This window comes from Pleurodeles waltl, chromosome 1_2 (genome assembly GCF_031143425.1).
Source record: "Pleurodeles waltl isolate 20211129_DDA chromosome 1_2, aPleWal1.hap1.20221129, whole genome shotgun sequence".
NCBI classification, from domain to species: domain Eukaryota; kingdom Metazoa; phylum Chordata; class Amphibia; order Caudata; family Salamandridae; genus Pleurodeles; species Pleurodeles waltl.
The window spans coordinates 1,243,209,607-1,243,353,785 of NC_090437.1; positions in this window are offsets into that span (position 1 = coordinate 1,243,209,607).

Sequence of the window (144,179 nt, forward strand, 5' to 3'; positions counted from 1 at the left end):
GTGCTGATACTATTACTGTAGCCAAGAATCTATTGAGAGACTTAAATCTCCCTTCCAGAGTGCCCCTTCACATTTTTAGTGATCGTGGAACTTGCTTCCTGTGACGTGTATGAAGTGTGTAAAGCTCTAAGTATAAGGCAGCATTTTCAATGTATTTATCTCCGACAGTCAATAGTTAAGGTAGTCAAATTTGTGATCTCCTTAAGAACAAAGTAAATTTGTTCAGACACTGTTGAAGGGCCCAGATGACCTGTCCGTGGCACTGTGGTCACTTTGAACCATTCATTCCCTAAAAAAAACTGAAATTATAATGGAATAACTCACGACCCACCAGTTCCAATTACTGCTCTGAATTGAATGATGGTGTGATCTGGAATACTGCAGGCAGTTGATTCAATATCTCTGCTGTTTCCCTTCACCAATGCCAGCCCCCTTTCTTGGCTATCCCACAGAAACCTGCCAGAACCTGAAGTCCAGGACCAGGTGTGCATACAGTTCTGTAAGAAAATAGAGTATTCATTAATGAGGGTAAGAACCCACTTAAACTAAAAATCACAATCCCTTTGAGAATAAGTCACCAAAGTCACTAAATAAACCTTTGCTTAATCATCTGTTATCTTGGCACTAAGGAATTAGACTTAATTTAGTGGCAATGTGTAAAATGTTTATGCAGTGATAAAGTGAATAAATTACAAAACCAATCCCGAACCAATTTAGGAAAATATGGAATATTTTAACAAATTGCACAAAACAAACACCCAGTAAGGAGAACCAGGTATATTATTTTTTAAGTGTGAATACAAATATGACCAAAAGCACAAAGTGCCAAACTTGTTTATCTGGTTGTGTTAGACTGGGTCAACATCAAAAGTTAAGGCTGACCAAGGGTTGGATGCAGAGACCAGGTTTGTCCCAGTGGACGTTTTACCTTCTGATTTAGAAATATTTATGGAGCAAAAGTGGTCAATGAGTCATCAGAGGGGCAAGCTGGATCCGAAGCAGGGCTCAACAATGGTGGATTCCTTAAGAGTGGGATCCTGGTTCGGTTGTAAATGAAGGCAGGAAATCTCTGAGTAGGCAAAGTATGATGACCATGCCCAGGAAGGCCTAAACATTGATCGTAAGCTGCTTGACATAAGTTTACATGAAAGCTTCTATGTTCAGACTTGGAAACCTTTCTGAAAGTCATATCTTCTTCAGTTGGACACACAGCAATTTATTTAAAGTCGATGTGGCTTTGACAGCGATCCTGCTTCACAGTTGATTTTTGAGATGTCTGACTTGTTGCATTTTGGGCACAAGAGGAGTATATTCTAAAATCAGCCAGGATTACAGGACACCACTTGAGGGTTAGGGCCCACTCCAATAGTGGCCGGGGCAGGTACAGGTAGAACTGGTCAGCTGGGTATTTGCAGGTGGGGAGGCTTCTGGAAACTTGTTGTGTCCCTGTAGCTCAAACAGGAGGTGAGCCAAGTGTCTCTTGGAGTCACTGTGGGGGTCCAGGCCTCAAGGCTAGAAGACTAAGCCTTCCTTTAAGCTCTCAGACAGCAGGACAGTCCGTCTTCTGATAGTTCATATGTCCAGATGTATTCTGAGGAGAGGTCAGAGAGATCCACATTTATACCCAGGGACCACTCCCTCAACCATTTCTGATCAGTTACACACCTCCCACTGCCTACTAATACAAAAGGAAGACAGCCTTGGTGTGAGCTTCATCAGGCAGTTACAAGGTAGATATAAGTTGAAGCTCGGAACAGGATAGTTATAGCCCATAGCTTATCCTGTCAAAGGAATAGACCCCCATCTCCACATCCAGAGCTGTTTGTCCACTGGCTGGGAACAATATACATTTCACCACTGGGGAGTCAGCAGGTGTCAGGTAACACCTGGACACTGGCAGGAAAGCCTTTTGGTTTTAGGCAGGAAAATTACAGCTTTCTAAAAGTGTGATTTCCAAAATAGTAATATAAAAGCAAACTTGACCATTGAAATTGATTTCAACTTCTATTAAAATGAGTTCTTGAAACTATGTTTTAGCTATTCTCCAACTGAATTAGCCCTTGTTACATGTAATAGTGTAAACCAGTGTTCACCTTTTGGAGAGCCAGCCATGGCACAGTAACAAAAAGATTTTGGAATTTTTCTACTGCCAGAACATATAAAACATTAAGGCCCTCACAACGACCTTGGCGGGCGGCTGAAGCCGCCCTCCAAGTCTGACCGCTGGGCGGCCCACAATGCGGCTGCACTCCTGCCGCAGCCATTAGGAGATCCCCGCTGGGCTGGCCGGCGGAAACCTGGTTTCCGTCCGCCGGCCCAGCGGGGATCTCGGCCGCAACACATGAGCAGGCTCCAAATGGAGCTGGCGGTGTTGCAGCCGTGCGACGGGTATAGTTGCACCCGTCGCACTTTTCACTGTCAGCATAGCAGACAGTGAAAAGCTGCACGGGGCCGTGGCAGGGGGCCCGCGACTCCCCATACCGCCAGCCTTTTCCTGGCGGTTCAAACCGCCAGGAAAAGGCTGGCGGTAGGGGGACTCGTAATCCCCTGGGCAGCGCTGCAAGCACCGCTGCCCTGGCAGATTAAAACCGCTGGGACCACTGTGGCGGGAAACTGCCGGTCCCGGCGGTGCGACCGCGGCGCTTCCGCCGTGGTCGTAATGCCCTGTGAAGCACCGCCAGCCTGTTGGCGGTGCTTCCTCCGAAACAGCCCTCGGGGTCTTGGACCACCAGGGTTGTAATGACCCCCTAAATGTACATGTCCTACTTTTAAATAGCATGTACCCTGTCCTGTGGGCTTTTAGGACCTACTTTAGGGATGATAAAAATTAAGGTTTAGATCTGGCAAAAAGTTGTATTCTGTCTGGTCAAAATGGCACACACCCACACTGCAGTGGTCAGCCTGGAGATATGTTTTACAACAAGTATCCTTTCATTTGCAGTGGTGTGGAAGCCGTTTTGCATGACGTTTTCACTTTATTACTATTTGACGTGTTGCACAAATACAAGACTGATTTGGATATAACTGGGTCCAAACTGGGGTGGCATAGTGAGCAAAAGAACGATGGATTACACCCAGATCTGTGACTGGGGGTGAGTGTTGCTAAAGCTGCCCTAAGTGGGAAGGGTATGCCCAGACATGGGTCCCTTGCTCACTGTGTCAAGCTAGCATAGCCGATGAAGGGTGATACCCTGAAACAGGTCCTAAGATGCTTGTTTCCGTCCAGGGAGGACCTGGCCTGGCAGTTCGGGCTGGACTGTTCCCATGGGGAACCGGGTCAAGACTGATTTGCATATGGCTAAGTCCAAACTGGGGTGGCATAGTGAGCAAAAGAACGATGGATTAAACACAGATCTGTGGCTGGGGTGAGTGTTTGAAAAGTTTCAACACTCCGTCCATCATCCTTTTGTGTTGCCAAATACAAGTGGTACCATATACTAACATGTTTGAAAGGGAGGACACAAGCACTTTATCACTGATTGTCATAGATAAAGTGCATAAAGTCCTGTGGCAACAAAAAACGGTTAAACAACAGAAGGAAAAGAATATGGGGGAATATCATGCAAAAGATGGTCATTTTCAGCAAGGCCCATCAGTGAAAGTCCACCGAGCAGCCCCGCAAGAATTGTGGGAGACTGAGGACAAGTCTGGCTTGCTTAGTTCTAGATTGTTTGTAGTAGTGAGTTGCTTGGTGTTCTAGGCATAGAGGGTGTTTCCGTGGTCCATCTTGCTGGTGGCTGGGATATGACTGAACCGTTTTCTAGTGTTGCTTGGGAGCCATTTGAGTACCTTCAAGGTGTGAAAATAGGATGCAGTGATGGCATTGGATTGTGCGGTCGTGTCCAGTTTGTTGTTGATTATTCTGAGGTTCCTGGCAGCAGACAGTGTTGGTGTGGATCTGAGGTTAACTAGCCACCAGTTGGAGTCTCATGGGGAGGTGTTCTTGCCAAAAGATCCCTACTTCTGTCTTGTTAGTGTTGAGCTTGAGACAGTTGGCTTTCATCTAGTTTGCGTCTTCGACCATGAAGGCAGTGAAGTTGTTTGTTGTGTTGTGTATCCTGTCCAAAAAGAAGAATACCTCTTTCAAAATGCTCCTGTCTTTGTTTTTTTACTACTGCCTTTACTTCAACCCCCATTCACTGTAACTGGATTTTTGTGTGGTATCAGAATCCACTATGGGTCTGGCATCCTTTCTTTTCTTCACAGTTGACCATCTGGCTTTTCTATGGTGCCTGGTTGAAGTAGGGTGCACCCTTTTGTTGACTTAATTTTATTGGCCTTAGAAAAGTTGTCATTTTCTTTTGCTTTAGCCATTTGGTGCCCTAGCCTGGCTCTTGGTCACAAGACTGGGAGTGGCTGACAGCTGGGCTTTGTGTATGCCTCCCAGACAGCCACACACAATGGGGAGCGTAGGTGTGGCTGGATGTGCCGTTACTGGCAGGATGGAGGGGGGAACTGGACCCAGCCCCACTCACACTTGAATAGGTTGTATCTTGTCCCCAGACAAAGGGCTGCATCACCCCTGTAGTTAGTCTGGAGCCAGAGTTAGCGAAGGCTGAGCACCTGCACACTTCAAAGTTATGCCTTTAGAAGATTCTCACCACTTGAAAGGTACAACTGTGTATAAATGCTGGACCTCAGGCACCACCACTTCAGCACACGTCTGGGCCTGTGACCTTGGATACTCTGCCAGAAAGAAGGAATGTTGTATTGCTAAAAGGCACTGTGCTGAACTGCTGCTCTGCTGCTCTACTGTGTTGACATGCTGCTTGCTGCCCTCTTGCCTGTGTGAAAAGGACTGGACCTGCATTGCTTGAACTCAGAAAGTAAAGTGACTCTAAGAACTAGTTGACTGCCCTCCAGATGTGAAGCCTCAGGGGCACAACAGGCTCCCCACAACCTTGTGTCTTCTCCTTGACGCTCCCACCTGTGTATCTACCCCGCCAAGTTTTGCCACCCCAATCCTGGACCCTTGGAAGTAGGCTTAGGCTGTTCTGGCAGCCTCTGTGGATCAAGCGAAACCTATGCATCTCCTCTACTGCGTGACGCAAACCTGAGTAGAACTGACTCTCTGCTGCTGCATGGATTCAACTCATCACAAAGTCCTGCACCATCGCCACAGCCCATCGGAACCACCAATGCACAGTGCATCTTGGATAACTCTGGACTCTGTATCACAGACTCGCAGCTCTTTGGAACTGACGCATCTCCCCGACTGTGTGCCACATGTAGGTGTCAGACTTCACACTGGAAGCCCCGTCGACAAGAGCCTCGATGATGAGGCAGGCCCTCACATTGAAGCCTTGGCACATGTTGAAACTGACACATCTCGTCAGTTGCATGACGCATCTTCAACATGGATCATCTCAATAGTTTACAAACCTGGATTTTAGGTGCTTTGTTGAGTGGGTTTAACCAAAACTAGAAAAGTATTGTGAACCTCAGTCTCTCTTATTCTTGGATTTAACCAATAATTGGTCAAACCTCTGATTACTGTGCCCTCTATCAGAGAAGCAACACATTTACACTGTCATGGACACTGCTTGGCTGAGTCCTGTGATGTCCTTTTCAACTGCCCATGATTACTGTTGAATTTATGGGAATGTCTAAGCACAACTTTTTACCTTAGCCCATCCATATGGCATGAGTGTCTTACAGAGGACTAGAAATAGCAGTATTTATGTGGGCTAAAGTAAGTTTGACATTGTACTAAATGTTCTACCATACTATGGTGAATCTTTCAAATATTGCGTTACCAATGGAATTCTGTTTTACCAACTTTATGAGGAATATGCATGTATGTTGCCTATGGCAAGAAAGCCTGTCCTGCCTATGTAGTGCCTACCATTCACCATAACTCATTGACAAATGTGACCTTGTGAAATACTGCATGCATTGAAAAGTAGCCTTTGCTATGCAGATGCCTTTGCCACCTTATTACAGATGTCTGTATCGTTCAAGGTAAGTATAACCCCTACACACATACACACACACACACACACACACACATATATGTAGTAGCAGTCTCCATTGGGTAGCTATAGTTAGGACCCCGTTTGCATAGGAAATTGACTTCTTGGTTTTCTAATAACTAGGCCTGTGTGGAATTCAGTGGAGTTACATAAACACTCAACAAGATTTTGTGAAGTCTGCAAGCATCAGAATTCAGGAATGTTGTACTGTTCGTGCTGATTTTGAGTGCCGGGAACTTTTCCGTGCTGTAAAATAGCACAAACTGCACCACACGGCACACCAGAGGGTGCTGCTTCTTTTTCCTGCTTGAGTTGAATTTCTACTCAAGCTGCAGCTTATTCAATACAAACAGTCACATTCTGCAGTGACCGCCCACATTGAGAAATCTCCCCAGGAGGCTTTATGGTGTGTGAAAATCATGCTAGGATGCAAAATTCCACGATTCCTGCCGGTGGAGCAGAATTGTTCTCCAACCTCTAATAATAATTTTGGCACAATTTGATGAATCCTCAAAAAATATTCCATATAAAGTCTTATCCACCACAAGGTCTTCCTAGAAACGTTTGAGGTGATCTGCCAACAGTGGGCAGGTAAAAAGGGGGGTTCCAAAACATGTTATTCCCATGCAATTCTTCTTAGGAACTTTAGACACAACTACAGCCAAAACGGCTAAATGGAATTACATCAAATTTGGCAGAAAGCTAGACATTGAGCCAGAAGGAATTCTTTTGGTGTAAATATGATAACAGGACAAGAAAAAAATGTCTACCCATTAAAAAAAAGTTTTAATCAATCTACAGTCATTTATATTGATACCAACAGCATTCAATGCAGAGTCTGTAATATATTTAAGAAAAATACAGATTTATTTATTCATACAATAATTTTATTGTTTGTACATTTTTCTCTGTGTTCATCTTTACTCTGATAAACCTGCATCCTATTCAACCCATATCTCTGTTTAACCTCCCCAGTTCCTCACCAATATATCCATATGTAAGAGGAAAATCTTCATCTGTCACTCTCAAACTCCATGTGTACCATATTATTACTCCACCTAAAATATTTAGGTCCTCATTTCAACCCTGGCGGTCGGTGTTAAACCGGCGGTAAGACCGCCAACAGCCCGGCAGAAAAAAATGGAATAACGACTGTGGCAGAAACCGCCAACATAGACAGCCACTTTAACACGCCGACCGCCACGGCGGTACAAACAAACAGCACAGCAGTCACCGCCAACAGACAGGCGGAAGACAATGTACCACCCACACTATTATGAGAGGCCAATCCGCCACCTTTTCCGGGGCGGAACCAACGCGAACAAAAACACGGCGGAAACAGGACTTGGAAGGGAAAACATTCACCTCTCCACAACCCACGAGGAACCAGGACGCCATGGAGCCAGAACTCCAAATACTCTCTGCGATGGTATTCCTGCTCCTCTATTAGGAGCAACAAAGACGCGGCAAGGACCACGGTGAGTACTGCACCTACAACACAGGGGAGGAGGGAGGGAAAAGAGAGTGACACACACACGCAACACGCAACACCCCCACCCCCACCCTCACCCACAACAACATACACACAAATACATGCTGCAACATTACATTTACACCCACCACCCCCCTTCAACAACGCAAGGACAAAAGGAAATGAGTTGAACGATTGTAATCATGAAAAAAACAGTAGTCAAATCTCGAAATACAGTATATACAATTATGTACACCAACTACACAAGTCCGGATAGTGCACCAATTATTGCCTGTGGACCACTGGGCCCAAAATGCATGGGCGAGGCCCACACTCGATACCGGACATCTAACGGAGAGAACACTGCAGGGGCATCAGATTGAAATGAAACAGGCACCTCAGGGGGACAGGAAGGGGGGGCACCTTAGCCGGATGAACGCACGACGCCACTGCTCCACGAGGGGGCTCCCTGCCCACTGCCGTATCCTGGGGAGTGCAAAGCCACAGTCTCTCAAGTCTTTCCAGTGGGTGGTTTGCCCACTGCTTTATCCTGGGGAGTGCAAAGCCACAGTCTCTCAAGTCTCTCCAGTGGGTGGTTTGCCCAATGCTATATCCTGGGGAGTGCAATGCCACAGTCTCTCTAGTGGATAACAGTCTCCACTGGTTCTGGAGGGGAATTTGTGCCCAGAGTGCTTCATCCTGCCAAGGACAGAGGTTGTGGATGTGATACTCCACTGGTTCGGGAGGGGGCTTTGTGCCCAGAGTGCTTCATCCTGCCTCGGACTGAGGTAGTGGATGCCTTTCTCCACTGAAGGTGATGTATCATGGAAGCTGCCCAGGCTACTGGAACTGACCACCAGGCTCGGACGACTGACCACTGCGGATGGCACCCCATGTCTGCGGTGGTGACACTGGCTCAGGATGTCGCGGGGCCGCTGGCAGTGCTTGCGGCGGTGTCAGTAGTGGCGGTGCTGGTGGCAGCCTCTGTGGCATTGGTGCTGGTGGCAGGCTCTGTGGCGGCGGTTCTGGTGGAGGACTCTGTGGCGACGGTGCTGGTGGTGGGCTCAGTGACTGAGGTGCTGGTGGCGAGCTCAGTGACTGCGGTGCTGGTGGCGGGCTCAGTGACTTACGGTGCTGGTGGCAGTGCATGTGGCGGTGCATGTGGCGGTGTAGGTGGCGGTGCAGGTGGTGGTCTTCTCCGCCGTACAGGTTGGCGTTGACATGGACAAAAGGTGTGACACTGGTCCCATTGTCGGTGCCACCATGCCCTCTCCTGACCTGCCCTTGATTTTCTGGCCCTTTCCCACCTTGGATAGTGGTGCAGCTGTCTTGCCACTATCCCAGGTTGTTTTCCCTGAGCCCTTGGTGGCAGGGGTTTTCGCATTCTCCCTCCGGGATGTGGGCAACATTTTTACTTTCGCAGGTGGCAGAATGTCCTTGCCCTCGCTCTGTGGAAAACTGTCTGCCCTGATGCTTGGTGCACTCCAAAAGCCCGCAGTTGCTGGCACCACTGTGCCCGGTGATGTGGTGGCTGAGGTGCTGGGTTGGGACCTGGAAAGCCTGGCCCTAGGGGACGGACGGGGGGGGAGGTGTAGGGAAGAGGTCAATATTAGCCAGGAAAAGTTTTTTCGACACACTGGGACGGGTAGATGGAGTGGGTTTGGGAGTTGAGGAAGAGGTAGTGATTCTAGGAGGTGTACGTTTGCTGAATTTGGGTGAAGGTACATGGGCTGGAGGCTGTTGTGAGGAGGATGGGTGTTGGGTGGGTGTGTTCCTGCGTTTGTGTACTTTGGGAGGAGGGCTCACAGACACACTGGTAGAGGACACAGCGGATGTGTGAATGGTAGTGGGGGTGGTGAGTGCACGTGAGCAGTGTGTGGTGATGGGCGTGCTGGTGATGGAGGTAGTGGCTGAAGATGTAGTGCATGCAGGTGTGAGTGGCGACGAGACAGGGAGGGAGGAGGACGACGTGGAATAGGGGGACACAGTGGAGGCAGTGGATGTTGGTATGTGTGCATGGGTATGATGCTTGTGGGAGTTGCTGTGGGATGTGTGGTGCTTATGTTTGCCTGAGCCACCCTTTTCTGTTCAGGTGTGTGCATGCTGGTCTTATGGTGTGCTTGGGATAGGCTAAGGTACAGGGGATTGGGTCTGAGTGGAGGAAGTTGGAGGGGGGAGGCTGGACACAGGGACAATGGCTGCCATCAGTGCTGAGGCCAGAGCCTGAAATGCTCTCTGTTGGGCTGCCTGGCCAGAATGAATGCCCTCCAGGTATGCATTTGTTTGTTGCAACTGCCTCTCGACACCCTGGATGGCATTCACAATGGTAGATTGCCCAACAGTGAGGGATCTCAGGAGGTCAATAGCCTCCTCACCGAGGGCAGCAGGGCTGACTGGGGCAGGGCCTGAGGTGCCTGGGGCGAAGGAGATGCCCACCCACCCGGGTGAGCGGCCACGGGACACGCGCTGAGGGGCTGCTGGGAGGGCAGTGCTGGTAGAGGGGGTGGCGGCTGTACCTGTTGATGCGGGGGCATAGAGGGGCCTGCCACCGCAAGGGAGCTCCCATCAGAGGAGAAGTCGCTGTCACTGATGTCACCTCCTGTCCCCGCCATGGAGCTCCCCTCGCCCTCCGTCCCACTGGTGGCTTCAGACTCCGTTGTCTTGCCCTCCAGGGCCAAGTGGGATGCAGCTCTCTCCTGCTCCGGTGCCACTGCTCCTCCACCTGATGATGCTATTGCACACAAGAACAGGGAGACCACAAAAAGGGGGGGGGAAGACAGAAGAAAGACATGTTCAGTGCATGCAATACCACTACCGTTGGCGGACACTACAGACACAGCAGCCCTCTGCACTACGCCATGCACTTATAGTTCCTAGATTAATCACATGCCCATGGGGTACAAGGCCTACGCCCGATTGCTGCACACATGGAAGTCACAGGAGCCTGACTAGGTGTAGATGGCTCTAACCATTGGTGGGGTTGGGGTGCCACATCGCCTGCCTCACAAATTGTCCTTGCCTACAAAGTCCGCCCTGGTATAGGGTAACCCACTGCCCACCTCCCCCACCCAGACACCTCGTAATGTGCGCAGAGCGAGATGGATGTGACGGTACTCACCCCCTAGTGGCTGCTGTGGTGCCCTCAAGCGCCCATCCAACTCCGGATACGCCACCGCCAGGATCCGGAACATCAGGGGGTCATGGTGCGACCGTCACCCCTCCCACGTTGGGAGGCCATCCCCAGCTGGGCCTCCGCCGTCTTCTTGCTCCAGTGGCGAATGTCCTCCCATCTTTTCCGGCAGTGGGTGCTCCGTCTGTGGTGGACCCCTAGGGTCCGGACGTCCTTGGCGATGGCACGCCAAATATCCTTCTTCTGGTGGGCGCTGACCTAGAGGAATAGTGCAGGGGAAAAGGAAAAACTGTAACCTTCCGGATCGTCACAGTCATTGGCCCACGTTCCCACCCTTGCCCTGGTGCACATATACTCACCATCTGCTCATGCAGGCCTCAGTCCCCCCCTCCCCATGTGTCTTCCATCCACACCACTCCAGACAGGCATTGCCCATGCAGCATGCTCACAGTGTACTCACCTGTTTGTCTGGAGGACCGTAGAGTAGCGTGTACTGGGGGAGGACCCCATCCACTAACTTCTCCAACTCCTCCGAAGTGAAGGCAGGGGCCCTTTCCACAGACACATGAGCCATTGTCGCTTCCAGACTGAGGTCACAGCAGCACTTGCAGTGTAGGTCCTCTCCTGTCGAAGGTCAGGTATCAAGTGAGTGAACAGACAGAAAATGGCGGTCACGTCCACGGCGGTGCGTACCGTCACCGCCGGCATACATTGTCATTGGCTCCTGGGACCCACAGGGTCCAATGTTAACCGATGCAGGATTGCGCTGCGGTCTTCGACCGCCTACCACAACGGTGTAGAACGCCAGCGCAGTTACCTCATTTCCCCTTGTCCCACCTTACAGGTCAGCCGCCATTTCAGGGGGCCACATGGCATTATTAATAACTGTGTCACACCTATCTAGGGCTTGCATACACACAGTAACAGGCACATTGCGGATTCAGAAATGTGTGCAAATTACATTTTGTAATACCTCAGTGTTGGCTGACTCTCTGCTCGCTGTTCTCCTCAATAGGGCACGTCCGCTGGGGCAGGTCGTGAGATGGCGGCATCCTCTGTTGTACAGACCGCTGGTGGACCTGTCGACAATGGAAGAGAGACACGTAATAGTCACCTACAGGCTTGATCGTGCAACAATCCATGAACTGTGTGCCCAGTTGGAGCCAGACCTGATGGCCATCATCTCCTGGGAATGATGGTACGCTCCCATGATGTTGGAGAGGGCCTCGTGGAGAGTGTGTTCACAGCAGTCCTCCCATTTCCCCGGTTTTCCTGTGCCTCTGTCCCCTGAACAGTGTGCCCACTGCTACTGCCCCCAGGTCCCTGATTTTCTTGGGGTGGAGGGTTTGCCTGGGTTCCCTGTAGTGGTGGACACACTGCTTCTTGATGTGTCCTGGGGACAGAGGTATGGGCCTACTGGGTGGGTGCTGTGGTGGTGTTTCCTGAGGGGGGAGGCTCTAAAGTGGCATGTGCCAGTGTGAGGGGAACCGAATGTCCGGAGGTCCCAGATGGGCTGGGCTGGTCATCTTGATCAAGTTGGACAGAGCTGCTGTCATCACTGTGGGGCTCTTCTGTGGGGGGAGTGGACATGTCTGGAACCTCCTGTCTGGGGACGTTGGGTAGGGGTCCTGCAGGGGTGTAAAGGCATGATTATTGCATCTGTGTGTGCCATTGTGTGCAATGGGTGGGTGACCCTGTACTCCAGTGCTTGCATTCTTGTCTAGGACCTTGTGTGATAATTGGTTTGGGGTCTGTGTGGGTATCTGTAGTGGACATGCTTTGGTGATGGGTGTCCCTGCTTTGGTGTTGCATGCAGGGCTTGGTGTTGGGATGGGTGGATTGTGATAGTGGGACATTTGTGAGGTGTTGGAGTGATGAGGGTGAGGGTGAAGGTGGGGGTATGTGTTAGCATGCAGGTAGGGTGGGGGATATAATAGTTAAGATTTGACTTACCAGAGTCCATTCCTCCTGCTACTCCTGCGAGGCCCTCAGGATGCAATATAGCCAAGACTTGCTCCTCTCATGTTGTAAGTTGTGGGGGAGGTGGTGGGGGTCCGCCGCCAGTCCTCTGTACTGCAATCTGGTGTCTTGAGACCACTGAACGCACCTTCCCCCGTAGGTCGTTCCACCTCTTCCTGATGTCATCCCGTGTTCTTGGATGCTGTCCCACTGCATTGACCCTGTCTACAATTATGTGCCATAGCTCCATCTTCCTTGCAATGGAGGCGTGCTGCACCTATGATCCAAATAGCTGTGGCTTTACCCGGACGATTTCCTCCACCATGACCCTGAGCTCCTCCTCAGACAACCTGGGGTGTCTTTGCGGTGCCATGATGTGGTGTGGGTGATGTGTGAGGTGGTGTGTTGTGATGTGTGAGGGGATGTGTTTGTGTGGGTTTTTTGAGGTGCTTGGATGTTGTGTGAGTGATGGTGTTGTGTGCCTGTGGATGCTAGTGTTGTTTTTGGTGGTGTCTCTCTCTGGGCTTCTTTCTCAATTTTTGTCATAGGGGTTTGTGGGTTATGTGGGTGTGTGTTTTATATTGGATTGGGTGTGTGGGAGTGGTGTGTGTATGTGTATCAGGTGTGTGTATTTCGAATTGTCCAATGTGGTTGTGCTTTGTAAATGTGTGTGTATTCGTGGGTCGTGATAGTGTGGGTGTATTCCTGTTGGTGTGACGGTGGAGGTTTTGTTATCGCCAGTTTATCACTGACCTTTGGTGTGGCGGACTTGTGTGGGTGTCTGGATTTTGGCGGATTCCGAGGTGTGGGTCGTAATAGCTGTAGCGGAATTCCGCCGCCGCATTGGTGTGTTGGCGGTCTTTTGCACGGTAATAAGCGTGATTTACCACCAATGTTGTAATGAGGGCCATGGTCTCTGTGCTCAGCAAATCAAAACTTTTTAGAGCTTTTTTGACAATTCATTGTTCATAGTTTCCCTTTCTTTGTGATTTATTTAATGCTATTTTGTTACATTGACATAGCAACATCACATAACTTCTTTCAATATCCTTTTTTGAGTTGATCTTCCTAGGTTTTATTTTATTTAGGTCTGCCAGACCTCCAATGCTATGACAATGTGTGTTTCAGAGTGAGACTACTCTTCAGCCACACACCTAACTCAGGGCATAATACTAATATTGAATAGCTAAAAATTCACAAAGGGGGGCTTCAGAGAGGACATGGAACCACCTAAGTTAGTAAGAAAGCAAATGCATTAAAGTAACAATTATAGGTCTCCAGAAACCGTTTAAAATTGCTTTTATAATAAGAAAAATATATATATATATCACTACCTCATTTCATATGTGTACTTAGCACAAGTTAATCCTAGGTATAGATAGGCCTTCACCATAAAATTGCTTAGTGCAACACATCCATTACTCACCACCACCACAGTCACTCACAGTGTAGTCAATCAGGTTTAATAGCCATGCGGAGGTGATAAACCCACCTCCCTTCCGATCAACCTGTAGTTGTAACAAAGCCTATATAAGGGACATATGGGCACGTTAAATATGCCAATCAGGGATTAGTCAATTCTAAATGTTTTAGAGGTTGGAACAAATGCATTGGTCGCTCGACATCAGTGCCCCACTTTGCAGAGTCCTTACAACAGCTATAAAATCCTTCAAAATGTGGAATAAGGTGATCAAGCAAATAGAGCATTTCCTTACACCTACTACCAAGGTTCTTCTGGAATTGACTGTAAAATAGTATTTGTTACACATGTGAATCAGTCATTTCTTGCTAGGTCTAATATGTTATTTTCGGAAAACCATAGTTATTAAAAACTATGCATACTTAGGGTTCTCTTCGAAGCACATAGTAGCTATTTGTAATATGTTAATTAAAACTGTCCACATTTAAGCTCCTATCTGTAAAACACGAAAGCCCCATACCAATTTATATACATTGCTTACTGGAAAGGAAGAGTTGTTTGTGGCATAAAATAGCTAACCATTCCTATTTTCAGTGTTTTAGTGCCTCACATGTTTCTAATTTCGCAGTTTCTTCCAATGCAACGTATGTCACAAAATCACTTCAAAAGAGCTGTGGGTTCTATGTGTTCAGGCAGCCATCTTTTAGTGAGGTTTGACAAAAACAAAAAAAAACTTTGACAAAGCCAAAAGTTGTATGTGATACCTATTTGCCTTGTTAATGCTTGCTTATTTTGTTAGTCATGCTTCTGCATTTAAACTATGTTTGCAGGTAACAGTAATTTAAAGACAAATGTTATTTGCCCCATTAAGAATCTTATTTTCTTGTGTTGTACATTACACATAAATAAGGGTGTCTATGGTTTCTATATCTGTTTCACTTATACCTGCTCCTAGAAGACATTCATTCTAGTCTTTTAAAATTATATTTAATGCAATACTTTTTTCATTGATTTCAATATTTATTGCCAAGGCCCAACCTACTGGCTTTGCCCATCCAAGTTATAGTCTGGCTTGACAGCTCAGCTGTTGCCACACAATCATGTCAGGATCACCAGGAGACGTGCTTTGACTCTGGCTACATGTTGTGATCCAGGAGTACATGAAGTTGTGTACTTCCACAACAAAAGTGCTTGACCTCCCCCAGCTGGAATCATTTTGTTTATTTATCCAGCTACCTCAGCCTGAACTTTCAGGGGCACGCACATCACATTGTAACACTAATAAAGTGTCTTAGGTAATTTACAGTGTTTTTCTCTGACAGTATCACATATTGGAAGAGGTCAGTCATCAAACAACATGGATTTTTAGGTCTGACATGTCTTTATGTGATCAACAAACAAGAGCTGTCAGACTCCTTCTGAGAGAGGGTCTTAGGCTCCACCCACATGTTGGTTTCCCTGAGTACAGGAATTGACTGGGCTGAATGTGTAATATTCCAATTACAATATTAGAGTTATTGCACTTTTTACTATTTGACAAAGTTCACACTCAGTGCTGCAGAACTGATTTGGTTATTGTGAGAAGCCAAAGATCATTGCTAATATTACTGATCTGTTTATTATGAAATGTTATTATTAAGGCATTAGACCTGCACATTTGTTGTGAAAAGCATATATTAGACATTTAGATGTGCATTTCCTTTACTTTATATTAAGGCCTACAAATAGGCATTTTGCTGCATGAGATCTCACAGATTACTGTAGTAAGCAAGTGTTTTTGTCATTCGAGGTTTCTCACACTCACAACGAGGATGGGATAAAGCTGCAAGACACCCCAACACACTGTGTCATGGGCTGTAGTGAGCCTCTGAGTGGTAGTGAGCTAAAGTGACTTTAACTTTATTTGATTTTGTGGTGAACTGCGAAGGAACATATAAAAGAACTGTGTTGGCTGGCACTCTGCCTGATCCGAATGTATGCCACGTTTCAAGCGATTTCACATGTTGCTGCCCGTTTGAAGAAAGCGCTATAGCATCATGGAGTGAGGTGACTGGAGTCTGGCTGACCAGCACCACTAGCAAGCTCAAAGTTGGGCAGTGAGACCAGCACTGATAGAGCGACAGTGCTGAGTATGCCATATGCCACAAGTCAGCAGTTCCTTTGCTATTCTGTAAGGCACTGTTAAAGTGTCTGTGACGACTATTCCACACAAGTCCATTCTGTCAAGCCAATTCAGCGCAGAATGAGGTAACCGGAGTCTGGCTGACTGGTGCTGCTAGTGTGATCGTGCGAGCTGTGCCACCCTTAGAACTTAGCACAGCTCCTCATCAAAGAAGGGAAGCAGCTGAGCGACACACGTTGGTGAGGATTGTTCTTGACGCTCACCTGTTTAACATTACTAGTTTTCTCCTCCTTCTAACATATTTCTAGTGAGACTCACCTTCTCCCTGTTCTCAGTTGCGTCTTCTATACTCTGTTTCCTGGTTCTGTCAAGAGACAATGGAACTCTATGGAAGAGTATCTCTTTGAAGGCATTGTGGACTGCACCATCTACAGGGACTTTTACCTAAAGGCATTTTTGTATATTTTTTCCTTTGAAGAATTTTCATCAGATTTAAAGCTTCTATACAAACCAGATACATGATTTAACACCAAACAGTGATCCACACACTTAAAGTGGATCACCAGTATCAGACAGTGATCTGCACACTTGAAGTGGAATACCTGTATGTGAAACTTTACTGTTGTGCACACAGTAATTTCCTTCCTTTGGGAAATTTGTACTGTATCTCATATTTTTAATTGTATTTCTAGGTTATGCAAGCATAATGCAGATTATCACTCCACCACCCTTTTTTATGGTAAACCCCTAGTGACCCGCCAATGATTTCAAGTTAATGGAAGAAAGTGTTTAACATCTATGTCATTGTCTCTGGCCTGCATTTAGGTATTATGAGAAAAGTAGCGCTCCTGCTACATTTTTGAGAGCTGAAGGGCAGGAGATTTTTTTAAACATTTACCACAATTAAGTTATGATGACTCAAGGGATCTAAATGTTTTTGTAATTTGTAAAAATAAATTAGCTTACCATTTTTACTGCAAATAAGTATCATTGTTTGGAGAGATACCATGCTGGTAAAAGAGTTCTGAAGTATGGGGAGACTGCTGAGGAATTTATTTCAGCCATAAGGAAATTAGCTGTCAAATCCGGTGCATCATTAGACTAACACTTTTTTGACCAATTTTTATTAACATGCAACATTGATAGAAATAGAGAGGAACTAGGAACTATAGCTCAAAGATGACCCCCCTTTAAATGAGATTCTCATTGTATCCAAGCAAGTGGAGCACATATTAATGTGTGTGAAAGAACTGAAAGTTGAAGCAAAGAGCAATATGAATGAGGAAAAGGGCAAAGTGAATACAATAATGGATAAAAAAAGATCCCCATAAATCAAGTGAGCAGACACTCAAACATCAATGCTATACGTGTGGTCTGACAGGCTTCAAGGCCAATAGGAAAGGATGACCTGCATGGAGTGCCTCTTATAATCGGTGTGGTAAAAACACAATTTTGTAGCATGCTGTAAAAGCTAGAGAACTCTGAAAAGGAACAAAGGTCGAAAATTATACAGGTATATGATGAGATAATACTACAGGTGAGCAATTGACAGGATGGAAATCCCAACGACATGGTGAAAATCGATGAAGTGAATGCTGAAAAATGTTTGATTCATGGTCTAGGTTGATCACCAATTCTGAGAAAATCATTAACAAACATTTTAGGAAAAGGTCTCATTATTTGAAATTGATATACAACCTGGAGGGTATGGGGGACAGTCTGTCAGCATGAGTGGCCATTGCCAGGGGAGAATTAAGTGCAGAGGCAGAGAAGTTCAAACAAAAGTCTATGTCTCTAGAAAAGAGGACAATATTCTAAGCTGACCCGTCCAAAAGATTTTAGGTATCTATTTGCACCCTAATGCATGCCCTCAGATTCAAGTACAAACTTTTCAGATTATGTAAGAAATGTCCTTGATGTTTTTGTGAGAAACTAGGCTGCCTCCATATATATATTATCACAAGGTAAAATTTAAAGGGGATGTAATCCCAGTAGTTTCCACAGTATACAGTGCAGAAGGCTTCGTAAGAGAAGGCTTGCCCTCAAAAGTCCTGCCGGGCAATGCGGTCCAATTGTGTTCCAAGGAAATGCCTGCCTTTCTAAAATACAATCGTTTTAAATATCTTCATTCAGCACTGTACTACCCTGAGACTAATGGGACCATGGAATGGTTTAACACAACTCCAACTTGTTAACACAAACAGGTGGGTTGGAAGGAAGAAGTGTTTAAAATGTTTAAAATGGTGGGAGCTTTCCGACTTACACTGCATCAAATCACATATAGAATTACTTTTTGGTTCTATATAACTGCCACTGACCTTAAGCCCTACGTATGTAATTTTATCACCTGCAAATTTTCATTTTTCAACCACTAAAGTCAATCAATATTCTCTATATTTTCTAAGTGTCCCATGAACGCTTTCATTGTGTTCTACATTGTTGATGCCACTTACTAGTACATTCTCATTAGCTGTTCAAATTCCAACTGTCAACACTTCATACAGTGTGTGGTATCTCCCTATGGTAGTCCCTTCTGCTTAAAATGTAATTGAATATTCTGAATGAGGAAACTGTAGAATGTTATGATGTTTTGACAGCTGGAATACAAACAGCTGATAACTGTCACTGGCTGGGCTGTGTCTGGGGAGTCTCCAATGAAGCCTGTGCTAATCTCATATAAATTCTTCGGTAATTTCAGCTTTCTTACAAAAAGTCAATAGGCATTTAAGGTTGACCCGCTATTACTTTGAATTAAAGCCCCCAGGGTTTTTGTTACTGTAGGAGGCTGGCCTGGTTTGTAGTGGGTACCTATGGTATTTACACCTTATAACAGGTCCAGTTATCCCTTATTAATGAAATGTAGTCAGTGTCTATAAGCCAGGCTCTATAGGGGTAGTGTGGATGAGCAGCCAAGGCCTAACTAGGAGACATGCAAAGCTCATGCAATACCACAGTACTCACAAGCATGAAAGAAAATACTCAGTGTTACAAAAATGAAGGTACTTTATTTTGGTGACACAAATGCCAAAAAATACCTTAGAGCAGTGGTTCCCAACCTTTTGATTTCTGTGGACCCCCACTTTAACATTAATGGAACCCAGGGACCCCCACTGAATCATCATGGGAATCCGGGGACCCCCGCCTGAGTCATTACTGGAAGCTGGGGACCTAATTTGTCAATATTTGTAAATATTTTTTAATTGTCTTGGCTGTCGCGGATCCCTTGAGAAAGCTTCGTGGACCCCCAGGGGTCCCCGAACCACAGGTTGGGAACCACTGCCTTAGAGACTATACTCCCTTAGGAGGTAAGTAATATATACAGTATGTACACTAGAATACAGAAATAGCTGTAACAACAGTTGGAAAACAGTGCATATAGTTAAAATCACAATAGTTAGAAATGGGCCTAGGGGGAACACAAACCATATACTGAAATAGTGGAAAGTGAAAGTCGGTTTCCCACCTAGGCAAGAGTGGAGAGTAGAGGGGCAATGGGAACGTAAGAATACACCAAAGGTAAGTAATAGAACCCACCCCAGAGCCCAAGAAAGCAGGAGTAAATCACAGTCACTTTCCTAGAACACACAAGAACATGTGATAGAAGATTTTGCAAGAACCAGAAGAGACTTCAAAACACCAACGATGGATTCCTGGACCTGAAGACCTGTGGAAGAAGGGTACCAAGTCAAGAAGCATTGAAGAGTGCAGGGAGTACAGGAGCCCCTGCTAAAACGGATGAAGGTGCAAAAGAAGAACCACTGGTGAAGAAGAACAGTCAGTACTGCACCAAGAAAACAGATGCGGGTTCCTGGTTTGTGCAAATGATGTCCCTCACCGGATGGATGATTGCAGTTTGGTTTGCATCGCTGGATTCCGCCAACAAGCTTTGGCACATACAAAGCACGCGGTTTGCAGAAAATGGTGCTGCCTGGGACCAAGAGGGACCTGGTGGCCTCTACCCAGGAGGGAGAGACAGAGGAGGCTCTCAGCAACTCAGAGAGCCCTCAGAAGACCAGGTAATGCACACAGGAGTCACACAGCATGGGGACAAAGAAGGTGCAAAAGGAGGCCCATGCAGAACTACACAAAGGGATCCCACGCCGCTGGAGAACCACTCAGGAAACTGTGGGTCACAGGATAGAATGCTGGGGGCCGGAGCTGCACAGTGCACAAAGAACTTTGTGGAAGGATGCCAGCAAGACTTGGAAACTGCAGAACACACGGTACACGGGGGTACTGTCTTGCGTTGAGAGGGAAGCTCTTACCTCCACCAAAGTTGGATAGTCAGGACCATCAGGACCACTTCAGTTTTTCACCTGTGATGCTGGATCCACGCACTTCTTCAGGAGAGGGGACCCAAGCCACTGGTCATCCCTGCAGAGGGGTGCCTGCTGAGGGAGGGAAGTGACTCCTTCACTTCAAGGGAGATTCCTTTGTTCTTCTGGTGCAGGCTGAAGACAGGCAGTCCTTGGAGGATGCACAATCCAGAAACAGTTGCAGTTGCTGGCAGGAAGTCGTCTTTGCTTATTTGTTTGAGTTTGTAGAGTTCCTGGAGGGTCCAGATGCAGTTTCGTCAGTGGAAGGTGAAGTAAAGGATGCAGAGGATTCCTGCTAGAGGCTTACAATCCGAATCTGAGGAAACACCCAGAGGAGAGACCCTAAGTAGCCCTGAAAGGTGGATTGGTCAGCTACACAGGTAAGCACCTATCAGGTGAGGGCTCTGACATCACCTGCTGGCCCTGGCCAATCAGAGGCTCCCAGAGTGCCCCACCACCTTGGAATCCAAGATGGCAAAACCCAGGGACACCCCGAAGGAGCTCTGGGCACCACCACTGGGGTGGTGTTGGACAGGGGAATAGTCACTTCCCTTTCCTTTGTCCAGTTTTGTGCCAGAGCAGGGACTGAGGGTCCCTGAACCGGTGTAGACTGGATTATGCAAGGAGGATACCATCTGTGCCGTTCAAAGATTTTCCAGAGGCTCGGGGAGGCTACCCCTCCTATGCATGTAACAACTATTTCCAAAGGCAGAGGGTGTACACCCCTCTCCCAAAGGAAAATCATTTGTTCTGCTTTCCTGGGTTCGAGCTGCTTGAGCAACAGGAGGGCAGAAACCTGTTTGTGATGTGGCAGCAGCTGGGGCTGCCTGGAAAACCTCAGAAGGCTGGTATGGCAGTACTGGGTGTCCACTGTGGAGCCCCCAGAGTGTATAGAATTATACAACCCATGCTAGAATCAGCATTAGGGTATAATTCCAGGATGTTAGACACCTTACATGGCCATATTCGGAGTTACCATTGTGAAGCTGGACATAGGTATTGAACTATGTCCAGTGCACGCATAAAATGGCCTCCCTGCACTTACGAAGTGAAGGAAAATGGTCCTGGATGACGTTGGGCACCTCTGCTAGTGCATGGTTCCCTCACACACAGGTACTCTGCACCCAGCTTTCAAGGTTGGAAGGCCTGGTGTATGGGTGACTTATAAGTGACTTGGTGCATTGTAAATGGCTGTGAAAGGGTGCATACACCATTTCACACAGGCTGCAATGGCAGTCCTGTAGAAACCTTTGCATGGACTCCCAATGGGTGGCTAAAGTAATGCTGCAGCCCATAGGTATCCCCTGGAACCCCAATGCCCTGGGTACCTCAGTACAATATACTAGGGACTTATAAGGGGTGACCGGTATGCCAATTTGGGATGAAATACTAGGTTACCAGTATGCAGTGACAAAATTTAGAGGAGGGAGAGCATAAGCACTGGGCTCCTGGTTAGCAGGATCCCAGTGACACAGTCAAACACACTGACATCAGGCAGAAATTGGGGGTAACATACCAAAAAGAGGGTACTTGCCTACGGTTACCTGGAATCCTGGAGATTACCGTAGCATTTAAGGGTGCTGGTGTTGGGTATGCCCTCTGACAAACCATGAGTATAGAAGATGTGTACTGTGAAAATCCTTTTCAAGCCCTGTAAAGCGTGATACTAATTTCCGTTGCCAAATGGAATTTTGTAAACATTTTTACTGTTATGATGGAATGCTTGATAGTTTCCTTGTGGGAAAGCTTATTCTCAGTACAGTAGGCCTCAAATTGGTTATGGTGACGAGCCATTCTTAAAAGCTGCAGACCTTTTTATTTAACTAGAAACAATATTTATGTTGCCATCAGACTTGTCTGTTTATTATGAAAAATTATGATAGACACTTTAGGCTTGACCCATTGATTGTGAAAAGCATATGTTAATTAAAGCCTACGGTAAGTATTTTGTTACACAGAATGTCAACTTACCTTTTTTAGGGAATGGTTTTGGTGTTGTTTACTCCCTTTGACAAATCCTAGGGAAGAAAATTAGCACTATAATAATTGTTGTTAGTATCTTCCTCGATGTCTGCCATGAAAATAATATATATGTGCATCCATATATAAATATTTATCCATTCAGATAAATAGAGGTCCTTTGAGTCCACTCTGTTCTTCCAGTTATCTCAGTTATCTGGGTGAGTGTAATTTACAGTCTGCTTCCATGCAGGACAGCGAATTGCATCAGTCATAGGCTCCTTGGTCCAGTGATTGATGGCATTTTCTGATTCTGTGTGTACCTCCACCTGAAAATGAGTGTGTTTCAGTTTCAGCGCTAGTTGGCCAGTACTTTACTTTTCAATTTCTTCCTTTTATAAATCATCTTTCATTTCTTTGCTTCTCCTCTTTTTATTTTAGTGTGTTGTAAGATGATACCATAGCCGAGCAGTGCTTCTGTCTTGCTTGCTTGCTGCTCATTTTATACATTGTACGTCACGTTCTCCTTGGCCATTTCCTCTAAATCATTATGTAATGGTGTAGCCTATACTCTGCCATAGTTTTACCATTCCAAAATGGCCAACACACTAGTTCTAAATGTGGCAGCAATGCTTGATCTTTAAACAATTATTGAATATTTACAATACGTTTGCAAGACAGACATTCACTGCCTTGTTTAGTTTTGTTATTGCAAATATATGTCTGGCATGTTTAGAAGGCCATTTCTTTTTTCTATGTCTTTTCTTTTATTGTGGTTGTATCATAGGGTGAATGGAAGTATGAGTCATTGGATTGATAAATGGATGCATGAGTCCAAAGATGAGTGACAGAATGTGTGTATGATGACTTACTGACTGTCTACACCAATAGTGTCACAAAAGCCACTTTCATTCATAATCAGGGGCTGCTGGCATTGATGAGTGTTCAGGGCATCAACCTACCACTCTGGAGGATTAACAAGAGGATGAACATAACTCTAAGTAGCTGCAAACAATTAATACATTGCAGGTGCTGCTTGGAGACAAAGGAGGTTGAATCTGTTTTCTTTGGGAGGTGGGAGAGAGGGATGGGTTGGAAGGATGGCCACCTGCACTGCCACTGGCAGGGTGATGTAGGAAAGAACCATCTTTCTTTGCATGTTACCCCCAAATTCTGCCTGATTGTCAGTGTGTTTTGACTGTGTCACTGGGATCCTGCTAGTCAGGACCCCAGTGCTTATGGCTTGTGGCCTGCTTGCCAGTGCATTTGCACTATTTTCTAAATTGTCACTGGAGTGCTGCTAATCACAACTCCACTGCTCATGATCTCTCTCTTTCGAAATGTTTCACTATAGACTAGTGACTCCATATTTCACTGCAAATTGGCATACTGGACCCCTCTTATAACTCCCTAGTATATGGTACCTAGGTACCTAGGGCATTGGGGTTCCAGGAGATCCTTATGGGCTGCAGTATTTATTTTGCCACCCAGAAGCAGCTCATACAAACACTTTGGCTGGACTGCTATTGCAGCCTGAGAGAAATAGTGTAAGCACTATTTCAAAGCCATTTTCACTGCACTAAGTTACTTATATATCACCTATCTATCTAACCTTCAGACCCCAAAGGCTAGGTGCATACTGCCTGTGTGTGAGGGAACCCCCTGCACTAGCAGAGGTGCCCTCACATCATCCAGGCCCAATTTTACGGACTTCGTGAGTGCGGGGACGCCATTATAAATGTGCACTACATATAGGTCAATACATATATGTAGCTTCACAATGGTAACCCCGTATATGGTCATGTCAGGTGTCTAACAACTGGGAATTGTACCCCAATACTGATTACAGTATTGGTGGCACAATCCCATGCACTCTGGGGGCTCCACGATGGACCCCAGTACTGCCATGACAGCCTTCCGAGGTTTCCACTGCAACCCCAGCTGCTGCCACCTCACAGACAGGCTTCTGCCCTCCTGGGGCTTGAGGAGCTCAATACCAGAAAGGCAGAACAATGCATTTCCTTCAGGAAAGGGGTGTTACAACCTCTCCCTTTGGAAATAGGTATTACAGGCATGGGAGGGGTATCCTCCCATAGCCTCTGGAAATGCTTTGAAGGGCACAGATGGTGCCCTCCTTGCATAATCCAGTCTACACCGGTTCAGGGACCCCCAGTCCCTGTTCTGGCATGAAACTGGACAAAGGAAAGGGGAGTGACTACTACCCTGTCCATCACCACCCCAGTGGTGGTGCCCGGAGCGCCTCCAGAGTGTCATTGGGTTCTGCCATCTTGTTTTCAGGATGGTCAGGAAACTCTGGGAGCATCAGAGTGCCCAGTGACAGCAGGTGATGTCAGAGACCCGACCTGATAGGTGCTTATCTGGATAGGTGACCAATCCCCCTCTCATGGCTATTTAGGGTCTCTCCACTGGGTGTTTCCTCAAATTCGGATTGCAAGACTCAAGCAGGACTCCTCTTCATCCTTTGCTTCACCTTCTACCATCGGATCAACCACAGAACTGCTCCAGGAACTCTACAACTTGCAACAAAGTATCCAAGACAGCTACTGCAACTCTGTAACTCCAGCTCCTGTCAGCAACTGCATCCGAGGACTGCCTGCCTTCCTCCTGCACCAGAAGAATTGAAGGAATCTGCTGTGGAGTGACGGAGTCACTTCCCTGCTTCAGCAGGCACCTCTCTGCAGCGATGACCAGTACTCTGGGTCCCCTCTCCTGATGGCAAGCTTGGATCCTGGAACACAGGTGGTAGACTAAAGCTACCCTGACTGTCCGAATGTCCAACTGTCCAAATTTGGTGGAGGTAAGAGCTTGCCTCCCTGTACCAGACAGTACCCTTGTGCTCCACGTATTTTGCAGCCCCTAGGGCTTCTGTGTGCACAGTCTAGCCCGGGTCCCCAGCACTCTATCCTGTGATGCTCAGCTCCCTGAGTTGTTCTCCTGTGGCATGGGATCCCTTTTTGTAGTGTTGTGACAACCAACATTTGCAACCTCTTTGTTCCCGTGTTCTGGGACTCCTGTGGGTGCAGCCTGGTCTTCTGAGGGCTCTCCGAAGTGCTGAGAGCCCCCTCTGTCTCCTCAGTCTGAGTTGAGACTTCCAGGTCTGTCCTGGGCCCGGGCAGCGCCTTTTCCTGCCAAACGCATCTCTTGCGTGAGCCAAGGCTTGTTGGTGGAATCCAACAACAAAAATCAGGCTGCATCGATCTACTCGATGTGGGATATCTCCTGCATCAAGCAGGAACCTGCAGCTGTCTTCTTTGGTGCATCTCTGATTTTTTCTTTCAACTGGAGGTTTCACTTTTGCACCTTCATCCAGGCTAGCAGGGGCTCCTGTTCTCCCTGGACTCTTCAGCTGTCATGGACTTGGCCTTCTCTCTCCGAGGTCTTCAGGTCCAGGAATCCATCATTGGTGTCTTGCAGTCTTGCTTGGTTTTTGCATAATTCTTTATCACAACTTCTAGTGTGTTCTGAGGAAACTTGCTGTACTTTACTCCTGCTTTCCTGGGCACTGAGTCGGGTATTTAACTTACCTTTGGTGTTTTCTTACAAGCCCAGCGCCCCTCTACTCACTACCCTTGCCTAGGTGGTAAACTGACTTTCGCATTCCACTATTTTAGTATATGGTTTGTGTTCCCCCTAGGCCTATTGCAACCAATAGTGTTTTTCTCTTTTTGCACTATTTTCCTACTGTGTACTTACCTGTTTCTGGTGTATATATTGTGTTATTTACTTACCTCCTAAGGGAGTATAGCCTACAAAGTATTTTTGGCATTGTGTGACTAAAATAAAGTACCTTTCATGTGTATTTTATGTGTGTCAGTACTGTGTGACTACAGTGGTATTGCAAGAGCTTTGCATGTATCCTAGTTCAGCCTTGACTGCTCTGCCCACAGCTACCTCTAGACAGCCTGGCTTCTAGACACTGACTACATTTTACTGATAAGGGATAACTGGACCTGTTATAAGGTGTAAGTACCTTAGGTATCCACTAAAAACCAAGCCAGCCTCCTACAGGTGAGATCTCCCTCACCCAGAAATAATAAGCTACAGCAGTGATGCCATAGTAGTGGGTGTGGCAGATTTCATTGTAAAGCATCGGTTTTAATTTTGGGCGTTAGCATCAATGGCCCAATATAAGATTTCACCACTGCATTAAACAAAAGGCCGAGGATGGAGCAGCTCGAGAAGTAGAGTATTAGAGCGGGTGTGGTGTCAGTGACCTCTGCTCTGCCTTTTTTTCAGGCAAACCAGCAACTGCTGTTGTTGGTTATTAATAGGTGGACTGGAGCCTGGAGGGAGGAGACCACGTGGTTCAAAGAGAAAGTTACTGCATGTTTTTCAGGGCACACCGTTGAGTTGACGTTTTCCAGACCTCAACGGACTGAACATGTGAAGGAAAGGGCAGAGTTGATGCCTCTGAGTCTCTGTCAGTTTCAGCACCTCAAAGGTGGGGCTGTGGATAACCGACTGAGCAGGCTCTTGCTGGGCCTGGGTCGTGAGAGTTACAAAGGGATGGGATTCTGGGAGTGGTGCCCTCTGGAATTTGCGATTTGTCATCTGCAGTTGTAACAAGAGTATTTGTGGAGGCCAGGTAAAAGGATTTGTTGGGAATTTTGCAGAGGGTTTAGAGATACCAATGTGGGTAAGTGCACTCAACATTCCCAGAGATTGGATGTAGGGTTTTCCCATACTGCAAGTTGTGTTAATTGCCATTATGCACTCTGTAGAATCTGATTATTCTGGGTAATGATGTGGACCCCTCAAACCCCTAGGGCCTAGGCACGAGTGCCACTGCATCTGATGCACACACCTCGGGCTCGCCTCCTAAAACTGCATATAATTCAAGGAAAACAGGACAGCACATATTTTTCAACTCTTTATCCCTTTATTATTGGTACACAATACAGTTTATGTTTCTGTAACTAATAGCAACAGCATATCTATTTACCAGACAATGAGTCAGTATTCAATCACTTATTTCAGATTACACATTTAAGGTCGGACTTGGACGGAAATTTGGTCCAGCACTAAATTAAAACTATCCTTAATTTGCAACAATCAGATTGCTTAATAAAGCACTGCAGCCCAAGAAGTGAACCTGCTCGTCACCTGGCTGATTGCAAGTCAGGTATATGTGCCCCTGTGCCGACCAGTCAAAGCCTAGAGTGAAATCTCTTTAAGAGGGTAGAAGATGTAATGTAACAGCCAGAGCTGCTACCTTTGGAACTGGGGGACCAGGTTAGAGTCTTGGCATTGCCTAAACATCCTGTGATTCTGGACAAATCCTTTTATCTCCCTGTGGCTAAAATACAACAAAAATAGATGTTTCCTTGTGTAATGTTACTAGTGCTCATGTAAACTGCTCTAATACCTTGGGGTCGGGTTTGTGCTATACAAAACTGCAAAAAAGTGAAAAAAGAGCCTGGCAGCCTCTAAAAACTTTATTTTCGCCCCTCGGAACCCGGCAGCTAGAGGAGGGAAGGTGGACTGGCATGTTTTTGACAAACACGAGCATGATGGCTCCAAGATTCCTAAAACTTAGTACCTACACAGAATATCAACAAGACAAGAATAAAGGATCGTGCAGCCTATCAGATCGTGCACTGTAGTGTAATTTGACTGCCTTTCTAGTCAGAGGCACACACTACAAGTGCAGCAGGTACAACTGCACCATTTATCCACACTTCACCAGGGCAATGTTGGGATATTTTGTGGGTATCAGACTACAACTCGCTTCTGGCTTAATAGTAGCTCTTTGAACCTGATGGTTCATACTCTCTTCCAGCACTGCTTGTTGAGCCTCAGCATAATTGGTATTTGTTCTCCAGAACAGTAGGGAACATATGCAGATCTACCTTTGGAACTGTTTGACTTTTCCTACCTGCTTTTAAGAGCTATAAAATGTTGAGACAGGGAGAGAAACTTGAGAATACTTGGGAGCTTGATATTTGAGAGATTCAATCTCTGTGCACATGAAGAGCCTAAATTACATTTGTCCTGCTCATCTCACTAACACATGTGAAGTGGAACTGGAAGTTGATCTTCTTGCAAAATAAGTGATGGAGTGTGTGAACTGGAGCAAGTGACCTCTTTTGCTATTTTAATTTTTCTTGCAGAAATAGAATTTGCACATTAAAGCCATATCTAAAATTCCCTGCCCCACCACTTTCAAAATTCACCAGTCGCCACTGCTCATAAACCAAACCTGTTGGCATTGTCAATGTTTATTTTGACATTGCTTTGTCATTTGCAAAACATGCTGTTGCTCATTTACTTGAAAAGTGTGCTTATATAAATAAATTATGTAGTGCTACACTTCATGATTTGTTGACTGCAATGTTCAGGACTCATAAAAACAACCTTCTTAACATGTTTTACTAGAGTCCCTTCAGTTTGCAGCATCTATTTTTAAACTTTTATTTTAATCTCAACATGAAGAGAGAAACATTTCCAGATTGTGTTAGCACTGAGAAGGAATAAGACGAATTCTGGTTTCAGCAGCTAGTCATGAGCCGGATACTGTTTACGGGTCTGGCAGAGTTTGCACATTGAGATGCCAATGCACCTTAATTCTAAGGCTTTTGATTATGCTTCTCTTTCTTTACTGAGGACAAACACAGCAGCTAATAACATTCAAGAAAATATTAAACTACATATCCCATGAGCCCAAGCCCCATTTCTCATCCAATCATATAGCTTCCTTGATGTATAAAAGTAGTTGACACAATAGTCCTTCCTCTTTCTTTGATGCTGCAGCAGTTTGAGATAGTTGCCATTCTTTATTTATTTCTGTCCGTTAATCATTTGTTTATTGTGCAGGATCTTTGGCATTGGAGCTCTTCGCTAAAGGGTCTAAGGGGCATATTTATACTCCGTTTGCGCCGAAATTGCGTCGTTTTTTTCGACGCAAATTCGGCGCAAAACTAACGCCATATTTATACTTTGGCGTTAGACGCGTCTAGCGCCAAAGTATGGGCAAATAGCGTCATTTTTTGGCGTGAACGCCTTCCTTGCGTTAATGAGATGCAAGGAAGGCGTTCCCGTCTAAAAACAGACGCACATAGCGGTGCGTGGTATTTATGCTCCAGGGCAAAAATCACTCCCGCGCGGCAGGCGGCGCAAAAAAAAGGCGCAAAGCATGAATAGCGTGAAATTTTAACGCCTGGGTCAGGGCAGGCGTTAAAATGGGGCAAACACATCTGTACTTAATCAGAACACACAGAACAAACAACAGAGCAGCAGAGCAGCAACAGGGAGACATGGAGGTGCTTTTTCTTCAACGTGCACGTAGACGCAGAGCCCTGCAGCAACAACAGCAGCCACAACAACAACAGCAGGGACCCCAAAGACAGCGCAGAAGGCAGGAGAGGATATTCCGCCCAAGAACAACCCTGCATGGCCTCAGGGAACGAGACATCATCCAGAGGTACCGGTTGAACTGGCAGGCCATTCAGCAGCTGCTGACAAATATTGAACAGCAATTGGCCCCCACTTTAGTGACTCCACGCACTATCCCAACAGATACAAAGCTGCTTGCCGTACTTCACCTGCTGGCAAGTGGCTCCTTTCAGACAACTGGTGCCCTGGTTGGTGGAATCTCACAACCATCTTTCTCCGCATTCCTGCCTAAAGTACTGGATGCCATCATTGGACTGACACCCCGCCACATCTGCTTCCCTAACACACTGCAGAAGTAGCAGGAAACAAAACAGGGGTTCTACGCCATCAGTGGCTTTCCGCACGTCCTTGGTGCAATCGACTGCACACACGTACGCCTTGTGCCACCTGCTGCGAGTGAACACCTCTACCGCAACAGGAAGCACACACATTCCATCAACGTGCAGGCCATAGTCGATCACCAAGGACTGATCAGCAACATCGTGGCTAAATATCCTGGGAGTGTACATGATGCATTCATCTTCCGTCACTGCACCATCAACCAACACTTCCAGGATGGACGGTATGGCAATGGACTACTTGTTGGTAAGGACAAAAATCTACTTATATACTCACTGCACAGAAACCCTCTAGGATAAACAACACATACACCACAATAGCAACACCTAGACAGGAACACACTGAGGTACTCACATCACTAGGCATGTGTCACAAGTCACCATTGAACCTCTCACACATTTGAATTTACTCCACAGCTTAGTGTGAAGACATTCATGACTGTGGTTGCCTAAATGTCACCTTGCAAATTGGAAGTCTCACAATAACCTGTACACTAATACAATGCATAACTTTTAAGGGATGGGATGGCCTGGCTATGTTCATATGGACGTTTCTAATACCCTTTCATGTTTCAACTCTGCATGGAACTATCATCACACCCCCAGTGAGGACACACGGACACCTGTGTCACAAGTCACAATGCAAGGGAGGGCACACTGTACTTGAGAAACCAATACATCCTGCTGACAAACAGTTAGACAACAAACACTTGCTCAGCCAAGGAAAATAAACAATGCCAAAGTTTCCACCAACAACCATAGGTTGTCACATTAGTACACAAAATAGTCACAGACAACACAACACAACTACTGCCATCAAAGATACGTACAACAGTGCCTCCTACATCTAATTGATACCATTCTGTGTTTCTCTTTCAGCTGATCAGGGGTATGGCATCCAGCCTTGGATAATGACACCATATGGGAACCCAAATACTGCTGCTGAGCGGGCATACAATGACGCCCACAAGAGGACACGCAGCATTGTGGAGAGGACCTTTGGGATCCTAAAGTCAAGGTTCCGCTGCCTTGACATCACTGGCGGAAGCCTACTATACTCCCCAGAGATGGTATGCAAAATTATACTCACTTGTGCCATATTACACAATATTTGTGTACAAAGGAACATTCCCCTCCTTGAACCGGACCCAGACATGCCTGAGGATGATGATGAGGAGGATGCTGGCCTGCAACAGGAGGGGGAACAACCTAACACCGCAGCAGGAGTGCGTAGGCGCCAACAGCTTGTGAACAATTTTTTTACTTAAGTCATTATAATCACTTGTATTCCACACTTGTAAATAAACACAGATCACAAACACCACATCATGCTTTGGCCTTTACATTTCTGACCACCTTTAGTTTGAAATAGCTGAAGATGAATGTCGTCTCATTGATCAAGAATGCCATTAAAAATCATCACACCAAAAATAAACATCACAACTGTATGCACAGAGGGTAGGATGTGACATGTTACATTACCATACACAGAGCCCAACAAGAGTACAAATGTGACAATTAGACATGCCGGATCCAAACAACTGAAACAGTCTCTCATCCAGCCCAAAATTGGAGATCATTTGAAAGTCACATCACACGGGTTCAGAGACAGGGTGGGACCATCCATGTGTATGTGAACATGTCATCAATGGCTTCTCTCAAGTGTATGATGTGAGCAATACACAATTGCAACAACATCAGCTGCCACTAACTCAGGAGGAGACCTTGAAGTTACAGTGACAACATACACACAGACAGGTCATACTGGATCCACATTCCCACACACATGTACACATATGTCATACAACCAACCTAATATTTGAAAGTAGACCATCACAGTTGTGTCCCAGTTTGAACCTAGCAGGAAGATTGTAACATGACACTAAACCAGTTTATGCAGAAAGGGACACAGACAAGCAAAACAATCTTCGCATTATCACATCGTGAACGCTGAGAGTCTTGCAAACTTAGGGGGTCATTCTGACCCTGGCGGTAATTACCGCCCTGGCGGAGGTCGGCGGTAGCACCGCCAACAGGCTGGCGGTGCACCGATGGGCATTCTGACCGCGGCGGTTCAGCCGCGGCCAGAAACGGACTTCCCGCTGCCCTTGAGAATCCGCCATGGCGGCGGAGCGCGCTCCGCCGCCATGGGGATTCTGACACCCCCTACCGCCATCCTGTTCCTGGTGGGTCTTCCGCCAGGAACAGGATGGCGGTAGGGGGTGCCGCGGGGCCCCTGCAGTGGCCATGCCAATGGCATGGGCACTGCAGGGGCCCCCGTAAGAGGGACCCACAAAGAATTTCAGTGTCTGCTTTGCAGACACAGAAATTCGCAACGGGTGCAACTGCACCCGTCGCACCTTCCCACACCGCCGGCTCCATTCTGAGCCGGCGTCCTCGTGGGAAGGGTGTTTCCCGCTGGGCTGGCGGGCGGACTTTTGGCGGTTGCCCGCCAGCCCAGTGGGAAAGCCAGAATGACCGCCGCGGTCTTTCGGCGGGAACCGCTTGACGGGCGGCGACCGCCGCGGTCAGAATGACCCCCTTAGTCATATGAAAATGGTATGCAACTTAGCTCCAAATCATCATACTGCAAACGTCAAATGGGCTAATGAGATGAATGAATGGTCAACAGTCATTCATACCATATGGCCTTACATTCGCCCGCTGCTGCAGGTTTGCCAGGATATGATAAAAATACTCCATGGATACAGTAGCTATTCTGGATGGTCAAATCCTAGGGTGCTGGGGGCCTAACTCCACCTCTACCACCCCCAAAACATACAGGAATCATGTACTTGTGAACTAAACACATGCATAAGGCACATATGTGGCCTCCATGTCACAAGTCCTACACAAATATGAAACACAAAATCATAATGGGACATGGTCAGCCCCCTAAAAACTGAAAGTGACTCTCCCACTCCCTGTTAGGACTACAGATAAAAGCATCCCCATCATAAAGGTGGGGACATTTTGGAGACGGAATACATAATGGTATCAAAAACCTCATTTCAAAATAGCCATCAGCAATTACCCCAAATATGTTGTCAAATATGGTCAATACATTAGTTAACGTATCCCAAACATCACAGTGTGAAGGCCGTCTATACATAAAAGTACCGACATTTGTCAGATACAAACACAAATGTGTCTCACATCGCACCGTTTTACCATGACAAATCACCTTTCCAAAGCTAAACACATGAAGACATTTGGATCAATTTGCTCCATATTCTACGCATACAGCATGGCCATCATAATTTGTTCATGTACATGAGTGCACACAATGCAGAGTCAGATACAAATGTATCCAAAAGTGTCTTGATATTTCACCTTCAAATTATTATTTACATCCACAATATTTTTGACTCTGCATCATGTGCACTACTGTACGTGTAATAAAAACCACGCACATGAAGTATGCGTGGTCAAAATGACGCTATATGCACAATATATTGCTCATTTCATGTACAGTATTAATTATTAATATTCATAGCATTTTTTTTGACTCCGCATCATGTGCACCACTGTACGTGTAATAAAAACCACGCACATGATGTATGCGTGGTCAAAATGACGCTATATGCACAATATATTGCTCATTTCATGTACAGTATTAATTATTAATATTCATAGCATTTTTTTTGACTCCGCATCATGTGCACCACTGTACGTGTAATAAAAACCACGCACATGATGTATGCGTGGTCAAAATGACGCTACATGGACAATATGTTGGTCATCTCATGTACATTATCAATTATTAATATTCATATCATATTTTTTGACTCCGCATCATGTGCACCACTGTACGTGTAATAAAAACCACGCACATGATGCATGCGTGGTCAAAATTACGCTATATGCACAATATATTGCTCATTTCATGTACAGTATTAATTATTAATATTCATAGCATTTTTTTTGACTCTGCATCATGTGCACCACTGTACGTGTAATAAAAACCACGCACATGATGTATGCGTGGTCAAAATGACGCTACATGGACAATATGTTGGTCATCTCATGTACATTATCAATTATTAATATTCATATCATATTTTTTGACTCCGCATCATGTGCACCACTGTACGTGTAAAAAAAACGACGCCCATGATGTATGCGTGGTGAAATTGACGCTACATGCACAATATGTTGGTCATCTCATGTACAATTTGAAATATTAATATTCATAGCATATTTTTACACTCCGCATCATGTGCACTGTAATGCGTCAAAAAAATATGACGCACATCTGTGTATGCGTGAAAATATGACGCATTACGCGAAAATAAAAACGGCGGCCATTTTATGCAGGAAGTGATGTAATAGGATATCCTGTTTACCAAATCTGTACTGGGAGTTGACTTTCACTTTCACTTTGCAGTCTCAGAGTTATCTAGACTGTGTGGTTGTGTGAAAGGTGTGGTCCTGTGTTTTACTGCTTTAGTGTCCTGTGTGCCTTGTATTTTGTCTTTGTGTCAATCTTTTATTGTTGTCAAACATTGTCTCAGTCTGTTTAGTGTTGTTTTGTCTATACCTGTGATAGTTTGTATTGTCTGTGGGAGTCTGTTGTGGGTAGCATAGTTTGGGGTGTTAGTTGGGCTATTTTTCTCCTTCTTCTTTTTCTTTCACACCTCTACCTTTCCCCATTTCCCACTTTTTCTTTCATTTTTCTTTGGTACTTTTTTACACCTCGCATCATGTCAGGTAGGCCTCGCCTGTCCAGGATGGGTGAGGACGAATTGGGGGGCTTCATATGGCTCGTAAGCCATTTCCTCCCACTGATGCTGGAGGCTGGGGGCCGTGTGATACAGGGGTATCACACGGAGGCGAGGAAAATCCGTTGGGAGAAGGTGCGCCATCACCTGGTCCGGGTCTACGGGAGTCTGAGGAATGTCCATCAACTCAAGCACCGCTGGGCAGATCTGATCAGCAGGGAACAGGACCTGCTGGACCACCTGGGACTCCGGATTGGTGGCTATGTTGGTGAGTAATAATCAATTACATGGGAATAATAGGAATGTGTGCGTGAACATGTGATGATTGGTAGCCAATCTGCAAAATAAGTAGCTGACTGCGTGTTATACTAGGGAAACCTAGGCCCATGGGCATACACATAAATCCCCATTTTTGCTACACATGTACACCCAATAACAGCAGTAAAATGCAACATCTATTTGTATTTTGCTAAGTAGCCCCCTCTCTGCGTCACAAAATGATGCAAATGCTGCGCTACAAAGGTATACATATGTGTCCAAATGTGTATTTGTTGCCGGGTGTGTATGAAGACCTATGCTACCAGGCCGATGCCTTATTTTTGCAACACATACCAGATGGCTGTAGCTGCATGGAAGGTAGTGTTGCATTTGTGTCTGAAAAGCAACACGTGAACTGCTCTATTTGTACTCTAATGGTCATAATGGCCAGTGAGTACGTCATGTAGAAACAACATACCTACATATGTAGACGCCATAGCTAGACCGAAAATTGCAAACACATGATGATGCAACACCTGTGTGTTGCCTTCACGTCACATGAAGTTAGTCATGTTGTCCACACATATGTCACATGTGTGTCTGGTTGCTGTGTGTTGAACCTGTCCACATAGCCTGTTTGATTGTGAGTGGTCATGCAGTCCTCATGGAACCAGTTGTGGAATGTTTCTCTCTGGGATGCACATGCTGAGATGTATGGATCACATGATTGTTCGGGCCTACTAATGGAGGAGTAACTTGGACGACACATGACTGTCCTGGCCACTGCATGAGTGTAGTAGGGTGTGTCACTGGACCAGGAGACTCATCCAATGATAATCTAGAATACAAAGTCAGCCAGGCAGGATGAGCATGTGTGAAAGTGTATCATTACCATGTAATATTCACACACTGTCATTGTAACAGAAATTATTTGTCTGTTCACCCAGTCTGAGTATAATCTTCCTTTCATGCTTTACAGGTGGACCAGCCCTGTACACCGTTGGTGAGGTAGCCCATTTTGACGACCCCGATACCTACAGTGAGTGTTGCCTAAGTGCTATTTACATTGTTTGGAAATGAAGCATGATGGATTACTGTGTGTTCAGGACAATTCATGATATGATGTGCTGGCCGTTCATTGGCTTTGTTGTTTTGGTATGATATCAAATTGGAATAATGTTTCGGTAAAGCAATCCCTAGTCATCTCTCAGATTGAGGGGCAGTAGGTCATTCAATTAGTGCGACTATTGGGAATAGCATGACTCATTTTGAATACACTGGTCAATGTTAGACTTGGTCAGGAACTTGCCATTAACTGAGTCAGCATATCAGACTGACAGTCTCCCAGATAGCTTAGGCACATGGCTTCGATGACAAGTGCTTCTTCCTAGTTGAGGATGGACTGTGTACACTGTAGGTCGGATCTTCCGGGGGCATGTACTTCCACAAGGTGACCTCGAAGTGTGTGTGACTTGAGTGCAATGGCCTAGGTGTTCTGTTGAATCATGTGAATGGGTGTTCTACCTCCTCTGTGTGTGTTGTAAAACATGCCTCACTAATAGTATGTTATGTTTGGCTAAGTCATATCATTTTGACATGTGTGGACCTGGGATGTGACAAGGTTGGGCTGACTCCAACGTGTTGCTAGCCCTTCATAGGTGTTGTGTGTGAAGGCACATGCTTGTTGAACTTTCTGTACACTCCTGGTTGTGCATTGATCATGGGATTGTTGTTTGTTCTTCCCACACCACCCACAAAGACTGGGATGTTACTGTGAAACAGGGTACCTAGGACTGTAGCAAACAGTATGTTACACGTACTTAACACCTTTTGTGACTTGAGTTTGTACCTAGGTCCAGAAGTAGCAAAATGTCTCCACATTGCAAATAGCATAATTTGATGTTAGTGAGTTGCAAACGTCTGTTTCCTAATCCGAAATGATTTTGGTGGTCATGTACATATTCGCAAAATGCTTTTCTAAAGTAAAAAAATAAAGGAGTTTACCAGCCCTACTTGCAAATCACAGTGTTAGGCAATCCCATTTGCTAACGAGTACGTGGTTGCAAAGTGAGTAGCTGTTATCATCCACTTGAAGTGGCTGCTAACCAACTTGCTGACTGGAAGGGGTCCTCATTGTGAACCTTCACCTTTGTGAGTGGACCAAAATACTCCTGCACAAAACAGCCAGTGGTCTAGGGGAGCAATAATTATTGTGTAAATTACGAACAATCAATTGTTGTGAATTTAAACAAATCGCAGCTCATTTTCCTTTCAGATAAAGGGCCTACACTTGGTGAAAAATAACTTGCTTCATTTAAAAGCATTCACGTCTATGGAGTTCTGCTGTTCCCAGCAGGCCTCCATCCCCGTGAGTGCCCATAGTTGCTAAGGTGGTGCAAGTTGGAACCCACATCATTGATGTTCATGAGGTGGGATTTAGGGACCCCATAGTGACTCGCAGACGGTGTCAGAGACACCGTTCAGCTTTGCAATTTGCTAGTTGATTTCCCATCAATTCCTACATCTGGCCCATAGTGTCGACATATGATTCATGGCCAGGGGTTCAATCTTAGCACACAACTATTTCGAAATGCCATTGAGTGAGTGAGGAGTGTGATTCTTATCACATAGAATGACATATGTAGTGAAGTCAGTATGCGGACGAGCTGGTGCCATAATGTATAATGGCTTAGATATGAATTGTAGGAGTAGTTTAGGGTGATGTCATCCATCATGTAGAGACATGGATATGCTATATGTGATATGCCCTTCAGTATGCATGATTCACATGTACTTCCTCTGAGCCTTCCCGTGAAATATGTTGTAACAATTGCTGCAACCAATACATTGCTAGTAATGGTCAAATTACCCATTGTGGTATTCAACCCACTGTAAATTCTATGCTCAATATTTGCCTTTTCCCTTCACAGCTGCAAACCTGAGTGCCGCAGCTCGCAACCAGTTTGAGCGCCGTGCAATGAGGTACAGGCACATCCTGCAGGTGCAGTGTGGGTATCGGAGGATGGCCCGCAGATACAATTCGGAACGGGCCTCCGGGGCGTGGTATGCCACACCACAGGCTCCACCAACGGTGCCACCTACAACCACCAGGTCTGCCCAAGGGGACCCAGCGACGGACCAGCCATCTTCCTCAAGACCTGGACCCAGCCGTGTGTTGGGAGCAGGGCTGTCCCGTGGCCACTCCACTCCAGCGACAATCTCCACCTCCACCGGCACGCAGACCAGCAGTGACCCTCCAATTGACCCTGCAGCCTTCCAGGCATTGTCTAGGAAACTGGGCAGGTTAATTCAAAAGGTTGACAACCTGACGGAGGACATGGCGGAGGTTAAAAAGAAGGTGCGCTCCATCCGGCGCACACTTCAGAGGGCAAATCTTTAGTTATTTTGCCCTCCTGAACTTTTACCCCTCCCCTCTCCCCTCTTTCCTCTTTTCATACTGTTAGTTGGGTTTGGGGGGTTAGTTGTAGGATAAGTATAGGTAATTAGCTTAGTTAGTGTTAGGTAAGAGGGTGGGGGGTCCTTATACTTTCTATCTAATATTTTTGTGTGGGTGGGTGGGTGGGGGGCAATGTTGGGATTCCTGTTTGATAAAAAAAAAAAAAAAAAAAAAAAATTTTTTAAAATACAAAAAAATATATGTTTGTTTAGGATAGTATAGTATGTGTGTAGGTTAGTAAGTGTTGTCCTGCATGTGTCTTGTCTCATAATGGTGGGTGGGGGTTGATGTTTAGATCGTTTCGTTACATGTGTAGAGTAAGTTTAGCTTAGGTTAGTTAGGGACAGTTGTGGGTTAGTAGTAGTCAGGTTAGATTAGTGTAGGTTTATCTTTCCCTTAGTTGCCTCTTTTCTTACTTATTGGAAATAAAAAATTTGTTAACCCTTTACCAGATGCGTTAGGTGCTACCTTTTCATGGCCTTGACATCAGTGTAGCAGAAAGTTTTAGTATGACATTTGTGTCCTATGCTCGCTATCCCCAGGCTATTGAGGTTTAACATGCCAGCTACCCGTGTGCTAACTTGGTAAGTATCCACCGTGTGGGAGAGCCACCATTGGTAGTGTGCATAGATCATCAAGATTTGGGGTTGGTATGTATCCTACTTCACAAAGAGTGCTTCCAGAGTTGATTTTGTAGGTAAAGAGATAGGTCGGACAGCATTGTGAAGTTCAGGGAGAGCTTTGTAGATGAGTATTTGTTCACACTCTTGTCTTGTTGCTGTCATTGCTGACCTACATCATGTGTGTACTGCTTGAGCATGACTTTCCTGGTTGCATGGTAGTATACGCTGTAAGGGTGATTGATGCAGTGTAATTTGGTTATCATTCCTTTCATTTTACAGCATAATGTATTGTGTTAGTATCGCAAGGTGCCTACATTTCTCATCCACCATTAGTTGTCTAGAATAGCTATGGATGGGGCCTCATTCTGTCCAACACAGCATGATTGTGTGTGCTTAGTCCCTACATCAGTTATTTTCCTCAGTCTAGTAAAGCTAAAATGCAATCCTGGCCACTGCACAGATGTTTCAGTATACATGAAATCAGGACAGTAGTCTAGAGAATCAACATGGTTGCCACACAGCCACTTTGGAGTTATGTACTGCACAGTTGAAGTGTGAAATGACACAGAGACACAATAGGTGTGCAAGTGATATTTATTTTTAGGTGGAGTAGTGCAAAAAGTCCATTAACAATGTTAGGTGAGTCCGTTCTGGTGCATTCTTAAATGGTGATCCTATTTACAGGGTGTGGATGATGCTCCTGACATGCTGGGGTGATGTCACAGACGGTGCAGAGGAACAGGAATTGCCAAATGGTAGGAGAGAAACATTTACAGCCAATGTGGACAAGTTAAACAGTAGATTGCCGAACAGTCATTGAGGGTAGTTGGAGTGAGGCTGGCATGTGTCAAAACGTAGGACCTTGGTCAGAGTGGGGCATGGTGCAGGGACTAGGGCTTCCGGGTACTCTTGCGTGTGAATGTTATCTGTTCCATGTCTTCTTCTTCTGATGTGTGTGTTGCCTGGTGTGTCCTTGTTGTTGTTGGTTTTGAAGGGGCAACACACACCTCAGTGTCAGAAGACATGGAGGCAGACATCCCGGGGGCTGATCCCTGTCCAGTTATGAAGGGCAGTACTGCAGCAAGGAGAGCGTGCTGGTTTTTCAGAATGGCAGCCACATCCCGATGGTAGGCAGCCAGGTCTGCCCTGAGGGGTTCGATGTTGCATTCGTGCACACGCTGACTGGCTTGCTGTTGGAGTTGTTTGGTCAACTGGATGACAGCTGTGCAGATTGCCTTCTGTGTTACTAAAAGTTCCTCCAACAGCGATGTTCTGGCTTGCATTGCAGCTGCCTGATCAGCAGTTGACAGCATGCACGAATGCACCCCCTCAAGGCTGGCTGCCATAGTTTGCATCCCCACCCGCACCTCCTTGGCCAGCTCCCGCTGGACCCCAACGACTGTTCGTTCGAAGCTGGTGCCAGTGTCGTCAGAGTCCTCAGCTGTGTTGGAGCTGGCAGGTCTTACAATTGGGGTGGCGGGTGGTTCTACTGTGGTGGCTGCTTCATCTTGGCTCCTCCTTGTTACTGAAGGGGGGGTTTGGAGGCTTTCGAGGACCATGTCAATGGTCTCTTGTGTGAGGTTGATGTTCTCGTCATCCATGTCATCAGGGAACTCATGGACAGGCATATCGGCAGGAGATCCGTGTTCCTCTGCAAAGAAACAGGGTACAATTAGTGTGTCTGTGTTGAGATCATTTAGCACTAAGATACAAGCCTTTGGATGCCTTTACTTTGTACTCTGATTTTGTCTTGGTATCTGCTGTCTGTCATAGGGCATTGTTGTAGGCCTATGGCCCACCTGTGTGTCACATATATGATATGGAGCTATCAGACATGCCTGCCAGGTCATCTCTAGGTGTTGATTTGTAATTATTTTGGAATATGCATTTTTTTGTCCTACTCCTCCCTCGGTGTTTCACTATTGTTATGGAGGGACATTTGTTTGGGTGGGCTCTCATTATCCTACATGTGATTCTTGGCTTTCTAGGCAGCAGGATAGCTAATGGTGTGGGGGACTAAGTTTGACCCACTTGTAAATAACTCTGTCACCCAGATATTGTATTTAGCTCAGACAGACTAGCAGTGCCTCTGGTCTCCCACAACAGAGGAATGTTTAGAAGTCCAAGCCCATGACATCTTTGGGACTTCTCAGGGAAGTGGTGGTCACTCAGGTCCTACACATTTCTATCTTTTCCGGTATGTTCCCATACACAAATGACACAGACAGTATTTGTTTGATATGAAGTTTCATTGTACAACTGACTTGTAGGAATTTAGGTGTGAGCCCCAATAACCAAAACAATACACACAGTTAGAACTGAAATAGTCCGCAGGAGAGTAATACATTGGTACACAGCTATCATGGTGCCTAACAGTTTCTACTCTCCCTCTGCTTGTTCTATATATAGCACTGCATGTTAAGTTTGGAGCTTGGCTGTCTGAATCACAGGGGAGACATCATCCCTCATATCAGAGTAATGGGCTGGGATCTGGTTGTGCATCAGCAGCAAGGCAGGCAGCATCTAGATGTGATTTTCTGTTTGTAAACTCCCCCATGCGTGTCTTGGGACGAGGAAGTGAATTTAAAAGACATATGTCATTGTGATGACAAAGTTTCCCTACGCAGGAATGGCAAACCTTAACCCCTACCACATCTATCATCAACGAACCAGACGGTATCCTTGACTGGGCCACAGAGTGAATATGTTCTGGCAAACTCCAGTGCAGAAGTAGGCAAAACAGGGTGATTTGACTAATTGCCAACACCTTAGGACTGACTATTTGCTACATTAACTGATAGGAAGGGCTATGAGATTCATTTAGTGCAAAGTGCTCTGAGGCACTTAGATGTGAGCAAATGAGTATAAGTACATTCAGGGTAAGATGCACAAAGGCCTCCAGCCTGAGGCTATTGCGCAAAGTATACGTTTCACTTGCCACGCTACACTTTGACTGACTGTGGGTGTTGTGACTGCCCTGCCAGCACACTTGCCTCACAGGCCCTGCACCATACACTTTTTATTCACATTGCATGATCTGTACATGTTAGGTGGCATGACCTATGTATGTCAATGTTAGGATGTGGTATGGATGTAAACATTGTTGATGTTTGTATCTGATGGGGTCTCATGTGTGTCTTACTGGATTGGCCTGTTTATCGTATGAATGTCCTATCTTTTGGTTAGACTGTGCAGATGTGTTTCATTGACCAGTTGCCTGTGTCCCCTCGTCAATGTTGTTGTCTGAGCAGTATGACATTTGTGATGTAGCATTGTTAGGCAGGCACGTGAGGGACCCTGACGTATGCAGCATGTGTGTGTCGTTAGTGCTGTGTGGCTCCTATTGCTGTTTACTTAGGCTTATGTATGTGTCAGTTATGGACATTCGGCATTTAAGTGTACTGGTAGCTTTGTCTTATTTCTAGGAGTAGTTGCAGATGTCATCCTCACCCCCTAATTTAGGAATGTATGTTCCAGGGTGGTGTTCCTGCCATTTGGTACTATAGCTGCCCAGAGATGAGAGGTGTTATTGTCAACTGTGGTGGCAGTTAAGTTGCAGTTGTTGTATTTGCTACTGCATCACAGGTAGGGACCTAGTTGATGGGGAATAGTTTGTGCAAAACAAGTGCCTGGATGTGGATTCAGGGTAGTGTCCTTCCCACCTGTCACTGGTTTCCCTTGGCTCTCTTGTTGTAATTACAGGATGTCCCCATGGGACTGTAGTGGTGGCAGTATTTTGTCGTGCCCCGGCTATGGTCAGTACTGGGCATTCCCCCCTGCCGTGCCCCTTTCCCCATGCCACTTCATATATGTGCTAAGTTACATGCATTGTGTAGTAGGTATCCCCCCCCCTGCTTACAGTCCCCATTATTGCATTGTAATTCCCCATGCGACTTACCCTGCATGTGCGTAGTGTCGTGGTAGTCTGCGCTGTCCAGTCCTTGTATCCCTGTGACGATCTCCTCTGGGATGACGGCTGCGACCATCTCCTCCATGTGGTCCAGAGCCTCCTGTTGTGCTGGACTCCCCCCTCCAGTCTGCATTGCTGCCTTCCTGTTCCTGGCCATTTTCTCTTTGGTCCTACGTTTACAGTCATGCCAGCGTTTCTTACACTCAGTGACTGTCCGGCGTTCTTCAGCCACACTGTTTATCTTGTCCACAATTTCTTTCCAGATGGCCTCTCTCCTACTGAGTGGCAATTTTGAGGATATGAAAAGTTGGTGCTGGTGTTCCGTCATCTCTTTCACCAGGATTTCCTGCTCCTCTGCACTGAAGCGACACTTTCTTTTTTTCTTTAACATGTCCTGGTTCCTGTATGCTTCCTCCTGGCTGGGTCCTGGTCTGCTCTCATCCTCCTGGGGTCTGTTGGGGCATCTGGGATCCATTTTGGGTCTCCTCTCCTGTAAGTGCAGTTTTCGCGCTAATATGTCACGCAATAGCGTGAAAAAAAACGGCGTATTCACGATTGCGCTGTCGTAAATCGACCCACAGTGATTTGTGTCACTTTTACGTCGGTTTCCCTTACGACAGACCAACGCTGTTTGCGTCACGAAATAATGACTCCCACCTGTTGGTTGCGCCGCCGTACGTCAAAGTATAAATTTGACGCCCGAATGGCGCATCCAAATGGCGTTAGACGGCGCAAATTTTTTTGACGCAAAACTGCGATAGCGCAGTTTTGCGTCAAAAAGTATAAATATGGGCCTAAATATTTAAGGGCCAGATGTAGCAAAGGGTTTTTCCCATTCTGTGTCAATGGGAAAATGTGTTCGTACATATGGCCCTAAATCCCTCGGGGTTGCCAGAGTGCAGTGGGAGTGGTACAGGGCTTCTTGCCCATAATGAGGACTGCGTCCTCTTTCAGTTGCGGTCTTTTTACGCACGTACGCACAACCGATCTGGGCATTTGCAGCTCCGATCGTCTTTGCACTCAGAAAAGAGACCATGAGCAACTGCAACAGTCCCTTGGAATGCCGGACAGGGTTGTATAAGCGTAAAAGGGATTTATCCAGGGGATTGAGCAGACGGCTCCCTTCACATTTTATGGTCTAGTTGAGACAGTGATTACTACTTAATGGTAATTGTATCTACCACATTCACAATAGCTTCATTTGGGGCTGTTATTCCCCCCGGGCCTCTTCCACTTCTCGTGCACTGCTACAACTATGGCATACCATGCTGATGAGGAGGATTTCTATCAGGATACGACAGACGTGCCTTATGAACACCAAATGGAAGAAAGGTTGGTAGAAGCACTGGGTAACCACATGCAAGATTCCATGAACAGGGCTCCAATTAAGGTCCTCAAACTTTTTCCTCAGCCACTGGCCAGTTATGGTAAACACAAATTAATAGGTGGTCCCAGCTGCAACACCAAAGATCCTCATTGGGAGTCTCTTCCTCAGCTAAAATTTTAGCTCAAATGGCAGCCTCTTCCATGTACCAGTAACCAGAGAGTTTGATTGCAAGACAATGCAAAGGTACAAAACTCAGACTTCTCTCATGATCTAAGCAACACTTTATTTAGGACGTGGCAGGGGGGAAGAAAGGAATCAGAGTGGAGGGAGACACAGCAAGTGCAAGTGATGGATGGGCTCGCCAAGAATCGCTAAGAGTCCTAAGCAACAATTTTCAATCAGAATCACTGATTGTGGATATATCTATACATCTGTTCTCAGAAACAGAAGAGTAGGTCTTGAATACCAGCCTAAGATTTGTCCTCACTCCATCACATGATGCTTTGAACTTTAGATTGGAGTTTGCTTGCTGTGGCATTCCATTAAATACAATTCAAAACTTTTTTTTATTTCCACAATCCACCAACCTGCAGTCCCAGTCAGTATTTATGACAGGTCTAAAGAAGTGCCTTCCTTTACCTCATTAACCTCTGTAGTAGGCTCTAAGGGTAACACCTTTGAGCGAGCGTACAGAGCCTCAGATCTGACTCCTCCCTTATCATTTAACCTTCTAAAAATAGAAGGGTCACCATTATCATGGATAAAGGAGTGCATGGAAGTGTATAATTTGTCAAGTGAAAGGAAGAGTTATATCTCTTTTATTACAATTTCTACTTCAGAACTGTAAGGAGAACAATAAATCGATGGTTAGCAATGCATTAGCTGCTGGTTGGATTGACCGGAAAGAAGCTAGTTTCCTATTTGAAAGAGAAACACCAACATGTTATATTTCACCACAGATTCATAACAAAATCACTCATCACCGGGTCACAAAAAGCTTTGGCCAAAATGTCCTTATCGAAATAGGTAAGATTTTTTCCTGCGTTCCTATGTGTGTGAATCATTGGATATTTTGAACAGTGTTAAAGATACGGAATTCGACCCCGAAGGTGAATTCTTAGTAGCCTTAGCTAGAAAGGCATTATATGCATGCATATCACAGATGACAGTTTCACTAACTGTAGAATAAACTCTGGAGAAAAGGAAGAGGGTTGATGACACCAGTTGCAGCAATATTTAAAACCGAATTTGAGCAACTTGTTCCCATTCAAAGGTGAACTATTAAAAGGTAAAGAATTTCTCCAAATCTCTGGAATTTCCATGGTAGTCAAGATAGCACCAAGTGTAGCAGGCTTTAAATCAAATAGGATCACTTAAGTGGAGAAATTAATGTGACTGAGAGCCAGCATACTATTTTGGAATCTCTGTGTAATCATCCAGTTGGAGAACTGCACTCATTTTAAAAATGAGTGTCAAATGATCTTCCATATATACTACCCATTGACAAAGGCTGCTAGTGCTGAAGCTTATCTGGCTGATGGTGATATATCAAGTAGCTACCCACCAGTGAATGTTCCATTCCCTTTGCGATTTGTTTGTGAAATTGTTATTTGAGTTGACCACTGCCACGATGGAGGCACCCGTGTAAAAGTGTTCCGCAGACAGTGGTTAATTCAATGTCAAGACCAGAGGCTCAGATTATGCTTCTCTTTCTATGCTTTATTTTCTCATCAGTCAATAAAGTGAAAGTATTTCAACACTACATTTCACAGTAGAACCATTACAGTCACATGACCTGACCAACCACAGGGAGTGTCACTATAAAACCTGTTGACACCAAAACACTTTCTCTTTCTTTGCTGCTCCACAGCCAGTTAAGTACCCCCTTTTTGTTGTATCATATATCTGCGCTAAAGGTTAAAGTTGTAATATTATGTGTGTGAGTATTCTCGTATTACTGGTGGGAGTGTTGGGAACGAGGACTCCATGGCTTTTGGCCGCACAGACCACTTTCTATTTTTAGCCGGCAAGATAAGACACACATGCGCATCTCAGCATACTTCTCTGTTTCGGAAAAACACACTGAGGGTGACAATCAAGCGCTCTTCGACCCCTCCCCTCCCATTGATGCCCTGGTTTGACTGAGTTCTCCAGGGTAGTAAAATGTTTCAGAGGCTTTGCGGAGAGCAATTTTTCTCACAGGTCATCCCTCCACTTTCTAAAGTTTTTTTAATTGACCTGTGCTGGGGTGTGATCCATTGTATCTTAGTCCTCCTGCTCCCGCTTGATACACCTCTTGGGGCTATTATGCTCTTTTATTGGTGGTGACTGAGCCATTTATTTCAATTATATACTGAGTACTTCTTTGAAAACTGCATAATGTTTGATGAATAACAAAAAGGTGAGGGCGGCTATTATTATCATGATAAACAGTCCAGGTCTTTTGAATAGAATTTGGGTCACGCCCTGGACGCAGGGGTATGACATGCAGAAAATGAGGCACTAATAAAAGTGATTGCTCCTCTGAAGCAGCACCTCTATGGTTTTGCCAAACAACAGGGATGATTAACCCCCTCATCAGGCATGAAGATGACAAACCTAAGTGCTCACAGAGTAAGAAGCCACATTCAGAGGCGTTTGAATGTCTGGCTGCTTCCCTGGCTAGTGAATATACCTACACTATCCCTTACGGCTCCCGCACTGACACCATATCTGAATACTCAGATTCTGTAGCCTCTCAGAGTTCTTCTCAGGAAGATATCCAAGGCCCACGCAAACGCAAAGCCAAATCTCACCACACAACCACTCGCAAGTGGCCGAAAGTCCTGACTTTTGAAATGGGTACCATTATGCACCCTAGTTTAGGGGCTCTTCAAGTTCCTTCCAAGACTCCAATACTTCAGGTGAAAGTTATTCCATATTCAGAGGTATCTTTGGGGAGATGGGTCCAGCTGTTTGTACACAATTGACAAAAGATTTCACAGGACCCTTAGATTCTCAAAACCATCCAGGGTTTCATACTGGTGTTTTTTTTTCCCCAACTAGATCAGACTTTCACACTCTTTCACGGAACTTCACACTCCTTTGTTAAAAAGATGTAATAGAGGACTCCAAGCATGTGGTTTTACAAGTTCCATTTTCCTTGTAAAAAAAAAGGCAGTGGCTCAATATTAGTTCTCAAACTCCGATACTTCAACCAATGGATCCTTTCCTGTCATTTCAAGATGGAGGGGATCCACCTGTTGAGGGACATCCTATTTGATGGTTCCTTTAGACCTGACGGATGCCTATTTAACACCCCAATTTTAGTGGAAAGGAAAATACTTCAAGTTCAAAGTCCTTCCTTTCAGTCACTCGCCAGCACCCTGGTCATGCAACCAGTCATGGAATTTCTGAGAGCCTGAGGCATTCACCTCATCATTTATTTAGAAAACATAATCATTATGTCCCAGTGCCCTCAGAGATCCATTCAGCATCTGGAGTGGGCAATTTGTCTTTTGCAAGATCTGGTTTTCGTTGTCCACAGGAGTCTGGTGGTCGGCGACAGAATTGGCTCTACATATCAATTTCCTGGAGCTTCTGGCTGGTTCTTTTGCATTCCGGAGTGTCATGGCAGGGTAAGCAAACTGTTGTATTCTTCTCCTTGTGGACAATGTCTCAGCGGTTTGCTGTGTGAACAAACTTGGGGGGACTCGGTCAAAACTTCTATCGGAAATAGCCAAGGAGTTTTGGTATTTCTGCCATCAGCATCAAATTTCAGTGATGGCGGAATACCTGCAGGGTAAACACATTGTGGTAATGGACCTGCACTCTTGCCACCTAGGGGATGCCAGCGATTGGAGAGTTCATCCTAAGATGTTTAGCTATTTATTGCACAGATGAGGCCCCTGCGACATAGATCTGTTTATGTCGCATCTGAATTCCCTACTGCCAGTGTACTTCAGCTGGCACCCAGATCCAGGGGTGAAAACAACAGATGCATTTCTGCAGGATTGGAATCCTTTCCCTCCGTTTATGATGATACCTAGAGTGCTGGCTCAATTGAGATGGCAGAGAGCGGAGATGATATTAGTAACCGCTCTGTGGATGTTTCAAGCATGGTTCCCCATTATTCTCGAGCCAGCTTGTGCGCCTTGAGTCCTGATACTTTGGCGTTAGAATCTACTTCTGGACCCCTTGGCTCTTCCACATCCATTAATCCAGTTTCCTCATCTATCACTAGTAGCATGGCATCTTTCAGGGAAAGATAGAGTCTCCCAGGCCCTTCAAGAGAGGCTCAGGACTACATTAATCAAGTGTGGGCCTCAGGCACACACAAAAGGTATACTTCAGCCTGGGGATATTGGTGTGCTTGGTGCAGCGCATGGGGTGCATATCCCTTTAATGCAGATTGCACCATGATCCTGAATTATCTTGCCTCTTTGCCAGGGATGGCTTACAGATCAATTAATAATTTCCGCAGGTCATTCCTTTATAGACCGGAGACCAGTTGGCCAATTACCCATTGTGTGTAAGCTGATTGGAGGGATTAGGATGCTTGATTCCCCCCCATTCCCAAGTATTCTGATATGTGGGATGTTAATGTGGTCCTTGGATTTTTAGACGCTTGGCCAAGCAATAAGTATCTATCTAGGAAACAGTTGTCTGCCAAGCTGACTATGCTGTTATGCCTTATTGCATGTAAAAGAATTTTAGATGCGAGGGCCTGGTTCTGGCAGGGTTCTGATTTACTCGGGAAGGCCTTTTGTAGGATCCCAAAGAACAAAGTATAACACATGGTTAATTCCTTACCCATCTTAACCAGACAATCCCAAGCTTTGTGTAGTTCAATGCTTGAAGGCTTATAAGGTAAGTACAGCTGAATTCCGAGTAAATATGCGGGGTCAATTGTTGATTGTGCTGCAAAAACCATATCGGCCTGTTTTCTCTGCTACTTTAGCAAGATGGGTAAGATGGCTTTTATCGGAAGCAGGTATAGACATGTCCAAGTTTGGAGCTCATTCTACTATGGCATCAAAGTCTTTTTCTCTAGGATCGTGCCTAGAGGATATTTTGGAAACTGTTGATTGGTCATCGGAGTCCACTTTTAAAGCCTTTTATTATAAACCTATAATTGATGTATATTCAGTGGTGATGGGACAGCTTTAAACAAGCATAATTGGAGCCTCCGGTCCTGACATAGAATGTAAAATTTTCTAGCATTCGTGTCAAAAACTTTCAATTCTATTAAGGACTTGGAGCGGAGGATTATCCTGCCCATCTTTTACACCATATTGGTATTGTGATCTATATACATATATATTGTATATATGAGTAAAATGTTTTCTCTGTATCGCCCTGTTTTTTTTCACTGATTGTTTCTTGCAGTGATTATTATTTTATAACTTGAGATAAGGTTTATGGCTCGTATTTGTTTGCTGTTCTTAGGGCTAGACAACAAATGTTGATCCTTTCCTTTATCTAGTCTAGTTCGACGGGGAGATTCCCGCTGGTCACTTCTTTCCAGATCCTTGGGATGTATCCTGAGATGACTGTTCTGTGGGACTGAAGTTTTTGTTCTAGTTTGGACTGCTGTTACAGAGGCAGTATATTAACTGTGTTTAATTTTGCAAAGAAAGAGGAAGTGTTTTGGTGTCAGCAGGTTTTATAGAGACACTGTCTATGGTTGGTTATGTGACTATAATGGTTCTACTGGGAAATGTAATTTTTAAATACTTTAACTTTATTGGCTGCTGAGGAAATAATGTATAGAACAAGAAACATAATCCTCGCCTCTGTGTCCTTAATAGAATTGTAAATTCTAGACGCGAATGCTGGAAAATTTTACATTGTGTTTGATGTTTCAATGACTGCCAGAAAATTGCCCAGGAAATTGTCCACCTAAATGCAACATTACCAAATGGAAAGAGGCAGGCTACAAAGTTGGCGTCTTCAGGTGATTTACACTGAAGGGCAAGGAGGAGCAGCGAGGGGTGTAGTAGGCTTTAAATCAAAGGTCACTTAAGTTGAGGAATTAATGTGACAGAGAACCAGCATAACATGTCTGACTTTCCATGTAATCATCCAATGAGAGATTTGTAGTAACTTTAAAAATGAATGTTATGTTATCTAATATATGTATACTACCGCCATTGAGAAAGACAGCTATTGATGAAACGCGTCTAGCTGATGGTAATAAATCGAGTGCCTGCTTACCTCTGAGGGCTCCATTCCCTTGGGATTTTTTTGTGACATTATTGTGTGATTTGACCACTATCACGACAGAGGCACCCATGTAAAAGTGCTCGGCATTCAGCGGTTGATTGTGTTTGATGTTTGGAGAACTGTCAGAACTGCTGCAGCCCAGGAAATTGCCTGCCTGAATGGGACATTACAAAATGGAAAGACATGGGCTATAAAGTTGGTGTCTTCAGTTAATAAACACTACAGGGAAAGGAGCTGCAACCCGGGGTGTAGAAGGCTTTAAATCACAGAAGAAGACTGAAGTGGAGAAATTACCATGGCTGGGAACCAGCATATTATATCAGACTTTCAGTGTAATCATTCAATGGGAGTGTTGTGGTCACTTTAGAAATTAATGTAATGTCATCCTGTAAATAAACTACCGCCATTGACAAAGGCAGCTATTGCTGAAACATGTCTGGCTGATGGCAATAAATATATATATTGACTCCTTTGAAATTACAGTGAATCATTTATCAGAGTATTCTGATGCTGGCTGAGCAAGTGTGTGTGTGCTTAGCTCTGCCTATGATAGTGTGATTAATTGAAAAACCTGGTCTCAGCTTCTTGATAAATTTAAGAAGAGAAGCAGATGCTCTGATGTGAAGTGGGAGGTTGTTTCATACTTTAGGAGGGATGTAAGAGAATGCTTGTCCTCATGATCTGGTCCTATGTATGCATGAGAAGTGTGCAAGTAGGGGTCCTGTAAAGTAGTGGTGTCTGGATGGTTGGTGGAAGGAGATGCAACTGTTTAGGTAGGTGGGACCTGAGGTGTGTAGTGCCTTGAATGTGTGTGTGAGGAATTTGAATTGAGCACGCTTGTGTATCAAGAATTTTTCCCTGAAGTGTGGTGTGAGGTGAGTTCTGTGTGGGACGTTAAGGTGTAGAAGGAGATGCAGTGACAGCATTGACTTTTGCTGTCATGTCTAGTTTGCTCTCACTGATTATTCCAAGGGTCCTGGTGTGAGTTCTGGGTGTGGGTCCAAGTTTAGCTAGCCAGGATTTGGAGTCCCATAGTGAGATGCTGTTGCCAAAGATCACTACTTCTGTCTTGTTGGTGGTGAGCTTGAGACAGTTGCTTTTCATCCAGTTAGCAAATTTGGTCATGCAGGCCATTAATGTGTCAGGGGTCTTGTTGGAGTGGGAGAGTATGAGTTGTGTGTCATCTGCCTATGAGTGAATATTCCTGTCATGAGCGCAGATGATGTTGGTCAGAGGGATCATTTCTGTGCTGAAGAGAGTGGGCCTGAGCGATGAACTTTGAAGAATTCCACAGAATAATTTGCAGCCCTCTGAGTAGTAAGGTACCAGGCTGACAGCTTGTGTTCTATTCATTAGGAAGGAGCAAATCCAGTGGAAAGCGGGTCCTTGAATGCCATTCTTGTGCAGATACCTGAAGAGGATGTGGTGAGAGACTGTGTCAAATGCTGTAGAGAAGTCGAAGAGAATGACTGCTGTTATATCGCATCTGTCAATGATCATGTGGATGTCAACTATAGCAGAGAGAAGTGCTGTTTCTCTATTGTGGTTTGGCCTGAATCTAGACTGCCTGGCTTTGAGAAGCTGGTGGCTGCAGAGGTGGTCTGTGAGGCATCAGTTGATTAATTTATCTACAAAGTTTCCTTGGTATGGTAGGAGGAAGTATGTCTCGATCAGCTGATGGTTTCTTCAGCAGGGGCATGATGGTAGCATGCTTCTAGGTGTCCAGGAATGTGGCTGGGTCGATGTAGGCATTGAGGGTGGTGCAGTGATTCCTACGTAAAGACTGTTACAGATTCCAGCCTGCTGGTGACGAAGCCTTGAGTGACAGTAGAGTGTGAAAACAAGCAGACGAAACTGCGTTTACCAGTTTCTATCCAATGCACCACACCATGCAGGTGTGGTCTGTTGGGGTGGGGGAAGGGCCAAATCCAGCAGGCCACCAAGTGTCATTACATGGTGAAGTTTTGTTTCCAAAGATGAGGACTTCCATCTTGTCTGTGTTGAGCACGAGACAGTTGTCCTTCATTCAGGTGGCAACATTCAACATGCATCTGTGGAAGTTGTTCTGGTGGTGTAGGAAAGTAGCCTCTTTCTACCTTGCTTACCCCCACTTTTGACCTGTTAGTCAGTGTTTCTGACTGTGATCACTGGGATCCTGCTAACAAGGACCCCAGTGACTATGCTCTCTCTCCCAAAACTCTGTATTTCATCCCACATTTGGCACACTGGTGCCCCATTATAAGTCCCTAGTGTAGGAAAGTAGCCTCGTTTTGGCATGGTGCCCCCAATTTCTGCCTGATCTCAGTGTGTTTGACTGTGTCACTGGAGTCCTGCTAACCAGGACCCCAGTGATTATGCTCTCTCTCCTCTCAATTTTGTCACTGCGCACCAGTATTTAATCCCAAATTGCCATACTGGTCACCCCGTATAAGTCCTTAGTATATGGTATTAAGGAACCCAGGGCATTGGGGTTCCAGGGGATCCTTATGGGTTGCAGCATTACTTTTGCCACCTATAGGGAGCCCATGCAAAGGCTTTTGCTTGACTGCCATTGCAGCCTGCGTGAAATGGTGCATGCACCCTTTCACAGCCATTTTCACTGCACCAGGTCACTTACAAGTCACCTATATGTCAGTCCTTCCCACCCTGAAGGCTGGGTGCAAAGTACCTGTGTGTGAGGGCACCCCTGCACTAGCAGAGGTGCCCCCATGTCACCCAGGATCATTTTCCTGGACTTTGTGAGTGCGGGGAGGCCATTGTACCCGTGCACTGGACATAGGTCAATACCTATGTCCAGCTTCAAAATGGTAACTCTGACTATGGCCATGTAAGGTGTCTAACATCTCGGAATTGCACCCCAATTCTGAATCTAGTCCTGGTTGTACAATTCCATGCACTCTGGGGACTCCACAGTGGACCCTCAGTATTGCAATACCAGCCTTCTGAGGTTTTCCAGGGAGCCCCAGCTGCTGCCACCTCACAGACAGGTTTCTGCCCTCCTGTTGCTTGAGCAGCTCAAGCCCAGAAAGGCAGAACAAAGCATTTCCTTTGGGAGATGGGTGTTACACCCTCTCCCTTTGGAAATAGGTGTTACGGGCATGGGAGGGGTAGCCTCCCCAGGCCACTGGCAATGCTTTGAAGGGCACATTTGGTGTCCTCCTTGCATAAACCAGTCTACACCGGTTCAGGGACCCCAAGGACCTGCTCTGGTGCAGAACTGGACAAAGGAAAGGGGAGTGACCCCTCCCCTGTCCATCAACACAACAGGGGTGGTGCTCAGAGCTCCTCCAGAGGGTCCCTGGGTTTTGCCATCTTAGATTCAAAGGTGGCAGGGAACTCGAGGAGCATCAGAGTGGCCAGTGCCAACAGGTGACGTCAGAGACCCTCCTGATAAAGCTATGACTAAGCTACGTGACCAATCTCCCTTTCCGGGCTATTTAGGGTCTCTCTCTTGGGTGGTTCCTCAGTTTCAGAATGCAAGACTCCAGCAGGATTCCTCTGCAACCTCCACTTAGACTTCCGACTGAAGAAACTGCATCTGGATGCTCCAGGACCTGACAAGCTGCAACAAAGAAGCAATGCATCTCCTGTAACATTGTATCCACGGCTTCTTCCAGCAATTGCAACATTTTGCCATTTGTGCATCCTCTGAAGACAGCCCGTCCTCAGCCTGCATCAGAAGGAAGAAGGAATCTCCCTTGGGGGGAAGGAGTCACTCTCCTGCAGGCACCAACTGCAAAGACGTCCGGCTGCATGGATCCCTTCTCCTGCTGAGCTGCCTGGATCCGGCATCTTGGGTGGTGGACTAAAGTGATCTCGATGGTTCTCTCTTCCAGCTGTCCAACTTGATTGAAGGTAAGGCCTTGCCTGCCCACACAGGACAGTACCCCCATGCACCACGTCCCGTACAGCTGCCAAGGCTTGCTGGCATCTTTTCCATGAGATCTTCGAGCATCTTGAAGCTCCAACCCCCAGCACTCCATCCTGCAACACAGAGCTCCCTGAGTGCTTCTCCTGCAGCATGGGAGCTTTTTGTATAGTGCTGCATGGGTCTCTTCCTCGACTTTTGTGTCCCCATCCTGTCAGACTCGTGTGGGTGCTGCCTGCGCTTCTGTGGGCTCTCTGTGTTGCTGAGGGCCTTCTCTGACTCCCCCTCCTGGGTAGAGTCCACCTGGTCCTTCCTGGTCCCTAGCAGCTCCACCTTCCGCTAACTGCTGTTTTTTTGTGTGCCAAGGCTTGTTGGTGGAATTTGAAGACCCAAACCCAACTGCAATCCTCCTTCCGGCGTGAGACATCACCTGCATCCTCTAGGAACTCGACTTTGTCTTCTTGGGTGCAGTGCTGACTCTCCTTCTTCACCGTTGACTCACCTCTTGGACCTTCAGTCTGGTGGGTAGGGGCCATGATGTCATTGGTGGCTGCCATCAGGGCTGTTTCAGTGCCATGGAAGGCTCAGAATCTAGATTGAAAGGGGTTAAGGAGGATATAGTATTCTAAGTATTTGGTGAGTTGCTGGTTGATTGCTTTTTTGAGAACCTTTGCCGAAAAGGGGAGCAGGGAATGTGTCAGTTGTTCTTCAGATCTGCAGGGTTAGCTGATGGTTTCTTCAGAAGGGGCCATACTTCAGTGTGTTTTTATTCCTCAGGGAAGGAGGCCGTGGTGATGGAAGTGTTCAAGATTTCTTGAGCTTGTCGCCAATCATCTTTTTACCATGGTTGAGGAAGTGGTAGGGACATAGGTCCCTGGGTGCTCCCTAGTCTACGGAGTTCAAAATGGAGATTGTGGCTTGAGCTGAGGGAGGGGTTCACTGTATGAGCATGTGTTTGGAGCTTGTGTTTGTAGGGTGTGAGTAGGCTGATGCTGTCAGCAGCATGGGTTTGGGGTTTGCAGTTCTCATAAATGGCTGAGATCTTGCTTTGCAAGAAATCTGCCAGGGAGTAACACAGTTCTTGGGAGGGGGCCGCGGGGTTGGAGAACTCCTTCTCGATGGTGAAGACCTCCGTGCTGTGGTTTGGGCGGGCTTCCATGCCATCTGCTAGAGTGTTCATTTTTGCTTCTCTCAGGAGGCAGTGGTACTGTTGAGTGGGGTTTTGAAGGTGGTATGGTCGTCTGTCTTTTCCCTAGTACGCCACTTCCTTTGTAGTTGCCAGCAGATGCGTTTGGAGGAATTTATTTCCGTGGTGAACCAGTAGGTTCTTCTAGCCTATACTTTGGGTTTGGCTGGCTTACCGGGGACGATTATATTGCCGCATTGTGTGATCCACTTGGAGAAGTTCTTTGCAGCCTCTTCTGGTTCAGGTGATATGTCTGGGAGATGTGAGTTGAGATCCTTGTTCCACTAGCATTCTGATACGTTTTTCTAGTTCTTGCATGTGGAACTGGGGAGTGTGATGCTAATGTTGGTAGATGGTGAAGTGGACAATGTAATGGTCAGCCCATGTGAGCTGTGAGATGTGACTGTCTTTTTCTCTGTTGCTGGATGTAAAAATTAAAGGGGGTCAAGAATGCCTCCTGTGACGTGGGTGGGGTCGGCGGCAATTTGTTGGAGGCCAATTTTGCTCAAGCATTCCAGGAGGTCGGTTGTGTTGGTGTTGTTTTAGTCGTCGAGCTGGAAGTTGAGGTCTCCTAGGAAGATGCAATGCTTGGAGTCTATGGCAATTGGGGCGAGGAGGTCAGGGGTTGCAGAAGCTGGGGCATGGTGGTCTGTATATGAGGGTGCGTCTGATGGTGCCTTTCCCATCCATGTGAAGTTAGAAATTGAGATGCTCCATTATCGGGGTTGGGTCATCTGTGGAGTTTGTGCATCGGATGGTGTCCTTGTACATAATGGCAATTTCACGTCCGTGTTTCTTGTTTCAGTCCTGGTGTATTAACCTAAAGCCTCCAGGTGTAGCAATGGTGATGTCTGGCAGAGGCAGTGTTCAGCCGGGTCTCTATGAAGAAGATGACCTACGGGGTGAAGGAAGAAATTATGTCCCAGATCTCTGTGGTGCATTTGCCAAGCGATCGGGCATTGAGTAGAATGCATTGGACTTGGGCCATGGCAGTCTTGGTCAGTATGGTGGGTGCAGTTGTGTTTGTGGGTCTCCACCACTGATGGTTGCTTTGGTATTACACATGAAGTGGCAGTGTTGGCAAGAGAATTGTTCTCTGGTTATGCTTGGGGATGTGTGGCAGCAGTTGTTGTTGTCGATATACCAGGGGTCCACAGTTTGGAGGTCTGCAGTGGTGTAGCTGCTCAAGGTGGAAGAACTGGTGTTCCTGCCTCTGGCCACGGTCCAGGTGCAGATGGGCGCAGACAGGCTTGGCTTTGGCGCACCGGTGGCAGATCCACTGCACGTCTGTACTGCACTGTCCATTAGGTGGGTCCAGGAAGATGGGAGGGATGCTGGGAGGAAGTGGGCAGGGATAAGCGGGGGCGAGAAAATGGGCAACAGGCATGGGCGGCAAATGAGGAAAGAACAAGGAAAAAAAATGAAATATTAGGGTAAATCAGGCAAAAGCTGTAGAAAAGTGAGGAAAAAGCAGGAGGAAAGGAAGGAGAAAGTAGTGAAAAATTATGAAAAAGCTAGAGAAAGCACTCAGAAAAATGGAAAGGAAGCAGAGTGGTGCAACAGCAGGGTAGAGCTCAGCCTGGGACCTGCTCAAAGGGGTTGGGCTGCGGCCTCCATTAAGTAGGTCCTTGGAGGAGGGAGGGGTGCTGGTATGTGGTGGATGGGGCTAGGTGGGAGGAAGGAAAACGGGCAGACCATGGGAGTGGCAAATGTGGAAAGAGCAAGGATAAGTACGTAAAACTATGGAAAAGAAGGCGAAAGCAGTAAAAAAGGGGGAAAAGCAGACAAAAGCACTAAGAAAAATGGGGAGGAAGCAGAGCAGTGCTGCAGCATGGAGCTTGGCCTGGGAGTGGTGTTGCTGGAGGTGGTAGGAGGTGCTGTGAAATTGTTGATGATGGAAATGTTTCCTTGCTGTTGTTAGTGGTTGAGTCGTTGTGTCAATGAGATCAGCTAGAGATGGGCACTTGGTATTTTGGATCTACTGGTGGTAGCATCTTGGGGCTGATTTGAAGATGTCTTTATCTACAGTGTCTTAACTTATTCTTCATTTGTACTCCAGTTGCTTGCAGTGGTGGTTAGTTGCCTGAGTTCCCCTGTGCACCAGTTGGCCCAGGATAAGGCTCCTGCTTTGGGTTGTGCTTGAACGACCCAGCTGTTGAGGTTTTTGATGGCTTTCGGCAAGTCGAGGATCAGCTGGTTCCAATCCACACAAAGGTGAAGATGTGTCAGTTCCTATCACTGAAATGGCTAAGATGTGCCAATTCAAATGAGGATGCATGGGCTGACTGAAGAAGCACCTTACACCTCACTTCCAAGTGTCCAGGACTGGGGTTGTACCACTTGGCAAGGCAGACTCACAGATGGCAGAGTTCAGGTGCAGATCCAGGTAGGTTGGAAGTCTTTATGTCCCTGAGACTTCAGAAAGCAGGAGACCAGTCAGCTGGCCCTAGGAGTTACCCTGGAGAAGAGAGAAGTAGGTCCAATCCATCTCACTCCTAAAAGGCTGCAGGTAGCAGGTGAGCAGAGCAGGATTCCAGCAGAGTATCACTCCAGGAAAGTGGCAGTCCTTGTAGCAACACAACAGTACTTCTTCCTGGCTGAGTATCGATAGGTCCAGAAGTGTACTGAAGTGGTGTTGTCAGAGGCTAGTACGTATACCCAATTGTGCCTTTGAAGTGCGAGAGACTTGAGAGAAATGTCTTTAAAGTACACAGAGGTTCTCCGTTCCTGCACTAGCTCTAGACTCACTACAGAGGGGGATATGCAGCTGTTTGTGTGGGGGTAGGACACAACCTATTCAGGTGTAAGTATGAGGCTGTGCCCTTCTCCTCTTTCTCAACTTGCCGTGGATGGCCCATTAGAAAGTGAATGGCCCATCAAGTCACACCTAAGCTCCCTTTGTATCTGTTTGTTTCGAGGGAATGCCTAGAGCCCAGCTGTCACCCACCCCAGATGAGCATTCAGAGACAGGCAACAGGCACCAAATGGCTGAAGTGAGAAAATACCAACTTTCTAATAGTGGAATTTTTTTTAACTGAAATTTCTGATCAGACTTCACCCTAAATTGAGATATAAATTGTGAGTCCAGAGACACCAAACTCGAAAGAAGTATCTCTTCCAGATTGGAAATCACAATGTTATCCTATGGTACAGATAGACCTTACTGTAGGGAAAATGACTTTGAGAGTTTTTCCCTACCAGGACATGTAGAATGTCAAAGTACATGTCATGCCTTTTATATACATTGCACCCAGACCCTGGAATATCCGGGGTCTCCTATGGGGTGACTGATATGTATTAAAAGGGAATGTTTGGGCCAAGCAAAATGGTTATTTTGCCAAGCTGACATGGCAGTGTAAAACTGCACACATTGGCTCTACAGTGGTAGGGCTGAGCCATGGTTAGAGAGCTTCTTAAGTGTGTAGTGGATCCTATTTAGTTTTATTGGAAACCAGGAGATCGCTTACCATTTTGGTTTGGAGGCCTGTGCCCCATCACCTAGTGACTTCTAACCTACTTAGCCTGAATGGTTTTAGCGCATTTATTTAATTATTTCTTCTAGGATGGCTGCTATGTTTATAGTTAGGAATATTTTATGATTTCCCGTTATCAGTGCCATTCTTTGAAGGCGTCACTATCAGCGTCAAAGACAAGTGTATATGTAGGTATGCACATTATGCCCCTTTCTCACTTATGTGTGACAGGAACATAATGTACTTTTGGAGGGAATTCTTTATATAATTGCTGCCCCGAGCATACCTTCTTATTTATTGTTTGGGAACATACCTGCATCAGGGGTCCTACAAACTCTGTATAAATACATCTCACCCAGACAAGGTTATCAGAGGGATTCCTATAGCTTTGCAAAAGAGAATGGAAAGGGGCTCTCCTAACACAGCGAGAAAACACACTATTTTATAAGGTGCTAAACAAACAATTTAATGTATTCAAAACAGTGGTACATAATTCATAGCCTCTTTACCAATTAGAATAAGGCTAAAAACACACATTTGCAAGTGAATACATTCAACAGTTTCACATAATTCTACTACATGCGGTTTCTCACAAGCAAGCTTCTCCACGTGAAACAGTAAAAGTTACATAGTGAGCATTTTCCCTGGGATAGGTAGGTTTAATCTTGAATATGCATACTTTGTTCAGAACAGTATATGAAAGTAATTGCCCTTCTCCGTGGGACAGGTTTCATATTTATTCTAGGGAGACGTGTAATTTCAGGTCTGGTTATGTGGTACAAAACAGTAAAAGATAGATTCCAAGTCTTAGGGGGTTATTACAACTTTGGAGGAGGTGTTAATCCGTCCCAAAAGTGACAGTAAAGTGACGGATATACCACCAGCCGTATTACGAGTTCATTATATCATATGGAATTCTTAATACAGCTGGTGGTATGTCCTTCACTTTTGGGACGGATTAACACCTCCTCCAAAGTTGTAATAACCCCCTTAGTGTGCCGAAAGTTATCTCTAGTACAGGTATTCACCCCTACAAAGCATTCATTTCATCTATATCACCTGAGTGGTATTCGCTGTGTCAGCACAAATAAAGGCATTGTCCAATCCTTGCCCTTAACCTTAGCAATGATGATAAGAACAGTGCTGAATTTAAAAAATGAGTTTGATTTTGAAGATTACATTATTCAATTAAAATAATTTCCTCTAGTGTGTTAACCTTACAAAGATAAAGAAAGAAGAATATGAAACTATTTTGCCTAGCTTGTGTTTATTGAGGCTGAGTTAACCATTGCTTCTGCATGTACTACAGGGTTTAGCATACAGTCGTTTTGTATGCCCATTGTATACATAGTAATTTATACCTTCTCGCTTTGACTGTGTCCAGCCTTGCTTTCAACTTGGCAAGACAAAGCAAGAGCTTTCAATAAAACTAGTGATGCTCCCTGTCTATATCTCACGTTCAAGGTCTTTTTGCACACTTCCGGGGAGACATCCATCCTCCTGGTTTTCCTTATCTTTAGTTTTTGTTTCTGTCATGCACATGTTCTGCAGAAAGAGTGCAAAAGTAGGGGAAATTTGAGTTACCATTATAGGCTCCAACCATTCCGGGGCAAAGCTGTATATTCACTGTTTTTTCTTATTTTGCATACTAATTAGATTAGGGCCCGTATTTATACTTTTTTTGCGCCGCATTTGCGTCGTTTTTTGACGCAAAAACGGCGCAAACTTGCAAAATGCCATTGTATTTTGTAGTTTTGCGCCGTTTTGCGTCAAAAAGCGGCGCAAATGCGGCGCTAAAAAAAGTATAAATACGGGCCAAGGTTTTTAGACTTCAAGAAGTATTTGATATGTGTATTTTCTTTTACAATGGACACTTTAGAGGTGTCACAAATCATTGCACAAATAAGGTAAGACTTCAGTTCAAAGAAGAATGTAGTCACTTAACAATAGAGTTTTGGCAACTCTTTGTTTCTTTAATTGTCATAGGTAGTCCGACATTTTGAGCAGAATTGTGATAATGTTAGAGCAGGAGTTTTAATAGCAAATATTAATGAATATTCATGTATTTTGAGTAATGGAATTGCATAGAAAATGTAATAATCTAGAGAAAAATAATGCACGCATTTGAAAATGTGTCCATGCTAGTGTCTGCCAATGTTCACGAAGTGTACTTATTAATTGCTTATTAATATGAAATGATGAGCTTATGTTTGATTAATGTAGTAATACATCATATTGAGGGTTAAATTAGCTTTATTTATTATGGGCCTTAACTTAGCAGAGGTCTTGGCCTAGTTGCACGGCCTCATGTCAAGCTGTATTTCTAAAACATTTAATAAAATGTCTGCTTAGAGAATTAAATTGTGATTTTCCACTGTTCTGACCTAATGTGCTCGTAGCTGAAAGTCTTTCTCATGAGAACTGCTTACTAGAAGATGCTGTTCCTACTAAATGTAACATTGTAGATGTAATGTGTTTAAGACTGACTTTCTCAGACAAAAACAATGAAGACACTGACTGGAGTATAAGCTGCAACAATATTGTTACCTGACGAGCTGGATAGAGAGGACATTACGAAAGGAGCCAATCACCGACATGTGAACCGGGTACTAGTGGAAACTGTAGATTTGAAGTTTTAGTTTTATTGGACAAAGTGTGAACATGCACTCCCTTGATCAATAGGGACTTGGGAAGAAGTTTTAGGAGATCTGAATTAGCCAGACTGCACTGAGGGGAGATACCGCCATTATTTTTCTTGAGCATCTTGAGAAGAGGTGTGCTTAACTTTAGTGCTAAAAGACTTTGCCTTTTCCTGAACTTTGATGCTGAATCCTAATGCTGTGCTGACTGAGCATAGGTATATTGAAGATGATATTGTTTGCTATGTCTTTTTGATTTTCTTTCTAGGTGCCAACAGCGCCATTTTGATAGAGCCATAGTTAGATGTTTTTCAAAATTTGTGTTGACTAAATTGTTTTGCATGAAACCCAAACATGCTAATTTTAATCTGGTGTTAGCTAGGATCCTCACTAATGAAACTCAATATCTGGAGTAACATTTGATGTCTTTCCTTTGCTGAATCTAAGGGCCAGATGTAGGTAGAAACCAATTTGCGACTTGCAAATTGCGAGTCCTCCCGACTCGCAAATTGCAACTCGCAAAACTGGTATACAGAAAGGTGTCTCAGACACCTTCTGCGACTCGCTATGGTGTCGCTGTAGTGCTTTCCTCTTAGCTAGTTTCTAAGCACTAACATAACACAACAGAAATGCACTTCTGAGGTCAAAGAAGACTTTTATTGTTGTTAATTCTTCCCCAACCACAATATTTATGTATGACGAATTAGTAGCTTTCAAGTCCGCGTTAATCAAACAAAATATATCAGTTTGCAATATACACAGCAGGTTATATTTATAAGATATTGAATGCAAAGCAAAACAAATACTTCACCGTGTGGGAACTATCTACAGCTTCATCTTTCTAAGGTCTGCAAGCTGATGACCCCTGTCAGCCGCGGGAAAGAGATTCATCTACCCACACGGGATTGCTGGCAGCTGGCGCCAAGCTCCAACACGAGGTCCGGCAGATTCGAATCTGACCCTCTGCAGCCTGTTACATTCGTTACAAAGGTGTGCCCCCTCCTCTCAGACCTGGGAAACTGAGCAAGCCTTTTGGAGACTGGCCAGGTCTCCAAGACTACTCCTGTTCCCAAGCTCAAGCAGAGAGAACAACACCATGTACCCTCTCTTATCAGGTCTAGTCTACTGTGAGAAAAACATCTTGGTTCAAAAACACAGCTTGGAAAAATACAGCTTGGATTCTCAACTGCAATGTCTAACTCCACGTTAAAGGCAATGGGCAGCTAACCTAAATATCAAATGCAATGTCATGTTAAAGGCAATAGGCAGCTAACCTAAATATCAAATGCAATGTCTAGTGTCATGTCAAAGCCAATAGGCAGCTGAGCTGAATACAAAATGCAATGTATAATATCATGTCAAAGCCAATAGGCAGAATATCTAATAGCATGTCAAAGTCAATAGGCAGCTAAATTGAATACATCATGTCAAAGCCAATAGGAATGCAATGTCAAAGCCAATAGGCGGCTAGACTGGATACAGCATGTCAAAGCCAATAGGCAGAATACAGAATGTAATGGCTAATGCAATGTCAAAGCCCATAGGCGGCTCAACTGAATACAGAAAGTAATGGTTAATGCCATGTCAAAGCCAATAGGCGGCTCAACTGAACAAAACATACCATGTGCTACTGGTGAACATTGAGCAACTAATATGCGCAGTGGTGAAACACAAAGTCATTGGTCAAACAAACTCCATCAAATGGCAGTACATTCCGCCCTTTGACCAATGAATTTTTGTTTCACATATCTCTTGTTTCAAACAAAAACAAAAAAAAACATCAGCACAAAAAAAAAACATTATCAGCAAGTCACATTTGAATGTCCAAAGCAATCCCTGTAAAGCAATAGAAGTGAATTAACACATTGATCTCATAACCTTTCACATTAGATACATCTACATAGAAAAGACTGAGCAATTTGTACTCTGAATGAGTCTCTAATTCAACAGTGTTAGCAATTTGATGTGGCATGAGTTCTACTCATGTAAAGGGACACGGTCCACCTGAAAGGTTTGCTGGAAGATAAGCAAAAGTCAGAGTTCCATACGAGAGGGAAAAAAAAAAAAACACAGCTTAGTTCCAGTGGAAGAATGCAATCAAACAAGTTGAACTTGAACTGAAGGCGCAGTTTGCGCAAAATGGATCCATGGTGCTGGCACTTTACTCAGCCAGGTTCAGGTTGGGGGTTCGGTCCCTTCCCCGACCCCACACGCACACACCGGAAGGGGGACCACACAGCACACTCAGGGACAGTGGCGAAACGTGGTAGGATCTGCAAAAGAAACAAGTATGACTTTTCTTGCAAATAACATTTTTCATTTAAACTGCACCCTTCCTCTTTCTTTCCCTGTTTTATAATCAGCAGGACGTTTTTGAGGCCCTTTGTTATATTTTCTGCAGGTTCTGGAGGATCACTTGGGGCTTCAGCCCACACATCAGTACTGAGGTTTTTATCTGCTGCGCCACAGCTTCCCTTTTCTTGCACTGTCAGAAGGGCTGGGGCAGACTCATTCTTTACCAAACCTCCATTCACTGCATTTTTGCCAAGTTGGGCCATTCTGTCTCCAATTTGTATGAATGAATCAGATTATTTTCTAGGTATCAGCATAATTTCGATTTTTCCTTGGTAATTTGCAGCAATCACTCTCCCTAAAACCTGATCAATTTGCCATTTCTGTCCTGGTAACTTTCCTCTCCCCAACTGCTCTGTGACTGCTTGCATGACAGATTGCTTTTGTGCGTGCTGCACAGTTTTTATCAAATCTAGGGGAATGTGCATCTCTCTCATCTCTGCCCACCTGTAAGTGGCTTTTTCTCTCAGCTGTTCACATTTCTGGGGCACCCACTTAGCCATCCCCACTAAGGCAGAATTCTGGGTGTACACTTCTCTCTCTGAATTTTTCTCATTAACATCTGCAAGGTAATTGAACCAGTTAGGTGCTAAAACATTAACAATGAACCAAAAATCAGCATAAAAATGACACATCTCATGTAGCTCTTGCTTTAAAATCTGACACACATTATACAACTCCATTCCTTCTCCTGTGCCAGAAAACAACATTTAAGTCAATGAATCATTAGTAAAACAAACATGCTTTTTATCTTCAGTGGACATGAATTCAAATGGTGCGTTCAACTTCATTGGTAACTCTTTTATCTGTGGTACTCTAGCCCTGTCTTGCAAGTACCAGATCCATTGCATGATTCTAGCTAGGGGCACTATTTTCTTTCCTTGTTCATGATTTACGTGTACATAAGTATTTCCTTCTTGCACTGCGCAGAAACCTAAAGTCTGCATTATTTCATTTGCCAAATCACAAGCGCGCAGCTGCATATAATTTTTCACAGTGACCATATACAAAAGTGTTAGGATTTCACTCAAATGAGAGCTATTCTTTTTCCAAAAATCAAACAAGCTAATGAAACTCGGGGTGTCTTGCTCTAAAATCCTTCGTTTTACTTGTGCATTTTGCAACGGTAACTCGTAAATCACATTCTGGTCTCTCTCGTCCATGTTATCAGTTAAGGAATGCATTTTGGCTGCCAAAAACCCTGGCTCACACGGAAACTCAGTGCAGCTCGGAGCTGTCTTAACCCCCTCATTACTGGAATGGGACAAGAAAGATTCTTCAAAAACAGCCTTTTTATAACTTTCAGTCGGGCTAATTTGCTCACGTAAATTCCTATTTTCATGTTCCAACTTCCTACATTTCTCCTGCATTTCTCTGTAAGCAGATAAAGGTATCCAGACCTTTCTGTAATCATTACTTCCAAAAGACACGTTTTCTACATATGTACAACAGGAATTATTTCTCAAAACACCATCAGGCATTTTAGCTACACATGCATTTTCTTCTGTAATTCCCCAAACAGAAAACAATTCACAGTTTTTCGTAGCACCATCAGGCAGTTTACCAATACATGCATTCCCAGACATGGTCTGCCGTGCTACTGTGATTCTCCAAAAAAAACAATTTCTGTAATTCTCCAAACAACAAAAACAATTACACTTTTAAAGTGTGCACTTAGAAATCTACCAACTCGTCAACACCCTCTTAATCACCTCTTAATGACCGACCCCACGACTCCTGGTACCAATTATAGTGCTTTCCTCTTAGCTAGTTTCTAAGCACTAACATAACACAACAGAAATGCACTTCTGAGGTCAAAGAAGACTTTTATTGTTGTTAATTCTTCCCCAACCACAATATTTATGTATGACGAATTAGTAGCTTTCAAGTCCGCGTTAATCAAACAAAATATATCAGTTTGCAATATACACAGCAGGTTATATTTATAAGATATTGAATGCAAAGCAAAACAAATACTTCACCGTGTGGGAACTATCTACAGCTTCATCTTTCTAAGGTCTGCAAGCTGATGACCCCTGTCAGCCGCGGGAAAGAGATTCATCTACCCACACGGGATTGCTGGCAGCTGGCGCCAAGCTCCAGCACGAGGTCCGGCAGATTCGAATCTGACCCTCTGCAGCCTGTTACATTCGTTACAAAGGTGTGCCCCCTCCTCTCAGACCTGGGAAACTGAGCAAGCCTTTTGGAGACTGGCCAGGTCTCCAAGACTACTCCTGTTCCCAAGCTCAAGCAGAGAGAACAACACCATGTACCCTCTCTTATCAGGTCTAGTCTACTGTGAGAAAAACATCTTGGTTCAAAAACACAGCTTGGAAAAATACAGCTTGGATTCTCAACTGCAATGTCTAACTCCACGTTAAAGGCAATGGGTAGCTAACCTAAATATCAAATGCAATGTCATGTTAAAGGCAATAGGCAGCTAACCTAAATATCAAATGCAATGTCTAGTGTCATGTCAAAGCCAATAGGCAGCTGAGCTGAATATAAAATGCAATGTATAATATCATGTCAAAGCCCATAGGCAGCTGAGCTGAATATAAAATGCAATGTATAATATCATGTCAAAGCCAATAGGCAGCTGAGCTGAATACAAAATGCAATGTATAATATCATGTCAAAGCCAATAGGCAGAATATCTAATAGCATGTCAAAGTCAATAGGCAGCTAAATTGAATACATCATGTCAAAGCCAATAGGAATGCAATGTCAAAGCCAATAGGCGGCTAGACTGGATACAGCATGTCAAAGCCAATAGGCAGAATACAGAATGTAATGGCTAATGCAATGTCAAAGCCCATAGGCGGCTCAACTGAATACAGAAAGTAATGGCTAATGCCATGTCAAAGCCAATAGGCGGCTCAACTGAACAAAACATACCATGTGCTACTGGTGAACATTGAGCAACTAATATGCGCAGTGGTGAAACACAAAGTCATTGGTCAAACAAACTCCATCAAATGGCAGTACAGTCGCAAAGACCCACCTCATGAATATTTATGAGGTGGGTCGCAGTTTGCGACCCCATAGAGAGTTTAGGCACTCACGGGGATGGTGGCCGCTGGAGACAGCAGACCACCATGTCCGTGACTGCTTTTAAATAAAGCAGTTATTTTTTCTCTTTGCAGCCCGTTTTCCTTAAAGGAAAACGAGCTGCAAAAAGAAAAAATACCGAAACCTTTTTGTTTCGGTTTTTTCAGAGTAGGCAGTGGTCCATAGGACCACTGCCTTCTCAGAAAAAATATTTTTGTGAGCATTCACAAAGGGCAAGGGTTCCCATGGGGACCCCTTTCCTTTTGGGAATGAGTTACCATCCACTTCAAGTGGATGGTAACTGCGAGTTGGTTTGCGACCGCTTTCGCGGTCACAAAGCAACTCTACATCATGATGCGGTCGCAAATAAGAAGGGAACATCCCTTCCTATTTGCGAGTCGGAATCACATTTTGCGAGTCGGTACCGACTCGCAAAATGTGATTCTGCATCGCGTTCAGCCTTTTGCGCCTCGCAAACTGCATTTTTAGCAGTTTGCGAGGCGCAAAAGGCTTCCTACATCTGGCCCTAAATGTATGCAATAATATTTGCACAGTTGTTGTTATGATTAATTTGCTCAGTAATGTGTAGTAGCTCAAGCCATGATTAGATTGTGTTTCTTTCATCACTTCGGCCAGCCAGTATTGTTTCTGTATGTTTATCATTTGATTTTGAGATTATTCTACGTGACATTAGCATTGTTAATATAGGGACATAAATATTCTAACTTTTACATAAAGGTGTGGTTATATATGACTGCAAGGTCATGGTGTATGCCAATTGCTGCCTCCTATTGATTATTAATGCTATCTATTGACATTGATTATTGTTCTTTATGTGCTGGATTTATAGCGGGAACATCTTAAACAAGTCAAAAGGTTAATTGACCTATTTGCTTCCACTTGTAAGTTTACTTATTAAGGTCAGATGCGCCAACAGTGATGAACAGCCGAAGTGATAAATACCATGAAATGCTGTTATGGTAGGGAGCTCATAATGGAGAATATAATTGTCATTATACAAAGAGGAAGATTTAGAAACAGTAATCAGCAAAACTAACATAAAATACAATTGTTATATTGTATATGTTCACAACTGACATCTTTCCAGTTTACATATACTGTATCTCTTTAGGTATTCAATAGCTCCGACCTCATTGCATAGCTGGTTGACTTGTTTTGAACTCATTGAGCACTGTGGAGTTTGTTCCAGTGATGGTGACTGAGCAGATGGGGAAACTGGAGTTTGTACACTCTATCTAATGTTGTCGGTGTGACCTGCATGTTCTGGTTTGTGGATACCAGGAGATTGTGTAGCAGATCATAATATCAGTGAGTTCATGTGTGGCAGGTGTGGGAACCACTTTGAATACATTTCTCAACAGCATATAAAGGGCCCTGCTTTTAGCTCAGAACCACCCAACTTCATGACGAAAGGGAGTAATGGTTATTTGTCTAGCTGGGGACCCGGATGCAAATTTAAGCACCTTGCACAGTGGTGAGAAGGCAAATTGAGGGAGACTTTGCAGCAAACTGTTGTAATAGTCTAGTTTACTAGGTAACAGAATTGAGTAGTACTTTAGCTTACAGGAGATACTGTATGAATTCACAAAATGATATTCATTCCTAGAGTGGAAGATTTCCAGCTAGCCAAACAATCAGAATGCTCTCTTTGCTGGCTACAACTAACATTACAGACCACATATACCTCATTCTGTAGGTGCCAGTTCCAACGCCCCTCTGCTGTGGACAGTCACTGTTCAACACAGGGAGTGCTGCGGATGCAACAGCTACCTCTAACCTGTCTCTCACCTGAATGATTGGATGAAATAAATAATAGATGGATCTCATACACCTGTCAGGATATTGTCCCTTGCTTTTTGGTGAGAAGCTCAATCTGACAAAACCACAAAGAAAAAATAAACCTTTTGTTTTTTTTATTTTTCTTTGGCTGGCTGGGCTTCCCGCTCAGCAAAAGCAAGGAGAGGAGTTTTATTGTAGCAGAATGCATTTTGTTATTGTTTTGAAAGTTATGTGGCGAAATCATAAAATGACCTAACCTTAGGTAATATGGTACATTTGGATATCAGAGCACAACTACATTTCCAAGGATGGGTGTAAGGTATTAAATGTATTACTATTTCAAGCCTTTTCAGTGGCAACCATACTGAGAGAAAGGGAGTATAATTGCGTTTATAGTACTGTGTTTTTTTATTGGTTTGATGTATGATATATGATTTATGTCCTTTGTTTTTTGAGTTTGTGGGCTTAAAATATTGTCAAAAGTGTGTGGGGGGGACAAAATTCATGCATTGAGCTGATGGGACATTTCGGGACACCGCATTTCAGGATACCATTGAGAGAGACCGTCCATAGAGTTCTACATCAGTGGTACAAGATGCTTGGAAAATTGCACCATGTGTATCCTGAAGCAGCAGATAAATGTTGGAGATGTGGGACACAAAAGGGCACAATGTTATATATCTATAGTGTGAAAATCTGAAACTGTCATTGTTCTGAGAAGAGATACTTAACCACATAAAAAATGTGTTGGGGTGTCACGTGCTGGATATATAGTGGAGGATACACCTTCAATTATAAGACCATGGCTTGATGGAGTTTAAATGGGAAGGAAGGAGGGAAAGAGTTCTATGAGAGAGGGCAGAACTTCACTATGGAATAAATGTTCTGGTAACCTTCCAGAAATCCTGATATAAATACAGTGAGCAAAAAAGAAAGGTTTGTCCTGTCCTGGCATTCCTAGGCCAGTACAGGGTGTGAGTGAGTAGAGATGCTGGGGGAGCCAGCTTAGGAAGATCAATAGAAGCTCAGAAAACACTGTCAAGTGGTGTGCTGCACATGCATGTCACTATGTGGTTCTCAGATGTCTAATGTAAGTCTTGCTTCTGTATCATAAATAGATGTGCTAGCTCAGTGAAGACTTGAGTGCCTTTCTATGCTTTTTGACTACCTGAATTTCATAATTATGCCTGTAAATGTCCTCAAGGTAGTTGATGGTTTTCAGCCAGCACCCCTGAGAAACACAAAGCTGCAACCACTGTGCCATGATTCAGCCTTCTTCTGTGTAGAAATAATGAAGTGAGGGCCTGATTACAAGTCAGACCGAGTGGTAGCTGGATGGGGTACTGCTTCACCTGATCAAGACTGGCCCAGTTTTCATGTCACAAGAACACCAGACTTTATTTTACTGGTTGTTAATTCTGGCTGGTATACTCTCATGAGGCTTGGGTTGCAACAGCAGCCAAGCCTTTTCCTGTGCTCTGTCCCATCTGAGAGCATTCAGTGCTCCCTCCTGCCAGGTATAATCTTTCCCTACCCTTTCCTATTTTGTAAAACACTTTCTCTTAATCCCGGTCTGGCCCAGAAGCCCCTGCTTTCATGTGTCATCTGCTTTGAGGTAGTGGTAAATGGGAGCTTTGAATCACACAGAATGCTGAATTTGGTGTGGTTTTAAGCCAGTGAACCGGGGTCTACATTGTTATTCCACATTCCATAGGGGTTAATTCATAGTTGGAATAAAACGTGCAGAGATAATGGATGGAAGTAAAAATTCCTGTTGCCTGGGATTTCTGCATGTTTACTCTTAAATCATAATCAGGGCTGAACCCTCATAAATTCCTGATGAAAAGTACACACAGTAAAAACTGCAAACACAATGAACCTGCTCTGTACTGAGTCAGCATAGTTGTTCATGGTATGGTTTCTAGTGGCGTCATTGGTGGGAGATAAGGGGGAGGATCTTTGTCTTCCTGCATCCTGCAGTCTTCATGCCCTTCCCTTGTACCTCCCAACTGAGGAGTTACCTGCATTTAGCATCATGACTTCTACCCTGGGACCTGCACAGAAACAGTATGGGGTACCAATTCTCAGTTTTTCAACCATATATGAGTCATAAAAGAGGTGTGAGTCGGTGGCTGGAAAGGAGGAGCTGCAGCACAGGAGGGACTCTGTACAATGCAAAATCAGGAGCACATTCCGCTATAGAAATGGAAATACAGCCACCTGTCTTTCCATTTAACAGTCCTGAATGTGTGAATAAAGTCTATGTTGGGATCCTGTATTGAAAATATGGCTTAGGTTTTACTTTCTTCCATTACTCCTCTATTAAACTGCTCAAATGTTGCTTGTGGACAAAGGGGAAAGGAAAACAGTTGGCTAAAGTAGGAGACATGAGATTTTAGGATGCAGCTACTTACTCCAAAGGCTATGAATTTACCACTGTATTGCATTTATGTGACTGTATGAGACAGAGCACTGTCCGTTTTCCCCCAGGTACCATTGGGTCAATTGTTTTTACCACACACTAGCAGCTTTTACATTGAACCATGCACATCATGCACAAAGCCATTTTGTGACCACAAACACTATGATTTGCAAAATCACAGAGGGCCTCATTTACAAGTGGTTTGCACCACTTTTTGTGATGTACTGGCAGCTCAGGTCCATGCCAGTAAGGCCATGCAAAGCCACTTTTTGAATACATTGCACCCGGTCTCTGTGCTGTCTTGGGTCTACACTAGGGGTGACATATATGTATTAAATGTAGATTTGTTCCTGGTAAAAGGTTTATTTTGCTATGTCGAAATGGCAGTATAAACTGCACACACAGACTTGGCAACAGCAGCCTTGAAACATGTTTAAAAGGCTACTTAAGTGGGTGTCACAATTAGTGCTGCAGGCTGACTTGAAGCACTTAATTTACAGGCCCTGGGCATGTATAGTACACTTTGGTGAGGAATTATAAGTAAATTAAATATGCCAATTGTAAAATAAGCCAATATGACCATGTTTTGAGGAGTGAGCATGTGCACATTAGCAATAATGAGCCGTGGTAATGTGCTCAGAGTCCCAAAGGCCAGCAATAAAAGGTCCAGAAAAAATGGAGGAGGATAGGCAAAAAGCCTGGGGGGAGGCCATTCTAAGACTGCCAGGTCTAACACCAAGCACTGGATTTTGTACTGGAATCATATCATTCCAGGGCAAACTCCATGATAGACATTACCACACACCTTTGCACTATGGTACAAAAAATGCATAGGTGTGTTTGTGTGGCACAAGGCAGCCTAATTGTGCTCTACCATTTGGGAAGAGAGCAGCAGCCCCATATCTTAGTAGATATGGTACTGTGCTGCTCTCTCCCTTTCACACAACACAGCGCAGTAAGTATAATATTAGTAAATCTGCCCTACTGTGTCTTCCCACACTTCCAACGCTACAGAGCAGCTGTATCAACAGTCACTCTTTTGCAGAGGAACGCAGGATCATGTATGACAGGCCAGCCTCTTGCATTACACTGTAAGGAATTTGTCTTTTATTGTAAATGTCACTACGTTTTCATAAAATGCAGTTGATCATGAAAATATGATAACGTAGCTGGCTACTTGCGACAGCATGAATCCATTATAACATTATCACAAAAGTTTGAGTGTTGCACTACTGGATTCTTAAATATCCACTCTTATTCCAGGGCATAGAAATGTGACACTGAGCTCCTGACCTCAATATGGTGATTTGTATTTGCGTGGTCTTACAACACTTGAAAGGATGCACAGGAGGGGCATACCAGCTCCACAATTACTGCTACTATTCTAATGCACACCTGTTCTTTTTGCTATGCCCTGCTCCTTGAGAATGACTTTTTCACCCTTCCATCAAATTGAAGCAAGTTAGAGCACACAGATGGTGACAGCTGTGTAGGTGAACCAATGAAACTGCAACATGGAAACCTAACACGTAGAAGCGTTATGGTAGATGTGATGGACTAACCTGACAGACGACAAACCTCAGTGGTTGCAGGTTTGATGTACCTCGGGTGTAGGTACGATGTACAAACGGACCAAGCAGCAAATATAGGCCCTCATCATGATTTCAGAGGTCTTTTCCAAAGACCGCCGAAGCAGTGGGTGCCGAAGTGCTGGCAGTCTTAACACCACCCTAATACAACTGATATCTGACTTCCGCCCAAAATTGGGTGGAATTACAATACCAGTCGTGCTGGCAGTCGGTGGTGCAGAGGGGGTACCACCACCCCAAAAAGAGACAGCACACTGTACTACAACCCATAATAGGGTGTGGCGTGTCCAGATGGTCAGGCTTTGCCAGAGGTGGAAGCGCCAGGACCCGTCCCCTCCCGGACGACCTCCTCAAAAAACTAGGTAGGTGGATCATCTGACAGGGGAGGGTATGTGTGTGGGGGAGGGTATGAGTGCGTGTGTGAATGTCGTGAATGCAGGGGGAGTGTTTGTGGGTGCATGTGTGAGAGATTGTGTGTGTACAGGGGAGCAGGATGAGTGTGTCAGTGGATGGGGTAGAGTGGGTGACTGCATGTATGCATTGCGGGGGATGTGAATGTATGTATGCGCATGGGGGAGGGGGAAGTGAATGCGTGCATGTTTGTGGTACAGGTGTGTGTGTGTGAATGAATGTATGCGTATGGGGAGGGTGAGTGAATGCAACTGTGTATGCAGTGCAGGGGTATGTGTGTGAATGTATGTATGCACATGGGGGAGGCAGGAAGGGGAACTGAACGCATGCGTGTATGCGGTGTTTGTGTTTGTTTTTCAGTGTGAATGGGTCTGTATGTCGCGTTTGCTTGGGAGAGTGGGGTTGTGTTTGTTTGTGTGTAGAAGTGTGTGAGTGCATGTGTGCGGGTATGTGGACGTGTGTACAAGTGTATTCTGGTGTCAGGAATGCTTATTCCTGTTGCAAGGGTGCAAGACCGCCAGCTTTTTCTGGCAGTGCGACCGCCAGAAAAATGCCATCTGTCTCCCGCCTCGTGATACCACTGGCTGTATCACGCCATCCGCCATGCTGGAGGTGCTCCTCTCCAGTCCGGCGAAATGCTGTATTGTGGTGGGAAGGGTGGAGGCTCGGAGGTTTAGCTTTGGCCAAACCGCCAAACTGCTAATTTGGCTGTATTCACCGCCGGCCCATCGGCGGTGACACTGCCACAGCGGCCCTGGTAGTCTTCTGACTGCCAGGGTCGTGATGAGGGCCATATTCCTGCAGCACATGGCAAGCACTGCAGGTGTACCACCACCAGTCCAGGCAGCATATCATTGAACAGCAACCCAGGACTTGTCACTACTTGTAGCGAGTTCAGTTATTAAACTCTATTTTTTATGTTTATTATCTTTCAACACTTCACAATAGCCTACTCACAAGTGTGTCTTCAGCATTGTCCATTACCCTCAAGAACAATTCTGTGGCCTTTTTTTTTGCTCTTTCTTGTTTTTCCTCTCTAGATTAGACTCTAATGTTTTTTTTGAGTGTTACCATCAGGGGCGGCTCCTTCGTTAAGGCGGAGGAGCATCACCCCCCTGCCAGCAGAGACACATGAAAAATGAAATGATAATAACATGTTTATTATCATTTCATTTTTCATTAGGAGCTGAGTCTTGGGAGCGAGGATATAAGAAAAATGGTGGAGGAGTGGTGTGCACTGCTGTCAGTGCACATTTACGTTTGGCCGACCGTCTTAGGACGGCCAAACCGACATACGAATTGACATCTCTACAACCCAGCTGCATTGCTGGGTGGAGAACAACATCAGGCACAGGCTCCCAGTCCTCCTGGCAGCACAAAACCAATCCACTCCATCCAATCCTGATGCTGGTCTCATTGGTATTATCTGCATGAGAGCAGTGTCTGGATTGGCCATAGGGGAGTCTGGCAGCCTCAGCCTGTGGGCACACACACCAGAAGAGTGGCCATCGGCGAATAATGAGCAGCAGGTAAGTTATTTTTTTTGTTTGTTTACCTGTTGCTTACCCACCTCACTACCTTTCCTTGACACTAGCCTCTACTGGTAACCAGTGAAAGTGTCTGTCACCTCAATGTGACAAAAACCTTTCTGTGTGATGTTTCAGTAATATCACATTCAATAGATAATCACTCAAACCTATGTCATTTTCACCCATTTGCAAAAATATAAATGCTATTCAATTTATCTAGTAAATGTTTCACAATAAGCGTTCATTGAACATGAAGGAAAATTAAATAAGAGTAGTGTTGTCTGATTTGTTCATTGGTTCTTCAGCCAAAATTAATGTGAGGTGAGCTTTTATATCACCACCAGTTGGGTTGAATGATGAAATACTGTGCACAAACCTACTGAGGTACAGAAGTACTGTCACAAATACTGTTTACCTTGAGATTGTCTTCCTACACTTATCGTAGGAATGTCAACAATAGTGTAAAAATATGGACTGTGAAATAAAATAACTAAAATATTAAACTTAAATGTAAAAATATAATATATTGTAAATTAAATAGTTTTAATCAGTCATTTCAGTATATCCACACACACACTTATTTATACAGCCAATTTAACTTATAAATATGTTGCCTCATAAAAGTATGACATTAACTCACTTTTGACAGGAGACAGGCCACCATGCCATGCTGAACCTGCACAGACGCGCATGTGATTTCTTTATATTTCTCTGTTCAGGCATTGAGATGACAGCTGCACATGGAGGTCCGACCTCTGTCGGGGTGAATGTCGTAATTGCTCTTCTAAGGGTAGTGGACAAACTGCTGCTAACATTAGGGCAGACCCAGAAGTGTACCTCCCTCCCACCGATGCCCACAGCAGGCCCAGGAGAGTGTCAGAATCAGGGGTTTAAGGTGTCATTTACAACCTGTTGCTCATCCCTTAGGAGAAGGAGGAGCAGAAGGGCTCTGAAGGAACACAGGAGGGGTGTGAGGAGGTGAACAGGTTTAGCCCCTCTTCAGGGTGTCCTGTGTGGATTCATTTTTAATCCTTCACAGAAATCAAAAGCACAGCGAGATTCACGGACCTTTGGACCCAGAAAGATATGTGGTAAACCGTCAACACCACCCCAATAATTTTGAAACAATGACCCATGTGGCCATCGGAAGGAAAATTCCAATCTTGAATATGGTTCAAAGATTTATTACAAACATGAGCTCAAAGTCAAGTAGACAATGCGCAAAATGAAGGTATAGAGATACATAATTACCAAGGGTTGCCCTAGGCTACGAAATACATTCAGCTGTACTAACATCAGTAAGACTAACCATTCAGAAAGAATGATACAGAAAGTCAATAGAAATATCTGAGTCACAGAAAAAACTCAGATTTCACAATCATTTAGTCACTTCAAATTCAATTAAATCAATAATCTTTGGCTGGGCATAGGTCAATCCTACACCTAACCAAATTAGGGAAATACATGTGTGGGGAGAAAGACAAGCAGGCAAAATACAAAAATACAAAAAGGTCAAAGTAATTCGGGAAAAGATTAATTTGGGGTACAGTGCACTAACTAATAAAAAGAAAAGTAAAAGGAAAGTGTTAGCATAGTGAAGTTTCTAACGTAAAGGGCATTTCAGGGGGCACGGGAAAATGGCAGAGAGGAAAATACATCTCCAAGAGATACAACATTCAGTGAATATTTATCAGCAAAGCATCTGGTCAGCAAGGCATGCGTAAGCATCAGGAAAGTGTCTGTCTCTGACCAAGACAGAACTGCTCTCAATAGATTTCTGGTCTGCTGTCCTCAAAGTTGAAATAACCAGTGCTATATTAATCCACATGAAATGTTCTGATTTGTCCAAGGTGTCAGTTCATGTTACGTTGAACGGCCCTCATCAATTTAAATCAATATGCAGACTTCAGGTTGCAATAGATCAACATTTTCTCAAGTCTGTCATTGGAACATCTCTTTTCTGTGTGACTCCAAACAGGTTGAAACATTTGTATACAATCTCAGTACATGTTCCTGTACTACAATATTTTCAAGGTCAAAAGGGGACAATTCTCCTACAGTTAAACAATAGACGTTTTACAAAAGGGACTTTGCTTCTCAAGGGAACACATTCTGAAAATAGACTTCACATTATGAAAAAAATAATTCAGCACTTTTACATGGCTACAAATTGCAAGCTCTGGAGGCCTTAGTTATGCTAACACAAGGAAATATAAAATGCAGTTGATTTAATACTTGGTAATGAACACCCATAATATGTAAACTTATAAATTCATCATTAATAATCTGTAAAAGTAAAACATTTCATGATACATGGAAAAGCTTTGTTATTGCATTACATTCTGTATAGCAGAGAATTGCATTTTCTCACTTGCACATATTTTCAAAGTAATTTATCTTTCATTAAACACATGAGATTAACATTAGTTTCTACAAACACAACTAGTTCAGATTTTAAATTATATTTTAACATCCACTTTACCTTTTAACATGTGACTCAATTAAAAAGGCACCTAGGCTGATTTGTGAAATACAAGCAAATTGCACATTTAAAATGCATATCAGTACAGCTTTCTATATTGGTTCTCTCTCATTTACATTTATAAACTTAAACTTGTCACAGTCTGATGACTTTAGTGACATGAAGGGCAGAGCTAAAATTTATGCTCTATCACCTCTGACCGCTCCCATCAAAAACAAGAAGATGGAAGACTGTACCAGAGCAGCGCAAGGCAGCCTAGACCCCCAAATAGAGGGGCTCTGCAGGTGGAACAAAGGAGAAGGCAGCAGGGAGGGCCCTGGCGGTGGAGATTGAGGCAATGAAGAGAGAATTGTGACAATAAACATCACAAGATGACTCGGAAGTGGAACAATAAGAGTACCTGCCTAGGGGTGCACCTAAGAGCTTGCACCTCAAAGTACAAAGGGGTGTTAAATACAACTTTAACATACAGCATCATCTGATAAGGCATACTAACTAATTCTGCACTGAAATATAAAATCTTGCTTCCTGTTCTGTTCAGTTGGCCCTCAGAAATACACCATTACAAAGAGGCCACATTCTCATTTCAATTAAACAATTCAGAATTTGTTGATGTCCTATTTAATATGGTCTGCTGTAATTCTCCCTTTTCTTGAGCTTACAAAAATAAATACTTCTCCTTTTCTCCATTTCTATCGCTTCTTTCCTCTACTTATTCTTAGCTCTTTTCTCCTTAAAATGCAAGTGCACCTATAACACACAAAACCACAATCCACGGGGGTCTTAAGATGGTTCCCACTAGCCCCTTTCCCGTGACACCAACCCATTTTTTAATGGCTGAAAGCCATTTCCAATAGCCTCCCATTGTGAGAAAGTAGCCTCTTTCTAGCATAGGAACCCAGCCTGTTTGTCAGTGTATTTTGACTGTTTCACTGGGATCCTGCTACCCAGGACGCCAGTGCTTATGGTTTGTGGCATGCTTGTCAGTATGTTTCACTGTTTTTGTCAGTATGCTTGACTGTGTCACTGGAGTCCTGTTAACCAGGACCCCAGTGATTATGCTTTCTCTGGTTCTAAATTTGTCCTTACATACTGGTAACTCAGTATTTCACTCCAAATTGGCACACTGGACCCTCCTTATAAGTCCCTAGTATATGGTACCTAGGTACCCAGGGCATTGGGTTTCCAGGGGATCCCTATGTGTTGCAGCATTACTTTTGCCACCCATGGGGAGCCCAGGCAAAGGCTTCTACAGGACTGCCATTGCAGCCTGTGTGAAATGGTGCACGCACCTTTTCACAGCCATTTTCACTATACCAGATCACTTATAAGTCACTTAAATGCCAGGCCTTCAGACCCTGAAGGCTGGGTGCAAAGTACCTGTGTGTGAGGTCACCCCTGCACTAGCAGAGGTGCCCCCACGTTGTCCAGGCCCATTTTCCCAGACTTCGTGAGTGCGGGGATGCCATTTTAAGTGTGCACTGGACATAGGTCAATACCAAAGTCCAGCTTCACAATGGTAACTCCGAATATGGCCATGTTAGGTATCTAACAACCTGGGAATTGTGCCCCAATACTGATTCCAGTATTGGTTGCACAATCCTATTGACACCCAGTAGTGCCATACCAGCCTTTTGAGGTTTTCCAGGCAGCCCCAGCTGCTGCCACCTCACAGACAGGGTTCTGCCCTCCTGTTGCTTGGGCAGCCCACGCCCAGGAAGGCAGAACAAAGGATTTCCTTTTAGAGAGGGGTATTACACCCTCTCCCTTTGGAAATAGGTGTTACAGGCAGGGGAGGGGTATCCTCCCAGTGCCTCTGGAAATGCTTTGAAGGGCACAGATTGTGCCCTCCTTGCATACACTGGGTTAGGGTCCCCAGTCTCTGTTCTGGTGTGAAACTGAGCAAAGGAACGGGGAGTGATCACTCCCCTGTCCATCACCACCCCAGGAATGCTGCCCAGAGCTCCTCCAGAGTATCCCTGGGTTTTGCCATCTTGGAGTTCAAGGTGGTTCAAGGTTGTGGGGCACTCTGGGAGCATCTTAGTGGCCAGTGCCAGCAGGTGACATCAGAGCTCTCGCCTGATAGGTGCTTAGCTGGTTAGGTGACCAATTCCCCTTTCAGGGCTATTTAGGGTCTCTTCTCTGGGTGTTTCTTCAGATTCAGATTGCAAGTCTCCAGCAGGACTCCTCTGCATCCTTTACTTCATCTTCTACTGACAGATCAACCGCTGACCACTCCAGGAACTCTACAACTTGCAACAAAGAAGCAAAGACAACTTCTGCAACCTTGTAACTTCAGCTCCTGCCATCAACTGCAACAGTTTCCAGGTCGTGCATCCTCCAAGGACTGCCTGTCTTCAGCCTGCACCAGAAGAACCAAAGGAATCCCCTGTGGAGTGATGGAGTCACTTCTCTGCTTTAGCAGGCACCTCTCTGCAGCGACGACCGGTGCTGTGGGTCCCCTCTCCAGATGACAAGCATGGATCCAGCAACACGGGTGGTAGACTGAAGTGACCCCGACAGTCCCAAGGGTAAGCTGTCCAACTTTGGTAGAGGTAAGAGCTTGCCTCCCCATGCAAGACAATACGCCTTAGCACCGCGTGACTTGCAGTTGCTAATGCTTGTGTGCGACCTTCCACAAAGTTCTTCGTGCACAGCTCAGCTTAGGCCCCCAGCACTCCAACCTGCGACATACAGCTTCCCGAGTGGATCGCTGGCAGCATGGGATCCCTTTGTGTCATGCTGCATGGGCCTCCATTTGCACCTCCTTAGTCCCAGTGCTGTGGGACTCCTGTGCAAGCTGCCTGGTCTTCTGAGGGTTCTCTGAGTTGCTGAGAGCTCCCTCTGTCTCCCCCTACTGGGTAGAGGCCACCAGGTTCCACCTGGTCCCGGGCAGTGCCATTTTCTGCTAACAGCCAAGGCTTGTTGGCAGAATCCAGTGATGCAACCCAGACTGCAATCATCCAGCTGGTGTGGGACATCTTCTGCACCAACCAGGAACCTGCATCTGTCTTCTGTTGTGCATAACTGTCTTTGTCTTCTCTCCGGTGGTTCTTGTTTTGCACTTTCATCCAGGTTAGTGGGGGCTCCTGTTCTCCCTGAACTCTTCAGTGCTTCTTGGACTTGGTTCCCTTCTTCCACAGGTCTTCAAGTCCAGGAATCCATCATTGTTGTCTTGCAGTCTCTTCTGGTTCTTGCATTATCATCAATCATTACTTCTTGCGTGTTTCAGGAAACTTACTGTGATTTACTCCTGTTTTCATGGGCTTTGGGGTGGGGGTCAATTACTTACCTTAGGTGTTTTCTTACGGTCCCAGCACCCCTCTGCACACTATTCTTCCTTAGGTGGGAAACCGACTTTTGCCTTCCACCATTTTAGTATATGATTTGTGTTCCTCCTAGGCTCATTGCAACCTATTGTGATTTTCACTATTTGCACTGTTTTCTGACTGTGTACTTACCTGCTTTTGGTTACTAGTGTACATATTGTGCATAATACTAACCTCCTAAGGGAGTATAGACTCTAAAGTATTTTTGTCATTGTTTCACTAAAATAAATTACCTTTTTTTTTGTAACACTGAGTATTGTCTTTCATGTGCGTGAGTATTGTGTGACTACAGTGATATTGCAAGAGCTTTGCATGTCTCCTAGTTCAGCCTTGGTGCTCTGCCTACAGATACCTCTGGACAGCTTGAAGACACTGACTACATTTTACTGATAAGGGATAACTGGACTTGGTATAAGGTGTAATTACCTTTGGTACCCACTGCAAACCAGGCCAGCATCCTACACCCAAGCGCTGGTGGCTGTCAGTTTTGTATGTACAACGATTTTGTGCATGTAACGTTTCACAGACTGTGCCCTCCTTTGCAAGTCGGATGTCTATCGCAAGACAATTCTATAAAACTATGGATCTCACAGCAACCATTTGCATGTCCATTAATAACATAGCTCCTGCGGTGTCAGTAGATAACTTAGCTAGTATTGTTGACATTAACTGATCTTGAGATCAATCAAGAGATCTCCCACTGATGGAATTATAGCACCAAATATATCACCCACTATCTCTGAGGCACTTGCTTCTCTTTTAACTCTGGAGTTTGATTTATCTTCCCAGACTAACTCATTAATGCTGTCCACATGATAAATGTTCGCAAAAACTACTCTCAGGTAACAAGTCCAATGCCAGCCTTCCGGCAGCTTCTAATAAGCCTTTTTTCCAGATATAAAATAAACACCTGGTATCAAAGAATCCTGTCCATTGAACATAAAGATCCATGTACTTTTAAAAACAAAAACCTGTCTCCATTCACAGGTTTCTACAAAATGTGTACATGTATTTGACTTTGGTCTATACACAGAGAATTTCCCCACACGTTGCCAACATAAAGCTAAGAATCCTTGACTCAGCCACTGAGGGGCATATTTACAAGCCCCGAGTACCTCCTTGCGCCGCCCTAGTGTCATTTTGATTTTTTACACTAAGGCGGTGTCAAGGAGGCCTTTCGTGGGGCCAGATTTACAAAGTGGCACAATGTAAGGTTCTCATCGAGTAGGTTCTCATTATGCTAATGAGGCCACTGGACTCGGGAGACAGGATACCATGGATTGTGGGTACTAAGTTTGATTCCACATCACTTGATGCCTGTCAGCCTAATCCGGGTTCTCCGGCTAACTAGCAGTGCCTCATCTCTGGCTAAGATGATCGTGGCAACCAGGAGCATGACAAGTAAGAGTCCTCAGGGGAATCGTGGTCGATTCAGATCCCATCCCATTCTCTCAGTTACCAAAGTCTCTTACAGGCAAAGACAACAGAGGCAGAATATAGTTCAATAAGGATTTATTGAAGCAAATGCATCTTAGATAAAAAGGCATGTATTGCAATAACTAGGATGATAAAATACAGTAAAAGCAAGTATGTAACTAACAGAGTAAAACACAAGAACAGTCCTACCATACTGTCTCTAGGAGTGATATATACATATATTTCTCCTACCTACACTATGTTTGAGCACAGCGTAATAAGCCTAATCTGCACTTCGGGTTTCCACATGGGGGTACACCATCCCTCATACTTGAAGGAAGAAGCCTGTAGTCTAGAGAGAATGCCCCCATATGGATCAGTGGTCCAGCCGTCTACGCAGGCAGCTGCAACAAAGCAATCAGCATACAGTTGTGGTCATCTGGCTGGTATCTCCCTCTAACGTATCCAGGACAAAGGGGTGTTTTTTTAATAAAACAACTGCCATTCTAAGAAATGGTCCCCACGTATGAGTGTGTGTTTTCTGTGAAATAATGGAGACACAGAATACCACGTTTCGGCAACCCTATCTTACTGTAGCCTTAGAGAAAGCAACGCGTGAAATAAATGTCCTACTAAGAATGTGATGCTTTCCTAGGCAAAAGTATGAGATAAAGAAAAGAAAACAGCACCGCAAATGTGATTGTTGCTAGAAAAATAAAGCAATGCTTAATAAAATGAAACTCAATTAAATTGCACAGCTCCAGGCCTAGCAAGCTGAAACGTTGTCTCTAAAACATGGCTAAAATAGCTATACAACAATGCAAGCATTGCTCCACTTTGTAACCGCCTGTGTCACATTATGCCTGTGCCAGGCATAATGTATGCAAGGGGGGCATTTCCCTGGTAGGAGGTCCAGAAAAATGGCTCAGTGAAATTTATGAGATTTCACTGCACTATTTGTCCCCATCATTTTCAATGGCTGCACAAGTGACACGCCCATTGTTTCCAAAGGGCCTCCCCACGCATTGCTGGACTAGTGCCATAATTAACGTGAGCCATAGTGCGCCTTATTAGAAATACACCATGGTGACATTAGGGGGTCGCAGGTGGGTGCAAAAATAGTGGTGCATCATAGCTGATGCACCACTGTCTTGTAAATATGCTCCTGAATGTGTTGCATATTTTCCCAATTTTGCAAAACTACTCCCTTTTCTATTTTGGCTTTCGTTGCCCTCTTTCTGTCATCAACTTGTCCAATTAACTCGTTTTCTACTGAGCTGAGTATGCAGGTCAAATTATTCTTGTGTGCATATGCTGTTCCAAATGTCAAGATAAGTTTAAAGAATCCTCCCACAATGTCAATGTTTTTCACTTTAGCAATACCACTCAGCTGCTTCATGATATGCACAAAAGAAAACACTAGATCTTAGTTTGAATAGAATCATTGATAATACTCCTGCTCACACAGCCGTGGTAGTAACAGGCTACAAGACATTCCATATGTTATTGGCAAGGTGTGATAAGTCATTCCTTCCTGTACTAATGATGGAATTTTTTCGTGCAAACAGCAATTCTGTACCTCCATCGTTTCAATATACTCATATAATAATCTGAAATATACATTCAAAGTCAAATATCCCTTAGAAGTATCTGTGGGTAAATGTTTCTCATCCTCATATAGGGGACCTTGATTTGTGAGTGAACCTTCCAAATTCGGGGCATTTGTGACTGAAGCTTTCTAACTCTCATTCTGAGCATGTAATCATCCAATATTCATTAATATGATCACAATCACACATGCTACTTCTAAACATAGGCACACATAGACCCTCATTATAAAATTGGCAGTAAATTCTGCTTACCGCCGCGGTGACGGCGGCCAACCTACTGTCACGGAGGCGAACATCCATTCAACATATTATGACACACACACACACACTAAACCAACAGAATACTGCCACAAACACATATCCGCCAGACCAAAGGTTAGTGGTAAACTGTCGCTACGAACACCTATACCGTTACGCCAACAGAACAAGCCCACTACATTATGACCCATGAATCACCACGGTGGGCATTCAACAGTAAACCATTGGCGGTACACATCGGCGCGGTCAGAATGGCCACCCAAATATATAACAACACAACATTGGCCAAAACTAAAATCACACACCTGACACTGATAAACACACCACACCCACCCACCCACAGTACTATAACACACACACCCACATTACCCACCACCCTTTATGAACACGAAAAATAAAGAGATAGCCACACAAATCACAGACACAACTACACAAACACCACAAACACCCATTCATCCATCACGCATCCCACACTCCACCACATTACTCAACACCCACTGCACAACACACACCACACAACACCCATGTCCTCCACAAAGGCACCCCCGTTTCACAGATGAGGAGTTGTGGGTCAAATAGTCAGGGTAGAGCCACAGCTGTTTGGACCAGAGGTACAGCAAATCTCCATTGCTAGGGAGTTGGAGCTATGGCGGAGAATCGTGGACAGGGTGAACGCCGTGGGACAGCATCCAAGAACAAGGGACGACAACAGGAAGAGGTGGAATGACCTACAGGGTAAGGTACGTTCCATGGCAGCAAGGCACCAGCTTGCCATCCAGAGAACTGACGTTGGACCCCCACCTCCCCTCCCCCACAGCTGACAGCATGGGAGGAGCAAGTCTTGGCAATACTGCATCATCCTGAGGGACTCACTGGAGTTGCCGGAGGACTGGACACTGGTGAGTCAATATTTACTACCTATCCCCCCACATATCTGCATGCCACCACCACCATTCACCCTTACACCCATCACTCCACTCCATCCCACACATTGCACCACCACAATTGACTACTCTGAATGCCAAGCCCTGCATGCCATACCCACTGCATGAACATCCCTCCCAGCCCTGCATGTACACCCACCACCAATGCACAGCATGGAGAACTAACAATCCACAATACATCATCATACACAAAAACAGGTGGCAGGGCAACAGCAACAATGTAGGAGAAGCTAGGGATGTAGAAAATGCCACAGACATTTAGCAGAATATACCACTTATATCCCCACAGGTGCACCAGCCAATCTCAGCAGCAAGGAGTTGCCATGGCTACCCAGCCCCCCATCAGAAGATGCCCCAGTAATGACAGTAACTCTGGACTTCTGGATCTGGATGAACTTCCTGGCCCATCAGGGACCACTGGTCAGTCGGCTCCCCCAGCCCACACCCACTCTACCACAGAACCTCCCCCCTCAGTATCCAACACCACAGCAGCCACCCAACATCCCCAAACCTCTGTTCCAAGGACACTTCAATCAGCAGTGTGCCCACCTGTACAGGGACCCCAGTCCACACCTCACAGCAAAGAAACTCAGGGTCCTGGGGTCAGTGGCAGTGGGCACATCATTCAGGGGGCACAGGCACAGGGGGGCCAGGGAGACACGGAGGACAGCTGTGCACCAGGGCGAGGACAAGCCCAGGGAACCGACTGCCCAGGAGGCACTCACCAATGCCCTGGAGGCTTACCAACAATCCCAGGACAAGATGAGTCAGGTGTTAAGCATCATTCAGGAGAACCTTGGTCTCCATAGCAGGGGTGCTGGGTGATATGGCCAACATCATGAAGGACTACATACCACACCAGCGGGCCCCTTCCACTAGCCAGTCAACTGAACAGCCCTCCACATCTGCTGCAGCTAGTGGAGAGGTGGCCCTGTCAAAGGACCCACTGGCCACAAGCACCCGTCCCCATGCAAAATGTGTTCCATATGTTCTGTGACCCAGACAGATGCCAGAGACACTTGCCAAGACAAAGACCGCTGCCAGGAAATGAGACCCTCCTGAATGTCCTCCTTGTGTTCCACTGTGTCGCCTTGTCCACTTTGAACTGCCATTGCTCCCCTTCCTATGGCTCCTTGTGCTACACATAGACTGGACCAATACCCTGGACTTATCTCTACCATTACCCCATTCCATTGCACTATTCCTTCTAGTGATAGTGCTTTATGTGACAAAAATGTGCAATAATATTAACAGTTTCATTTTGTGCAATTGTCCTGAACTTTGTGATTGCATTAAATAATGGCCTATAGCAGTCTGTAGTCATCACATCAGTACACAGTTTTAACCACACCAACATCTGCAAAATGAGAAGGCATAGGTGACAGTCAGTTGAGATGGTAAGGCAGTGACTGCCGTCATGCGACAGCCACACTGAAAAGATAAATAATCAGAGGAATGGTCAGTTCTACCCTCCTGGGGATTGAGCAGCTCAATCCCAGGAAGGCAGAACAATGCATTTCCTTTAGGAGAGGGGTGTTACACCCTCTCCCATTGGAAATAGGTGTTAAAGGCATGGGATGGGTATCCTCCCAGGGCCTCTGGAAATGCTTTGAAGGGCACAAACGGTGCCCTCCTTGCATAATCCAGTCTACACCGGTTCATGGACACCCCAGTCCCTGTTCTGGTGCGAAACTAGACAAAGGAAAGAGGAGTGACCACTCCCCTGTCCATCACCACCCCAGGGGTGGTGCCCAGAGCTCCTCCAGAGTGTCCCTGGCATTAGCCATCTTGGATTCCAAGGTGTGGGGACCCCCTGGGAGCATCTGAGTGGCCAGTGCCAGCAGTTGACGTCAGAGACCCCTCCTGATAGATGCATATCTGCGTAGGTAGCCAATTCCCCTCTCAGGGCTCTTTAGGGTCTCTCCTCTGGGTGTTTCCACAGATTCGGTTTGCAAGATTCCACCAGGACTCCTCTGCATCCTCTGCTTCAGCTTCTGACCATCGGATCTACCGCAGACTGCTCCAGGAACCACTGTAACAGCAACAAAGTATCCAGGAAGGCTACTGTGACCTCCAACTTCAGCTCCAGCCAACAACTGCAACAGTTTTCAGGTTGTGCATGCTCTGAGGACTGCCTGTCTTCATTCTGCACCAGAAGAAACAAAGGAATCGCCCATGGAGTGAGTCACTTCCCTGCATCAGCAGGCACCTCTCTGCAATGATGACCAGTACTCTGGGACTCCTCTCCTGTCGACGAGCGTGATCCCTGGAACACAGATGGTGGGCTGAAGTGATCTTGACTGTCCAAAGGTCCAGCTGTCCAAATTTGGTGGAGGTAAGGGCTTGTCTCGCCGTGCCAGACTGGACTCCTGTGCATCGCATCTTCTGTTGCTCCTTGGACTTCTGTGCACTTCTTCCAAATGTTCTTCATGCACAGCTTAGCTCAGGTCCCCAGCACTCTATCCTGCGATTCTCAGCTCCCTGAGTTGTTCTCCGGGGGCGTGGGATCCCTTTGTGTAGTGCTGCGACAACCGCACTTTGCAACTCCTTTGTCCCCATGTGCTGGGACTCCAGTGGGTGCTGCCTGGTCTTCTCGTGGTTCTCTTAAGTGCTGATAGCCCCCTTTGTCTCCTCAGTCTGAGTTGAGACCCCCAGGGCCCTCCTGGGCCCGGGCAGTGCCTCTTTGATGCAAAACACGTTCTTGCGTGAACCAAGGCTTGTTTGTGGAATCCAGCGACGAAAACTGCCTTCATCCAACGACTCGACGTGGGACATTTCTTGCACCAAGCAGCAACCCACAGCTGTATTCTTTGGTGCATTCCTGTACTTTTACTTCCGACCGGAGAATCCACTTTTTCACCTCCATCCAGGTTGGCAGGGGCTCCTGTTCTTCCTGGACTCTTTATCGACTTCTGGACTTGGTCTCCTCTCTCCATAGGTCTTCAGGTCCAGGAATCCATCGCTGGTTTCGTACAGTCTTGCTTGGTTCTTGCATAATCCTTGACCACGACTTCTAGTGTGTTCTAGGAAACTTGCTGTACTTTGATTCTGTTTTCCTGGGCTCTGGGTTGGGGTACTTTACTTACCTTTGGTCTTTTCTTACACTCCCAGCACCTCTCTACACATTACACTTGCCTAGGGGGAATCCAACTTTCGCATTCCACTATTTTAGTATATGGTTTTTGTTGCCACTAGGCCCATTGCAATCTATTGTGTTTTTCATTATTTGCACTATTTTATGACTGTTTACTTACCTGATTTTGGTTACTAGTGTATATGTTGTATATAATACTTACCTCCAGAAGGAGTATTGCCTCTAAGATATATTTGGCCTTGTGTCACTAAAATAAAGTGCCTTTATTTTTGGTAACACTGAGTATGGTTTTTTATTGTGTATAAGTACTGTGGGATTATAGTGGTATTTCAAGAGCTTTGCATGTGTCCTAGTTCAGCGTTGGTTTCTGTGCTACAGCTACACCTAGACAGCCTAAGCTGCTAGACACTGCCTACATTTCACTAAGGTAGATCACTATACCTGGCTTAAGGTGTAAGCACTTCTGGTACCCACTACAAACCAGGCCAGCTTCTCACAACTATAATAATGGCAATTTATGTACAATTGACAGCAATGGCGCACTTTTCAATTTCAGAATGTTGACCAGCACCATAAAATGGGGACCACCTGTCCTGTATGTAGGGACAGGTGTAAGTGATGTAACTCAGCAGGCGTCATGGCGGAAGGCGATCTTGTACTGCCGTGCTATTCCTGATTGGCTTACATGGGCCTCATGGAGTCCAATGAGGATCACTGGCGGTGTGATGGTGTACACTGCAGTGGACATGACCTCCATTTTCTGACTATAACCTCACTTGATTCCTAACTTTCCACAGGACAACACATCCACTGCGTGTGCTGCTGTGACCTGAGTCTGGAACCTGTCATGGCCTGTGTGACAGGGGAATAGGCCCCTGCCTTCACTTCACAGGAGTTGGAGCGCCTGGTGGATGGGGTCCTACCCCTGTATTTACAGCTGTATGGGCCTCCAGACGAACAGGTGAGTACACCATGGGGATGTTGCATGCAAAAAGGTTTCATGGAGATGTGGGTGTGCTGGCAGGGTGTCCTTTCGGTGGGGGGTATGGCTGGTGATAGTATACATTCAGGGCTCCAGGTGATGTGTGTGCCATTTGAGGGGAAATGGTATTTGTGTCCTCCTTTCTACATTTCCTCTGCAGGTCAGCGCCCAGAGAAGAAGGGATTGTGGCGTGCTATCACCCATGACATGCAGACCCTGGGGGTCGATGGCAGGTGGAGCACCCACTGCAGGAAACGGTGGGAGAACCTAAGACGCTGGGCCCGGAAGACCGCGGAGTTCCAGCTGGGGATGGCCTCCCAATGAGCGAGGGGCGCCCATCGGAACCTGACCCCCCTGATGTCCTGCATACTTGTAGTGGCCTACCAAGAGCTGTATGGGTGCTTGAGGGCAGTACAGCAGCCACAAGAGGGTGAGTACAGTGTGTGTAACACCCATCTTTGTTGCCTGGCATATGATGCTGGTGGTGGGTTTCAGTTAGTGGGTGCCCGTTAATGCCAGCTCAGACATTGCTGCGTGGTCCAGCTCAGGGTAAATGGGTGAATGGCAACATCTTGTTTACGAGCTGGGTGGCATCCCATGTCAGACAGGGATTAGTAGGTCCCAGGAGGGGTGCAGATGGTGGTGGTTGGATCTCATCTTGCTTTGGTACCTAGCCAATAGAATGCCAGTGCGGTGCATAGTGCTCAATCTTGATCCCTGTGTGTGATGGAAATGTGTATGCCATCTGTGGTGTTGGTGCTGTAATTGACCCAGTGTTCCCTTTCTCTCTCTCCCCCATTTTCTTCTGTCATCCTGTCCATGTGTGCATTAGCATCATCTGGTGGAGAAGCAGGGGCAACAGCTACTAACTGGAGATGCAGCCCACAGGACCCAGGAGGCAGAGTCCACCAATGCCGAGGGGACCAGTGGGACAGAGGGCGAGGGGAGCACCATGGCGGGGACAGGAGGTGACAACACTGACTCTGATTCCTCCTCCGATGGGTGCTCCCTGGTTGCAGCAGACACCTTTGGAACCACCCCAGCTACAGGAACAGCCATCACCCCTGTACCAGCACCACTCCCAGTAGCCCCCACCGAGTTAGATGTGCCCGCTCACCCAGGAGGGTGGCCATCTCCTTCGCCCCAGGCACCTCAGGCCCTTCCCCAGTGAGCCCTGCTGCCCTCAGTGAAGAGGCTATTGACCTCCTGAGATCCATCTCTGTAGGGCAGTCAACTATAGTGAATGCCATCCAGGGGCTGGCATTCCAGATGCAGCAATGCAATGCCTACCTGGAGGGCATCCACGGTGGGTTGGCTGCCCTAGAGAGAGCATTTCAGGCTCTGGCCACCTCTCTGATGGCAGCCAGTGTCCTTGTTCGTAACATCCCCCTCCAACTACCACTTCCCAGTCCCAGTCTCCTCAATCCCATCCCATGCACAGATACAGATACGCATGCACACATAACATCACACAAGAGTGGCACAGACAAACACAGGCACCAAACTTCAAGTCAGAAGCACTCACACAAACAACAGACAGTTGCATACACTACAACATCCAATGCCTCCACTGTCCCCCCTCCTCCTCCCTCACAGTCACATCCACACAGCCACCACCCCATCACCACATCATGTAGCACACCTACCTCACTTGCAGACAGCTCCACAACATCCATACACACATCCTGTTTGTCCTCTCCCACTCTGTCTGCCCCATCCTAAGAGACACAAACACTCGCACTCAGACACCCAACAGCCATCCACCTTACACACGCACACTGTCCATGCACCTGCACCCAAGTTCAGCAGACGTACACCTCCTACAACCACTCCGTCTACCTCCACTCCCATCCCTCCTCCCACATCCCACCCCAACATCCCTAAGAATCTTTTCCTTGCCCAATTTGACCTCTTTCCTCCCCCTCCAACGCCCGTCCTGCCTCTAAGAGCAGGGTCCCAATGACTCAGCCCAGCACCTCAGCCAAACAGTCTGCCACTGCTCCCACCAAAAAATCAGCTGCTGGCACAAATGGGCCCCTGAGTGTGACGGCAGCCACTCCTAGTAAGTGCACACCTCTGCCTAAAAAAGGGAGGACTAGGGTGGCCAAACCCAAGGGACAGAGAACGGAGTCAGTTGAGGCACCTCCTAGACCTGGAGGCAAGGACACAATTCCCATGTTGAAGGCCAAGGGTGCCCGTCACAAGAGGGAACACATGGATGGAACACATGGATCCCCCCACCACCAAAGAAAGCCAAGGATCCCCCTCAACCACCAAAGAAAGCCAAAAAAGCCAAGGAGCCCCCTCTACCACCAAAGAAAGCCAAGGAGCCCCCTCCACCAGCAGAGGGTAAGGAGACCTCTACACCAGCAGAGGCACCCAGAGATCCCCCTTCACCAGCAGAGGGCAAGGAGCCCTCTCCACCAGCAGAGGCACCCAAGGAGCCCCTTCCACCAGCTGAGGGCATATAGGCCACCCTCCAGAGACAATTGGGCAAAAAGCCCCCTCCAGAACCAGTGGGCATGTTACCCACTCTAGAGACTGTGGCCTTTCACTCCCCTCCAGAGACAATTGGGCAGGAAGCCCCCTCCGGAACCAGTGGGCATGTTACCCAATTCAGATGAGATGCCCCCCAATCCCTCCTTCCCCCCGAGGTGCCTGCCCATTTTCAACATGATGTCCCTGAACAGTGGAGTCCAGATGATGCCAGCAGTCAAGTTGGGCCTTGGACTGTGCCCTGTGGCCATGTGGCCCTTTGGTACATTGGACTGGCCATTGGCCCAATCTGGACATGGATGCCTGCATTTACAGTTTATGTTTCATTATGGTGGCTGTTGGCAGCAAATTACAGTGTTCGTACATCAGAATTGTTGTCATTGCATTATTTACAAGCGGGTCCTGTGACATTCGTTTTACTCTGCAGCTGGTTCTGTGTATGGTGAGTGTGTGAATGGTGTGTGTTGTGCGTGTGTGTCACTCTCCTTTTCCTCCCTTCCTCCCTTGTGTGCTATGCTGCTGTACTCACCGTCGTCGTCATTGGTGTTCCAGGATGGCCATGTCATGTTAGAGCATCAGGAAGACTTGGAGTTCCTCTGTGTCCCTGATGGTGAGTCTTTCGCCATAAGCTTCTGTACTGTATTTCCGCCAGGCTTTTGATGGCGTTGGTACCGCCCCGGAAATCCTGGTGGTTTGCTGTGTCATAATATGGTGGCCGGAACCTTGACTTACACCTGGCTGTTGTTGGCTACAGCTGTGGTCAGTGGTTCTAACGGGTCATAATTTGGCAGAAATTACCGCCAGGCTGTTGGAGGTATTATCACCACTTTAACAGTCACCACCAATGTCATAATGAGGGCCATAGTTATATTTCCTCTTCTTACTTTGATCAGAATTCATTGATTGTCTAGATTCGGATCACAGTATATTTCCAATTCAAAATAAAAATCTAAATTCAGTATTTTCTTTGTTTGAGGAAAATAATCCAAAGACAAAAATAAAAACTATTATCAAGAGTCTGTCTTAATCACAAAAACTCACAAGTTTCTTCCTAATGTTCAAATGTCTCTAATAATGAATCATCTGATAATCACTTATTAGTACTTCCAGCAAATAGTGTCTCTGTTCATCAAGCAGCAATGAGATTTCAAAGTTCAGCTCCAAAGCAATCTCAAATTCCAAACTGTTCAGCTGGAGACAAAATGTTAACACAAAAGGCAACACATTTATTTTCCTATTCATCAGTAGTGAAATAAATCCATCCAGAAGCAGAGTGTCTGTGACTTGGCACCCTTTTTCTCTTTAACCTCATTGTCACATGACTTTCAGATACTTTTCTCAGACCACTGATCTACAGTAACAACTCTTTTCTTTTGCACTACTGAGATTTGACCATTATCTGAGCTAGCAGAAGTCATCTGATTCTGTGCCTTCAACTGCTGTTGACACGCCCAGATTATCACCAGAATGTGCATACTCTGCGTTAGCCACTTGTCCAGTCCCCACAGCTTGGCTAACCTGGACCCTTTCTCTCACTGTAACTGACCCTTTGGGAACAGGCACTGTTTTATCAGTTGGACTTGGAACTTTGCGTGTGTTGTTCTCATGAATCCAGTTGAGAAGACACGCACACTTCACAGCTGTCGCTGTTACTATAATAATCTGGTACAGGCTTTTCCAACGCAGCTCCAATCAGGACCTTCGTACATGCTTCTTCACTAGCAACCATGTGCCAGGAGACAGGACGTGATGAAGTTCTTGTTGCGGTTGCACAGTTGCTTCTCCAACCTGATGAGACACAGAACGAATCACATAAGCTAGCCCTTTGCAATAATCTAGAACCAAGTCATCTGCAATGTTCACAAGAGAATTTGCAGGCACTGCTTGCAATCTCATAGCTCGCTCCATAATGATCTCATGTGGGGACCAGCCCAGACTGCGATATAACGAACGTGGCAGAGCCGCCGCTTTTGGAACTCCGCCACCGCCAGGCTTCCACCGCCAGGCAGCCTGGTGATGACAGAGTTACAGATCCGACAGGGCAGCGCTGCAGGCAGCGCTGGCCGCCGGATAATGAGGCAGGTCCTACCAGCCTTTCCCTGGCGGTTTACCCCGCAAGGTAAAGGCTGGCAGAATGGGTGGCTCGGGCCCCCCTGGGAGGGGGTTCTGCACGCTGGCGGTCTTTTGTTCACCGCCAGCGCCGAAATGGCTTGTTGGCGTTTCAATGTAACTATGTCAAAACAGAGAGAGCACATCCATCCTTCTCACAGCAAAACAAAGACAAACATTTGTTATAATCGGGCATTCCCAGAGCAAGAGTTCGCCATGAGCTTCCTCTCAGCTCAGTGAAGAATTTCATGCATTTATCATCAGATGGTGTCGGATCAGACACATCCTTGTGTGTCAATCTTTTCAAGAGCCTGGATAATAGGGACAATTTTGAAATCCATAACTGGTAGTAACCAACCATTCCCAGGAACATTCTGACTTCCCTCTGAGTAACTGGGGGATTCATCTGCATGATTGGTGAAATGTTCTCTTGGTACACCGTTCTTGCACTTTTCTCAATGTGGTGACCTACAGTACTGATATGTGGCTGGTGAATCTTTCTGTCCATTTTTCTCCTAAATGATTTAGAAGAGCTATGGTATCCCTTCTGCATGAGTCTCGAGTATTTTACGCAACCAACAGGTCGTCAATATACTACACCAAGACTGAATGATAGGGCATATTAAGGGACTCCAAGTTCTTCTTCAAAATCTGATTAAAGATAGATGGCAGTTCTGTACACCCCTGAGAAGTATGACACGATGTTAGAATATGACTGCTGAATTTAAATGCAAAGAGGAATTGGCTTTCCTCATGCAAGGGAATAGAAACAAATGATTGGGACAAATCAATTACTGTAAACCACTGTGCTACAGATGGGATTGGAAATAAAATCACTGTTGGATTTGGTACTACAGGAGAATATGGAATGACAATCTTGTTCAAATCCTGAACTATGCAGTATTTTCCATTGGGCTTCCTTAATCCTAAAATTGGGGAATTGCAAGGGCTCCCCAAAATATCCTTCAGAACACCTTGGTCAATCAGATTCTCAATCATGGGAGTTATCCCTGTAACTATCTCAGGTGTCAAGTTGTAAGACAGTAGTCTCGAATACATAGCATTTGGCTTCACTGTTATTTTAACTAGCTCACCTACTTTTATGAGACCAATATTCTTTCCTGAAAAATCCCAAACCTCAGGAATGACTGTTTCTCTCAATTCTTTGTGCACATTATGACATGTCATTATTGTACACAGTGAGAAAAGTTGGTACGGCTCTACAATTTTACAAGGGGCCATCTTTTTCTTCATTTGTTTGTATTTCTATTCCTTTGGGTGTACAGATAATGGAACATTTTAATTTACATAACAGGTCACTTCCTAACAGATTTACTGGACTTGAATCGCAAACCCCAAATTGGTGCTTGTCTTCAAATGAACCTATTTTTACTGGAACACGTTCCGTCACAGGATTTGTCAACTGCTTATTTACTACTCCTATGACCTGAATTTTTCTTCCTGATAAGGGCAAGGTTGCGCTTCCAAAGGCTTATGCAGACCGCAAGTGAATTATGACGTACGTGAGGTAAAGTAGGGAGTCTGCGTACTCCAGTTGATGTTAGTAGGAGTGTGCTTACTCCGCAGTATGAGAGTCGGGAAGTCGTCGAATTTCTTATGTGTGTGGCGCTTTGTGCTCAAACGTTGTCCACGTAGTTGTTGGTGATTTACAGACCCTGCGTGGTCTAAGACTCCAGAGTATATTGACAAGTGTAGGAGACACTTGGTTATATGTTGTAATCTGTCTGGTTTAGTAGGTTGATCGGGCGTGGTCAACAAGTCGGTATATAAGTTAAGTGAGTTAGGTAAATTTTCGACTGAGATTTGGCGAGTCCTATGTGCACCAGGAGAGACCCATTGATCAGTTGAGAGTGAAATGAGCGGGTCGAATTTTGCTTGCGAATGTGGGAGACTGAGAAAGAGGAATAGCTGAATGAGCGAAAGTGCCATCAGTGAAAATCCGTAAGGTCTCTGAAGCGATTGTGTACCTTCCTGTAGTAAACCAGCTGATTTGGTTTTGGCTATTGATTTTTGGTTAAGTGCTCGCAATAATTGCATTAGTTTTGTGTGGATTGAAGATCAGGAGGACAAGCCGCAAGACTTTGTCAGCCGCAGTGTGTGAGTGTGACGTCAGAGTGAGCCAAGCGGGGATAGGTTTGTTAGTAAAAAGAGTTGCGAGCGGATTGGCAGTCGTCCGCAAGAGGCAATTGGTTGAGAAAGTGGGTGAAAGGAATCTTGGGAGTAAAAGTCATTTCCTTATTGAATCGAATACACAAAAGATAGAAAGATGAAGTTTTTCAAAGCATTCAGGAGAGCCATGACGGGCGATTCTTACATTAAGGCGACAGTTGGGGAGCCAACCCCACCGGAAAATTCTCAAGCATTTATTGTGTTGGAAGAGCGAGGTGTCGCGCCATGTCTTTGGTTAAAGCAGATGTGCAAACTGACAGAGAAACACGGAGCTTTAGCCTTTCCAGAGCACGGAACGTTTAATTTAAAAATGTTGGATCAGTTGCGAATGACATTATATGAGACTAAGCCACTTCCGAGACGAGCACAGTTTGAAGCATTAGCAGTTTGGGAGCTCATAGCTAGGCAGCAGCAAGAAATGAAATTCCAGAGAATTCTAGAGAAGTCTTTAGCAGAAGGGAGATGGGATTGGGAACAGAAGAAGGGGAGAGTGGAGACATTACAGAGTGTTAGGTTGTTTCCAGCTATCACAGAGGAAGATGAGTCAGAAGAGAAAGACGAGGCTAGTAAGAGTGATAAGAGTTTGTCAGGGGGTAAAAAGAAGAAAAAGTCTTACGTGGAAGGAGAGGATTCAGATGTTGAGGATTTTATTACTCAGATATTAAGGGATCGACCTCCACCATATGCAGCTCATGATGGGGGTCCAAGTAGTAATTCTGTTCCAACTGCCCCAGCACAGGCTTTGGGGGCAATGGGACCAGTACAAACAGATAATGGACAGGTGCAGGGGGTAGTGCAGAGTACTCTGAATGCAGTGACTACTTCGGTAGTCCAAGCACAAATGCATCCACCACCTGTACAGAGAATTTATCCAGAAGTACCGATTCTTGAGTCAAACTTGAACTTAGTGGTTCCTACGGAGCAAGTGATTCCGAGGCCAATGCTAGTTCAGACTGAGCTGACTCCAATGTTATTGCCTCAGGCACAGGCACAGGGTTTGCCGAAGTATACACCATTGACAGGGACATAGTCAGATGTGACACTAGTGATGAATCAGAGTATGGGAGTAGCCCTTCCACAAAACGCAGGTGTCAGAGCAGCACCAGATGTAATATTGTTGCCAATTACCGTTGGTACAGCAGTTCCATTGTTTGCACAAAAGAAGCTGAACACAGAACAGGGTGAAATGTCACAGAGCCTCGTGAGGAGGTGAGTGAGAGACCATGTGCAAGTAATATCATCTATGGGTCAGATCGTTGATGGAGCTAAGTCATTAATGGATCTTAGTCCACTTGTTGTGCTTCCAGATGCTGTAAATGGTCCGAGTGTACGTCAGAGCTTGAAGCTTCTGACACTGCAAATTCCGGGTGCAGCGGTACAACAGGTGCCATTGCCGAATGCAAGTAATATCTCATTGCAGGGATTAACAGCACAGCATTTAAGCGAGTGGTTAGATAGTCTGAATACCCCTCGTAATACATCCAGAGGTGAGGAGCAGATTGATCGTGTAAAACTGGCTACAGAGATAACGGAACTAGTTGAGGGATCGATGGGAGTGAACAGGTTAGAATCCTATACAGAAGAAGAGCTGAGATATTTGTGTCTGAGAATTACGAGAGCAGTGGACAAGATACATCAGAAATTGGCAGACCTAGCAGATAAACATGATATAGAAATTGAGAAAACAAATCATTTGAAAATGAGCTACAGATTAGATTTCAAGGCAAAGGATTTTGAACACATGAGGTCAGCAGGGATGAAGGCGCATCTCAAGGAGCTATTGCAGAGTGCTCATATTTGGGGAGCATTAGAGAAGTGGGAAGGCAGATGGTCAAATAAAAAAGATAAGCAGAAACGAGATTCACGAGAAGGGTCCGAGAGTGTGCGGAAAGAAAAGGATCCAGTAAAAATATTACCAATGAGAGAAATTCCCGGAGGGCAGTTTGTTCATGTTCCTTGGCACAGGAGTGATATTCTGTCATTCACAAATGATTATCCAAAACTGAGAGAGAAACCAGTTCAGTGGTACCAGCAGACAGATAGATTTGTGAAGCTTTCTAAATGTCTGTGGGAAGACCTGAATACACTATTGGAGATAGTGGTTCCAGACAATTTGTGGGCTGAGTGCAAGAGAGCAGTGGATTGGCCGATGAGTGAACCAGAAAGGGATAGAGTTACAGGTGCACCATCACCTTAAGTGATGAAACATTATTATAAGGTGATTGAAGGCTGAAGACGGGAATATCGCGGAAAAATATTGACAGGCAGATAATTGACAGGACGGTGCAGGAAGTAAAGGAGTCAATACATATCTACTATGAGAGATTGTTGAAAAAATTCAAGGAGTACAGTGGCATGGAAGCGATTGAGCCGAAAGACATGTTGCATTTTGTGTTCAGATTTGTTGAAGGATTGAGACCTGAAGTAGGTCAGATCATTAAGAGTAATTTGCTTTGCTGGCAAGCGAAGCCGATTGATGAAGTATTGCAGTATGCGAAATACTGTAGTGATGAGATTGAGTTAAAACAGAAAAAGTTGAAGAAGGCAATGGTGATGCAGATTAAGGTAGCTCAAACAGAAGTGCAAGGAGCTCTAGTGCATCAGATACCGCAACAGAAGGGAACTGATATGTTCCAACCTCAGATGAGAGGTAGGGGTCCTAGAGCCAATATGAATCGCAGACCGGATTTGAGTACTTTAGTGGTTCAGAATGATGTGCAAGGGATGAAAAAGATGTTACTGTGTCACCTGTGCGGAAACGTGGGACACTGGAAACAGGAGTGTCCATTGATGGTGCAGGATGGTGTTGTTCAGCAAAGTGGTGATGTCAATACATTTCAAACTGTAAAGGTCCCCAGGATGAGAGGACTAAATCCAAATGTTCAGAATAACATGAATCAAGTGCAGAATTTTCATCCCATGCAGCAGGTGCAAATGCCTTGTGCACAATTTACACAGTTACAACCAATGCAGCAGCAGGTTTCTATGGTACCTAGAAAGCAAATGCAGATACCTCAAACCCCTATGGAACAGCAACAGATGATGCTTACTCAGTAGGTCACAGGTCAGAGACAAGACAGAAGTATTGACACAGTGCACCCATTCCCATTACTGTCACGGTTTCGGGCGGGTCTGCTCAGGACCCTGATTGGGACACCCCTTGAAGTCACAGAATATCCTCAAGATGTAGTGTACTGGGGCAGAAGAGCAGCTAAAGGCATACACCGGAAAGGACAGCTATGGAAAGGCACAGGAAACAGGAAAGTAAAAGCAGAGCAACCTTAGTGTGAACAAACAGGAAACGGATTACTAAAGGACAAACACACTGTGGTTACCATTAAGGTTGTACACAGGGTAGTGCTCAGAACTTCCCACAGCAACAAGGAATATCAATGCCTCTGTGCAGTTTGCTCTTACAGATAGTCAACCCTCAAACTCCATAGAAAGGAGGCAGCAGAAGTGATTCTGTCTCTGGACCCTAGAGCACAACCAAGGATAGTACTTACATACGCAAGACAAACCTTTGTGGGTCCAGCTTGAAACACTGTGGCAATTCCTGGGAAAAACAGAGATAGCACACTGTCACAGTTAGGCACTAAAGTCAACGAATAACACTGGACAAAGGATGGGGGCTGCGATTGCCTCCTGAAAACCAGGAGCCAACCCCAGTACAAAGGAAGACATTTATACACTGGTGAAGACTGATAGAACACTTACCAGACACAAATACCCAAGAGGAAACTGAAACAGAAGGAACAAACTAAGAGACAGAGGCAAGAACTGGGAACAGACTCAGGCTGAAGCAAAGATAAGAATAGGACTGGAAAACATGGTGCAAACTACTGGCCGGAACAAACAGAGACAGGGATGGAAAACAGGGAGCATGCACTGGCTAGAATAAGCAAGGGCAGGGCTGGAATACAGGGAGAAGTAATAAGCAGTAAACAGGACTGGGAAACAGAGAGCAGGTTTAGGCTGGAACAAGGCAGGAACAGGACTGAGAAGCAGGGAGTAGGCTCTGGAAGAAACAAACAGGTACAAAGCTAAGAGATAGGGGCAGACTCTGGCTGGAACAATCAGGAGCAGGGCAGAGAAACAGGAAACAGGTGGCAAAATTGTTAGCTCTTACTAGAGCGTGCCATGTTTCTGCTAGATTGAGAGTCGCTATCTATACGGATAGTCAATATGGATTTGGAATTGTTCATGATTTTGGTCAATTGTGGTCGCAAAGAGGTTTCCTGACCTCTACTGGTTCACTAGTGAGAAATGGCGACAGGATAAAAGAATTGTTGTATACAATACAGGTACCTGAAGAAATTGCCGTGGTGAAATGCAGTGCTCATCAAAAGACACAGGACTACATCTCATTGGGAAATGGATATGGAGATCAAGTTGCAACGTTTTGTGCATTGAACTGTATATCGTTCAAGGACAAGTGGGAATTGATGTCAGAAGAAGAAAATACATGTACAAGTTTTGCATTGAAAGTAATTAATACTTTGGGAGAGTTGCAGGGTAATGTTGACAAGGAAGAGAAACGACTCTGGGTAAAATTTAAATGTGTCCAAAGACCAGATGAGATTTGGGTTTCAAAGGAGGGCCAGATGGTTTTGCCAAATAGTTTGTTGTCGCAAATGGCCCGCTATTACCATGGACAGGCACACATTAGAAGGGATGCCATGGTTTGGTTGTTCAAGATAGACTAGTTCAATCCTAAATTTAGGCAGGCAGCAGAAGCAGTATGCCATTGCTGTATAATTTGTCAGCAGCTAAACGTGGGAAAAGGGACAGTGGTGAATTTGAGCCACATTGGAAGAGCAGCAGGACCGTTCAGCAGAATGCAACTGGATTTCATTGAGATGCCTGCGTGTGGAGGTTTGAAGTACGTGTTGGTGACTCTGTGTGTTTTTAGTCACTGGATTGAAGCATACCCTGCACGAAGGAATGTCAGTCTCACAGTAGCAAAGTTGTTACTCAGGGAGTTGATATCACGTTTCGGGTTTCTGATCTCTTTAGAATCAGATAGGGGAACTCACTTCAATAATGAGATGATTAAACTCTTATGTGCAGCACTAAATATTGAGCAGAAGTTGCATTGTAGCTATCGTCCTGAAACATCGGGAGAAGTGGAACAGATGAATGGTACCTTGAAATCAAGAATTGCAAAGATGTGTGCAGCTACGAATCTGAAATGGCCAGATGCATTATCTTTGGTGTTGATATCGATGAGAAACACACCCGACAGAAAGACAGGGCTGTCGCCCCATGAGATCCTCATGGGTAGAGCAATGAGATTACCAGCAGTTCCAGCCAATGCACTTGTGAAAATTACAGATGATATGGTATTGGACTACTGCAGGGGTCTGGCTGATGTGGTTCGCTCTTTCTCTCAACAGGTGCAGGCCACTACCCCGCCAGCCATCCATGATCCAGGGCACAATCTGAGAGCCGGTGACTGGGTCGTTGTCAGAAAGCATGTTCGCAAGACATGTTTGGAGCCACGGTGGAGAGGCCCGTATCAGGTGGGCTTAATGACAATGACAGCTGTGAAGTGTGCAGGACTTCCGAAATGGATACATGCGAGCCATACAAAGAGTGGTGTGTCCACAGAAGCATGAAGAAGCATTGTTGAGAGCACCAACCACAGTGAAACAGGTTGCCGCAGGACCTGAACCAGAAAAGGAGCCAAGAGAGCCTGAAGTTGAACCAGAGCTTGTGGAAGATGGTTCAATTACCCCTGTAAGAGACGAAGGTGAAGAGTTACAGGAGGGTATGGAGGAATCATTCTCAACGGATACAGCAGGAGAACCAAACTCAGCAGAGGTTCTCCCAGAAGCAGATGGTGCTGAAAAGCAAACAGAGCAAGTGCCAGACCGAGAGGGGGAAAGAGTTGAGATAGATCAAAGTCAAGGTAATCCAACTCCTCCTGAGCCCGTTGCAGGTCCATCAAGAGAAAACACCATAGAGAAAGAAAAGGAGAAGAGTCCAATTCTGAGAAGAATATTGACAGAAGGATCGAGAAAAGGAGATAACTGGCCTGAATCACAGTTAGGGAAGAAAAAGGAATTGGTCACAAATGAAACAATAGAGGAAGAAGTAGTCACTACGAGGAAAGAAGAATTGAGTGAAGGAGAACTAAGTGGTGATCAAAAACTGAAAAGAAAGAGAATAGCAAGTTGATGATACGCGGGTCCTGAATGGACATATGCAACTAATAATGAATGGCAACACAAGTTCTTTTGTTTTGATAGAGAAGTTCAGAGTCAGTACTTTGATGTAACCTGAAGGTGATCAGGAAAACTGAATTGTTGAGCTAATCTGGAAAAAATATAAAGAGACTGTTGAGTAAAGTAAACTGGAAGAGACATTGATAACCTGATCTGACATTGAAAACCGGATGTGACAATCTGCTAATCGATCTTGACAAAGGAAAAGGGTTCCTGAGTGTGAAACTGAACTGTAAGAGAAGGATTCTTCCCTTTACTGCACTTTATATAAGAGTTACTTCTGCTTTCTGATTCTTTACAGATCATGGCTGAGTTAATTAATCAAGTTAAAAATATTAGGCCCTGTAGATATATGAGTGTTGTATTGGCAATTATGTGTGGAATATTGTTTATAATAGTAATGGTGAGAATGACTGTGATGGATGTGAAGGAAGGGAATAAGATACCTGCTTTTGAGACTACTACACTAACAGCTCTGGAGAAGTTCAAGTTAGATGAAAAATACTTGCATGATTATACTAATGCACAAGGAGATCTTTCTTCTAATGTTTTCTATCACTTGTTGAGTGAGTATGTTGAAACGATGGATGCAAGGGATTGTCTTGTATAAAATTGCTTCATCAGTAGAGGAAAGAGTTACGTATCACAGCTTGCCATTAACTTACAGAATTAGTTGTAGTCTGCTACTACCAAGGTTCCATAACCAAGAATATATTCAGTATTTTTATTCAGACCACGATGTTGTGTTTTCATTTGTTCCTATTATTAAGTATTTGAGTAAAGTAGCTAAGGACCATGATATAGTATTAGTTAGAGGGTTCTTTGAGCCTGCACTAACATGTGGGACAGCTTAGGTGCATAAGAATAATCTGACATGCTTGCTTACACCTTTAGAGAAGAGCTTTATAGGGTATACTGATGATAGAAGAGAGGCATTAAAAGAGAAATTAGAAAAAGACTTAGATAAAAGGACTTACAAGAATGATTATGCATATACTACAATTAAAACGCACGGAAAATTAGCATTAGATGCACTACACGTAGGAAAGCTTTGTATATATAGGCCAAAGTCACGCACTGACACTTTATTTGTGGGAACGAGTGAATGTAGGCATGTGTTTTTGTTTCAGAGTAAGTGGACTTTTATGTTGAATGGTGCGGACCGTTCGCTTCCTGGAATCTATTATATCTGTGGACTTAATGCTTATTGCCGTCTTCCAAGAAGATGGTATGGGACATGTTATTTGGGGATGGTTTTCCCAAAGATTCATCAGATAGATGACCTAAAGAAGTTACTGAAATTGACTGAATTACATCATAAGCGACAGAGGAGGGAAACCTCTTCTGCAGTTGTGGGAGATATCTTTGGTGCTGTGATTCCTTCAGTAGGGGTTAGTCAGAATTCAATCAAAGTTGTCTATTATTGTGTATAACATGCTGAAATTTTTACAGGAGCAATACTCCTGATAGCTACTGAATTAGCTGCGGATAGAGCTATGCCGCTTCAAAATCTGCTTGCTTTAGATATTCTTTTAGCAAAAGACGGCAGAGTTTGTAAATTGATTAATTCTAGGCACTGTTGTTCCTATATTCTGGACAGCAATAAGGAGATAAGAGATTTGCTCACTAACCTGACTAACTCAAGTAAGGATTTGAAAGAATTGAAGGAACCAGGTGTTTGGGAAAAGGTTGGAAAAGGATTTGTTTTAGTGGGAAACTGGCTTAGAAGTATTTGGAATGGGGTATTGGTAAAAATCATACAGGGAATATTAATTGTGATTGCTTGCATATTGGGATTATGGGGTTCATGCAAATTATGTCAAAAGATTATATTTAAAAGGGCTAAGACTAATCAGAGGAAGGAAGAACAAAACAGGGAAAGAATCTACAGGGAAGACTTGAGAAGAAGACAAAACACTGAGGAGATCGAGCTATAAAAATGTTGATGGTGAAGTAGTGTGATTACATATTTAGTCATCAGAGGAGGGATTGCTGAAGCAGATATGCTAATTAAAATTATTAATGAATGTTATGCATTATTAAGTAACAAAGAGAAATGCTAAAATGACTGGTCTAGAGAGATTAATGTGCATGTTTGAAAATGTGACCTCAAAGAGTGGCTGCCAATGTTCACAAATTATACTAAAAATGATTAAAATATGAAAAATAATGAAAATGAATAATACAAATGTAGTAATATGTCATAATGAGATGTATAATGTATGTTTTGAATTATATTGTAGAGCTAACTTAGCCAAAGTTGTAGCCTAGTTTTGCAGGCCTCATGCCGAAGCAGAATAAAAGCACACTGTACTGAAGCTGAGATGTGAACTAACCTTGAACCACTGATGTTAAAGTTGCTTAGCTAGAATTTTCTGCAATGTACCAACAGACAGGAGATGATGGAATCGAGTTGATACAATTATGTGTAGAGTAGACTGGATTTACTTTTCCAGGACTTGAACAATAGGGCCACTGACTAGAGAAGAAGATTCAACATTTTCAATACCTGATGAGCCGGAAGATGAGGACATCGTACAGTGAACCAATCAATGAACTGTGAATGGCGAAATATTAGAATTCATAGATTTGCAAAATTAATATCATTGGGTAGAGTCATAACTAGTGATTAATGAACTGATTGCTGAACTCTGCTATTAATGTTGACTTTATTCATTTTTGTTAGCTTATGTTGAAGCTCTAGAGCAAATGTTTTCTCAAGTTCTGATTAGACTATATTATTGTTGGTCATTAATAAATAAATTCTGAGCTGATTAAATAAAGTTGAATTAACCGTATGGATTAGAATTGTAACAAATAGGGAAATAAAATTGTTAAAACGTATATTGAGTTGCGGTCATTCATGGATTTGTTGATTAACAGTTGATTAATGTTTTCTCATGTGGTGATTGATTGCATATTGAATTATTGGTATATACTAGTCACCACATGGCTAGGATACTCCATGCAATTCAAAAGGTTATTCGGCCTATGCGCGTCCCCTTGAAAGTTTACTTACTAAGGACCAGAAGCGCTAACAGCAGTTTTATTAAACAAATGTTAATTTGTAACCGGTTGCTACATTCGATGAAGTTCGATTCAGACAGCTTGGAAACCTTCAGTGAAACAAAAATAATTTAAGTCTTCGAAAGCATACTGATTACAATAACAATATCGTGCAAGCTAATAAGAGTCATCTAAGGATTACATTTGTTTTTCACATATGTGAAACTCTGTCAAGACATTTAATGAATTACAATAGGAGATCTTAAAGGATAAAAAGTAGAGGTGCGGAGCAAAACCTTACATCGAGAGAGTGTTACTCTGTGACCTTTTTGACATGTTCTGACAAGTGTGCTTTAGAGGCTGATGAAACAGAGAATTTTGAGTTATTACAAGAACTGATCAAATTTGAGATATCGTAAAAGCTGAAAAGTATAAGTGGATGCTTAGACTGTGTCTCCATACATGCAGGAAGCTGGCAGAAATATATTTTCTTGAGTTCCAACGGGAGATTCTTGATGATAATAAATATTAATAGGAAGTGAAATTAACATGAATTGATGAGAGTTGTCATATGCGCACAAGATAACTACGGTTACTGTGAAAGTATGAGCATTGACATTAAAAGTTATACAGTTGTTTTTCAGCCTGCTTGCAATACTACTATATCACAACAGAAGATCTCTGAGTATACAAGATAACAGTGTAAGGCGGATTGATATGAATTGAAAAGAGACACAGGAATTGGTTTAAAAAACATAGTAAGTAAAAAATACAGAAAAAGTGTGGAAGTCAATTTTGAAGCAACACAACATGCTGGCAGGTAGGTTGACCAAACGACAAAAAGACAAAACGACAAAACGACAACAAGAAGCAAATACATGTTTTACCAGTGGGATGAATGGGTAAAAAACTTTTGGAACTACCCAGGTCCCAACAGAAGAGAGTGATCAAAGAGAACTATTTTCCCTAATAGAAAACAAATCAGGAAAATAAATTAATAAGAGCTGGGAAGAAATACTTAGAAGTTGACAGAGTTCCAAGAGGAATTAGGATTTTTGTGATGCCAAATCATCCAGAAACCTCTCTAGAATTACAGCAGGAATGGGGACAAAATAATATGGAATGTTAATTTTTTTTTATTAGAATCCTCATTAAATATGCTAAGAATTAATTGGAAACTAACAACTGAATTAAAAGAGTTGGAAAACAAAACAACACAATTAGCTCATCAAGAAAAAGTGGAGAGATGGCAAAAAGAGTTAGATACGAAGTTGGATAAACATGAAGATGAAGTCAAAAAACGCAAACAAAGGAACATTTTGAGAGATGAGAATGACTATGCTCAAGGAAAAATGTTAACATTTGCGAGGAGATTTGAAACACTGAAACAGAGAAATCTGAGCCAAATGACAGAGGAACAACAAACCAAAAGTTAGGTGTCATCTCTTGAATGTACTAGTGGGTCAGAAAAAGAGATCAATGAGCAAAGGCCATCTCCAATGACAAGAAAAACAACATGAGAAGAGGAAATGCAATTGTTTTTTTTAGATCAGTAAACAAGAGGAAAAAACAAAAAACTGAGCCAAAAGAAGAAACAGAGGAAAAATTTAAGGAAAAGGAAAAGAAGAAGTGGAAGATGGCTCAGGAAAAACATATTCTCTTCACAACAGGAAGAAATGAATTGGGAAAAAAGTAATTTAGAAAATATAATTAGAGAATGTCTCAAGCTATACCCTAACACCTATGGAACATAAAGTATTGAATGAAGGTCTCTCTTTTTGCCCAGAGATACATTACAATGAACTAGACACAAACATTGATTCATATAAATTTACAAGGAAGCTGAACTAATGAAAATTCATGCACAAAATCCTAAACATCATAAGGATAAAATTACAGAATACCAATCATATTGATCCAACCAGATGAGGATGAATCAAGGTCCAGATTTAAGAACATTTTTGGAATTGCAAGATTATAAATATATAGAAAATAGGACTGATACTCAGTTACTACAATATTCTGCCAACCACAGTATTCCTCTTGGCATGCACATTCACTATGATAATCGCATATTCATCAAGAAAGATCAGCAGCCCTTTATAGCAATTTTTTTTATTTAGTGTCTCAAAATCCACTATATAAATTTACTTTACTAACAAAATGTGCAATCTGCAGAACAAAATCTAGCTAGATTTGGTATCATTCCATCTAGCAGTTTAGGTTGTAGCTGTTTTCAAAACTCACATGGGAATTAACATGGGAAATGCATGTTTTTTACCCTTTTTCTTGGCGTTAGTTGACGAATCACCCCAAAACTTACCATGCACAACAAGATTCTCAAGCACACTTTTTTTGGAAAATGTCCTGAAGATTCGCCAAACACATATATATATAGATATTTATATTGAAAAAACAAAGGCTACAGGGATGTTGTAGTTAGGAAATTGAATTTAAAAAGAAACAGAAATTCACTTGAAAAACCAAAGGTTACGGAGACGTTATAATTATAGTTAGGCTCACATTTAAAACATACAAAACCTTGAAAATTCAACAGTTATAGTTAGCATTACCTCAAGTAACTGTAACTTGCCCCCACCATGCAATTAATTACAATAATTTGACTGCTAATGTTTCATCTATGTTTTAATGGCATTATAGAATTTGACATGAGTGCTGTAATTTGTGAGGTAATTAGCAGTGAATGACGAGGGCACCATCATTTTTATTTGGTCAAATGTGTGACCATAAAAGCACAATAAAATAATATACAGCATATCACAAACACGAACAATTTGATTTAACCACCTAAAGTAATGGTCATCTTAAAAGATAAAATCAATTGTAAAAGTCATGATTATACTGGCTTTAGTCATAGACAAAAGTTCTTAATACGTTTTACAAAGTGTCATACACTTTCAATGATGCCGGTCATGTATATACTGTACAATGAGAGGATAGATCAGCTATGGACTTGGGTTCGTAATGAGTACTTCTTTCCCAATTTCATGGCATACATAATAACATTCAGAACAGAAAATCAAACCGATGTAAAAAGAGCAGGCCCTCCTGATGTGTGTTAAATAGTCTGACACATAGTATAGGATGAAGAAAGCGCTTTCTAAAAGAGGAATACAGTGTGTAAAATAGCATAAAGTGCTTTGTTGTTTGTGGAGACAACCCATTACATGGGCAACACAGTAGTTTGGTGAACCAAGAGCCTGTGATAGGGAAGGCAACTAAACAATAAATTGTGTTAACTCTTAGCCATGCGAGATAGAATCTTAATTCAGGAGCTTTTATCCAAATTAGATGTGGCTCCATGCCATTGGTAGTTGAGAGAGGCACGTGAGATTAAACAGTAACCATGTCAAGTGATTTTGTAAGCCTAGTATTCTCTGTATGTGGGAAAAAAACTTGCCTTCACCAGCTCCTTAGTGTGAGGTCTGATATCACCCATGTTTTCAAAGAGGCTGATCAGACCTAAATCCTGTAAATTGTTTTTAACATACTTGAGCCATGGCCTGCTTAACACATTATTTTGCTTCAGACAGTCCTCAATTATTCTGCATATAAAACACTATTTGGGTGTAGCCCAAGTTTTAATTCATAGCAGGATAGAGCCAATCCTGTTGTGTCCTCCAAAAACCCTACCCCTAGTTCCTGGTGAGCGATAAAGCTTGATGTTTGTGAGAAAACAGAGCTGATTGCAGAGGCGCCCTAACTTTTTGCCCCCATTTTTCACTTTTTGCTGGTGTTTTCCTGACTCTGATGGTGCCCTGGGTACTGCTAACCAGTCCCAGGGCCTATTCTCTGTGAAAAATGAGTATGCACTTCTCTCCTAAGTTAAGTCTTGTCACTCGTTGCTAAGCTACTAAGGGTTGAGCTGGGTTTACTGTATTGAGACCTAACTGGGCCAAAGTGGAGGTTGGTGGCCTGATGCTAAGTTTAGGTACTTACCTGCCCTTACCAATACTCCACTTTCCAACATTTTTGGTTCACAGTGGTGGGATTCAGTACTTGTGTTGAATATCACACTACAGTTTTAAGTGAAAGAAGTTAAAAATCCTCTAAATTGACCTAGAGCAAAAGTATTTTTGATTTTTCAAATTTGGACTATTTTTTTAACTACTTCATTTTTGATTGTTCTAAATTGTTCTGGTGTCAAACTTTTTTTAAGTGACACAAAACGTAAGGAAGACCATGGAGCTTGATCTGGCTAGCCTACCCACACTTGCTGCAGCTGAGCTTAGGGTGTTGTGCAGAAAGAGTGGATGTCCTGCTGCTAACAAACTTAGGAAGGCTGTGATGGTCAAGTCCCTTGAAGCCTGGGTAGTGCAGATGGAGGCAGAGAAAGCTCCAATGGTAGAAAGGGAGAGGGAAGATGTCTTCTCCAACCTCCAGTAGGAGGAGGATGATTGCCAAACTGTAATCTCAGCAGCTAGGGCCCCATCCAGAGCTAGTGGGAGGGTTGGGTCTGTGGCATCAGACCAAGAAGAAGCAGACCTGGACCTCAGGAAAGGGGAACTTGAGTCCCAGGTAGCCCTCATAGATTTGGAGGCAGAGAAGTTGGTCCTAGAGAAGGAGAAGTGGGCAAGGATTGAACAGAGAGATGGTGGCAGCAACAGAGAAGCTGAGATGTCCATGGGTGGAGGGTTTTGTCCCAGACTACCCACATAGAGGGAGTTGAAATAAGTAAATGGTGGGGGGCCTTTGAGAGGGCCCTCCAGATGAGGAGAGTTAAGCCTCGATATTGGAGTTCACTTCTATGGGAGTTGGTCCCCAACTCTGGGAGGGATAGGCTTCTGACTTTAAGTGGGGAGGAGGCAGAACCATACCTTAGTATGAAGAGGTGATTAACCAATAAGTTTGGACTGACCCCAGAGCAGTCCAAAATGAAGTTCAGGGACACCCACAAGGTCAGTACCCAGTCTTGGGTTGACTTTGTTGACATCACAGTTAAGGCACTAGTGGGCTGGATGCAGGGCAACAAGGTAAGTACCTTTGAGAGGTTATACAATTTGACCATGAGAGAGCATATCATGACCAATTGTATCCAAGAAAGGTTACACCAGCATCTAGTGGACTCTAAGCTGACAAACCCCAGAGAGCTGGGGGAGGCAGCTGCTGAGTGGTTGAGAACCAGGGTGGTTGTCCAGTCCCAGGGGGGCGACTCCAAAAAGGTGGGGGTCAGATCCCCAAAACCTTAAGGAGGGAGGTGGTAAGCCCACCACAGAGACTCCCTCTGTACCCCAGAACCCTAAGAAGGAGGGCAGTAAGTCCCACTCCTACCCTGAAAAGCAGAGGAAGGGAGACCTAGGGTTGAAGAAGCTCTGGGACAGTAAGGCCTGCTTTGACTGTCAGCAGACAGGTCAGTTCCGAGAAAATGAAACCTGTCCAAGGAAGGTGGTTAGCACTGGGCTGTCCAGTGTAGCCATAGCGGAGGACTCCTCAGGTGATGAGGTCCTCATAGAATTGGGCTAGGAGACAGTACCAGATGGTAAGCTGGTGATCCCTGAGGGTGGGAGTAGGCACTTTAACCCCATTCAGGTGAATGGGATCCCTACCACTGGCCTGAGAGACACCTGTGCCAGTCACACTATAATGAGTGACCGGTTGGTGACCTCAGACATGTTTGTCCTAGGAGAGACCAGGAAAGTCAGGATAGCCACAGGTGAAGTCACCTCCAAACCTGTAGCCGTAGAACCCCTGTAGAGGGAGAATATCCTTGACTGGTTTAGGGGGGTGGTCAGTGCTGACCTCTCCCTAGATTGTATCCTGGACAATGAACTCCCAGAAATGAGTCTGGTCCCAGAGGGGGCAGTCGCCAAGGGCACCCCCAACCCAAAGTCTTGGGGAACCCTACAGTTACGAGACAGGGGTCCCCAAGAAAAGGGAAGAAGAAAAAGAAGGGTAGGCCACTCTTCAAGAGAGTTCCAGGGAGCCAAAGGGCCTTCTGCTCCATTAGGGGGGAGCCCAGAGTTGGCACTGGTGAGGCCTCACCTGACCCCAAGAAAGTCCTGAGTAGTCCAACAATGTTGATTTCTGGGTCACTAGTAATCTATGTAGTAATTTGTTCTCCGTGGCCTGGAGGGCCCTCACCACCATATGCACCCACACTCCAGCTCCATATTTGCCAGCAGAGAGGCATTTGCCTTTGTAAAGCATAATTATTTCTTTATGGGGTGTATTCCCTAATTTCTAGTGAACCTGAATATGGATTCATATGATGCCTCCATCATCTGGGACCATTGGGTTATTATTATTTATCAGTGGTGTTAATTTATAGATGCAGAGACTACATGAACCCAACAGACATAAAAATTATATCAGTATGGCTGGTGAGCAGGCCCTTTTCAAATACAAGTCCCCCCAAAAGGATGAGCCAGGGCCCCGGGGATCATCAAAATAAGAGTATATGGGAAGGGGGCATGCTGCCTCGCTACCTGAGCCATTCTATGGTCCCAGGGATCCCCATCCTGCAAGGCCTGTCTTGCTATTTTTGAGGGAGGGGGCATGGGCCACCCACCCTGGCTATTCTATGGCCATTGGAACCTCATTCCTCAAGGCTGATATTTTTATGGGGAGGGGGCGTGACCCACATGCCCTAGTAATATTAAGGTCTGAAGACCTCATCACTCAGAGGCAAATCAATTTTTATGATAAAGGGGCATGCAGCACCCCTACCCAATCTATGATAGCCCTGAGCACCCCATTCCCTAGGGCCGTCTCACTGTTTGTGTCCCTGGAACCCCATCCCCCGGGACACTGTTCACTGCCCAAGAAAGCATGGGCAGGAAAGACCTGAAAGCTCTACCTGGCGGAAGCAAAAAGGCCTCCATCGAGTGGGAACTGAAAAGGTTCATCCTGCCAGTAGTCTTAATGGCATTGAACATAAGACTGCTCCAATCCAGTGTAAGCAGAGAGAAAAGCTGCTTTGAGACAGACAAAAGCAGAGCTCCCTCCCGCAGCACCCAGAATGATTTGCTAATAACTTTGGCACTGTTTGCTAAATATTCACAAAACTTTCCTCTATTTTATGACTAGTTTATTCATGTTAAGATTCAGGGTGATCCATCAAATGGACCAAGAAAAAGGGGGTTTCTGAAAGAATAAAATCCCAATGCATTTTTCATAGACTTTTGTAGGATGCAAAAACTGCTGAATGGAATTACTCCAAATTTCACAGGAAATTGGATATTGGTCCAGAAATCTTGTGTTTTGTGATCTGGTGTAAATCTGTTCTGTAGTTTTTGAGAAATGAAACATAAAAAAGATTTGTATATTCGTACGGTTGGGCTCAAGGGACTCTTGCAAGAGTCTTGTAGGTTCAACTTAATAAAGTAGAGTGTTCTGATAGGCCTAATTGGCCTAGAAGGCTTTTTACCCCTTAGGCAACCTCAGTTGTGAGCCCTATGATTGACTTGCCACAACATGAAAGAAAATGTTGTAGCGGCCATTACAGGACTCTGGGACTTATGGCCTCATTACGACATTGGCGGTCTCACCATGGGACCGCCAATGCCATGTGGAGGACACCACTGCCATGCTGGTGGCATCCCCCCAGTGGCACCCCCCTCATTCATATTGCAATGTTCAGCACCCCTGTGGCTGACCAGAACTTAGACCACTGTCTAACCATGGAGATTCACGTACCTTGAGGTGACGGCGGCCTTTAGGCTTTCTCTCTTTCTCACTCTAATCTCTCTTCCTCTTGCTCCTCCAACTCTTTGTCTCTCTACTCAACCTTCTTCTCGTCCTTTCTCTCTTCTATTCTCTCCCTCCTCTCTCGCTCTCTTCCACCTCTCTTTCATTCTTCATTGCTATATTATTTTTCTTTAATTCTTTCTTCTTTCTTATTTCTTAAACCTTATTATTATCTCATTTTTCCTTTCTTTTCATTAATTTATCATTCTTACTTATTTCTTTTTATCTCTTCTTCCTTTCTTTCTTCCTTTCTTTCTTTCCTTCTTTCTTTCTTTCTTTCTTTCTTTTTTTCTTTCTTTCTTTCTTTCTTTCTTTCTTTCTTTCTTCTTTTCTCTCTTTGACTTGTTCACTTACTCTATTTCTCTCTCTTTCTTTCTCAATCTTCACATCTCATTATCTCTATTTCTATTTATTTGTCTATCTCTATCTCCTCACGTATTTTTCTTTCTCTAATCTCTCTCATTCTCTGTCTCTACCCCATCACTGTCGCTATTTCTTTCTTTCTATTTCTCTCACTCTTTTTTATATCTTTCTCTTTCTCAATTTCTTTTCTGTTCTTCTCTTTCTCTACCACTCTCTCACTCCTCTATTTATCTTACTCTTTCTATTTCTCTCTCTCCTTCACTTTCTCTCTTAATCTTTACTTCGATAGCACTCTCCCTCTCTCTTTTTCTTCTCCCTCCTTTCTCTCTCTCTCTGTCTTATTGTCTCTTTCTTTCTCTCTGTTTCCCTCTCTATCTTTATCTGTCTGCAATTCAATTCATACACTATTTTACGGTATATTTAAAGAAAATATATCATCTATGTAACTAATACAACAACAAAAAATAAAATCACAAATAAAACCACAAAGGTGTATTATCATACTAAAAGTTAGCATTATACTGTTGTATAATGCTAATGTCTCATTTAGTATTCATAAAACGTAGTAACGTAGTAACATAGTAACATTTTTTGTTTTTGTTTTCAGCTATTAACGTTTACAAAACACAAAGTGACAACAACACTTATTAATAATCTTTAATCATCTAAAGTAAGTACCTTTTAGTTGTTTATCACATTTTTTCTCCCATAACTACATCTATATTTACTTGAATGAATGAATGAATCTTTATTGCATGATTAATTAAAATCATTACAACATACTAAAATAAATGAAAAGGAAAAATAAAAGTAAATGGCAAAAAAAAACCTTCAAATTCCAAAGCTCATTAAGTGGCATACTCCAGCCTAGCACCTAACACCTGGTACCTGATCATAGCACCTTCTATCTAAGTACAGTAAAATACAATAAAAATCCAGAAGGGAGTCCCACCCTGGGGTCCCCAAAACACCAGCTGTTACACAAAATAAGAACTCATTATGCCTCCTTCTGCAGGCACCAACTAATTATTGACCTGTTAACCCAGTACCATATCCGACGTTCCCCGGTACCAACTCAACGAGATGCATATCATATCAGCCAGGGAGGTGTTATGCATAGATTACCTCTCCCAGCTCATCATCCAGGGCCTTGAAGTGGAGGAGAGGGATAGCTTAGGTGGCAGGAGAGATTTCGTCAGAGCCGTGCTTTATAGGCCCCCTTCCCTCCGTGAATACCCATGCTAGTTTGGCTCCTTGCCTGACGTAAGGCTAGACACAGCTAGTAAAACAATTTCCGAAACAGGCTAGTTCCATGGGGACCACTGCAGTGAAAATAAGTCTTAAAGGTTTGTTACATGTTCTCACCCCATGTTTCAGGAACAAAGGTTTTAGAAGTAGGCGCCTATCAGACACCAAGCATGGGCAACAGCATACAAGATGTGTTATAGCGTGCATTCGTGCACTTGCCATCGTGCGATATTCCACTTCCGTCGATATTCCCAGGCAGGTAAAGTTAAAAGGCGCATCTGCAGAATGTTCTGAAATGCTCGCTCTCCTAAAGGTGCTTTTAGATAGGGCTGGCCTTTGGTGGTTACATAAGATTCAAGCAAGCCATCGGCTCCACAGATGTCCATGACTGTTGAGATATCTTTGTCTCTAGAGGCTTGCTCGCCAAGCTCTTTCAGTTTTTCCTTCAGCACCGCTTTCGTGATGGCAGGGTCTGTGGAATAGGACGGGGCCAGGTTGAACTGTTCCTCAGCCTGTGGTGAATAGATGGCCCAACTACATGTTTTATTTTTGAAAATTACTTTCAATTTCCCCCTGAGGCTGCGTGCCTCTGCCCTGCAGACACATTGATAAAGCTTTATCATATCCATTTTGCACATTAAGTCCATACTTATTATGTCTAATTCCAGACGTATTCCTGCATGCTTTGTTGGCCTGGGGATCTTGAGGATCCTTTTGTAGGCTCTCATCTGGGCATTCTCTAGTATGGCTGTCAATTTGCACGGAAATGCCAAATGGCCGGAGGTAATTGTGGGGAGCAATTTTGCTATTCTCACCCTCCTTATTGGCTCAGATGTAGGTGGCTTAAACTGTTGATGGAGTTTTGCTAATGCATAGGAGATTTTTACTGCTTTGGAAGTCAGTGCCGCTGCCTGGTGTGTTGTTCTCCCCCTATTTGATAGCCAAACCCCCAAGTAGTGATATTTATCTTCCATCTCTATCCTTAAAGGTCCAGGTTTCCATATTCTATGCAGATTGTTTGTCTGACGGCTGAAAACCAGGACTTTTCTGCATTTGCTTTTAAGGCATTTCTTTCATTGTAGTCATGCAGTATGTCAAGACCCCTTTTGAGCCCAATCCGGGTTTGGGTGAGCAAGACCATATTGCCTGTGTATTGTATTATGAAGAGCACCAATTGCCCCAGCCTCTGAGGAAACGTATTTCCTCTGAGCAGCTCGGTACCCAGATCAGCTGTGTATAAGTTAAAGAGTGTGGGGGTGATAACACAGCCCTGTTTAGGCCTTTGTTGCGAAAAATCTTCCTGGTCACACACGTTTTTGTGATTTTTATTCTCACCCAAGTGTCAGAGTATAGGGCCATTACTGAAGCTAGCACTTTCCTGGGAATCCCCCAGGACGCTAATTTCTTCCCGAGGATGTGCCACACCACCCCATAGAAAGCCGCGCTATAATCAATAAAACATGCAGAGAGTGGAGGAGATGTTGGTTTTAGTGCTTGTTGCCAAAGATATGAGAGTGCCAGGACATTGTCTAACGTAGAGGAGCTAGGTCTAAATCCTGTTTGATATGGTGCGATGATGTCATTAGCTGAGATCCATTCTTCTAACTCTTGTAGCAAAACCCTTGCATATGCTTTGCCATTTACATCCAATAAAGCTATCAGCCTATAGTTTTCAGGGCAGGTAGTACCCCCTTTTTTATAAATGGGTTGAAGTACTGAGCCCTTCCAAGCCGCCGAAACCACTGAAAAGTGTAAGCAATCATTAAATAGAGCGGCCAGGGGTACATCCCAGTAAGCTTGATCTTCTCCAAAGATACTCCCTGGTATGCCATTGGGACCAGGAGCCCAATCCCGCCTCATTTTGCCAAGGATCGTTTGCAAAGTTTTAATGGTAAAAGCAGCAGTTTTATCATCTAGCCCATCCAATTCAATGAGGCCAGCGTTGAGAACTTGATCCCCTGCATATTTTGAATCCACATTTCCAACATGCCGTTCCCAATCACTGGCAGAGATCACGTTAGTACTTGTTTCAGAATCATAGAGCAATGTGCTGATGTAATCCCAAAAGTCTCTGCTTTTATTAGACGGCAGCAATGTTACCAGGTGTTTCCAGCATTCTTCAGTCTCTTTAGCCTTCATTATCCATAGTGCTTATTAAAGTCTTTCCGTGTCGACTTCCTTAGTGCATCTGAGGCCCGAGTTTTGATCCTCTGGTAGCACCTTTCTGCCTGGCGATATCTCTTATTATGCTGTAACCATTACTAGCTCTATATTTACTTAATTATACAAATTACATAGTTCCAATAAACATAATAAACTTACTAAAATCTTTTTGTCATTACTGGTGTATTTTACATGTTCCTTTTTATTCTTATCAATAAATAAATCACTTTAATCTACTGTATATAAATCAAGCTTGCACTGATGCTGCCTATGCTCTATCTGTTGTGTTTCTTCCTTTCCTTTATTAAAACTTTTTATTCCTCAAATTTCATTTTATAATTTAGCATCACAACATAATTTCTTTATTTATCAAGAAAATGCTATTATCCACTGTAAAAATAAATAATTTTAATAATAAATCTTATTTTTAATTCATTTCCAAACAGGCCACTTTTTTAAAGTTGCAATGGTAAGCCAATTTTTCAAATACAAATAAAATACACATTAATCAGCATATGTACTAATACATTCACTTTTATAATCCAATACACAACACAAAAAATATTTATTAAAAAAAACAAATTAATACTATACAATAAAACACATCACAAACAAAAACATACAATCATAAAAAAAAACTACTAGCTACTATTTATAACTATATATACATAGTTACATACATATAATACGAATAAAATAGTACAAGCAAGTTATCAACAAGGGCATAACAAATTTAATAGCAATTCTAGAGGCAAACAATGCCTACCAAATAGTACTTTTGCAATTATGCATAACTACTATAAACCAGCTAATACATGGAATTCAAATGATTTACATTATATTGTGGATCTAGGAGATACTTTATATACAAAAAGGAAGTCCATTTATAAACAAATACTTCCGGATGACCTACCTAATTATATGGAACACAATAACAACATATATTCAATTCAGCTAGTAAACTTTATTATGGTAACGTATTACAATGTTTTGATCCTTTATATCCAGATATTAAAACAGCATTAAATTAATCACTAAGTTTACATTCTGCATATTACTTTGCATGAATGTATATGTGATTTAAATTATCAAAAATATGAATGCATACTTTGTATTTGATTCCCATAGCCAAGATAACAAAGGAATGCCTCATCCTGATGGTACATGTATTATAATTCAAATAATAACTTTGGATGCACTAATACAATATATTTTAGAACTTGCAAACAGTATAAAAGTACCAAATGAAAATTATGTTGCATTTGAATTAACACCTCTAAATATAAATAAAATACAAAAAATATCAAGGCAAAAATCACTACAAAAAAAACAAAAAAAGGCAGAATTCCAAACAATAAAAAAGAATATGTACATAAAACTAAAACATGTGCTAATATAGTTAGCAATACAGTAATCGCTACTACAGAAACAAACAAAAAAATCAATAAAAATATTGACAAAAATATTATAGCAAATTCAGGACAACCATCAACACCAGTATGTACATCACAAACAAATCAAGATACCAACCGATTTACTAATTTGGAAAAAAACACTTTACCAAATACTCAAAAAAGAAGATGCTAAATTTCCTTATCAGAACAGCTAGGTGACAACAAACGACAATGTGTACAACAAAACATCCACAATACAGTTAACAGTGATTTAAACATACAAACAACAAATGTTATCATTAGCAAATTTCACAGAGAAATATTATATGGTCCAGAGTACATTTGTACTATTTGCAATTGATTATGGCATAAACATTCATTAAGGAATACCCACAGTATTAGTACACATCCAAGATTTATACAATGTAACATAAGCCAAAAAATAACAAGCTATATATGCAATACTTGCTATACACACACTATTAATGATAAAATACCACCATGTTCTTTTATTAATGGAATTAGGTTTATAAATATCCTAATACATTTACATTTGCATAATTTAGAACAAAGATTAGTATCACCAAGAATTCCCTTCCTGCAAATTAAAACACTGCCACAAGGCTTACAAAAATCATTATCAGGGGCTGTTGTTCATGAGCAGATGTAATGATAACAGTTACAATGTTACCAAGGCAAATTAATGATGACATGACAATTCCTATTAAATTAAAAGGAAAATTAGTTTATAAATCGCATACACATTTTGATAATGTTAGACCAAATAAAGTAAAATCAGCTGCACTATGGTCAGCAATTAATAATAACATGTACAAGGAATATGGAATCACTGTGAATCCTCATTGGAAGTATATACCACAACAAATAAATTCTTGCAATGAGATTTCAGAAACAAATGATTCATCTTCAGCCAACATAGCAGCAGGAGATGTAGATACCATTTTAACAAATGAAACTATTACCACTGACAGTGTTAAGATCTTAAGTTTAGCACCTGCTGAACATAACACACCAAGAGGATTAAATGAAGACAACGATTCAGACTTTTTAGCTTTTCCAACAATATTTGGAGTAGAAAGAAGACCTGATAATAAAGATAGACTCATACCTGTACATACCAGTACAATATGTCAATGGGAATTTAGGAGCTGGGACAGGTGAGTGGCAAAATCTATAACCAATATTTTCTTTAAGCTAAAGAAATTGCACATAAAAAAAATACAAGGTAAAATAAACATATCACTTAGAAACCATTTTAATAATGGGACAAGTTTTACTGCTAAAGATATTAAATATAATTTAGAAAACATTTTTTAATACAATGAAGGATATAAAATACTCAAAAGTATTCGCAGTTCCGCACCATGTTGGGAACAGTGCAAAAAAAGATATTTTTGTTATGATAAAACAGCTTGGAATACCAACATTTTTGCTAACTTTATCTGCAGCTGAAACAAAATGGCAGCATTTAATAAATATACTTCTAAGAATACACAAATTAAATGAATACTCAAAAGAAGAGTTTGAGAATATGCCCTGGGAATCTAAGTGTAAATTAATACAACAAGATCCAATTACATGTGCAAGACATTTTGACTTTCAAGTTTGAAAATCTTTCTATTCCATTTTAATGCATAAAATTAACCCCATAGGCAAATAATTGACTACTTTTATAGAGTAGAATTTCAGCAAAGAGGGTCCCCACATATACATGTTTTATTATGGATAGAAAATGCACCCCAGTATAAAGAAAGTAACATAGAAGAAGTAATTGAATTCATAAATAAATGTGCAAAATCTGAAGACCCACAAATACAAAATTTAATACCACTACAAAAACATGCACACACCAAACATTGCAGACAAAAGAACATGTAAATATCAATATCCTAAATATCCAATGCCACAAACTATAATCCTTGAACCTTTAGTACTACACACAAAAGACAAACTTTTGCAACAACAAATTCAAAACATTCATGAAACTATGAATACACCAAATTTTCAACATTTAAGTTTTGAAAACTTTTTATAAATTATACATTTGAATACACAAGAATATATTATGTGTATAAGATCACTATTAGACAAAACAACAATATTTTTAAGGACAACTCCAGCAGAATGTTTTATCAATAACTATAATTCAATCATTTTACAATCTTGGGAAGTGAACATAGATTTAAGGTTTATATTAGATGCATATGCTTGTGCAGTTTACATAATTTTATATATCAGTAAATCACAAAGAGGCATGAGTAAACTTATTGTGCAGGTAGCAAAAGAAGTCTACTACAATAGTAATATAAGAGAACAACTTAAGCACATAAGCAACAAATTCCTAAACTGTACAGAAATAAGTGCTCAAGAAGCTGCTTACCTTATTCTTCAAATACCATTATGCAAAAGTCCACGGTCATTTATATTTATTAATACAAACCCTCCTGAAAAAAGAACCTATTTAATGAAAGACCAAGAAACTATACATTCATTACCAGATTCATCAACTAATATACATTTTGATAATATTATATTAAAGTATAGCAAACGGACAAAAGCATTAGAACAATGTACTTTAGCAGATTAAGCTTCTGTGTTAAATCATAAAAACACAAGTAAACAAACAAAATTTCAAAATGACAATGAGAATTTACTCACCGAAACACATTTCCACAGTTCAGATGAGGAAGAAATTGAAATCAAAGACGTAAACCATGATAAAGAAAATATACACATAGAAAAACTGGGAGCTTAATTATGCGCCCCCCAAAAAAATTATATGTTACTCCAGATTTAATAAAAACAATGACTCCGAAAATTATTGTAGAGAATTATTAATGCTATACTATCCATGGAGAGAAGACAAAAAAATAATTTAAAACAGCAAAACATACTTACAAAGATATCTTGAAGTTAAACACATAGTTGATGAATATCATAACAAATATAATAAAAAAATGAAATTATTTCAAATTTAAATACTAACATCAACAATGAAACAACATTAACACATCTGCTTTCGCCATTAACTAACATAACACACAAAACGATACCATATAATCTACCATCAAGTGATCAAGAAAATACTGAAACCCACTTTTTATATGACCTGTCATTAGATTTAGGTAAATGACATTAATAATAAAGTTTTGCAACAACACATACAACAATATCCAGTTTTCACAACAATAGCAATTGATACAGTTAGTTCCGATCTTACAGAAAAAGTAAAGCAAACAATATTAAAGCAATTACCCACAGAGCCTATAAAAACTATGGGACTTGCACACACCTTACATATAGCTTTACAATTATGCTATGATATTAAATGTAAAATTGCTGTTGATGATGGATTAACAAATGGAGCTTCTGGTGTTGTATAATTAATAGAAGCTATAAACAATATATAATTTATAGTTTGGATAAACTTTGATAATAAGAGAAATGGCAAAATAACACGAAGAGATAGCAAACACTTATATCGCACAGCTATTTCAACTAATTGGACACCCATACATCCCATTACAAGGCAATTTCAAAACACAAAAAAATACATTACTATTATACGCAAACAATTTCCATTACGCCAAGCATCAGCAAGAACAATACATAGAACCTAAGGTGAAACTATTGAACCACTTTATATACACTTTAACAATAGCAAAATACATCACTTGCATTATGTAGCTATAAGCAGAGCAATAACAAATATATATTAAAAATGTTGATGAAAATAAAATAATTGTACATCCAAAAGTGAAGGATGAAATGAAACGATTACAAACAGAAATGCCATTGCATATGTCACTACCACAAATAGCTACATACAGCAACATATTTAATATTATTGTGAAAAATAAACGTTCACTTCAAATGAATTTCAAATCAGAAACATTTGATCAAAACATCATCATTGCAGACATTATTTGCCTAACAGAAATAACCACTACTAGAAAAGCAAATTATGATACTTTCTCAATACAACAATATTATCATATATTATTTAATGAATTCAACAATGAACAAACAAATCATGGCATAGCAATATACTAGAAAAAAATAACTTTTCATACTACCTATTTGTGAAGCACAACAAAAAATTGATATCTTACATTTCACACTATATATTAATTTTAAAAAACTACTTAATTATCATATAATACAAACCACCACATATACACATAGAAACATTTTTAGACTCAATAGCAATTATAATTAATTTCTACCCCAATTACACATATATCATTATGGGGGATTTTAATATAGATTTAAATAACAAATGCCAACGAAGTTACTTACTGCAAAATTGTATGTACACACACTTTCAATGTAAACAAATAATCAATACCTACACCACAAATTACCAAACAATATTAGATCACATATACACTAATGACCACATACAAGACTATGGAACTTTAGAATCATATTATAGTGACCACAAAGCTTTATGGGTAGCAATTTAAAATAAAAAACAATGTTGTAACATTATTCTTTACGATTTCAGATGCTGTCAATCCAAGTTAAATGCAAAAAGTAATGCAAAAACAACAGAGGACAACAAAATATATCAAAGACCAATCTAAGCAAACATCATCAATCGTACAAACAAAATGTGTTACAAAACAGCAAAACAAGAAAACAAAGTTCTATATAATTTGGCATTAGCAGATACAACTGGAAGTATCAAAGCAACTTGCTATAATGAAGACTATTACAGTTTAACTAAAGAATACTAATTTGCAATTATCTTGTAAAAAACAAAATACTATTATTAACAAAGCAAACAAAAATAACAAGAGTACCATGATTGACAATTCGAGATTCAATTAGACAAGAAGCAAAACTTTTATTACAACGACCGGTTCCACAGACATCAAAGGAGCTCAAATGAAGACACTAATGACAGTCTGCAGCACAGTCACAAAGGTAACATATTAAACTTTAACATTCAATTCACTTTACTCGTTCTTTCATCCACACTTGCTTTAACTCTTTACTTTTTTTTCACTATGTCTCTTTCTACTCACTGTCTCTCATTCTACTCTTCCTCTCTACCCTTCGCACACTTCCATTCACTTATTCTATTTCACTCTTTTTCTCACTCTTTCTTTCTTTAAATCATTCTTTCTCTATTTATCTTCAGCTTTGTATCTATACCTCAATATCTCTCATTCAATCTTTTTGCTTCCAATCTCTCGCCTTCTCCTTTATCACTAACTTTCACCAAACTCTCTTCCTCCTCTATCTCTTTCACATTCTTTCACTTTCTTTATCTCACTTTCTAAAAAATTTTAATTTCACAAGTTCACTCTTTTGTCAAATATATCAGTTTATTTCTATCTCTCTCACTTCTCTTTCTCTTTATATCTCTCTAACTCATCAAATTCTCTATCTCCTCCATTCTCTCTCTCTCTTCCTCTCTATCACCATCTCCTTCTCTCTTTCTATCACTCACATTCTCTCTTTCTTTATCTCTCAATCTTTAACTATTGCTGTATATATCTCTCACTCTCTCTCAATCTCGCTCGCTGTATTTATTTCACTCTCTATTTACCTTCTTTCTATTAATATTTCTCTCTCATTCTCATTTTGTCTCTCTTTATCTCCTTCTTTCTATAGCTTTCTCTACTTCTCTCTCTATTTTTCTCTATATTTCTCTAACTGAAATACACTCTACAGCACTATAAACAAAACAACTACAAAAAACAAAATGCACAACTCTTTCATTAACAACCTAACATCAATTCAAAGCAGTTATTCTTTTAAAAAGTAATCTTTACTATTTAAATTTCTACCGGAGGACAATATAAAAAAAGGTCTTTATTGGAGGACAAGAAACAGAAATAAATTAAAAACAATGAAAGACATCACCAACAACGTAAAAATTACTTTATGGAGAGAAGCTACACAATTTCAATTCCAAATTGGAGATTATATTAAAATAACCCATGTAACTGTACATCAGTTCAATGAAGAAAACATTTTAAACACAACTAAACACAGCATACTGCAAGTAAAAAAAAGAAAAAACTACTCTCTTATCTATTAACCATCCTTTTCACATTCCAATTTCTTTTTATTACATTCCTATTCTACATCTAACTATTAAACATATGACTACTCAACACCATTTTAATATCAAATTATCTAATATAAATTAATAAACAAACATTAGCTAACGATCTAATAACTTCACCGGGGCCATTTAAAGTTTCCCACTACGGCAGCCGGTGGAAACACAGTTCTATTATAATTCTATCTGTTATCTATCTATCAATTATGTATTATAAACATACCACAAATATATTTATTAACCATCTAAAACCATCAATATATCTATTAATCTAAAATACTAAAAAGATCTACAATCTATTAACATAGTGTATCTATTACTATCTATTACCTTATATCTATTAACCATCTAACAAATATTTATCTATTACACAAACATCTATAATTAAAATATCTACTACCGTTATCCATCAAGCTACCATCTATCTATCTATCTATCTATCTATCTATCTATCTATCTATCTATCTATCTATCTATCTATCTATCTATCTATCTATCTAACTATATATCTATCTATCCATATCTAAAAACAATGTATCTATCACCCATCTATCATCCATCTGTCTCTACAAAATGTTTTTACATAATAAAAAAATATACACACAAAATAATATAAACATACTACTAACATTTAAAAGGCTGCTAATTTACAATTTAAAATATACTACAACATAAAACTAAAATATATTCTTCTATTTTATTCACAGCACATACAACCACCAGAAGAAGCGTTATCGATCCACATATATGGAATTGAAAAAACTACAGAAGAAATAACAACATTAACTACGCAAATACAAAATGATGAAACCTTCCAATCTATGGACATTAAAAATGAACCATTAATAGATTGGTTCTTTATCAATCCACAATCAAACAACTTTGATGATGAATTAATAGAACATCTACCAACAACACTAGAAATCATTTTCTGCAATGGATGTATTAAACACATTGTAAAAGAAATTGATACAATTTAAACATTTATGCAAATGTAAATATATCTATGGTGTAATGTTTATAATAAAGATTACTTTTATAAGATTGTTCTACTGCAAAATAAAAAAAATAAAAAATTAAGACTTTATTTCCATTATTGTCCTAAACAATTGCTTATACATACACAAATGTCATTATACTATCGATTTTCATATAATTAACCTTACTAAAATATTCACAAATAAGCCCAATTTATTGCAGAAATAAACACATTAAGCATTTACATTACCAATTGCTCAAACTCTTGCAAATAAGAGACCTATTGCATTGAACATGCTTGTTATATTTTGGTGTCCCCAAGTGTAGGCAGGACATGTGAGACCAACCGCAGGCTGCACATACCAAAGGACCATATGTTGCATTTGTAAGGAGTTGGGTGCAGTGCCAGACTACAGGCCACCACCATGCAGAGTTTTGTCATTAATGATGTCACTTCAGATATTGCAGTCATGTTATCAATGATGTAATAGTACATTGTAATTAGTGATGTAATATGAGAAGTACCTAGCAGTGCATGATAAGGGCACTGCATGGAGTTGGGTGTGGTTTTTGTGTGGGGTTGGGTGCAGGACTGTGCGCCCAACCCCCACGGGCATGCATGGATGGTTGTGTGAAATAACATTATAAAGGATGTCATTATAAGTAAGACAGACCTATTCACAATGTCAAAGTGTGAGCCGGTCTGTTGGCTTGATCATGGGGTCAGCAAAACAGCATAAATAAAACAAGCCTATTGTTTTTGTCAAAGACTCGCTAAAAACTTTAATCAATGTATTTTATAAATTACAATGTTTAAAAACATGATTGTCAGGTTTTTTAATAAAACTACATTATAAAAAATCAATATGTCTTTGAGTCTTTCGTATTTTCCAGACCACAAAGTACAGCCACAGAACCCACCACAAAGGGGGTCTTCACTCCAGCTGAAGAGCATAAAGCTCCAGCTTGGAGCACTTTAACAAAGGATGGTAAGCTCTCCTGTGATCATACATTTAAAGACCCAGGAGACTTACTGTGTTTTTTAATGTTGCTGGGGGATTACAGCCCTCCCTATATCTCCCACAATGTTAAAAAAAATGTAGTGGTGCCCCTACCCCTTTTAGAGGTATCCCCATCAAAACTATATATATAATTTATAAATGACCAAGGGCAATATGGGGTGCTCCTTGCCAGAACAGTGAATGAAAAATGTTTTTTTTTAAATTTGTCAGTCTCCCAATGCTAGGGAGAGTGCAGGCAGGGACTAGGGCCTGTATTTATAAGCAGCCTGAGCCACGAATGCAACACTTTTTGTGAAGCACCAGCAGCGCAGGCTGCACACCCATATCTGCAAGGCCACACAAAGCCACTTTACAAGACTTTACAAGGCATGTAGACATGGAGTAAGGCAACGCAGTGCAAGTTGCTGCGTTGCCTTACTTTGCACCAGGGTGGTGTTTCCATTGGTGTTGAATGGGTACTCTCACACAACAACCATGGATTTTGACTCCTTCCCAGATTTACAAGGCTACATAAACCTTGGAATGAGTCAAAAGCCTACACCTCCCCAAGGGTGGTGTAAGAGTGGCTCAACGGGGAAAAAGAACATTATTTCTCCCCATTTTCCTCTTTCCTCATTCTGCAGCACACAAAGAAGGAGGAAATTTCCTCCATTGATTGTTTTTTTCTAGGAAGGTGTTCCTTCGTGCACAAAAACAATCACCCCCATGGATTTGTGCTCCATCGCAGGGGGAAACAACAGAAATGTGCTGTATCTTGTGGACCAGGCCTTTTGGCCAACCTCCCACTACACATGGCTGAAGGCTGTGCACAGCACGCATGCCCATGGTAATTACATTTTATTTTACATTAAAATAGCCCTAGAAAATTTCTGAAAAAAACAAAGGTTAAAGTAACATTAAAGTTATGTGAGATAAAAAGATCTTTTTTTTTTTTTAATGTAGAAATCACTGAAAAAAACAAAGTTTAAAGTAACAATATAGTTAGAAGAATTTGCCAATGACAACATTAACCTTTTGAACTAAAAAAATACAGAAATTCACCAGTTATAATTAGCAACGCAAACTATAACTTTTGCCCCCATGCACTAATACCTCACATATTACATCATTCATGACATGTTCTCTAACATCATTTATGACATCACTGATGACATCTCAAATAACATCATTGATGACATCATGCAAGCTTCTTTTGTGCAAATTACTCTATAAACTAGTTAGCATTAAACTGCTAAAAGTAAGTACAAAATACCTCAGAATTATACGAATGATCATTATTGGCATCACAGGTACAACTCCTTGCAGTAGCATGTGTTATGTGCAACATTGACCCTATACAATAGATTTCCATGGCAGCGTAGTTCACATAAAAAATCAGCCGTAGATATTTGGAGTTCAATCTGTATACTAATGCTCATAGAAAGACAAGTTACTAAAAATATTGAACATCTGTTCCAAAACTAATGCTTTTTAAAGGACACTGTATGAAACCCAAGACAGTCACCAAACCTACATTGAGAAATTATCTTGATATGAGGATGGAAGTGGGTACTATAAACTGTAGTCACTCTAGGGAGAGAGTTTACTCTGTACCACACAGTTTGCAGACAGTAAAACTCTCATGAGATATATACTAGAGTATTAAGGTATCTACTCAGAACAATATACACTCTATGCAACACTTTTCAAGAAAGACAAGATTTGTTTAAAATAAGCTAAAGATTAAATGCAGCATTCATTCTGTGGTAAACGCTTTACAGATACCCCACCTTCACAATGCAAAACAAACAAATGTACATAGCTTAATAACTGCTGTACACAGTTTTCTATGGTACACATAAATTGTCTTGCTGAGACGATTTTCTCTAATAACTCAAGGCTGCTTACTAAACCTAGTATGCTGAATGTAAAATCTTTGCCCTGTTGCAAACTCTTTAGAGCCTAAAAAGCTGTTTGGAACATGCTGAACACAAGCTGTCAACTGTCATCTACAAATATTTATAACATGTTCAATACCTGTACACATCTATAATGTAATAGAAGCACATAGATTTTGTAAATACTTACTACCATTAGCTGGACACAGGCTGTACAAAATTAGGTAGAAAACTTACTGTTTGCTCTCAGTTGGCAGGAGCTTTAAATTGCTGATGCGAAGTGAGAGCAAACAGAGGTAGTGCAGGCAGGGAAAATGTTATGTCCCGGACATAGCAGGGTCACATCCCTGGGGAATGGGGTCCCCAGGGCCATTAATGCCTCCAAGGGGGGGTGGGGCATGTGCCCCCCTCTCTTTTGATGGCACAACAGGGCCCTGAGGGTTGGGGTCCTACGGGCTGAAAATGGTCTGGGGAGATGGGCCACACAGCCCGTTCCCCAAATTGTTAATGGCCGGGCCCTGGAGGTGGCAGTCCCTGGGAGTGAAATCGGCCCGGGAGGGGAGCCACATGTGCCCACCTCCCCATTATTATTACTAACACTCCCCCAGGACCTGGCTCACGTGGGCGGGCATATACAAAGTAAGCGCAGGATCCTGTGCTTCTTTTTTTTTAAACTTTACCATGGATTTGCAGATCTTGCTCAAATTCATGGTGCCTATGTGACCCCACCACAAGGCCTAAGGGGTCAGGGTATTACCACTCTGCCCCATTTTGGTGATTTTGTAGATTGTTTGGGGATCGAGCTCAGTCCCGCTTCCCAAGACGGCTGTAAACCATGCCCCTGGATATCTATATTTCTATTTCCTTTATCAACTCCAAAAAACACTGAATGGATTTGCACCAAATTAGAAAAAGTAGTCTTTCTGGACCAAGATCTAGCTTTTTCTGCTAAATTTGGTATAATTCTGTTCAACGCTTTGATCTGTAGTAGGGTCTAAAATCTCTAATGGAAATTGCATGGGGACACTCCTAGTTTCTCATCCTCTGCTTGACGAATCACCCTGAAACTTTCCACAAAGCAGCTGAAATGAGTTGCGTATCATTTTTTAAAATTTTGTGGCGATTCATCAAATAGCATTAAAATGACTTTCAAAACAACAAATGCTTAGTTTATGGAAAGTAGACCCTAACCATAACTACGTACTGGTGACTGCCAGTAGTTAATAAAATATATATATTTATGGTCACATATTTGACCAAATAAAAATGATGATGATGATTGATATATATATATATATATATATATATATATATATATATATATATATATATTACCTACTGGCGGTCTTAGGATGGGGTGAGTCATGATACCCACGTATGCCGTCAATTTTTTTTTTTAACCTTACCAACTCTATTTAAGGTGTATTAACACTAGGTATTTTTAATTCAACTGGATACCATTATTATCCAGAAAACTTTATCTAAGGACTCCCTCTGGATGTATCTCACCATGAGGGCGAGTCCACCCTGGTGGCATTGTCGTACTAGGGTTGGGATAGGTAGCCTATGATGAAGCATGACACTATAAGGTGTATGAGACCCACTAATCCATAAGGAGGAATTCCCAACATAGGTTCCAACACAACATTCTTTAATGAACAACCCCAAGTTAACAGGATCACAACCAATGTGGTTGCTACTGACAGACTGACTTCATTTCCACCACACCCTTGCTGGATACTGTTTTGACTTTGGGAGGATGTGTGGAGGTTTCACCTCTCATCTCTCTGTTTGTATAAGATGTTCTGAATTTTCTCCTAAAAAAACATAGATATTCAGCAGGTAGAGTTCTTTCAAGTAACTATCACTCGCGCCCTAATCTAGTTATAACTCATGCCTTCGCCATGCACAGCTAATTACTCCACATATTATGTCATTGATGAGATTTTGAATTGCATCTTTGATATCACTGCATCGTTTGCAATAACATTATTGATGAAAAAACTGTGCACGGCAAGGGTGTGAGTTATAGTTACTTTAGGGCACAAGTTATAGTTACTCTAACTATAACTGCTGAATTTCTATGGTTTTATACAAGTAAATTCAGAACCTAACTATAACGTCCCTGTAACTTTTGTTCTTTAATGAATATGTATAAATATATATATATATTAGACGAATTGCCAAAAAGTCAAGCGTGGCACTCCCAGGATCTCAATTGTTCTCCTTTAATATAATTTGAACCAATTACACCCGGCACTGGTGCGTTTCGACCAACAAAATAAATATCTATCTATCTATATAATGTGTGAATATATATATATATATATATATATATATATATATAGTAGTGGCATCATAATTTTCGGATAAGCTCTATACAAAAAACAGAACACAAAAGGTTTGAAGCATTGTCAATGATTAAAATATCTATAAAACACAAGAAGGTATTGTAAACAGGTAACTGACAAAGTATCTAGTCATTAGGAAGTAGAGAAGCAACAAGGTGCTAGAAGGAAACAAGTTGAATCAAACATGTTATGTGCAAAAAGAAGACTCATTGGTATTACCACAAGCCTGGTGTTAATACTTTTATGGCTGGCTATTCAATTAAGCATCTAAGCACAGGCCTATTGGCATTCCAACCCTGATTTTTGCATTTAGTTAAATAAAGGTATTGAACAGGACTGGGTGAATAAACTAAAGTGCCTATTTATAAAGTGGCACATGCTATGGATGGCCTGCCAAAATGTTCACAAGCAGCGGTGCATGAAGTGATTTTTCTCTACATCAGGGTGTCAAATGGGAGGACCTGCTCTTAGTACAGTTTCAAAACACAGAGTTAATCAGAAGCCAGGAGTTGGGCCTAAAATGCCATGGCATAAGCGTGCCACCAGCTAAAATCTAAAATGTGCAGAGCAGCCACGATAACTATGCTATAAGAACACTGTTACCTTCCTAAGGCACCAGGCAGTGGAAGAAAACTGGGGGCCAGGATAGAAGAAATTCAGCACAGGGTCAACAGGGAGTGGTGAAACGCTACTGCTTGAAACCTCATTATGTTTGCAGAAACTCGCCTAGCAGCCTGCCCATGCTATCTTGTCATTAGTTAATGGCTTGGAAACGTGCACATAAAGATCATGTTCATGCCACAAGCGCACTCCAGGGTCAAAAACCTATGACCCTGAGGAGCATGTGTGTGAAACTGAGATTCTTAATAACTTGTAGGCTTTGTCCAAAAATGTTATCAGGCCAGCGATTTCCTGAGGGTAGGCGTCATTCGGTAGAAAGTCAATAGCAGCCGCTTTTGTCCGTGTCCCTTGTTTAAGCAAGAAATTATGATATAGCCTTCTGTGGTAATCAATTATCACAGGATAAATGCAAAACAGATGGTATAGAGACTCCTGGAACAATCCACAAAGAAGGCACTTGATGCAAATAGGGTGGCTCGCCCATGAAGAGAGAAGATTATACGAATGAATAATTTTCATTGCTATACAATCGCCAATCTCAGCCTGAGGGATCCCATCCCCCAGGGTAGGGCTTAATTAAATATTTTTTTTATTGTGGGGAGGGGAGCAGCATGGCCCTCCTCCCCAGGGCATATCACGGCATAGGAAACCCCATTCCCTGGGCCCCGGCCATGTGACCTGGGTGCCCCCCTGGGCACCCTATCACAATGTTGGGGATATTGGTGGGATCCTGAAGGCCCCCACAGTCTCTGCTGGCTCTCCACCTCCAGCGGGATCCAGCAATGCTGTCACAGAAGGGGAATTGCAGGATCTGGTCCTGGGGGGTGGTGGTCCCCAGGGCCATCGTAGGCTCCTTGAGGTGGACCATGTGGCCCACCTCCAACATAGAACAGCACCGGGGAGGTGGTTGTTCTCGGGCTGCAGGGGGTCTGATACAGACTACTTTTCTATTTTTTTACAGTTTGCCCAAGGGAGGTGGTGGTCTGTGGGGCTGCGGGGAGGGCCTGTGGCCCCCATGCACATTTTGCAAAATGCCCTAGGGAGATGGTGGTCCTCTGCGGGCCCCCCGCATGGAATCTTAACAATGCCCTGTGGTGGTGGTGGTCCACGGGGCTGTGGGGAGGCCTGATGGGCCTCCCCCACATAAAAAAAAGAACTCTGCACAGGGGACATGTTGGGCACCGGGGGGGTGGCCTTGAGGCACCCCCCAGGCTAAAAATTTAGTGAATGCCCCAAGGAGGTGGCGGGGGGATGCGCGCCTCCCGCATAGAATTACAAGTTAGCCCTGGGTGGTGGTGGTCCTTGAGACTGTGGGGGGTTGCTCAGCCCCCCGCATTTGCTTAAACTAAATGTTTCCTGCAAATTTGTGGTAAAACATTTTCAAAAATGCTTGTTTGTTTGGGCAGGCTCCCTCTGGTACGAGCACCAGAGCGAAGGCGTCAGAGAGACTCTCCCTAAGCTGATTGTCATTTTTTTATTTTTTTAGAGTACCAAGACTGTGGACAACACTTCCTGGTTTGAAGTGTTGGCAGCCAATCAGAGCTGTGCATTTGCCATGCATAAGCTCTTTATCTTTGTGAAGTGGCCGTAACGTCAGATATACAACTTTGTTTTCCCTTTAATATCTCAAACACTACTGATTTACACCAAATAAATGAAAGTACAATCTGCGTAACAAAAGTTAGCATTCTGCCAAATTTGGTGTAATTTCTCACAGTGGTTCGGGCTATAGCCTTGTTCAAAAGTTTTATGGGAATTAACATGGGAAATGCAACTTTTGTAATTCCCCCTTTTTCTCAGCCCCCACTTGACGGATCAACCAAAAACATTGGTAAAGATTCGTCAAACAGTACCAAAAATATAGACAAGTCAAAAACGCTTTTGCTATTGAAACATGGTCCTAACTATAACTACCTACTGGTGGCTGGTAATATATATGTGTGTGTGTGTGTGTATATATATATATATATATATATATATATATATATATATATATATATATATATACTTGGGGCAAAATGAAAAAATTGCAGGACCACCACAACCAGCATGCACTGTTACTCACTTGAGAGGCCCACTGGGGCGGACTGGTATTTAAAGAGACTAATCAGGTGCCTGTAATTAGACAAGCTGAAGCCATGCCGGTCTTTTCAGTAAGAAAGAAATGCCTGGAACACTTCCAGCACTGGCTGCACCTACGAGGGTGAAACACTTTTCTGCTGAAGAAAGGATTGACCTAGAAACACGTGTCCAGAGATGATTTTATTACCTGAGGCCTGGAATAATGAAACTGCTTAAAGAATTCACTGTGAGTTGCTGGCTTTGCTTTTTCCTCCCGTTTATATAACCTGTTGGGAGTGAGCTTTCACATGAGGACAACTTCGTTTTTGACAATTAACTGGCCTGTCCAGCCGGGAAAGCAGTACCACTGCACATCGTAGCAGGTCTGTGTGACTAAAAATGGATTGTCACATAAGAGCAATCAGGTTGGGATATTCACAGCAAATCTGACAATTTTCCTTTGGACTCGCCTACGAAGGTTTTGCACTTTGGTTCATTATTTCGTTTGGCTCCAGCAACCCACTTGGGGCAGAATGAAAAAATTGCAGGGCCACCAAAACTACCATGCACTGTTACTCACTTGAGAGGCCCACTGGGGCGGACTGGTATTTAAAGAGACTAATCAGGTGCCTGTAATTAGACAAGCTGAAGCCATGCCGGTCTATTCAGTAAGAAAGAAATGCCTGGAACACTTCCAGCACCGGCTGCACCTACGAGGGTGAAACACTTTTATATTTTTCTCTGCTGAAGAAAGGATTGACCTAGAAACACGTGTCCAGAGATGATTTTATTACCTGAGGCCTGGAATAATGAAACTGCTTAAAGAATTCACTGTGAGTTGCTGGCTTTGCTTTTTCCTCCCGTTTATATAACCTGTTGGGAGTGCGCTTTCACATGAGGACAACTTCGTTTTTGATATATATATATGCAGCCAACACCCATATATGTGTATACACACACACTCACACACACACACACACTCCTATCCACTCTCTTCAAGTACTACTCTTTGCTAGCGTTTCAGGCACTTACTCTCATCTACAGCTCTGTTCCCTCTGTTGTTCACACCCTGTCCTCTCTGCATCCCTCCAAGATACGTTATTTAGCTCCATCCGGTGTTCTCTCTGTCATTACAGACATCTCATACTCTCCCATGTGTCCCCTCTGAGGTACTATCCTGCTTCCCCTTCCACCACTCTACCCCAGCAGAGTCCCTCTTTCTCTCTTTCCGACTCTCTCCCCGCCATCAGGATTTTCTTTATGTCTCATTGCCCTCCTTCACTGACTTTGATTTTCTCCTTTTTCCAAAACTGCCTATAATTAAAGATCATTCTTATCAGAAATGCTGCAAATGGACATCTGTCATTGATGTTAGAATTAGCTCCAGAAATGGTAACTTTTCCTTCGAGCTCTTTTCAGAGTTTCACTGCCTCCTGTATCTCTACCCTTCACCAGACCTTGTGAATGTAACTCATTTCACAATTAGCTTTCTTGAGGTCTTTTGAGCACTGAGGTCCTTAAACACACTTGTGCATACATGGAGTCAATTTTGCAGTGGATTCTATAATAAAGTTTAACAAAGAACACTGAAAGTTAGTGCATGTGCCCAGAGTAGACCATATGTTAATGATTTTTACAGTAAACAATGGCAAAAAACAAGCATCAGCAACCCCAAAAGGTCTAGAAAATACCTACTTCCTTGCTATTGCTTGTGAGTTTTCTTAGTCATGCTTCTTTGTTTAAGCTATGTCTTCATTTTACAGTTATTTGAAGCAAAAAAGTATTTGCCCGAATAGGAATCATATTTTCCTGTGATGCGCTTTACAATTAAAAAAGTGTTTCTATACTTGTCTAAGAGGAAGGTTATACCCAATGCTTAGTTGCGTCGAAATGTAATTTTGTATCACACTTTTTATCACATGGGTATGGATGTCTATATAAAACAAATATAATAACACCAGCTTGCAAATTCCAGGCCTATTTGTTCTGCCAGTCCTTGCTTTGATAATGCTTTCTCATTTCCAACATAAGCTGTTGCCCATTTTACTAGTTGTCTGTACTAATAAAAATAAATTATGCAGGATTTATCTCTATGATGTGCAGAGTTCCGGGCCCTACTCATAAAATAGCATGTTGTTTTACAGTAATTTCCATGTGTAGCATGTGATCTTCCAACATCCTGCAGTTTAACCTCAATACCAAGAGGAACCAATTCCAGATTTGGCCCAGGCTGTTAGTACTGAGTAGGAACCGGTTGAATTCCAGTTTCAGCAGCTTGTCTTGATCCAGCTCCGAGAGTCATCCCTTAGCAGAGTTCCAACAAGGAGACGCAGTAAGCGAGGCCAACACACCTTGTGTGCTCCCTCGCGTGTGGACCAGCAGACTCCATGGGAGCCTGGGGGCTTTTATTTCCTTCTGCAAAATGTCTCTTGTGCAAATTATTGACTTTACAATCCATAATTTAATTTGTTCAAACTATGTTCCAACTGAAAGTAGTTGTCGTTCACTTATAGACAAGACATGAGGTAAATGTAAGTGGACACAGAGCTAAACAAACCCGTTGCCGAGACATAAACTGGCATTCTTGACATTTTCGATATGGAGATCTAGGTGTGCTGTTTAAGAATGTTGGTGTGTTATTATATTAGAACAAACAAATGGGGGTGAAAGGGAGAAATAATGGTCCAGTGTATAATCTCCCTCAATTAGTACAATGAAACGAAAATCTCAATACACTGTTCGAAAGAGAAAAGGGACATAAGAAAAAGTACAGAGGAGTCCTAATGTTTAGGAGCAAAAACCTCACACACCCAAATGGGTGTCATGCTTCATCATCGGAGTGGCTCCTCGTCAGACCGGTGCTGCAATGTCTGACAGGCACGCCCCGGAGGGGGGCTCTTTGCCGGAGATCTTTTCTCAATGATGCCAAGACCCCAAGAGTGAGTTTGGAGAAATAAAGGAGGCAAGGAGAGAAATACTAGAGGATAAAATTGGCTCACAACCCTAGCTAGAGAGTAACAAATTTATTAGTCCATGTAGGGTATGGGCCAAGATTAAAATCAATAGGGAGAGTGCACCTGAAGTAATGATCAGGTAATCTCAATCACACTTATTGAAATAGAGGAGGCGAGGAACTTCCAGACCTTCCCTGAAAAAAGGGTCTACATGTTTAGCGTCTCTATGGTCCAACTGGATCCTGTGACGCTTCTTCAGGACCAAAATACCAAATCCTTCTCCTACCACAAATTACAATACTGGAAAGACTCCTACAACCTGCAACCGTCAGTCATAATGTCTCCAGTCACTTACACATTATCTGGTGTAACTTGAACGCACTAATCCTACATGTCGCCATGAAAAACAAATGAACACAAGTCACTTGTAATCTAAATACAAATTAAAAAAATTATTGATATCATTTCATTAGTGATTTTGTAGAGCACACACGTGTAAATCTGTGAGCAATCAAGCAATGGTGCAAAAAGTGGCATACTAACATCTGTACATCAAAGACGACTGCTTACCCTCCCAATTTGAGGAACGTGCTTCATGGGACAGCATGGACCGCTGGCCGGACATCAAAATTACTAATAGTCAGGTAAACAGAAAACAACATAAGGCCATTCGTATAACAAGTCTCAAACGCAAATGGCCATGATGGAAATAGAAAAAAGAGCAATCACTCATAAGGTATGAGTAAAAATAGGATACATTGATCCTGATATTTAGCCACTAAGTAAAGGCTACACACATCCAAAAGTATACTGTATAGTTATAATAGTTATAGTACCATCAGGTCCAGCAAGTAAAGAAGGAAAATAGACAAATATGTGTTCTTCCTCAAATATAAAGAAATATCAGGCTTAATGGTGGTGCTCCAACTGAAATAAGCACAACATTGATAGCGATTAAAAAGAATGCAATCAGAGAAAAACTATAATTCTATGATGAATATCTCTGTAGTGATGGCCATAAGATTCTAACGAACAACAGAGAAACAACACAAGGGCAGTACCCAACTCCCGATCTTTGCCGAAAGAAGGTCTGCCAAATACGCTCAAGTGAGCGTTATTCTCTTGGGGAGCAGCAGTCCCATTGCGGTCCAACCAAATGGACCGTGTCAACACAAACTGGGGTGAGACAACTCACTCAAATCATTCAAGGCGGTCTCATGTCACTTAATTGGTATAATCCTGAGCCGCGCGGGTTGACCTACCCCTGGCCGTGCTCCCGTAAGAATAGGGGAGGCCGCGGTTCGCGGGATTAAAAGCCGGAAATCCGGAAGTAAAGGAGTTGCACTAGCGGTGGCGTTGCTAGGTAAAGAGTCCCTGCGCAGGTGAGCAAGGGACTCGGTCTGGGTAAAAATCGGCGTCATAGAAACAGGACTATGGGGGTCATTCTGACCTCAGCGGTAAAAGGCGCTTACCGCCGGTCAGAAGACTGCCATAACACCGCCGCGGGCGCGGGAAACCGCCACAGTCATTCTGACCCGCAACAGGCAAACCGCCAAAAACCCGACATCCACAAAAGTCCGCCACACCAACGGCCAGCGAAAAACTGGCGATGACCAAACCTCCACCGTCACAACAACAGAAATACGCCCATTCCATTCCGACCCACGAATCCACGCGGCGGTCTTTCAACCGCGGTATTCCATTGGCGGTACACACCGCCGCGGTCAAAATACACACACAGCTCAAAAACACTGCCACATTGGACATTTTGAAATACACACACCTGATACACATACAAACACCACTCCCACATACCCAACACAATATAAAACACACACCCACATCACCCACAAACCCCTACGACCACCATTTATTGACTAAGGCCAGAGAGAGACACCACCAGCTAGTACAGAGCATTCACAGGCACATAACACCATCACTCACACAACATCCACGCACAAAACACCACACACCACCACACTGACCACACTCATCACCACAAACACCACCCCACACCTCATCCACACCACCCCATGGCACCCCAAAGACACCCCAGGTTTTCAGACGCTGAACTCAGGGTCATGGTGGAGGAAATAGTTCGGGTAGAGCCCCAGCTCTTCGGGACACAGGTGCAGAACACCACCATTGCCAGGAAGATGAAGCTATGGCAAAGAATAGTGGACAGGGTCAACGCTGTGGGTCAGCATCCACGAAATCGGGACGACATCAGGAAGTGGTGGAACGACCTACTGGGGAAGGTGCGTTCCATGGTATCCAGACACAACATCGTGGTGCAGAAGACTGGCGGCGGACCCCCACCTCAACCCCCAGAATTTACAACATGGGAGGAACATGTCTTGGCGATCCTGCATCCTGAGGGCCTCGCAGGAGTAGGCGGAGGAATGGACTCTGGTAAGTCTAATCTCAATTACTTCATCCCCCCCCACCCACCGGTATGCCAAATCATACCCCCACCCTCCCGCCCCACCCCCATCACACATCCTCCTTGCTAATGTCTCACCATCACAACCCACCCATCCCAACACCAAGCCCTGCATGTGACCACAAACCATGGACACCCATCACCTAAGCATGCCCACTGCACATACCCATCCCCCCCCAAACCACTGTCACAACAGCCCCCACAAGGGAATGCCAGCACTGGGGTACACGGGCACCCACCCATTGCACGCTATGGCACACACAGAAGCAATAACCATACTCTTATACCCCTGCAGGACCCGAACGCCACGACACCGCCCAGGAGGGTCCAGAAATGTCCTTTCCACCCCCAGAAGAGGCCCACAGTGATGACAGCAGCTCTGTCTCCCTGGACCCAGATGACCAGCCCGGCCCATCGGGGACCTCGGGACAGTCGGTTCCCCTCAGACAGCCACAGGCCACAGCAGACCTACCCCCCTCTGGGAACACCAGCACAGCACCCACCCAGCGGGCCCATGCCTCTGTCTCCAGGACACGTCAAGCAGCGGTGTGTCCACCACTACAGGGCACCAAGGTTAACCTACCACCCCAACAACAACAGGGACCTGGGGGCAGTGGTAGTGGGCACACGGTCCAGGGGACAGAGGTCCAGGGAAACAGGGGAACTGGGAGGGCTACTGTGCGACAGGGGGGGGACAGGCCCAGGGAACCCACTCTCCACGAGGCCCTATCCTCCATCATGGGAGCATACCACCACTCCCAGGAGACGATGGCGACGGTCTTGGCCAGGTTCCAGGAGATCCAGGTACTGCAGGAGGAACAGTTTATGGGGTTCAGGGAAGAACTCAGAAACATCAGTTCCGCAATGGGCACCATCGTTGTGGCTCTCAATCAGATTGTCAGCACATTGCGGGACCATGTGGTACCACAAAGGGCCCCTGTCACTAGCATGGACTAAGAACAGGCTACCACCTCCGCCGGCGCTAGCGGACAGGAGGCCCCGACATAAGAACAAAAGGCCACCAGAACCCCACCCCCTGCAGAAGGAGAACCACCCCACAAGCGGGGCCTGAGATCTAGGAAGTAGACAGAGTAGGATGCCAAGACCCCGCCAGGAAAGGATACCCCCTGATTGTCAACCCACTGTCCCACATTGTCACCCTGTCCAACCTTAAACTGCCCCTGCTCCACCTTCCACAGGCATATGGACAATGCACCTGTGAGACTGAAAATCTGGACTCTGCCATGGACATTCCTCCACCATCACCCATCACCGAATTGCAACCATTACCCAAAATTGAGCACTTTAATAAACACACTTATTGCACAAAAATAATCTGGAGTCTGCCTGTATTTTTGAACAAATGTATTACACAGAACTGTGCCAAAATGTCCAGTTACATTGTGATGACAACATACCACTGTCACACAGCTGTAGTCCATGGGGAAACAAAGCAGAGGTCACGGAGTGGGGCCCACATCTCTGAAATTGGAAGGGAAAGTCACAACTCAGTTAACATACACTGGGGGGAAACTCAGACAGTAGAGAGGCAGGAGACTTTAAGTAAATGTAAAAAGCCAGTGTTGATTCTTACCTGTATGTCATTGAAAATACTGCTGTATTACTGTGTCCTCTTCATCTTCCTCCTCTTCACTCTCCGCAGGCTCCACAGCTGCCACAACACCACCATCTGGACCATCCTCCTGCAGGAAAGGCACCTGGCGTCGCAAAGCCAGGTTGTGAAGCATACAACAGGCCACGATGATATGGCACACCTTCTTTGGTGAGTACATTAGGGATCCACCTGTCATATGCAGGCACCTAAACCTGGCCTTCAGGAGGCTGAAGGTCCGCTCGATCACCCTCCTAGTACGCCCCTGGGCCTCATTGTACCGTTCCTCTGCCCTTGTCCTGGGATTCCTCACTGGGGTCAGTAGCCATGACAGGTTGGGGTAACCAGAGTCACCAATTAGCCACACACGGTGTCTCTGAAGTAGTTCCATCACGTAAGGGATGCTGCTATTTCGCATGATGTACGCGTCATGCACTGACCCAGGGAACTTGGCATTTACATGGGAGATGTACTGGTCAGCCAAACAGACCACCTGGACATTCATGGAATGATAACTTTTTCTGTTCCTGTACACCTGTTCACTCGTGCTGGGGGGACCAAAGCAACATGTGTCCCATCAATTGCACCAATGATGTTGGGAATATGTCCAAGCGCATAGAAATCACCCTTCACTGTAGCCAAATCGCCCACCTCAGGGAAAACAATGTAGCTCCGCATGTATTTCAGCAGGGCAGACAACACTCTGGACAACACCTTGGAAAACGTAGGCTGAGACATCCCTGATGAAATGGCCACTGTTGTTTGAAATGACCCACTTGCCAAAAAATGGAGTACTGACAGAACCTGCACTAGAGGGGGGATCCCTGTGGGTTGGCGGATGGGTGACATCAGGTCTGGCTCCAGCTGGGCACACAGTTCCTGTATAGTGGCTCTGTCAAGCCTGTATGTCAGTATGACATGTCTTTCTTCCATTGTCGACAGGTCCACCAGCGGTCTGTACACGGGAAGATTCCGCCATCTCCTCGCAAGTCCCAGCGGACGGTGCCTAGGAAGGACAACATGGAGCACAGAGTCAATCAACCCACAGGTACGTTCCCACAGCTTGCACAGTTCACGATTCTCAATGCATTGAATGGCTTGTATGAGTGTTGATGCAAGGCCTAGGTATGTGCGACGCAGTAGAAATTAAGATATGGGGGCCCTTGAAATGGTGGCTGCCTGACCTGTGAAGTGCGACAGTGGGATGTGAGGTCAATGCGCTGGCGTGGCACACCGTGGCGGTAGGCGGTCGAATACCGCGGCGCAAAGCCGCATTGGTTAACATTGAACCCTATGGGTTTAAGGAGCCAATGACGATGTGCGCCGGCGGTCGCAGTACGCACCGCCGCGGTACGCACCGCCGCGGGCGTGACCGCCATTTTCTATCTGCTTAATCACTCGATACCTGATCATCCACAGGAGAGGACCTATACTGCAAGTGCTGCTGTGACCTCGGTCTGGAAGAGACAATGGCTGCTGCGAGTGGGAAAGGGCCCCTGCCTTCACTTCTGAAGAATTGGAGAAACTCGTGGATGGGGTCCTCCCCCAGTATGCGCTACTCTACGGTCCTCCAGACCAACAGGTAAGTACACTGGGACCATGCTTTGTGGCCAATGCCTGGGTTGAGTGGGGTGAATGAAAGATGTGGGGAGGGGAGCGAATGAGGCATGCATCAAACGACAGATGAGAGCATGTGCCACATGGCAAGGGTGGGGACGGGGGGCCACTCACATCGAGAATGCAGAAGGTGATGTTATTTTTTTTCTCCCCCTGTACATGTCACATAGGTCAGCGCCCATCAGAAAATCGACATTTGGCGTGCCATCGCCAAGGACGTCCGGACCCTGGGGGTCCACAACAGACAGGGCACCCACTGCGGAAGAGGTGGGAGGACATCCGCCGCGGGAGCAGGAAGACCGCAGAGGCTCTGCTGGGGATGGCCTCCCAACGTAGGAGGGGTGCCAGTCGTACTTTGACCCCCCTGATGTCCCGGATCCTGGCGGTGGCCTACCCCGATTTGGATGGGAGCGTGAGGACATCACAGCAGACACAAGGGGGTGAGTACAAGCACATTCTGCTGATTTTGCGCACATTGGAGGTGTCTGGGTGGGGGAGGAGGGCTGTGGGTATCCCTAGGCCAGGGCGATTTCTGTAGGCTAGGCCCCTCCGTTAGGCATGGCCCTGTGCCCCCGCCCCCCACCTCTGTAGGTTGCCTAGTACAGCTATTCATGGCCCTGTGTCACCTATGTGTGGAGTTGTCGTCCATAGGCTTGTAGGCCATGTCCCACGGATTGAGAAGTGTACCCCAAGTGCGCGGCGTAGTGCAGGGGGCTTCTGTGTCTGTCCTCTCCGCCAACGGTGTCGCCAATGCATGCACTCAACATGTCTTTGTTTCTCCACCCCCCCCTTTTTTGGTGGTATTCCTGTTCATGTGTGCATTAGCATCATCAGGCGGAGGAGAAGTGGCATCGGAACACGAGGGAGCTGCATCTCACATGGCCATGGAGGGCCATGCAACTGACTCGGATTTCACCAGTGAGACGGAGGGCGAGGGGAGCTCCACAGCGGGACACGTGGTGACACCAGCGACACAGACACGTCCTCGGAAGGGAGCTCCCTTGTGGTGGCGGCAACATCCGTGCCCACCGCAACAACAGGTACAGCCGCCACCCAGCGCACCAGCTCCGCCCTCCCAGCAGCCCCTCAGCGTTCGCCCCGTGCCCGCTCACCCATGAAGGCGGGCATCTCCTTCGCCCCAGGCACCTCAGGCCCTGCCCCAGTTACCCCTGCTGCCCTCAGTGAGGAGGTCATTGACCTCCTGAGGATGCTCATTGTTGGGCAGTCTACCCTTTTGAATGCCATCCAGGGTGTAGAAAGGGAGGTGCACAGGAGTAATGCATACCTGGAGGGCATTAATTCGGGTCAGGCTGCCTATCAGCGATCGTTCAACGCTCTGGCCTCAGCACTGACGGCAGCCATTGTCCCTGTCTCCTGCCTCCCTCCTCCAACTTCCTCAACCCAGTCCCACTCCCCTGTACCTCTGCCTATCCCAGACACACCTACAGACCAGCCGGCACACACCTCAACACCCAAGGGAAGGTCATCCAGACATAAGCACCACACATCACACAAGCATTCACCCAAGCAACATCCACATGCAGACATGCCAACAGCCACTGCCTCCTCTGTGTCCCCCTCCTCCTCGTCTCCCTCCTCCCTCCCTGTGACGTCTCCACTCACACTTGCATGCACAACATCTTCAGCCACTACGTCCATCACCAGCACACCCACCAGAACACTCCGCACACATGCAGTCACCACCCCCACTACCATTTACACGTCCCCTGTGTCCTCTCCCAGTGTGTCTGTCACCCCCTCTTCCAAACCACACAAACGCAGGCAGCCACCCACCCAACAGCCATCCACCTCACAACAGCCTCCAGCACAAGCACCTGCACCCAAAGACACCAGACTTCACTCTCCTACAACCACATCCTCTTCCTCCACTCCCATACCCACTACAACTACCCGTCCCTGTCTTACTAAATTGATTTTCCTTTCCAACCTTGACCTCTTTCCAACAACTGACCCACCCCCTCCATCTCATAAGACTCCAATTAGCACCTCAGCCACCACCGAACCTGGACCTACAAAGACAATAGTCCAAGGATTTTGGAGTCCACCACCTTCAAGGCCAGCTACTTCGGCTAGGAGTAAAGAGATGGCCAGCCCACCCCCTGAAAAAAAAGCCAAGAAAGCCAGTGCCCGGCGCGAGAGGCCAAAGACAGCAGGCTCCAAAAGCACTACCCTGGCACCCTCAGGGAGTGGGGTGCCACCTGGCACACCGCCAAAGGGAGGAAAGGGCCACAGACGAGCAGGGAAGGGTAGCAAGGGCAGCACGCCCGACAAGTCCGGCAGCAGGCGAGCTGCCCAGGAGGGCCCCATCAGCCCCATTCCAGGTGTGCAGGAGGACACCCACGGGCCCGGGACGGCAGCACAGGAGGGCCCCGCAAGCGAGAAGACAGATGTGCACGAAGGGCCCGGCAGCCACATGTCAGGTGGCGAGTGAAATCCATGTCATGGCCGGATCTGGTGACCTGGACACACATGTCAAGCACCGCTGAACAGGGCCCTTCAAGTCACCAACCGCTGAACAGGGCCCTTCAAGTCAAGCACCGCTGAACATGGACCTTCAAGTCAAGCACCGCTGAACAGGGCCCTTCAA